Raw genomic sequence first — 144,179 nt, forward strand, 5'->3', positions numbered from 1 at the left:
GGGAAAAAGCATAGAGACATAAGATTTCTTTTTAAAGCAGACTTACTAATTCTTCCTGTTCTGAGCTGTTCAACTTTATATATATTATTGACTTCTTCCTGTGGGAAGGGCTGTGGCAGCTGAGCTCTGCAGCTCAAGCATGTGTCAAGGATAGTGACATCATTGAGTTACTGGCAGCCCAAGTTGTTGTTTTGGCCGGGCCTCGAGGCTTGTGGGAGCTTAGTTCCCGGACCAGGGATAGAACCCAGGCACACCACGGCAGTGAAAGTGCTGAGTCCTAACCACTGGACGGCCAAGGATTTCCCAAGAGCCCAAGTTCTATTTCCCCAAAACAAAACTGGATGATATGAGCTTCTGTCCAGGACCGGAAATGGTCACCAGGCTCTTCTTCGGCATGGCTTTTTATCTCCTGTGGGCAGGTGAGTACAGGTGGGCTCCCGTCCCTGGAATTCTCAAGACCTCAATACTAGCCTTCCTCTTGGGATGACAACATCAGCTCTGTCTATCACAGGACCTGTGGAGGCCGGGATCACCCAGAAACCAAGACACAAGATCACAGTGACAGGAGAGACAGTGACTCTGGAATGTCATCAGACTGATAAACATGAGTATATGTACTGGTACCGACAAGACCTGGGACACGGGCTGAGGCTGATCCATTACTCCTTAGGTGTTGGCAACATTGAGAAAGGAGAAATCCCTGATGGGTACAACGTCTCGAGATCAAAAACAGAGGATTTCCCCCTGACCCTGGAGTCTGTTATCCCCTCCCGGACATCTGTGTACTTCTGTGCCAGCAGTGACTCCACAGTACTGCACAGCTGCTTCCTCTCTGCACATAAAGCGTGGTTAGAAAGACTGAGGGTTGCCTGCACACGTGAGGTCTGGCCCCAACCCTCAGAAGCCCCTGTCTCCATCGAAGGCACAGAGTTCTTGCCAGCGTGGGGGCGGGACAGCAGAGGGCAGTGTGACTCTCAGTGCTGAAGTCTGCCCCATGCCCATCTTAGCCTGACTACGGGTCAGCTCAACACTACAGCTAGCTGGTTCTCTCTTCTGAGGTCCCCTCTGCTTGCAGAAAGGAAAGTGCATCTTTACTTGAGATACATGAAGATCCCCTTGATAATCTCAAAGGCCCACATCCTTCTCTCCCCTGTGAGCTTTGTGACGTCTTCATCTACTGCCTACCCCACCCTCTACTATCCTTCACCTTACAAGTCAGAAACCTTCACTCACGGGGACTTCCCTGGTGGCCCAGAGGTTAAGAATCTGCCTTCTAATGCAAGGGACACAGGTTCAATCTCTGGTCGGGGAACTAAGATCCCACATGCCACAGAGCAGCTAAGCCTGGGCGCCACAGCTAGAGAGCCCATGCGCCGCAACGAAAGATCCCATATGCCGTAACCAAGACACGACGCAGCCAGAAATAAATAAATAAATATTAAAGAAAAAAAGAAATGTTCACTCACATGGTCTCTGCTCCTGGCTGCCTTTCTTCTACTGGGCAATAGCCCTACAAGGTCCTATAACGTTTGCTTCTGCCTGTCCCTCACCATCGTCTTGCACAAGTTTCCCCTGACTTTCCCTGTTCCAGCCACATGCATCCACATTTAGTTTTTTCCTCTTCTGTGCCATGTGCTTTGCCACCCAAAGATCTTTTCTGTAGGCTGTTTCTCTCGCACTAAACATATATCCCTCCCTCTTCTTTCTAACTCTCTACTTCATTCTTTACATGAAAATCTATTTCAGGTATACTTAATCTTAATTGTGAAGAGTAAAATTAAATTTTACTAGGAGAAATTAAGAAAAAAATATTCTGGGGCATTCATCTGAGGAAGGGTTTGTTGGTTTTTTTTTAAATGGAGACACAAAAGAACACAAACTGCAAAGAAAATATTCATAATGTGAGTTGCATTCAATTAAACTCTTGAACGTCAGAACACACTGTAAAAATGAAAAGGTAAGCCACAGACTGAGAAAAGACAGGAAGACTTGCAGACAGATGATAAAGAATCAGTGTGACAGAGACGAAATTCCTGTGGCTCCGATGTGATTCCAACATCACTGTAGTTGGAGGGCTGGGAACCTAAGACTAGGTTCTGAACAATGGGATGTGCGTGAAAATTACGCAAGCCAGTTTCAAGCCGTGTCCTTTATAACATTCCGTGGCACTGTGATGAGGCCTCCATGTGTCCTCCCACTTGGAGATTTGCTAAGAGACTCACGGGATACGGCATAGAGTTGTAGCCATGGCTAAGATATATTAGTGACCAAGGAGATATTCAGTGGCAGATCATAAGGGAAAAAGACATGGAGTCTAGAAGAATCCATCCATACACAGGCTTCGTTATGCTCTCTTCCTCCTGGGAGGGCTCACACAGAGCTCACACTTCCCCCAGCGAGAAAAACGCAGCATCATGGGTATGATATTTCTGCCAAGGGAGCCCACTGAGTACTCAGTGCCCAAGGTTTTACTGGGAGCTGATCCCATAGGCACCCACTGCCTACCACGAATGGAAGATCTAGTCTCCCAGAAGGAAATCCAGTGTTCGGCATAAACTATGTTGTTCACACCAATGGTCCAGGCACGGTGAAACACTCTTCTCAAAAAAACTTTCTATCAATATAGATAGCTGTTCACCAGCCAAGTTCCCAGATGCCAGCCGAAGGCCAGACTTGCAAGCAGGCTTTCTAGACACAGCAGTTTCAGACCTGCTGAATTAGCTTCTTTCTGCATGGGCACGCCTCAACTCTCTTTTGCCATGCTTGGAGGAACTTGGAAGGAACCCTTTATTGTCTGGCTAATTAAACTGTAGAAGCAGCCTGGCTCCCTGGATCCTAATTTGGTGGACAACCACAGAAAGAAGCTGTTCATGCCACACTGGACTTCATGGTCATGGGGAATAGAATGTTTTAGAGTTAAACCACTGGGATTTTAGGGTTTGTTTTATTCTCTGTAGCATAGCTGGCCTTGTCTATTAGAGTTAGTATCGAAAATGAATACATAATTCTTATTACTTAATAAGGAAAAGATGACCCAGTAAAAATGGCAGTACTTAATCTAGGTAATTCTAGGTAACATGAATTCTCACTAAACATGTGAATACATTCTCAACCTTACTTAGAATCAAACTCTTGCAAACTGAAGCAGTAAGTTACGACCTCAAACTTACCAGACTGGAAAATTTTCAAGAGTGACAGTCTGAAATTTGAGTAAAGGTACCGATTACTGGAAATTCTCTTACACTACAAAAGAAAAATTACAGGGCTTCCCTGGTGGCAAAGTGGTTAAGAATCCGCCTGCCAATGCCGGGGACACAGGTTCGAGCCCTGGTCTGGGAAGATCCCACATGCCACGGAACAACTAAGCCCATGCGCTACAACTACTGAGCCTGCACTCTAGAGCCCGCGAGCCATAACTACTGAGCCCGTGTGCATTAACTTCTGAAGCCCGCATGCCTGGAGCCCGTGCTCCACAACAAGAGAAGCCACCGCAATGAGAAGGCCGCGCACCACAACGAAGAGTAGCCCCCGCTCGCCGCAACCAGAGAAAAGCCTGTGCGCAACAACGAAGACCCAACACAGTGAAAAATAAAATAAATAAAAGAAAATTACAGCTATATCAGAGAACATTTTGTGGGATATACTCTGACAACAACACTTCAGGATAAATTACCAAAATACTCAAATTACTTAGGTTCCTTTCACTGTCTTTATATAACAGCTGCACAGGACCATTTTCTCTGTGTCAAGAGAGGCTGAGTGTTCTAAAGGATAGTCAAAAACTCACAAACTTTGGGAAGTTGACTGAATGTAAATGGAGGAAAAGTAATATTTATCCCAAGTTGTAGTTGAACAGTATGTATTAGCGTAGTGAGGAGGGAACAGGAGCTGCAGAGGAGCTGGGAGGATTTGCCTTCACAAACACTACCTGGTGTCAGCCCCAGTTCTAATGCAAATAGTGGAGAAGTCGCACCAGGCTCCCTGGGCCACTGGATGAAGGGCCTCAGGCCAGTGACCCCGAACCACTGGCCATCGGGAGGCATTGGTTTTGGATGGAGAAGCAGATCGGGGGTTTTTGTATTTAATTAATTAAATTATTTATGCATTTATTTATTGAAGCATAGTTGATTTACAATGTTGTATTAGTTTCTGGCGTACAGCAAAGTGATTCAGTTATATATGTATGTTCTTTTTCATGTTGTTTTCCATTATGGTTTATTACAAGATATTGAATATAGTTTCCTGTGCTATACAGTAGGACCATGTTGTTTATCCTTTCTATATACAATAGTTTGAATCTGCTAATCCCAGACTCCCAATCCCTCCTCTACCCACCCTCCCCCTTGGCAACCACAAGTCTGTTTTCTATGTCTGTGAGTCTGTTTCTGTTTTGTCAATACGTTCATTTGTGTCATATTTTAGATTCCACATCTAATTGATATCATATGGTATTTGTCTTTCTCTTTCTGACTTATTCACTTAGTATGATAATCTCTAGGTCCATCCATGTTGCTGCAAATGGCATTATTTCATTCTTTTTTAATGGCTGAGTAGTATTCCATTGTGTATATGTACCACATTGTCTTTATTCATTCATCTGTCAATGGACATTTAGGTTACTTCCATGTCTTGGCTATTGTAAATAGTGCTGCTATGAACATAGGGGCCCATGTATATTTTTGAATTATAGTTTTGTCTGGGTAAATGCCCAGAAGTGGGATTGCAGGATCATATGGCCACTCTATTTTTAGTTTATTGAGGAACCTCCATACTGTTTTCCATAATGGCTGCACCAATTTACATTCTCACCAACAGTGTAGGAGGTTCTCTTTTCTCCACACTCTCTTCAGCATTTGTTATTTGTAGACTTTTTAATGACGGCCGTTCTGACCAGTGTGAGGTAGTACCTCATTTTAGTTTTGTTTTACATTTCTGTAATAATTAGTGATGTTGAGCATCTTTTCATATGCCTATTGGCCATCTCTATGTCTTCTTTGGAGAAATGGCTATTTAGGACTTCTGCCCATGTTTTGATTGGGTTGTTTGGTTTTTTGTTATTGAGTTGTATGAGCTGTTTGTATATTTTGGAAATTAAGCGCTTGTCAATCACATCATTTGCAAATATTTTCTCCCAGTCCGTAGGTTGTCTTTTCATTTTGTTTATGGTTTCCTTTGCTGTGCAAAAGCCTATAAGTTGGTTTTTTTGTTTGTTTGTTTGTTTCTAGGTAAGAAGTGGATTTATTTAGAGAGAAACACACTCCACAGACAGAGTGTGGGCCATCTGAGGAGGTGAGAAAATGCCAAAAGCTTGTAAGTTTGATTAGGTCCCATTTGTTTATTTTTGCTTTTATTTCTATTGCCTTGGGAGACTGACGTAAGAAAACTTTGGTACAATTTATGTCAGAGAATGTTTTGCCTATATTCTCTTTTAGGAGTTTTATGGTCATGTCCTACATTTAAGTCTTTAAGCCATTTTGAGTTTATTTATTTATTTTGGGGGGTTGAATTATTTATTTAATTTATTTATTTAATTTATTTATTTTTGGCTGTGTTGGGTCTTTGTTGCTGCGCACAGGCTTTCCCTAGTTGCAGCAAGCAGGGGCTACTCTTTGTTGAGGTGCACAGGCTTCTCATTGCGGTGGCTTCTCTTGTTGCAGAGCACAGGCTCTAGGCATGCGGGCTTCTGTAGTTGTGGCTCGTGGGCTATAGAGCTCAGGCTCAGTAGTTGTGGTGCACGGGCTCAGTTGCTCCGCAGCATGTGGGATCTTCCCGGACCAGGGCTCAAACCCGTGTTCCCTGCATTGGCAGGCGGATTCTTAACCACTGCGCCACCACGGAAGCCCTTGAGTTTATTTTTGTGTATGGAGTGAGGGTATGTTCTAACTTCATTGGTTTACATGTGGCTGTCCAGATTTCCCAACACCACTTGCTGAAGAGACTGTCTTTTCTCCGTTGGATATTCTTGCCTCCTTTGTCGAAGGCTAATTGACTGTAGGTGTGCGTGTTTATTTCTGGTCTCTCTATTCTGATCCATTGATCCATTTATCTATTTTTGTGCCAATACCATGCTGTTTTTATTACTATAGCTTTGTGGTATTTTCTGAAGTCTGGGAGGGTTATGACTCCTGCTTTGTTCTTTTTTCTCAGGATTGCTTTGGCAATTCTGGGTCTTTTATGTTTCCATATGAATGTTAGGATTATTTGTTCTAGTTCTATGAAAAATGTCATGGGTAATTTGATAGGGATCACATTAAATCTGTAGATGTTTTTGAAACAGGGCTTAGTTCTGCCTTAGAAGTTGAGGCAGGAAACATGCAACTTCATCCTTGCATCCAGCCTCTGGTTTGCAGATGTGAGTAGCCAGTGGAATGTGAGGAATTAAATGGAGACTCTCCTTCCTTTATGGATGCAGGTGGGTTTTGCATAGCAGTGAACCTGAACTGTGAATCACCAAGTGGAGCAAATCACGGAGTGGAGAATCTTCTGACCCTGCTGGGGGTGTAGACAGAGAAGAGCCAGGAGCCGGCCGATTTCTCAGGGACCCATGAGATGGAAAACATCTGCCTTGGGAGACCATTAGAGAAACTCTAGATATACACGTGTACCCCAAACTTAACCCTTACTAGTTGTGTGTCCTAGATGCTGTATAGGATGATGTAAGGGAAATGCAGGGGAGGAGAGTAGATAATTCAAGACCTTGTCTAGGCTAGTCTCAAACTGCTGGCTAAGACACTGCAAATATCCTTAATGAGTATCAGATCTCCCAGAACTCCTGCCTTTCCTCCCTTGAGCAGTAAGATGCCCCATCCCTGCCTGGATTTTGTTTTGGATTTGTTCAGTGCTGCAGGTGAGGCCTGGGAAGACAGCAGGGATTTCTTCCCTGGAATAGGCAAGCCTCAATTGCAAGCATTTTGTATGTAGCCTGATCAGCCCCGTGTCCTGCCACCCTGAACGCTGCCGTCACTCAGAACTTTTAACCCCTGGGCACAAGAATGGGACAAGTAGTGACACCTCAATGTGAAGAAACTTCCCAACATGGGATGATTAACTGGGACCAACATTAAGTTGGACTCAGACCAGCAGCTTTTCTATCTCAATAATAAAGAATTTACGAGGGAAACGGATGGCTCTGATAGTTCTATATCTGTGGGTCTTAACTTGATAGCGTTGGCATGTAAGCCCTAGGTTGTGGGTATTCAGAAGATTATCTCTGAGAACACGACTCTACTGTTTCCACCTCTCTGACACACATTTCCTTGTTTTCTTGTTTCATACCAACTCTTGGGGCCTTCTCCAGTCCTCTAACCCTTTCTACCTAACCACTCAGACAACGAAAAGAAATCTTTCAGAACAAATGTTGCCCTGTTAAAAAAAAAAAGTCAGATACTAACCAGTGCAATTCAATTGTATGTTATGCTATGTTTTTTAAGATTCCAGAAGATTCAATTTTGTATTTACTGTTACTGTATCCATCCTGGTATTTTCAGGGATAAGAGAGTTCTCTGAATGCATCATGGAGATGAGTGAAAGCAAAGAGGAAACTGGTCTTTGACCTTCAGACAGAATAAAGGCTTCCAACTCACATCTACACTCAGGGCATCATTTTATCTCTCTACCTTCAATTGTGTCAGTTAGTTCACTGTGCTTCTAGGATAAAGCGGTGGCAATTACCCTGGCTTTACCTTGTCTAAGCTCATCTGATTGGGAAAATAGAGAACCTGGTAAAAGAGACACCTCCAAAGAAAAGGATAATTACAGATAACACAAAAAGGTTATTAACTGATATTTCAAACGTGAGTCACCTTTGACACATCCAAGTAGAAACATCCAGCAGAGAGTTAGAAGGTGGTGATGGGAGATCCAATCGCTCAGCCCTGGAGCCATGCGTGGGGACAGTTGGATGAATTCACATGCAGTCTATGAACATGTTCAACAAACTTCTAGATATGTTTTAGTTAATAACAGTTGGTTTCTAAGACTATGGGCATTTGCGAGACAGTGATGTCACCATGGGAATTGCCAGTGGGGACAAGGACGCCCCTCCTCCTCTGCTCATGCTTACAAGGACCCTGAGCTGGTCAACCTCCCACTGCTGCCCTGACCCTGCCATGGGCTCCGGGCTCCTCTGCTGAGCAAAACCCTCTGTCTCCTGGGGGCATAATTGTTACATAAAGTACAATTGTAAGTCCTGAGAACACCAAGCTCTCTCTGCGTTTTCTCTTTCCAGTGATTATTTCAATCATCTCCTCTTTCCATTTTCAAATTCTGTCTTTTCCTGATACAGAACTCACAGAAGGTGGAGTCGCCCAGTCCCCCAAACACAAGATCACAGAGAGAAGACAGGCCATGGCTTTGTGATGCGATCCTGTTTCAGGCCACAGTATCCTTTACAAGGGGTCTGGAGCTACTGATTCTCTTTGAGGAAGAGGCTGAAATAAATGTTTTGTAGTTGCCTCAGAATCGATTTTCTGCAGAGAGGCCCCAAGGAGCAGACTCCACTCTCAAGGTCCAGCCTGCAGAGCTGGGGGACTCGGCTGTGCATTCCTGTGCCAGCAGCTTAGCCACAGCCTTGCACAGACCCTTCCTTCCTGTGCACAAACTTCATGGTTCTTCCTCTCTGTGTTGCTCATGGCAGCTCCAGACAGCCCTCCCCTTACTCCTCATTATGCAAGGGGAAGAAGTGGGTTTGCAGAGATAAGCTGTGATGCATATAGATGGAGGACACACATTATTTCTTAAAACACGAGAGCCGAAATTGTTGTTTGAAAATAATTATGACTCAGGGATGAGAAGCGTTCTGTGGTGAAAACTCAAGAATCCCAAACTGAAAGTACTTGTCACAGACTCAGCCCTCAGGGGCTAGTGATGGTTTTTCTCCTATAAAAATATGCCGTCACAAAACATGTCCAATAAACTTGAATAATACAGATGGCGATTCTATGAGTGTAGCAAACAGCAGCTCGCTGAGTTTTTTTGCACCATCTGAATGATTCAAGTTGATATCCTTCTCTCTCTGCTTTTACCCAGGAACTTTTAGGCATCAAAGTCTCAACACAGAGTATGTGGTTGGAAAACACTTTTTTCCCATTTTTATGGAAATGTGTTGATAATAATGACGTTGGTGGTGGGATGATCATTTTAGCTATTTTATTCAGCCCTTTTCCAACTTCAAAGAAATATACACAAATGGGTATCCTGGCAACCAGTCTCAAATCTTAGCTCAAAACAAATTCTTACTCTGGAGTTTGTTACTGTAACCAACACAGCTCAACACTGCATGTTGAGGGTATTTCAGCTGTTTGCCTTAGTACATGAAAATAGTAACTTAGTGCATTAAAATATTCCTTAGTAAGAACTTCTAAAACAATCAATCACCCCCGATCCAATCGCTCCCTCTGATAATGTATCCTCTACTCTAACTTCTGCCTGGATTCTCTAAGATAATTCTAGAAATCTTTCTGAAGCATTGGTTGGAACTCTTTGGAAAGCAGCTTACTGAGATTCTCCTAAAGGCATGGTCACTGCCCCTCAATCTCTGCTGGTTTCACTTCTCTCTTTACCCAACCAAGACTGCAAGTAATAATATACATCCATTCACTCAATGCATATCTCCTCGACTGCTCTGCCCATATCCTGATCCAGCTGACTTGTCTGATAAAACCTCAGTCATTGATGACCATCTCCTCACAGCATTTTTATTTGGTTCTTTTTCCAATCTCCTATGTCACTAATTCTCTAATAACAGTTTCCAAGATTACATCTTATCTCTTTAAACATAGGAGACAGTTGTCTTAGGGTGTGTCTGGTAATTTTCACATCTGAGATCTTTGTGGGACTATTTTTGTCGATTTTCGTTCTCTGCTGCTTCTCAGTTGTGATGTTTGTATTTTTATGGTGTTTGTATTTCTCCTCATGAATCTGGTTATCTTTGACTTTGTGCCAGGCACTAGATTTGTAGGAATAATTTTCATCTTGGATGGACAGATCATCGACCAGAGAAAGTTTTGCTTCTGCCAAGTGTGTGGGGTATAAACAGTCCAGGGCTACCTGATTTGGAATTCAAGGCTTGAGGTGTCCTGGATCACCAAGAGAGAACATTGAGTTTCTCAATGTCCCACGTTTGGTACATTCTGGTCTTTTACTGTTGTCCCCCTGGACTGTAAGTCAGTTTCACGAGCACTGAGTCAGGGAAGGCAATTGTCCTTAAGGGCAAAAGGACTGCTATGCTCCCCTCCTTAGATGCTCACCTCTCCAAGATTCCAGCCAAGAATTTCTCACTATATTTTAGACTTTAACTAATTGAAGTTTTTTTTTTTAATTCTTTTCTTTTTTTTTTTAAACCCCACATTTGTTTATTTATTTATTTTTTTGGCTGTGTTGGGTCTTCGTTTCTGTGCGAGGGCTTTCTCTAGTTGTGGCAAGCGGGGGCCACTCTTCATCGCAGTGCGTGGGCCTCTCACTATCGCGGCCTCTCTTGTTGCGGAGCACAGGCTCCAGACGTGCAGGCTCAGTAGTTGTGGCTCATGGACCCAGTTGCTCTGTGGCATGTGGGATCTTCCCAGACCAGGGCTCGAACCCGTGTCCCCTGCATTGGCAGGCAAACTCTCAACCACTGCGCCACCAGGGAAGCCCAATTGAAGTTTTTGATATTGATTTTTTTTTACCCAACTATTTAGACAGCAAAGAAGGGTTACCTTGAGTGCTCTCATTTATAATTACTGGGATTAAAGTCAAAAGAATTTTATTTGGAATTTTAAATAAAAACCAATTAATGTTAGATTCTTAGTCTGAGATTTCTTTGATATTTAACTTAAACGACATAGAGATGTTACACTTGAACTTTAATTTCAACCAAAGTATTTCTTTTAAAAACTTAAAGGGTATTTATAATCAAATTGAGACATCTATTTGTTTTTGTCATTTTTATTATTGGAGTTTTAAATTTTTCTTTTTTTTTTTCTTTTTTTTTTTTTACTTTCATTGCATAACCTCTGATGATCCATTGGACCGTGTGGCAGGATGGGAAATGAAACAGGGAGTGACTCTGTAGACTTGATCACAGAGTACAGAATGGACTTGGAATCTGTTTCATTGCTATGCTGTCAGGACACATCTGTGCCGTTTTTCTGCGAGTATATTCAAGGAGCAGTTGTTGGAATTGGGAAGAATAACTGACATGTGTCTATTTTTCTCCTCTCCTTAAACCCAGTTTCCTAGGACAACACTTTATTTGACATTTCCCATTTTCGGGGACTTCCGTAAAGTAATCCTCCTGTTCTCATCTTCCTATTCCTTGCTGAATCTTCTCTATGGGAAGGGAAATAGATTATCTTATTTAATCTCTTTATCTTCTTTAGTCTCTCATCTTCTTGCCTTGTTCCTGGCTACTGAGCAAAGAGATAGATTCTTTGGTGTTTTCTCAACATGAACCAAGAATAGCGGAGAACTTTCTTATCCATAGAGGGTCGGCCTGTAGCTTGGAGGGGAGAGAAAGTGAGTTAAATTCTCATTCAGCATAGTGTCAGCCAGCCCATTTGGTTTCACATCTGAGCCCTGTTATTTACCAATATCAAAACTGATGTTATTATCTCTGCCTGATGTCTAACTCACAGGTGTTCCGTCTTAGGCCATAATAAGTCAATATTATTTATTGACCCTCTAACACCAACAAATCGTAATACCCACACCCCCTGTACTCAATGGAACAACACACAACCCCCCTTATGTGCTGGGCAGACAGCATATTTGTGTTGTTTCCGCCCACCGGCCACTAGGAGACACTGTGGCTTCATCGTCATCTAGCATCTATGTGGCCTGGAAGGATGGCATTAAGGGAAACCATAGGATTGGGTTTAGAGTTAGGGAGTTGCAGGTGTCTTGAATAATGGCCGAGAATGAAGGAAATAGAGACCAACCCTTCTTCCTCTGCTGTGTTGGTGGGTTTTGCTCTGAGCCGGCTTTGAATGGTAGGTATGCTTGCAGTGGGCATTCCTCCAAGTTTGCTTAAGACGTGGCTGCACAAGGAGCTGGGTGGTGAAGCTTGCACGTTCTGGGCTGGGAAAAGCAGAGAAGCAGTTTGAGGGTCAGAGTAGCCTAGTGAGCCTGAACCAAACCAGCCCAGGCCAGCCCACCGGCTCTGCTGTACCTAGAGTGTAGGGTCAGGAGAACAAGTGCTGCCCCCAGGGAGCTGACAACCACAGTGACACCACCAGCAAATCCATGTGTCAGGCAGGGGCTGGGGTGGATCAGGACAACAGAATTTCTCCCCAAGAACTTTTGCTCTCAGCAGGAAGATGCACGATGGAGTTCTGCCGGACTCCGATGTGTCTCTTGGAAACAGATGAGGTCTGGCAGAGATGAGAAGTCTTTTGCCCGGGCTTCCCTTGGCCTGATTTCAAGTTCTTACTGTGTGATTAAACCTCGGTCTCCCCCTTGTATCTGGTATCTCGCTACGGCCTCTTTCACTCATGACCCCCAAGGATACTGTCATTTATTAGATTCCTATCGCTGCTCTAACGAATTTCCACACACTTTGTGGCTTAAAACAATACAAGTTTATTATCTTACAGTCTTGAAGGTCAGAAGTCCAAAATGGGTCTAAGTGGGTTAAAACAAGGTGTCAGCCCGGCTGCCTTCCTCTGGAGGCTGGAGCGGAGAATCTGTTTTCTTGCTTTTTTCAGCTTCTAGAGGCCACCAAGACTTCTCCACTAGGGGGACCTTCCATCTTCAAAGCCAACAATGATGGATCCAGTCTTTCCTCATGCTGCATCGCTGTAACCCTAACTCTTCTTTCTCCTTCCACATTTTAGGGCCCTTGTGATTACATTGGGCCCAGCTGGGAAGTCCAGTCTAGTCTCCCTGTATTAAGGGCAGCTGATTAGCAACCTTAATTCCATTTAGAACCTGAATTCCTTCCCCCTTGATGCGCAATGGGACGTATCCACAGGTCCAGAGATCAGGCGTTGAGCTCTTTGGGGAGCCATGATTCTGTCCACCATGTCTCTAGGTACCCGGTAACAGGGAAGGAACAAACAATGACCTTTTATAAAAATACAATAACGGCCTCAGTTTTACATTCAGGGTCCAACAGAAACCAAGGGGACGGAGCCCACAAGGGAAACAGGTACCTCTGGTAACAAAATCCAGCTTGTAAACTATCTTCGCTTTAAAATTGGCATGTGCTCCTCGGGTTCAGAAGACTCAGCAGTGTGTCTCTGTGCTAATCACAAAATATGGATTTGAACTGGTCCTTCTTCCTGGTCAACAAATAACTTGCTCGAACAACCCAGTAAACTGAAAGCTTCCCTCAGCTTTTCATAACCTCAACCATGACAGGGAGTGGGTTTGTGGCAGCAGACCCCTTTCATAGGGAAAGGGCCCAGTGTTCATTTAAAAACATCGAGCTTTTCTAGGAGTAAGAATACAGTTTAAATCAACTCTAGAGAATCTGATTTGCAAAGAGAACGTGAAAATAATCTGCTTATTTCATGGTGGGGACAGAGAAATGAGGGAAATTCTATGCTACGGGCTTTGAGAATTTAATAGCACTCAAGGATAAATGAACGCAGAAAGGTCTTTCACTGCAAAAAAAAAAAAAGAGCTTTCAAATTGAATCAGTTCTCCAGGCATCAGTTCGGTCCCTGAAGCCCTAACAATGCAGTCACTCTTCTTGTTTTTCCTGGAGAGCCCAGAGCCCACCTCCTAACTGATGGATGACTTGGAGTGTGATATGACCAGGAGCATCTAGCCACCAGTGAGAGGAATAGGAGGGTTCACAGAGAAGCTGGCTTGCAATGAGACAATTTAAACTTGGAGTTTGAGGTTCAAGTGGAAATAGTTGGCAGACTCTAGCTAAGAGATTGTATAGAGAAGGCATTATGAATTGATAATATCAAAACATCTGCAGGGAGCCTCTGGATGTGTAAATCTCTATCTTAGATCAATTATAATTGAGTTCAGTCCCGCCTGATTCCTCTCCTGGAGATGCAGCCTTCTTCTCTGAAGGGAGCTTCTGAGTTGCGGCCCGGGGGGAGGGGGCGGGGGGTGGCTCCTTCAGTGGTGTCACTGACAAACACATTTGTGGGGATAAGCTGTCCCAAACACACTTCTCTGCTCATTTCCACAGGGGCCCTGGTCTGGACAATTCCACATCGTTGTTCTCATCCTGCCGTGGGCATGCGAGCCCTCTGCTGTGTAGCCCTTTGTCTCCTGCGAATAGGTGAGTCCTTGGAATATTCAATGTCCTCATGTAGGGTTTCCCTATTGTGACTCTGATATTTTTCGTATTCTGTTTCCAAATTCTTTCACAGAGCCCACAGATGCTGGAGTCATCCAGACACCCAGGCATGAGGTGACAGAAATGGGACATGCAGTAACTCTGAGTTGTGAACCGATTTCAGGCCACACTGTGCTTTATTGGTACAGACAGACCTTGGAGCAGGGATTGGAGTTTCTGATTTATTTCGTCAACCAATCTCCTACAGACGAGTCAGGGATGCCCAAGGACCGATTCTCAGCTGAGATGCCTAAAGCATCATTCTCCACTCTGAAGATCCAGCCCACAGAACCCGGGGACTCGGCCACGTACCTCTGTGCCAGCAGATAAGACACAGTGCTGCAGAGTCACCCCACCCCATGCAGAAAACCTCTGCTTCCGCTTCGGGCTCCAGCCCCCAGCCATCCTGAGTCCTGAGTGAAAGCTCCTCCCCTAGAAGCGCCGGGGGTCTGGCGTTCTCCTGTCCCTAGGGAAGGCAAGAACCGAATGTAACGAGCCAGCACATTAGGAAACGTTTGGTGGGAAGGCAGTAGGGGCCTGGTTCCTGGCATTTCTCACAAATTTCTCACAGAGGGTGACAGTCCACGGCTAAGGGTAAATGTTACCCACTGAGCTTTCAGTTTAAGATTGAGTAAGCATCAGATAAACCCAGTTTGAAAAGTATTCTACAAAATACTTGACCGGTGATCTTCAAAAGTGTGAAAATCATTAAAAACAAGAACAGACTGAGAAACTCTCATGGGTTGGAGGAGTCTAAGGAAACATAACAAATGCTATGTGGTATCCTGGATTAGATCCTGGAACAGAACAGTAGAAAAACCAGGGAAATCTGAGTTTCGCCTGTAGCTGAGTTGTAGCAATGTTAAATTCTTGGTTTTGTGCAAAGTATCATGGTTACGCATGGTGTTAACATTAAGGAAAGTTGGGTGAAGGGTATAGAGGAACCGTAGTATCTTTACAGCTCATGAGGGATAAATTCTCCAGCGTTGCGTCTCCGGAGTCCCTACTAAGCCAGCTTGTCATGTTGCTGTTAATTGTACTTGCTCCCCGAGCTCAGAGCACTCAGACAGACCCAGACGCAGCTGCTTCTCCTTGGCCTCCGTTCCACTGCTTCCTAAACATCAGGCGGGGCAAGGTAGGCTGAGCAGAAGCCTGCAGTGCAGAAGTCCACCCCCAAGGCTGGCCTGATGCTTCTCTGAGGCTCCCCTTCTATCCCCTTTGCACACAGCCCCCAGATATGCTGGGGTCACACTGACTCTGCCATCGCTAGTATCTGCGAGCTAACAAACACTGAAGCTTAACAGTGAAGAGAATGCCGGTTACAGACTTATACACGAAGGATATAAAGTTGACTCATTAGTATTACAGGAAAATGATACCCATAAAAATTTCCAAACTGATCAGCAAGACATTTTGTATTGTGTGGTAGGCTGAATAATTACCCCCAGCTCCCCATCCCCAAAGATACCCATGTCTTCATCCCTGGAACCTGTGCATGTTGCCTTAGATGGCAGAAATGGACTTTACAGGTGTGATTAAGTTAAGTTTTTTTTTTTTTTTTTTTTTTTTTTTTGCGGTACGCGGGCCTCTCACTGTTGTGGCCTCTCCCGTTGCGGAGCACAGGCTCCGGACGCGCAGGTTCAGCAGCCATGGCTCACGGGCCCAGCCGCTCCGCGGCATGTGGGATCTTCCCGGACCGGGAGGCGAACCTGCGTCCCCTGCATCGGCAGGCGGACTCTCAACCACTGCGCCACCAGGGAACCCCTGGCACTCTTTTAAAGCTTTTTGAGGGGCTTTACTGTGAGCCCATAATTCGGGATCAAATCCGACAGAATCTTGCCATTCCCCCTTGGTTGTCTGTGAGTCTTAGGTACTCCTAAGACTGTACTTGCCTGTTTTCTGCCAGGCAATAGATCTCATTGTCCTTGGGATAAAGCAAAACGCAGGCACGTGGCCCGCTGCTTACATACCTGGACCTTTTCTGGAGAGACTTTATATCCATATTCAGCCAAATAGTTCAGAGGTTTAATGATAGTTTGTAGACACTTTTCATACGTGGGGTTCGCTATCAGCAACTCATCCACATATTGGAGCAAGGACCCTTCATCTAGTGTTACATTCTGGAGGTCTTTAGCCAGCACTCCTCCAAAGAAAAGCAGGAGAATTTTTAAGCCCCTGAGGTAAGACTGTCCAGAAATATTGTTGGGTTACCCATGTTTCTGGTCCTGCCATTTGAAGGTGAATAGCTGCTGTGACTCTCTGCAGTAGGGATGCAAAGGAAAAGCATCTTTCAAGTGTGAAACTGACCACCAGCCGTATTCTCCCAGAATAGTTGTGAGCAGAGTATACGAATTTGGGATCACAAGGTGCAGATCTTGGACTGTCTCATTAATAGCCCTGAAGTCTTGAACAAAGTGACACTCTGCTGAGTTGGGCCTTTTAACTGGGAGGATAGGGGTCTTGTATGGGGGCTTGCAAGATCTAATTGGTCCCGTTTTTAAGAATCTCTCAGGAATTGGCTATATTCCCTCTGGGCCTCTTACATCCGAGGATATCATTTTAGATTAGGTGTCCCAGCATCCTTTCTTAATGGGATTTGTATTGGCCTTGTATTTTTGGCCTTTCCTGGGGTGTCACCACCCCATACTTTTGGTCTTTTCATAGACCTCAGCGGGGAGGAAGTTCCGTCTCCTTCTCTGGGTTTTCTATGACAGCCATCTGTAGGTTTAAAAATGTGTTCTGGTGGGACCCATACATCAAGATGTCCTGGCGAAAAAGTCACTTGAGCATTTAGTTTACAAAGGAGATCTCAACCCAAGAGAGACATAGGGCCTTCAGGCACATACATACAAGAAACTGTCAGGTCTCCTAATTGACGTTCCAATGATTGTAAAAATGACCAGGGGTGGACTGAGGTGTTCTGTGTTCCATGTGGGTGTTTTAGCGTGGAATGGGTTGCACCCATGTCTACTAGAAGGTCAATCAATTTGTTCCTCACTGTCAGTTTGAACTGGGGCTCTGGTGGGGATATTTGAATTGGGTGCCACAAATCCAGGGGCTCCCCTGGGCTGTTTATTCATCATCTGAGCATTCCTCTCTCTCTACCATCTGGGAGGCCTCAACTCTTCTTTTCCTCAATCCTGTTTTTCTTTGGTCTGGGGCCTCCCCTCTTCAATGCTCCCCCTCTTTATAATACATGCATATTTCTTTGCCTAGTGATGGTTGACTTTTCTTTTGGAATCCAATGTGGCAGCCAGAAAAGTGGCATTTCGTTTTTTTTAAAATTTTTATTGGAATATAGTTGATTTACAATGTTGTGTTAGTTTCAGGTGTACAGCAAGGTGAATCAGTTATACATATATCCACTCTTTTTTAGATTCTTTCCCCATATAGGCCATTACAGAGTATTGAGTAGAGTTCCCTGTGCTATGCAGTAGGTCCTTTTGAGTTATCTACTTTATATATAGTAGTGTGTATATGTCAATCCCAATCTTCCAATTTATCCCTCCCCACCCCCTTTCCCCCAATAACCATAAGTTTGTTTTCTACATCTGTAACTCTATTTCTGTTTTGTAGATAAGTTCATGTGTACCCTTTGTTTTTAGATTTCACATATAAGTGCTATCATATGATATTTGTCTTTCTCTATCTGACTTACTTCACTCAGTATGAGAATCTCTATGTCCATCCATGTTGCTGCAAATGGCATTATTTCATTCTTTTTCATGGCTGAGTAATATTCTTTGAGCCTTCCTTTTTCTGCTTCTGTTCTCTGCTGTTAAATACCTTTAAAAGCAATGTCTACCAACTGAGAAGGATTTGTTTCAAACGTACCATCTAGTTGCTGTAATTTCCTCCTGCTATCTGGGGCCCTTTGTCTGATAAACTCATGTTTACCATTCAAGTGTTTTCAGGGGCCTCAGGGTCTGCACCAGTGTAATGTTTATAGGCGCAATATATTCTTTCCAAAAACTCAGAGGGGTTTTATTTTGTTTTTGCTGAATCTCTTGAATGTTGTTGACACTCTTTTGTTTTGGTTCCTGCCTTTCTGAAGCCCTGCCAAGATGCACTTACAGTCGCGCTCTGTTAAGAGCATCCCTCTTTCACTGGAGTCCCAGTTTGGTTCAGCAGTGGGTACCGCCAAGTGGGTTTTGGGTGTACCATTTGGGTCCACTAGGTGGAGCTGGTGTGCTACCTCTCTAGCTTTATCCGTGACCACCATCTTCTCATCGCCCGGTAAGCATCATGTTGGGAATACAAATGTCTGCCTGTGAAAGCTGGTGGGTAGTGAAAATGGAAGTGAACAATTCTGTCATTTGAAAAGGATCCTTTCTATATGGAGGGTTTCAGTCCTTCCAGTTAAACAAATCTGAGGTTGAAAATGGACTGTGCGTCCTTAAATACCCAGTTGGCTGGCCATTCTCATTGAAGCTCCCTACAGGATAATGGGAAATTGCCCTGCCCTGGAGGTGGCTCCGGGTCTAAACTGAGTGCCCAGTTGGGTCTTAAATGACGATACCAGACCATGTCGTTGTGCCCTAGGAACCAACACAAGATTTTCCAATTGATCCTATAAGAAGGGACTTCCCGCACCTCAGTGTCAGGAGCTGGGGTATAGAAACAGGAGGCAATGGAAGGGATGGACATCAGTTGCATGAGGATGGTTAGAGCAGATGCAGGGACAGCCAGCATGGCCAGAGGAGGATTTAAGGTTTGCAGCAATATCTCCTCACTCTCATTCCCTTCCTTGTCCTCCGGTAGAACAGATTTTCTCTTGGGTTTCTTTTCAGACCCTTGTACCATAAGGTAGCAACTGTCTGACTTTTTCTCTTCCTGATGTAACTTCGTAAATGCTTGCATGTAAGGAATCTCATCATTTCCCCCGCTCTTTCACAGAATAAATCTAACTGCAAGATTGTATAATCATTCAGAGAACCATTCAGACGCCACTGTTCCTCAGATGCCAATGAATAATGTGGCCAGACATTTCTGCAATAAAATGTCATCTGTTTCTGTCATAGGTTCACAGCTATAATCAGACAATTTTTCCAAATGCGACCAGTGAGTTTTCTTTAGGGATGGATGAAATGTTTCCCATCTTTTAAAAAACAGAAAGGCAAGAAAAACAAAGCACAAGTGGTGCTCCCAAAACCAAATGCTAGCATCTAAAGAAACAAATGAACTGGTTCACAAATCAGGTAGCGTCTAACAACTATTTACCTCTTCAACAGGGTGCCCCACACAAATGCAAAACAAATGGGCTTATTCCAGACAGGAAAAGCCCGGGGTGGAGGGGAGGGGAGTTTTTGGTTGTACACACTGAAGTGACTTGCCATACTGCATTGAGACTGCTGACTCCCAGATGTCAAGCGTTTGCTCCAGCTGCTAAGCGCTAGGGCAGCTGATGCTACTCTGAGGACTTTTGAAGGAGGATCCCCAGGACAAGAGGTCCTGGCTGCTGCTAGGGCCCTGCCAAGCAAAATTCCCTGACCAGGGCCAGCTGGCCACGAGCAGCAAGATTCCTGGCCGGCTTGTCAAGTTTTGTTACCAAGTCCAAGCTCTTACTGCCCCACGCACCACAGGCCAGAAAGTCAAGAGACAAGGTATTGGGGCAAGAATAGCGACTTTATTCGGAAAGCCAGCAAGATGACAAGATGGTAGACTAATGTCCTAAATTTTGCCGTAGAATTCAGGCTGCTTTTATGCTAAGGAAAAAGGGGAAGCCGGAGGGTTTAATGATAAAGGGTAAAGGCAGATAGCAGACTTCCTGGAGCCACCTGGCCTTCAAGGGAAGCATAACATTTCTTTGTTCTTCTGCTTGTTCACAAGGCTGCATCACGAGGCTTCTGCAAAACTCTGGTACGTCTGTCAACTAAATAGACTAGACGTAGCCCTGGGCAGCGGCCATGTAGCCCTTAACTATTTGATGGTCCAGTTCAAAAAAGATGATTAAGCCTTGAGAGCAGCTTAATCCCAGAACTTGTGCGTTCCTTGCTGCTTATGCGGAAACGTTTCAGTGAAACCACCAAATATATTGGTCCTGTCTGACTCTGCTGCATGGCGGTTGACTTGGCGTACATCTAGCCGAAAAGGGGAGCCAGAGAAATATGAATATACCAGAGTTGCTCAGTTTCCAGCTTAAGTTACATTAACCAACTTAAAGAGGTTCGTATTATAGCTTTCCTTTGGTAGGTATGATGTCAAATAGATTGAGGAACTATGTCATTTGCAGTGCTTGTATTGGTTTAGAATATAGGATTCGAAGATCTTCCAACACTGTACTAAAAACATTTCAATAAAATCATGCTCCTTCTTTCAAAAAAAAAAAAAAACCTTCAAGTTGTTAGCAGTTATTTTTACTTTACCACTCTTATCTCTGCTTATTCGCGAGGTTTCTAGGCTGAAAGCAAACTTATCTACAAGTAATAGCCATAATGAACCTGAGACTGTGGGATGGGGACTTTCTTGAGGGAACTTAATGAGCTATTTGGGCACAAGCAACATTTCTCTAATGTTTAACTCTTGATGTGCAGGGCTAAAGTAATAGAATACAGGGGCTAAAGAGTAAGGGAGGCAGTTTCAACCTGGTGTTCATTCTGTTCCTCCTCTGCTACACATCTGGAGCAGTAACTATGGCAGCGATGGGATTAAAAATAAACTGCATTCTTGTGTGACCAGAGCACCTACTATGCTCCCATAGTAAGCAAACATTACCATAACGAGGAAGGTGAAAACCCATGGGCCAATCATTTCCAGGCTCTGGCCTGGAAATGTGGTGGTACCACCCATCCGGACCAGACAAAATGCAGAGTTCTGGGGAGAGAGGCACAAGGGGGGTGCAAGTGATTCAGATCTCTGTTCTTAATCTCCTCATCAGCAATATTAGGGAGACTGTCTTGAATATCTCCAGGATTCTATCCAACTGTCCTTTCTGGCCTTATGACAGATTCCACCCATTAAGACAGGGGGAGCCCCAGAGCTAAGTTTCTTTCCTCATTTGTCTGTGCTCAGAGCTACAAGGAGACCCCCTTTCCACTATGGGCAACCAGGTGATCTGCTGTGTGGCCCTTTGTCTCCTCGGAGCAGGTGAGTCCTGGGTTCAGGAAGCAAGTTTCTGTCCCAAAGGGGCTGAGCTCCAGAGCTAAGCCTTTCCCTCATGGCAGCAGCATTAGACACCCTCTTGGGCCGTGTTCCCAGAGCCACTCCCTTTCTTCCATAGGCACTGTGGATGGGAGGGTCACTCAGACCCGAAAATACCTGTTCCAAGTGGAAGGACGAGATGTGACCCTGTAATGTGAACAGGAGTTTGGTCACGACGCCATGTACTGGTACCGACAGGACCCAGGACAAGGACTACTACTCTCAAATTGTAAAGGATGTTCAGAAAGGAGACATAGCTGAAGGATGCAGTGCCTCCTGGGAGAAGAAGTCACTGTTTCCTCTCACCTTGACATCGACACCAAAGAACCAGACGGCTCTCTGTCTCTGCGCCACTAATACAGACACAGTGAAGCAAAGCCACCTCCTCTCTCACATAAATGCGGCCCAAGCCCCGCTTCCCCACCAGGTGGCGGGGCTTTTCTGTCTTTAGTACCCTGGTCAGCCCCCTTTCTTCCTCCTCAACCGGGCAGCCACAGCAGCTGCTGCAGCAGCGCACACTGTGGAACTGGCACCATCACAATTCAGCGATCCACTAAGTTGATTTTTAAAATTACATGAACCTATTTATCTATATCTACCTACATCAGAGAGAGAGGAGAGGGTAATTTCACAACACAGATTTTTTTTTTTTTTTTTTTTACCAAATACTGGAAAACAAAAAATGAACAGAAAATGGTCCCTTCCTTCAGAAAGATAATAAAAGTCTAGTGGGGAGAGAAATGTGTAGAAAAATACTGTAATCAAGCATCATAGAATGTGTGCTTTCATCAGAGGTATTAGTGGCGTGTAGGAAATAACACAGTCAGTTCTGTCTGTTGACATCAGGAAGGGCTTCAAAGGAAAGGCAAAATGTGAACTGAAACTCGAATGTGAGTAGAATTTCACCACCAGATGGAAAAACACCAGCATAGTGATACAGGCTCAGGGAACTACGGCAGGAGAAAATCGCGAGATAAGATAGGGAAAAGATGCTCACCATCTCCTCCCCGGAATATGGCAATAGGAGAAAATTTGGGAAAATGGGTGGAGCAACGTTATTAAACAAAACTGGACTTCTAGTTCTAGTGGGCCTTCCTTGGATGTGTGCGTAGAAATACCTACCAGGCTCTTGTAAATGTAGGCTTGGCACTTGGAAGGGTCAGGCTTCAGAGAAATGTTTGCATGACTAATAAGCAGACCGGTGATCAGTATTATTTTGCAAATGGTCTTTACATTTTGTGTATCTTTTCTCCTTTTGTGGTCTGCCACCAATCTATCAAATTAGGAGGCAAGTGTGTTAATTCTTGGAACTTCATTTTGTCACAAATATTTATTTAATCACATAGTTCTGTTTCTAGAAAAGATTGACAGCCCATATTATTCAGACTAACCCTCCCACTGCATAAAGCTAAAAAGGCTGTATGAAACATATTTTTAAATCATTCTTGGAAGCATTTAAGAGTCCCAGTCTCCTCGGCGTGACCCTGTGTCTCTTGGGACAAGCAATTTTGGGGAACACGTGGGGAGTCCCTGACCATTACGTACAAGCCTTGGCTCCAGGCATTTTATTCGGGTTCCTTCTTGAATTTTGTGTTAACTTTGGCTTTCTTCTCCCATATATTCTCCCACATATTCACACTAGCACCAAAATACTGAGAAACAGAGATGGAAAAGAGATACTAACCCCTTGAATAGTATTTAAAGCACTAAAATGTGACATGATGAGAGTTCCAAGCCCTCACTGCAGCTAGCGCTCTCTGGATGGATCCTGCATCATTGGCAATGATGGCCACCAGGAGGCAGATTTGAGCATCTTTAGGATTACATAAACAGTCGTCCCTCCTTCTAGGGGTGGAAAAAGGAAGATTGAAGAGCAAGGTCCTACCTCTCTTCGGAGACGTGTGGTGCGAGGCTGGGTCCTGAAGATGTTGGTGTTTCTGCTGCTTCTGGGACCCAGTACGGGCCTTATTATCTGAGTAGTTTGGGCAAGTGTGCGTGTGTGTTGGCATGAGTGAAGTGACAGCCAGAGGTTGTGGGTTTTTACACTGATCAAAATGAGAGGGAACATCCATGCCCTCTGGAGCTGTAAAGGGTGAGGTGAGAAGTCAGCAGTCAGGGGAGACGGGGGATTGGGATAGGAAGATTTCACAAAACAAACAGGATTCTCTGGGAGCTGAGAGAAAGGTGAGCGAGCGTGGCTGTGATTTTTCTGCCTGTGGTCATGTCTGTCTGTCCTGCTGGCCTCTCATCTCCTTGACCTCTGTCTCAGCAGGCTCTGGGCTCAGTGCTCTCGTCTCTCAACATCCCAGCAGGGCTATCTGTAAGAGTGGAGCGTCTGTGACCATCCAGTGCCATCCAGGGACACTTCAAGCCACAACTGTGTATTGGTATCATCAGTTCCCAAAACAGGGCCTCGTGCTGATAGCCACTTCTAATGTGGGCTCTGATGCCACATACGAACAAGGTTATACCAAGGCCAAGTACCCCATCAGCCACTCAAGCACCACATTTTCATCTCTGATGGTGACAAATATGCATCCTGCCGACAGCAGCCTCTACTTCTGTGGTGTCAGAGACACAGCGCTGGGCAGAGATCAGAGACCAAAACAAGAACCTTTGTAACAGCTCCCACCCCCCACCCCACCAAAGCCATGGAGCCCCGTGGAAGGAGGTGTGGAGAGAGAAAAACCACAGCCTCTCTGACTGAGTCAGCTGTGATCGTGTGTATGCAGAAAGAGAGAGAAAATATCTGAGTACGGAGCGTGGAGAAAGCATGTTGTTAGAGAGCTAGCCATATGGGAATGGAGCTGGTCCTATACATGGCCAACCAACCTGGAAAGTTCCCTGGGCTGAAAATTATAAAACCTGGATTTTTCTTCTGACTCTGCCATATGTTAATCATATCTTCTTAGATAAATCAACACATAATCCTATAGGCACATCTCAAAATGCTTCTATAATGCACTGTGTATTTTTATAATAAACTCTGGCATTTGTCTCTCCAAGAAAATTCAGCACTGTCTTGTCACCATCCTAGGCCCTCAAGATAAACAGAATCATTAGGAGGCCAAGTAGAGATGTTCACTCTTGAAAGAATTCAGGGATGTGCTATATATAGTATTGGGGTTGATGAATGAACAGGGTAGGACTGCATGGGGTGCACCCTTTAAACCCAGGTACAGAGCATGCCCCGAACCTTCACAGGGAATGTGTTTCTGTCTCTCAACAAAGGTGTCAGAGGGAAGAGAAGACAGAGTAAATAAGAAAGACTTCAGACAACAAGTCTTGTCTATAAAACCAGAAAGTTCTGTCGGAAGCCACAAGATAGTAAGTGGAGCAGTGATTTTCAAAAAAATCCCTTTCTAGGAAAAATCACACATCGACCACAAATACTGTATGGCCCGAGAAAAAAAGCAAAAGATATTAACATACACTTAATAGAAGAATCATCTACGATCAATAAACACATGAGGAGATATTTGACTCCACTGGTGATCAGGAAACATGAAGCAAGACGCAATGATATGTAAGTTGATACCCATTTGATTAGCAAAGAAATATAAACTGTTAGAGGGGGTCTGGTCCACAGGATTACTGCTGTGAGCATAAGTGATGCAAACAATTTGGAAACACTGGCATTAACTCATATAGTTGGTCATTCCTTTATTCCATGACCCAACAAACCCACTACATCAAGGAAGCTTCTGCATGTGCTTATCATGCAGAAGACATACATAAAAATCTGTTCTCAGCAGCACTGTTCACAATAGCAAAACCTGCAACCAAGGCACCTATGCATTGACAAGAGAGTGAATGAATAAACTGTGGTATATTCATGTGGTGGAAAACTACATACGTCCGTCAAAATGAAGGCACTACAGGGATGAGCCATGTTATAGGTAATCTTAGCAATATAATACCAACTACGAAAACTAACCCTGGTAAGGTTTTGTAAAGCATGACACAGTTTTTATAAAGCTAAAAACAACTGAATCAAGAAAATAATTTTCACAACCTCAAATATATTAGAAAAAGATTACATTAAAAGTAAAGCAAGAAACAGCTGTCGCTGGAGCTGGATTTTACAGCTCACGAGGGCCCATTGTACACATCTTTCCCAACTTTAATGTCAGTGACGTCATGCTAATAGCTTGAAATCAGCCATAGTAGGGATGTTTACACCACAGTAATCAGCAGACACCACAAATCGGGGCTTGTTGTATTTTCCTCCAGAGAGTTGGTTGTCAAACATTTACCAACACACAGTGGCAAGGGAGGGTGATGACCCAAGTTCAGGATGATGTTTAATGTGGGAATTGGATGGGGAGTGGCAGGAGATGGGATGGGGGTAAACCACATAGTTTAAATATTTAAATATTTTCAAGGTCTACCTTGCATATCATTGGATGAGTGGGGCAGATGTTTCATAATTACCCACTATATATATATATATATATATATATATATATATATATATATATAATTTTTTTTTTTTTTGGCGGTACGCGGGCCTCTCACTGCTGTGGCCTCTCCCGTTGCGGAGCACAGGCTCCGGACACGCAGGCTCAACGGCCATGCCTCACGGGCCCAGCCGCTCGGCGGCATGTGGGATCTTCCCGGACCAGGACACGAACACGTGTTCCCTGCATTGGCAGGCGGACTCCCAACCACTGCGCCACCAGGGAAGCCCCTCCCACTATTTTTTTAAATAAATAAATAACATGCATCAATAAACAATGCCTGTGTGTTATGAGCCAAGGGTTAAGACTAATCAAATCCTATGTATATGAGACCAAAAAGGAGAGAAAAATAAAAGAAATAACTGAAGGGATTACAGTTTGTGAAAGAGCAGGATGAAGGACATTATATAGTGAGAACCAGGGAGCTGATGCTTAGACACCAAGTGTGAAAATGAAGACATGAAGATAAGACCTTGTCCCTGACTGGGTGGAACTGAACAGAAAAAATGGGAACCAACTCAGCAATGGACATGCTGCCATTTTATATCTACATGATGACCATGTCCAATTGTTACTGTGATTAGATACCCCACATAAGTTCAGTCACCTGCCCTCAGACTTTGTTCATTTCCACGGAAACCAGGGACCTATTTTAGTAGCAGCCCCCTGCTGTGTCAGCATTTCCAGCCTAGAGAGCTAGTAAAATATTTTTTAAATATCTCACTGCTTCCTTCACCAACAGCAAGGAACAGATAAGAGCATTTTATGCTCTGGCATGAAACATAGTTAAAGTGATAACATCTCTATCTCAAGCTGTCATTTATTTCCTTCCTCTACATTAAGCGTAAGAGGATCATATTCCAGTGTCAGTTAGCATGGATGGATGCTGCGTCCGAACTTACCTTTTCCAATCCAGCTGACTATCAAGGCCAGCCTGCTGCTCACATGTGTTATTTTAGGGGAGTATGGTATATTCTGAATATGATAGTAGTAGTACTACTACTATTATAGTAGTACTGAATATAATCCAGTCCAAATTTGTGTCCTGTCCTCCTTGAAATAGGACCATGAAAATAAAATCCTACATTACCTCCAAATTTTTCGGGATACAAGTGGGAAGTTTTTTAAGTGTAATGCTTTGTCTTCGTGCTCTGAGTCTATATTCTACTCTCTGGGCTATGTTGTATTTGAAACCAAGTTAGCCTCTGAGAGCCCGTGACGGATGGAGTAAGAGATAGACTCTTATCTCCCCCTCCCCCCAACACACACACACGCACACGCGCACACACACACACACAACAGAGGCACAGTGTTCTCCAGTAATAGAGAGGCCATGGAGAGAATTTCAGAGGCTTTGAGGGAGTCAAGAGCCTTTAAGTCTTCCATATCCTTGGAGATCACCATTCTGAATGTCCATTTCTTACTCAATACCCTACGTTACACATAAGAGATTGGCAAGGTTGTGAGTCAACTGGCATTGAAATTCAACATCTCACAAAAATAATTTCTGGAACTGGTTTACAAGACTCTCAACACAAAATTGCTGCAGTATATAATATGCATTAGGTGTCTGAAGGTGATCATTTGATTGGCTGCTTCCCTGGGTTTCCATTCTGCAACACGGAAAGCAAAGTAATTGGACACTTTTGAGTGATTAAGAGTCAATTTCAAATAATGTCTAAATATCTTACTGTTTTTATTATCTGTAATTCTCTCCCTGGTTCCATTTTTAAAAAATCAATTAAGATGCTTTTGTTTTTTTTTTTAACACAAATGGACTATTGACTAATTGACTGCTGGTGACGATCAATTTATCCTCCCTTTGGGAAAGGTATGAGCGAAAACACTAAAAATTATTCTTATATGCTTTACACCAAGATTTGTGTGTCCTTTTACCAGAAACATTACTTTCTCCTCATTACACAGGGGGCAAAAGATGTTTGAAAACATCCTTAGAAAGATTTTTGTCTAAGTTATTACTGAGGAATCTCAACATGTATGATGTGGAATTTAACATAAAATTGAGTAGGAGCCATTGAGGTTTTCTTACAGACAATTTTTTAGAACAGTTTCAGGTTCACAGCAAAACTGAGCAGAAGATACAGAGAGTTCTCATATACTCCTTGCCCTGCCATTGAGGTTTTAAGTATTTGACTTCTGTAGTAATTGTTGTTTGCTGTTCTTGCTGTGTGTGTGTGTGTGTGCACTGTTTTGTTTTGTTTTGAATTATTTTGTTATTTGTCATTTTGTTTTGTTATTTGAATTATTCTGGCATTCCACAACAATGGGCAGTGTGGAAAGGGTGAAGCAGAGAATAGAGTCAGCCAGTGCCATTGCCCAGCCAGGCGATAATGAAGCTATAGGACAATGACGGTGGTGCTAAAATATGGGGAAATGAGAGGTTTAAAACATAGTTAGGAAATAAAATCAAAGGATGGGGTAATTGATTAGACACAAAAGGCAATATATAGGGGGGATGGTTGTGACCACCAGCCAGATGGTTAGGAGGACCCAGTGGAAAGAAGGTCATGATTCACTTCACATTTGGGGTGCCTTTGAGACAGAAATCTGACCAGAAATATGCAGAAAGCAGTTGTATGTATAAGTCAGGGACTCAAAAAAAAGGACCTGGATGAAGGTAAAAATTCAGGACAATTTCCATAATTGGAAGAATGAAAGTGTATATGGTCCCTTGATGATAGAATATACAAAGAAAAGAGCAGAGAACTTAGGACAGAGACTTGAGGAACCCACGCACCTTGAATGTGGCTGCAAGAGGTTAAGGTTAATTATACTGATCGACAACACCAATCAATGGGATTAGTGACTACTTGCGCAACTAAGTACTAGTACATCTCTGCAGTACCCCAGCAGGTCACCACATCGATGGCCGCGTGTTTCCTAGTTCTGCTCTGATACTTGGTGGCCCTGGCTGCGCAGTGTGGAACCAGCAACTCCCCACTCACCCACGAACGGGGTGCAGGCGCTGAGAGACCAGAGGGCATGTGAGAAATGTGCCCCTTTGACCACTAGGGGGTGATGTGGGTCTTTCTGTAAAACACCTCTGCGCATAAAGGGCAGGCGCAGACCTTCCTTCATCTGACAAGACTTGTTAGATACTTGAGGGAACTCAGGTGAGACCCTTTAGGTAGTGGTTTGGAACTGTGGGTAATGATTAGTCAAATCCATTGCACCTGCCTTCATTAATTAAGGTTGTTTTAAGACTTGCCTCCAAGGGGCACGTAGCCTAAATAAGATGTTTGCCTGAGTTATTTTCCAGGAAACTTCAGGTAGTTCAGCTGGGCCCAGAGTCAGCTGTGTCTAGTTTGAGCTGAACTTGTTAAGACTGGTGAGAAGCAGCGACCCTCCTTCTAGGCCTGCACAAGCGTCTGCTTGGTGACGTTTTGACCTCAGAGGACCAAAGACTCCATGCTCAGATCCTGGTAAGCACTTCTGTTATGAACATGAGGCTTCAGCTTAGTTACACCTGTGCAGAAAGATGGTTCGCGCACCTTTTCCCAATAACCTTTCCCCAAGCTTCCCGAGTGCCCCATGCTCCCCATACGTCAGACCATCCGGCTTCTTCATTCATGACCCTATAAATACCCAGTGCCCCTTGCCTTTTGGGAGGTGGATTTGAGGTCTTTTCTCCCATCCTCTTGCTTGGCTGCCTTGAGAATAAACCCTTTCTTTGTTGCAAACATCAGAGTCTCAACATTTTGGCTCCCTGGCTTAGGGCAAAATGAACCTGTTCAGTAACAGTTGCGAGAATGATTTGCAGATATCCTGGGATGCTAATACGTCCTTAAAATGGGATCTAATCTTCCACTTTGTAACGACCATAGCATGTACCACATATCCAGTACCTGTAGTTGTCCTAGTCATACGTAATTGGTAAGTAAATGAATGCCACCTCCATTTCTATTCCACGTTGTGCTGAATTCCCAGCCCGTAGAACAAGAAAAAAGGGTGAGAATGAGAAAAGAAGGGGAAAAAAGTGATTATAGACAGATGGCAAGTTTAGAAGACACAAAGGAATCTAAAGAAGCATTGCATTACTTATAACAACATTTAGTAAGTTAACTAAAATTAAAATAAAGTCAGTTTATTTCCATATACTAGCAACAAACAGTTGAAAAATAGATTTTTAAAGAGAGATCATTTACAAATAGTAACATAAAATATAAAATACAAAAAAACACGCAAATCTATTAGAAGATAAGCAATTAAGAAACTTATTAAATTTCAGAGGAAGGCATTTTAAATGTGAAATAAGTGAAGTTATATGGCATTATCATGAATAAGTGAAACTAATACTAAAAGCTTTCCAATACTGCACTATCACCTACGTATTCAATGCAGCACTAAGAAAATCACAAGATATTTTCATGAAATTTGACAAAAGTAATCAGAAATTTAAGTGGAGAAAGAGGAAAGAATACTCAAGATAATATTAAAGAAGTACAAAGTGGCGTGATTTCCCCGTCTAATCATCAAATTATTTTAACTATTATCAATTATTTTAATTATTATCAATAATATTTTAATTATATTAGGATAATTAAAAAGGCATAAATAAATGAAAAATCATAGGTTTAAAATAGCACCATGCATATATAGGCAATTAATATATGGTAGAGCTATCATTGCAGGTATGTAGGGGAATAATGCACTACACAGCAAGTTCTTCTGGGACAAGTGGTATCCACAGAAGGAAAAATTAAACTCTTTCTCACAGCATACGCAAAAATAAATTCTAAAACGATTAAATGCTTAAATGCAACATTTAAATTATTAACTATTTTGTAAATAATATGACAGTACATTTTTATGAACTTGAGCTATGGGAACATTGCTTATAAAGAATTGAAGAATGCATATCCTCCCAAAAAGGAATGATAGACTCTACTAAATTAGGAATATCAACAAAAACAATTACAAAGAGTAAAAACACAAGCAACAAATTGAAAAGATATTAGCAAGATATATAAATGACAAAGTTTGGTATCCAGAATATACAAAGAACTGTTACAAATAAATGACAGCTAATCAAGCAGTGTACAGAAAAGCACTAGTGGCCTACAAATATACAACGTATCCACCCCCTTAGCAATCCTAAAACCACAAACAAACTACGGTGAGACACCATTTTAACCTAATACACTGGCAAAATTCAAACTGAGTCCTAGTTGTGGAACATTTGGAAACAGTTCGTGAACTGTTGGACTGTTTTTTTAAAAACATCTTTATTGGAGTATAATTGCTTTACAATGGTGTGTTAGTTTCTGCTGTATAACAAAGTGAATCAACTATACATATACATATATCCCCATATCTCCTCCCTCTTGCATCTCCCTCCCACCCTCCCTATCCCACCCCTCTAGGTGGTCACAAAGCACCGAGCTGATCTCCCTGTGCTATGCAGCTGCTTCCCACTAGCTATCTACCTTACGTTTGGTAGTGTATATATGTCCATGCCACTCTCACTTTATCACAGCCTCCCCCTCCCCCTCCCCATATCCTCAAGTCCATTCTCTAGTAGCTCTGTGTCTTTATTCCCATCTTACCCCTAGGTTCTTCATGACCTTTTTTTTTTTCTTAGATTCCATATATATGTGTTAGTGTATGGTATTTGCTTTTCTCTTTCTGACTTACTTCACTCTGTATGACAGACTCTAGGTCCATCCACCTCACTACAAATAACTCAATTTCGTTTCGTTTTATGGCTGAGTAATATTCCATTGTATATATGTGCCACATCTTCTCTATCCATTCATCCGATGATGGACACTTAGGTTCCTTCCATGTCCTGGCTATTGTAAATAGAGTAGCAATGAACATTTTGGTACATGACTTTTTTTGAATTATGGATTTCTCAGGGTATATGCCCGGTAGTGGGATTGCTGGGTCATATGGTAGTTCTACTTGTAATTTTTTAAGGAACCTCCATACTGTTCTCCATAGTGGCTGTATCAATTTACATTCCCACCAGCAGTGCAAGAGTGTTCCCTTTTCTCCACACCCTCTCCAGCACTTATTGTTTCTAGATTTTTTGATGATGGCCATTCTGACTGGTGTCAGATGATATCTCATTGTAGTTTTGATTTGCATTTCTCTAATGATTAATGATGTTGAGCATTCTTTCATGTGTTTGTTGGCAATCTGTATATTTTCTTTGGAGAAATGTCTATTTAGGTCTTCTGCCCATTTTTGGATTGGGTTGTTTGTTTTCTTGATATTGAGCTGCATGAGCTGCTTGTAAATTTTGGAGATTAATCCTTTGTCTGTTGCTTCATTTGCAAATATTTTCTCCCATTCTGAGGGTTGTCTTTTGGTCTTGTTTATGTTTTCCTTTGCTGTGCAAAAGCTTTGAAGTTTCATTAGGTCCCATTGGTTTATTTTTGTTTTTATTTCCATTTCTCTAGGAGGTGGGTCAAAAAGGATCTTGCTGTGATTTATGTCATAGAGTGTTCTGCCTATGTTTTCCTCTAAGAGTTTTATAGTGTCTGGCCTTACATTTAGATCTCGAATCCATTTTGAGGTTATTTTTGTGTATAGTGTTAGGGAGTGTTCTAATTTCATTCTTTTACATGTAGCTGTCCAGGTTTCCCAGCACCACTTATTATCATGAAAGTTTTTAAAGCAATTTTGAGGCATCACATACCCACAATAAAGTGCACCCATTTTAAGTATATATTTCAAAACACTTTGACAAGTTTTTACACCCATGTAACCACATGACAATCAAGACACAGAATATCTCCCCCTCCCCAAACATCCCCACATGCTATTTTACTGAGCTCTTTTTAACTTCTCTCAGCATGGCTTTGTATTTTTTTTTATCGAACATGATGTCCTGCACATATTTTGTTGAATTTTTCCTTAGTGTTTCCTAAAATTATTTTAAGAACTGTATTATGAATGCACGTTTTAATACTCATAAGGAATTTATGTATTAAAATGTTTTTTGCCAAGGCTTCACATTAGCCTACTTCATTTTAGTCTTCACATTTCTCAACTGATGTCTCAACTGAATAACAAAGCTCAACAAAGCTTAAAAGCTTTGAACAGCAAAGGAAACCACTGACCAAACAAAAAGACAACCTGCTGAACAGGAGAAAATATTTGCAAGCTATATAACCAATAAAGCATTACTATCCAATATATCTAAACAGTTCAAGCAACTCAATATGAAAAACACAACAACCCAATTAAAAAACAAGCAGAAGACTGAAGAGACAATTTTCCATAAAAGACATACAGATGTCAATGGGCATGGAAGAGATGCTCATCATTGCTCATCAGAGAAATGGAAATCAAAACCCACAGTGGGATATCACCTCATGATTGTCAGAATGGCTATCATAAAAAAGACCACAAATAACATATGTTGGCAAGGATGTGGAGAAAAGAGAACCCTAGTACCCTTTTGTTGGGAATGTGAATTTGTGCAGTCTCTGTGGAAAACAGTAAGGAGGTTCCTCAAAAAACTAAAAATAGAGCTTCCATATGATCCAGCAAACCCACTTCTGGGTACATATCTGAAGAAAATGAAAACACTACTTTGAAAAGATACATACACCCCCATGTTCATAGCAGCACTATTTACAATACCTAAGATATGGAAGCAACCTACATGGCCATCAATAGATGAACGGATATAAGAAGATGTGGTATATACATATAGTGGAATACTACACAGCCATAAAAAAGAATGAAATGTTGCCATTTGGTGGCTGCCAAGGTCAACTGGAAGGGGTAAATGGAGAGATATTAAATTGATATAAAATTTCAGTTATGCAAGTTTAATTCTAGAGATCTACTCTAGGACATACTACATCTGATATTGTGCCTATATTAACAATGTTAACAATAGTGTATTATGCGCTTAATAGTTTAAGAGAGTAGATCTCACGTGAAGTGTTCTTACCAGAAAAGACAATAAAATGAAACAAAGGGACACAAGGAAACTTTTGGAGGTGATAGATATGCCTATTACTTTGATTTTAATAATGGTTTCATTGGTGTATTCTATCTCCAAGCTCATTAAACTGTATACATTAAATATATACAGTTTTTGGTACATCAATTATACTTCAATAAAGCTGTGAAAAATGGATAAAAGGAGCAAAAATCTAACAAGTTCTGCTTAAAACAATAACTTACGTATTAAAAGGACTTGGTTGGATGGATGCTGGTTGAGCTCAGAGGGACGTGAGAATCAACTGCAGTTTAGTGAGAAGGAACTTCTCTTCCCATGTCCTTAAGGCATAGGAGCTCCTAAGTCTTCTTTCTAAAAGACAGGCATAAAAGGCCTCAGCAACCACTACCTTCTGTCTCTGTGGCTCTGTTAAAGTTTCAAACTCATGGGAAAAATAATACCTGTTGGGATCTGGTGTCTCGGCCCTTATCTCAGCACACGGGCAGGGTATTATATGAACCCAGTTGCTACTTTTTATGACGCAGGGAGACCTAAGGGAGTCACAGAGCAGTTTCCTTAGAGAATGTCATGTCTACGATGACATCCTAAAGATGAGCTAGAGTTCATTAAGTGGGACCGGGGATAAAGAACCGATAAGAACCATTAGCATGGTTGGAAGCAACCTGTCAGCCAGCATTCTTTCTCAGAGTTCTACACCAGGGCTGCACTTTCTAATGATTCTCATTCTCACTCATTACATCATTTCCTCTCTCTCTCTTCCTCTCTCTCTCTCTCTCTCTCTCTCTCTCTCACACACACACACACACACACACACACACACACACCTTTCTTCCAGAAAGTGGAAGCAACAGTGTCTGAGCCACCAAACTCCAACCAAGTTTCATCATAAAAGTGTCTTTTATTACAGATGACCCCAGAAATAAAAATAAAACATTTATCTACCAACATAACAACAGGTGATAAGAAATCATCTATGATTGTATTTTTATTTATCTAAGATTCTTGAGAAGAAATGATGTTATGCAATGAACATCACAGCTCATTGAATAAGTTTCAGTTCAGTGCTGGGGAATGATAGCTTTGTCAGCTTACGCAAGCCTATGTCAGTAAATATCTGAATTCCCTTGACATAGTATTAACTTCCTAAATCCTCTGGATTAAATAACAGATCCAGAAAGTAATAATAGCAAACACAAATATTGTGCTTTTTCTGTGTTAAAAACTGTTCTAAATTCTATATTTATATAATATTCACAATAACTTTTTCTTTTTTTGCGGTACGCGGGCCTCTCACTGCTGTGGCCTCTCCCGTCGCGGAGCACAGGCTCCGGACGCGCAGGCTCAGCGGCCATGGCTCACGGGCCTAGCCGCTCCGCGGCACGTGGGATCTTCCCGGACCGGGGCACGAACCCGTGTCCCCCGCATCGGCAGGCGGACTCTCAATCACTGCGCCATCAGGGAAGCCCTCACAATAACTTTTGAAGTAGATACTCATTATACCCATTTTACAGATGAGAAAACCAAATCAAAGGGAGATTAAGAGACTTGCCCAGGGTTACACAGCTGCTACTCGGCAGGGTCAGAACTCAAGCCGAGGCTGTCTCCCAAATCCCTGCTCTAATCCACCTCCATAAGGGGAGGGTGGGTTTAGGGCCCTTTGTAATTGCTAAATTGCTGGAGTAGCCACTATACCATCTCTACTGTACCAATTATAATAAATACAGAGGACAGAGAGAATTGGCTCTATTTTATAAAACAACATCTGAACCTCTTCTTGTGTTGGGAGTTTGGTGGGAAACAGAGCAGTTGATAGACAGGCAATAGATTCTGAAAATTGTGGGCATTTCCTTTCCTAGTTTTCATCACAATGAGTGCACAGGCACATGGCATTCTGAGCGTGACTTTGACCGGGAAATGGGGGATTCAGTATCCTCACCATGTGGGCACTTGTCCATTTAGAAGGGCTATAAAGAGCTCTGTTAGGCAGAAGAGAAGATGCAGGTGTCTTGATCTCTCTTAGCCTTTGTTCCCCATGTGCGAAATCAGCTGTGACAGTCAGTCACCTTATAGCAATTACCAATTCTGTATATTGAGCCAGGGGGAGCCCTAGCTGCCAGCCCCTCCCCTTGGCCTCTCTCAGAGTCTATGTCTGGAGCTTTACAAATACCTAGTCCTTGCCATGGGTAGCTGGGCCTTCTGCTACGTGGCCCTTTGTCTTCTGGGAGCAGGTGAGCCCAACACCCAGACAGTAAATTCCGACCCTGTAGGTGCAGATCCCCACTCCAGCACCCTCTTCTCACGATAGCGTCAGGCTCTCTTCTGGACGTTTGTGTCTCTACCCCACAGGACCCATGGATGCTGAAATCTACCAAGTGAGATTCCTGCTCGCTGAGGCTGGACGGGATGTGACCCTGGAGTGTAAACAGAATCTGACCTACAACTCCATGTACTGGTACCGGCAGGACCCAGGGCAGGGTCTAAGGCTGATTTACTACTCCGCGGTTGTAAAGGATGTTCAGAGAGGAGACATATCTGAAGGCTACAGTGTCTCTCGAGAGGAGAAGGGGCTGTTTCCTCTCACTGTGAAGGCGGCTCACACCAACCAAACAGCCTTGTACCTCTGTTCCGGTAGCGTCACAGTGGAGCACGGCCACAACCCACCTGTGCACAAACCCGCTCCAGCCCTGCAGCTCCCAATATAGCCTTTATCTAAAACTATGAAAAACATCCCTTCCTTGCACTCCCAGAATTCTTAATCAAGAACTCACGAGAGGGGCTTCCCTGGTGGCGCAGTGGTTAAGAATCCACCTGCCAGTGCAGGGGACATGGGTTCGAGCCCTGGTCCAGGAAGATCCCACATGCTGCAGAGCAACTAAGCTCGTGCACCACAACTCCTGAGCCTGCGCTCTAGAGCCTGCGAGTCACAACTACTGAGCCCACGTGCCACAACTACTGAAGCCCGTGCGCCTAGAGCCCATGCTCCACAACAAAACAAGCCATCGCGATGAGAAGCCCGTGCACTGCAACGAAGGGTAGCCCCCGCTGGACACAGCTAGAGAAAGCCCGCACGCAGCAACGAAGACCCAATGCAGCCAAAAAATAAATAAATAAATTTATTTAAAAAAAGAAACTATAAATAGAAAAAGCTTCACGTAAATCTGGAAAAATGTTTGCGAAAAAGTGTTTAAGAACACTTTAAAAATGACTTACGTTATCCAGTTTGATCAGGAGCCCAGCCAGAGGGTTACATTTATAAACTCCTTGTAATGGTGTCAGTTTGACAACAGAGATCAAGAACTTTAAAAACGCAGTAAGCATTATAGTAATTCCATAAGTATAATAAAGATAAGTTGGGAATTTGGCTTTGGGTCAAAATGGATACTTGTTACTTACTTATACATCCTTAAGCCACTACAAAACCTGACAAAAGTTTTAAAGCAACAGTTTTCAGACATTAGACAGCAGGCAGTAGAGGGCTGTCATTCCTGAGAAGAGGAAACATACAAGTCTCTGTCTTAGTACAGTTTCTAGGCTGACGCACAAGGACGTGGAGACCAGGCAGAGCCTAGTGGTCTGACTGAGTCGGGGAGACAGAGACCAGAGCTCGGGGCTGTGGAAGCTGCTGATACTGCAGGGTCAGCTGCTGTAGAGAAGGGAGCTGGGCAGAAACAGAGCTCCCAGCATTGCATGGAGTCCCCTTTATTCTTCGGTCAAATGGTAACAGCAGGTGCATAACAGAGAACGCCCCCCTTCCCCATGTCCTGGCAGAGAGGAGTTGCTGGGGAGCTGTGAGAAAAACGGAGATGCTGGCATCACACAGTCGTGGGAGACACGAATTCTGAGCAGCCAGAGTGGAGACACCTCGCTGACACCCTGGGAAAACACCTGGCACCCCTGGTGGGGGTCACACCTCGGGAGAAGGGCTACCCAAGTCCTAGAGTGAGAGCCACTCTAGAACTGCCCCAACAAGGCTCAACAAACCCCAAAGGGGTCTACCTGATCTGCCAATAAACTGCCTTTTAGAGAAAAATATCGCAACACTTGTTAAATAAAGGCCAAAGAAAATCTAGACTCTCAAAAGGTAGCATCTGCAATTTGAATCATGCAGTAAAAAAAGTATTAGACATAGGAATAAATGGGAAAATATAAGTTGTACCTAGAAAACAACTGGCGATAGAAACCAACCCTAAATAACACAGATGTTGGAAACTTCAGACAAGGATTTTTAGGAGCCATTATAAAAATATGTTCATGAATTTAGAGGAAAATACGATAATAATTTGATCAACTGATAAAAGTGTTTAGCCCATAACAATCAAGACAAAAAGGAAGAAAACACAAATTACCGTATCAATGATGAAAAAGGAAAATATGGACACAACAGACATTAAAGTGGTAGAATATCATAAATAAGTATACGCCAAAAAATTCTACAACTTAGATTATTTGAAAAACACAATTTACCAAACTGACTCAACATGGAATTAGAAATATGAAGAATCTGATATGTAGGAAATTGAATTCTTTATCAGAAACATTCCCTCAAAGGGACTACAAATCCAGATTCCTTTACTGGTGAATTCTATCAAACATTTAAGGAAAAAAACAATGTCAACTTTACCTACTTTTTTTTAGAAGACAAAAGAGGAAGAAGCACTTCATAACTCATTATATAAAGCCAGCAAAACCCTAATGCCAAAATCTGACAAAGAGCTTATAGACTATCCTTTATGACCACAGATGAGAAAAATGCTTCCCAATATATTAACAAACCCAACCCAAAAGAATCTGTGTATATGTATGTAGGCAGGTGTGTATGTGTTTATATATAGATAGTGGTAATGCATCGTGACCAAGCGGATTTATGGCAAGAGAAACAATGGGTTGGCATTCAAACATCAATGTAGGTCATCATATGAGCAAAATAATGAAGGATAATCATTTGACCATCTCAATAGATGCTGAGAAAACATTTGACAAAATCCAGTACTCTTTCAAAACGAACACTCACAGCAAACTGGTAATAGAAGAGAGCTTTTTCAATCTGGTAGAGATTATCAGCGAAAAATTTACGACTCACATGCTATTTAATGGTGAATATTGGACACTTTCCTCCTATAACAGGGAACAAGGCATGATGTTTCTCTCACTACTTTTCCTCAACATTATACCGGAGGTCTTAACCAGTATCATAGGGCCAAAAAAAATGAAATAAAAGTCCTAAATATTGTTAAGGAAGAGGTGAAATTATCAGCTTACATGATTATTTATATAGGAATCAATGAACCACAACTAGAAATAATTAGTGAATTTAGAAAGAGACAAGGTCAATATTCAAAAATCAAGTGTCTTTATACTGGTTGCAAACAACTGAAAAATAACGTTCAGGAAACAATTCCATATACGATAGTGTCAATAACAAATAAATTTAGCAAATGATGTTCAATGAAAAACTACAAAATGTCACAAAGGGAAACTAAAGAAAATATTAAAGATGGAAAGATATCTGTTTATGGATTGAAAATGTCAATGCATTAAGGTAGCAATTTTCTCAACAAATAAAGTCGAAACAAATGGATGAGCACATGGAAGGAAATGAACTTTACTGATACCTCATATCATAAAAATCAATTTGAGGTGGGTGATAGGCCTAAGTGTAAAGGCTAAACTACAAATCTTCCTAGAGGAAAACACCTTTGTGAGTTGAAGGGAGGCAAAAATTTCTTATGACACAGAAAGCAGTAACCAGTAGTAAAAAGTCATTTCTCCTTTGGCATCCTTTGTGCCAGAGGATGTTCGTTATACAGATCAGTAGTTCACAAATAAGAGCGTTTTCGGCGTCCTGAGGATCACATCCATGAATACACAGCACACAGCTGGCAAAGAGCTCGGCGTGTGGGTGAGAATGAGAGGTCTGTGCTCTGAGAGGTCTGAAGATAAGTCAGAGGAAAAGTGGGTTATAAATAAGACTGGAGAGCCATACGAGCTACCCAGAGTAGGGGGAATATTGGTCCATGCCATCAAGGACCCTCTTGGTTGCCCAGAAATAAGTGTCTTTTTCAATTCCATTCCCATCCAACAGGTGTCTCTTCCATTCATTCCTCTGATAATAGTCTCTCATTCCTCCTCAGGCATAGATTCTGCTCCCAGATGATTTCTGCTTCTTCTCTCCTTGCCATGCATCTCCAAACTGCTCCTGTAGGACTCCACAGGACCTGAGTCCTCTGTTCTCTCAACTGTTGTGACCCCCCCAATAATAGGTTATATTCAGCTCTCAAATCTCTCTTCTGCTCAAATCGCTGCCTACAGCAGGGGGCAGCAAAACGGTACATTCAAGAATTGCAAATGAGTGCCGTTATATTTTACCATTAAGGACAAACCCAAAATGATGATCTTTATTTTAATTACCCTGTTTGTGTTCACTGAACCCCAGGATAAGCAATTTACTGGAATAAATTCACCCTTCTATTGGTATGATTAATGGAGACCTCTACCAGAAAGAGAGAGAAGGGAGAGAACACTGGGCTAGATCATATGGAAGGATGCACTGGCTGAAAATGCGCTTGGGTGCTCCTAAATAAATCAGGAACTCTGCAAAATAACACAGGAGAGAGAGAAGCCAAGTGGGGATAAACGAGAGAGGCCATGAGTTGGTAATTACTGAAGCCAGGTAATGTGGGAACATGGAAGCTCATTATACAATTATATCTACTTGGAGTATGTTAGAAATTTTCATAATCAAAAGGAAAAATATTTTTAAAAAGGCTTTCCCAATGTGAGGTGTAGCAGGATTGATTGGGGTGGAGCCAGGACAAGCACAAGTGGCAAACAATGTTTGCTTATTACATCACAAAGGGTTTCATGCCGTTGTTGTTTAACTGTGTTATTATTTGTAATTTGTTGCCTTGAAATACCGAACACTTTCCTCCTAAAATCAGGAACAATTTATGTTATGCTAAAATTACCTGTCTTTAAGGAACCACTTACAGTTAATTCAAGATATGAGTGAAGGTGTTAATATTTCTTTGAAATCCATACACACAATTAAATGACTATCTTCCTGCAGTGAGCCAATGCTTTCAGTAAAGATCTGCATCTTGAAAACATTGACCAAAAAGGCAGCAGCCATTAAAGAACAGTGTCAATTTGGAACAAAGTTATAGTGTTGCCCTTCTTTTAAAAAAAATCTCAAATTTTGCAAATTAAAAAAAAATTTTTTTTTTAAAAAAATCTCAAATTGCATAGCTTATCTAGACCTGAGTTAGAAAAATAAATAAATAAGTGCAGAAAAAATAGACATGTGACAGTGTCACAACCTTCCAATGAGACTGGACTCCTTTTATTTGAGAGGGTTCTGAATTTTCCCTGTGGCCTAGCCAATTGGGAGGATGACACTTCCTTGAATAGGAATATCCACTTCCTTGAAGTAGATAAGGTCTGAGAAGAGGGAGAGAGACTTCTCTCTGATAGATGGCAGAGAAGCAGCAGGAAAAGAGGAGGGAGTAAGGGTTTCAGCATCTGCTGGTGGATATACACTAAGCTAAAGCACCACCCGCCTAAGGAGTAAGGGAGTGAAGCAGGTTAGACCCTTGGGGGATGTGGTGGGAAGGGGTGTGGCTGCATCTTTCTCCAAAACCCACTAAGTTGGGAGGGACAATGACATCACTGACTGAATCCTTGCAATTTCCTATTTCCGTGTCCTGTTCCCCCAACACTCAAAGCTAAGACCATCTTCTTCCTGCCTCTCGTCACCATGGGCTCCATGCTCCTCTGCTGTGTGGTCTTTTGTCTCCTGGGAACAGGTGAGTTTAGGAAACAGGGGGAATCCCTGCTTTAAATTTTCCAGGTCGTGGCCAAAGCTTCTCCCTGAAGACTGTGGCAAGGACCCTTCCTAGGTTCTGTCTCCAGTTTTTGTCTTGTTTCTTCACAGGCTCCATGGATGTTGGTATTACCCAGACTCCAAGGAATAGGATAGCAAACACAGGAAAGAGCACTGTACTGGAATGTTCTCAGACTAAGGGTCATGAGTCTATGTACTGGTACCGACAAGACCCAGGACTGGGGCTCCGGCAGATCTACTACTCCCACGGTGTCAATGATATTAACAAAGGAGATGTCTCCGATGGGTACAGAGTCTCTCGTAAGGAGCAGGCGAAGTTCTCCCTCTTCCTAGAGCCCGCCACCCCCAACCAGACAGCCCTTTACTTCTGTGCCAGCAGTATTTGCACAGTGCTTCCTGGCCACCTGCTCTCTACACAGAAAGACAGGCACCTTTGCTCATAAGGGCACAGAGTCTTCCTAGATGTGGGATGTGGGATCCTTCGAGGTCGTTCTATGCTGTGTGAGCCTCAGTCTGAACTTAGGGCCACCTTGGGTCAGTGTCCCCAGGCCATGGGATGACTCCGAAACCACAAGCTAGACTGAACCTACCTCCCCTGCCTACTGACCCTCTTTATCTATTCTAGTGGGGCTAGCCCAATATTGTCCTCCCAGGAGAAGGAACCTGAGCATCTGGGAACACCATCATGATTTGCAGTAAAAGCATTTCTTATTAGCGCATCCACAGTGTGGCTTTTAATGGTCCTTTGGCCTCTGTCTCCACCCGCCTTGCAACATCCCCATCCATTCTGTTCCTGCTGATGTCACCTTTATCCTGCCAGCCCCCTCCCGTCCCAGTCCTTCCAAGTTCTACTGTTTAGCTCTGTAGTTGGTTGCCTTTATACCAAAAACAAACTACCTTGTTTTCTAAAACTTCATTCTAAGTAAATTTAATCACCATGAAATCTGACTCAGAAGGTGAAATTCAAGTACGAGAGGCTGTGATCTATAAAAGTTATCTTACATCTACAGCCCGACACTTGGATCTCTACCGAGATCAATCTTAACCTGCAGGAACAGATAGACTTGCTTCATGTTCTGGATATACTGAACTCCAAAACATTTGCCTGCTGTCCAGCATAGAACCAAAGCTAGGAGCTTGGAGATTCCCTTTTCTCTCAAGGCATTGGGAAATAACCCTGACTGCCCTGCAGGGAGGGTCCTCCTAGGAGCCAGTGAACTCTAGACACAAAAATACTTAATCAAGGGCTGCAAGCATGGTGCAAAAGTCTGCCTGAGAATCAGGTTGAAGCCTTCCTCATGTGCTTTGTCTTCTTAACTCATAAACCTCGATAATTTCCACAGAAGAATCCACAGGACCTGGTGACAGTTCAGATACAAAGAACCCAATGTCTTTCATTTTCTACCTGTTCTAATTGGAAAAAAGTCACTTCTTTTTTTCCTGTCTCCTTCATGAGTTCTATCTCATCTGCTATCCCTTTAAAAAATCCATTTTCTGTGGAGTTTTGTTGCCGGGGTTTCTATGCACACCTTATCAGCAGTCTCATCTGTAACAATAATTCTTCCCTCATGAGCTGATAACTGTTCCATTTACTTGTCTACTAGACATTTTTAGTAGATTTCCCTAGACTTTTCTTCTGCCTTCTTTTTTTCCTCAGTATAAATATTCTTCCTTAACCTTCCCATCCAGGATCATGACAATTTCTTTCATTAGTTCTAACTGGTAAATTCAGGCTTCTGCTGGACACTTCCAGCTCGATGCTCCACAATTCAAACTCAAGGGATTTATTGCTGAACTTATTGCCTCGCCACCCCCACCTGCATCCATTCTGGCCCATATACTGTGTTTCCATCTCAATGACCTGAAAGATGGTTGTAAGTTCCTCTTTTCCATTAGTCCTCACATGAAATCCATTTATAAATCTATTACTTCTATATTGCACATTGTCATAGATCTGCTTTCCTGGTAAATGGTCTGTGCAGGGGACATTAGTGTACAGAAGGGTTATTAGAAAGTGCCCTTATGATCCACATGGATACAAGGGAAAAGAAGGAAGTCGGAAGAGAAAGAGGGGACGTGGGTCTGTCTTGCAGCCTCAACAAAGGCCTAAGCTGAGTCCACAGGGAGCTGGGAAGCTGGGGTGGCCCTTACCATCATCCGAAGTTGAGGTGAGGGGGCCAGGTCTTATGCCCACTTTACCGCAGCCGTGTCATTGGACATGGTGGCCCTGAGAAAGGGCATATGCCCTTGGGGGAAGAGGTGCCTCTTTAGCCGAGATAATTCACAAGGAGGGCCGTCAGCCAGCGGCACTCCTAGCAATGGGGGGAAACGTCCTTCATGCCTAAAGGGAGAGACACAGTCTCTGATATACAAGTTTATCTGGTTGAGCTGCTCCTTTCCTTCCTCGTTGCTTCTATGTCACGCAGGCCCTCATTACCTGTTACCTAGAAGAGAGGCAACGCCCTTCTCACTGCTCCACCAGCCTCTTACTGCATCCACTTTCTTCTGACCAGGACATTCCTACCAGCCTGATTGAGCCTGGCACACAAAGCCCTTCACAGACACGTCTCTGTCTAGAAATATATCCAGGTCTTCCAAAGCCACTCGAGCACTTGAGGATCCAGCTCTACTGAGCGTTTTGTATTTCCCTGAACGGACCAAGCCACACTGCACAGCTGTACCTTCGCCAGCGCTCTCTCCTCTTCCTGAAATGGGTGACCACTGCTTGCCCGCCTGGCTCACTCTTGAGCGTCCCTTCATTCTGAGCTCAGAGGTCAGCTTAAAGGCTCTTCTGACTCCTACAGACAGAGAAGACTTAGCTCCTATTCATCCCCAAACTACTATAGTTAGTGTATTCTTTCATAATTCCTTCTCATTCTTCCCAAGATTCCATATTCTTTCATTTGAGAGTGATGTCCCTCCAATTATATATGCCTAGACTGGGTACAATGTTTCACTTAGTGAAGAAAAGATATAAGAAAGGGAGGACGGGGGTTTCCCTGTGGCGCAGTGGTGGAGAGTCCGCCTGCCGATAGCGACACGGGTTCATGCCCCGGTCTGGGAAGATCCCACATGCCGCGGAGCGGCATTCTCAGAAATTCTGCTGAGAATTTCTACATGTCAACATTTGAGGATACAGGAATCATCAGAGATAACTGTTACATACATCTCTATACATTTTTCATCCAGTAAAAGCAGCCTCTCTCATTTTCCAGTCTTCTTATATAATTCTGCTTAAAAGGACTTATAGGTCAAGGGGTATGGAGGACTTAAATACACACGCACTGGAACTCAGAAAACATGTTACTTGGAAGAAAATCCTGAAGAGCTACTTGAGACATATTTGAGTCTATTTTCCTTTCCTCTCTTCTTCCCTCCCTCCCGTCCTCCCCCCCACTTTTTTTTTTTTTTTTTTTTTTTTTGCGGTACGCGGGCCTCTCACTGTTGTGGCCTCTCCCGTTGCGGAGCACAGGCTCCGGACGCGCAGGCTCAGCGGCCATGGCTCACGGGCCCAGCCGCTCTGCGGCATGTGGGATCTTCCCGGACCGGGACACGAACCCGTGTCCCCTGCATCGGCAGGCAGACTCTCAACCACTGTGCCACCAGGGAAGCCCCCTCAATGAATATTTATTCACTAAATAAATGAAAGATTCAAATATGCTTTATGGAATTGACCCTGAATTTGTGCCCCACTATCGTCTATTCACCCACCCAAATTATTTATTTGCTCAAAATCTCTCATGTCTCAGGTCTCATCCTCCTTCCCAGATAAACAAAGGCCCTGTTGCAAAGCAGCTTAAAATGGGAGGCTGATGAAGAGACCGCTGTGGAAAAGGCTGAAAAAGAAGCATGGAAATAAAAACAATATTGTTATTCTGGTGACTCCAGTTTGAAGTACAGATAACTCCAGAATTGGCCCATTTCTGTAAATGTCACACCTCCACAGGTTCAGGGATAGAATCTTCCATCAGGGGACTCCACAGTGATCCCTGGGCTCCACTGGGAGCTACTCTCCAGGGAGAGTCCCCTCCCTGACACTGAGTGGGCCATCATAGTGGCAGGAATCAACTTCATGGTACTATTGAGAGGAAAGAAAGAAGGTGTGACAAAGGGGCACAGGAAGTAACCCCCTGAGGGACTTTCAATTTGGAATTGGTTCTCTTTATAACCAGCAGAGAGTAGCCCGCTCACTTTTCCCATCCCATACCCCAACCTCAAGTGACTTCACTGTATACTAGGCATTGTTGTAACCACTTAACATATAAACTTATTTAATCCCCACAGCAACACTATAAGGTACATACTTTTATTAGCGCAAATTACAGATAGTAAAATTGAGGCTCAAACAGTTCATTTACTTGCTCAGGATGACAGTAGGTGACAGAACCAGTATTCAAATCCAGGCAGTCTCTCTCTAGAACCTTCCATGCTATCGACTAACCTCGTGGCAACGGTAGTTATTAAGAAATGTCATGGATGAAGAAAGAAGTCTGAGTCAGAAAGAACGCAAAGGAATAGCATGTATTAACCCCAAAGAGCAATTGTTTTTCCTAATCTGAATTGATCAGGAAAGTCCAATGTCTGGTGGTGCTCTGTGAAGGGAAGAAAAGATTCCATCTCTGTAGATGTGGAGCTCTGCGTGTGGCCAGAGACAGTGACATCACAGGCAAACAGCCAATAGGCTGTCTACAGTTGGAAAAAGACCTATTCCTTCTCCCATCCCATGGTGAGTGTCGGGCTTCTGTGGGGAATGGCCTTTTTGTCTTTTGGAAATGGATGAGACCTTGGAGCACAAGGAAAAGTCAGATTCTGGGATTTCTAGGCTCCAGCACAGGGTTTTTTGTTTTTGTTTTTGTTCATGGCTCAAATGTTGGGCCTCCTGGTGGACACTGCTTGTAACTTCTGCATCCTTCTCCCACAGGTCGCCTGGATGTTAGCATAATGCAGAACCTAGATATCTAGAGAAGAACAGAGGGGGAAACCTTTTTGGAATGTCTTTCAGAATGTTCTGGTATGACCAAGACCCAACATTGGGGCTACAGCTGATCCAGTTTTCACTTGCTGCTGACAGCACCGGAAAAGTTTCCCCGATGAGCGCAGTGTCTCCCACAGGAAGGAGGGTTTCTTCCTGGCCTTGGAGACATCGTCACACTTCTGTGCTCGCAGTTTATCCACAGCAATTCACTGCCACATCCTCAGGAGACCTAGAATTAAAAAAAAAAAACTTCCTAGAAATAATGTTAAACAGCACAGAGCCACATCAATGACATTTGAGCTTCAGTTCATCTGTGGCGACTAACATCCCACAATTTCCCTAAAATGCTTTTGTTCCCAAAGTGCTCCTTTATTCAGAGCAGTTACTAGATCACTCAGGAGGGAGAAGGCTGCTGGAAGTCCTTACATCAGCATTTGTCCACACCCAGTTCTAACTGGTGGAACCTCTGGTAAGATGAGTTACTACACCACATGAAAATCCTCTCTAAACACCTACAAGATTTTCCTAAATTTGTATACATTGTGTTGCTCCATTCCCTTCACCACACTTTTTCACTCCCTTAAGAATTAGCCTAAAGGAAAAGAGAGGACATAGGACTATATGGGAAGCATGTAGAGATTGTTCAGCATTCATGTAAGTGAATAACATTAGGCTGGCTAAAGAGATTAGAGCGTTTCTAGAGTGGAATTCGAGGTTGGGCATAAGGGCAAAATGGAAGAGTTCTAAAAGTGTTCAGAGAAAACACTCAGGGGTCCATGGAAGACTGTTCAATTTACCATAATAGCCTAGTAAAAATTCAAAAGATGCAAACCCACCATGTCAAAAAGGATATATTGTATAAGAAAAATTAGAAAATTCATAAAGGGAAACAACGGTCATGCTAATTCTTCAAGAGAACAGCATAAACAATTATGTGGCCCGGATAAATGAAACTATCACATCCCGTCAAGTCTAAGAGGCTTTTCGTTCCTTTCTGAAGCAGTGGGGTAGGAGGGTGTGGTCTCTGGCCAGGAAGTAGATGAAACCTGTTGGTTTCAGAGATTAAATTCATCCCAGGAGCAGACAGCATTCTTCATCTGACGCTGCCATGAGCAACAGGCTTCTCTGCTGTTTTGTCCTTTTTCTCCTCAGAGTAGGTGAGTCCTGGGCACAGGTAAGGAACCCCTGCCACTGGCTTCCCAGGCTCCAACTACAAAATGTTTCCTCCTGTCTTTATGTGATCCCTGCTTTATCTCTCACAGACCTCAAGGATGCTGTAGTCACACAGTTCCCAAGACACAAGATCTCGAAGACAGGAAAGGAATTAACTCTACAGTGTTCACAAAAACAGAATCATTATTCAATGTACTGGTACCGCCAAGACCCAGGATTTGGACTGCGGCTGATCTATTACTCAACTAATACCAACACCACTGAGAAAGGAGATGTCCCTGAGGGGTATCGTGTCTCTCGAAATGAGTTGGCATATTTCCCCCTGACCCTGAAGTCTGCCAGCACCAGCCAGACATCTGTGTACCTCTGTGCCAGCAGCGAATCCACAGTGCTGCAAGGCTGCTTCCTCTCTGCACAAAAAGAGGGGCAAACCAAAGAGTGAGGGGATGCTGTCCTCAAGATTCCTGACCCCAACTACAAGTTTTTTTCAAAAGCCTGCACTGAAGCCCTGCCCTAACTTTACTATTCTTTACTTCCCTGTTCCCATTCTTGTCCCTCTAACACCCTTCCTATTGTAATCAAAATCTTTGCTTCTGGGGCTTCCCTGGTGGCACAGTGGTTGAGAGTCCGCCTGCCGATGCAGGGGTCACGGGTTCGTGCCCCGGTCCGGGAGGATCCCACATGCCGCGGAGCGGCTGGGCCCGTGAGCCATGGCCGCTGAGCCTGCGCGTCCAGAGCCTGTGCTCCACAACGGGAGAGGCCACAACAGTGAGAGGCCTGCGTACCACACACACACACACAAAAAATTCTTTGGGATGAGGAACAAAATTGTTTTAGTCCCTGAGTTGAGAAAACGGATAAAAAAAAAAAAATGAGACAGAACAGCAGTCAAAGGATGCAGTGAGGCTTGAGAGAACTTTTCCAAAGAGAATAAAATTAGTTGCAGAGGGAAAGCAGTATATAATTAGCCTTGTCCTTATGAATTTTGAGTAACCTAACATGGAAATAGTTTATTACCAGTTGATTAATTATTGGGGGAGAAAGCACAATCTTTTGAAATTCAAATGAGTCAGAAAACCAACAACTTCAAGGCCTCAGAAAAACAACACATATTAAGGTCCAGTTTATATGATGATATTATAATATATAATGTGATATTGTTGTTATCAGCAAATTTGTGAAAATTTCCTGGAGAAGAAATTTGGGATAATCTGGGCACTGTTCTAATCTTGGGAAGCAAATTGTTTTTCTTGTGAATTGACCTACCCTTCCACAATGAGACAACAGGGATCGTGTCAGGGTAACAAATATTAATGAGTGAAGCAGAACTGGCTTGCCACCTGCTGCCGTACATGGAGAAAGTGATAAAAAAAAATAAGAGGAGGAGAAAAAAGGTACTTTCTTAAAGAGAGAGAAGAATTCTTAAAATAATATTAGTCTCTTCTGTTTCCTGCTCTGTTACCAAACCAGACTTGGGTCCACTTGCCCTCATGCAGTTAAAGTCAATATACTGACATCAGGTTGTGTTGAAGGAAAGGGCAGCATTTATTGCAGGTGCCAAGCAAGGAGGCCAGGTAGCTAGTGCTTAAAGGCCTGAACTCCCGATGGCTTTCAGGGAAAGATTTTTAAAGACGGTGTGAGGGAGGGGGGTTGTGGACATCACATCAGCTCATGGACATCCTTCTGATTGGTTGGTGGTGAGGTAATTGGGAGTCAACGGCATCAACCTTCTGGTTCCAACCAGTCTGGGGTCTACGTGCTTGTGGGCAGCAAACAGATAATATCTTCCCCCTGAAGGGAGTTTCAGTCTCTGTAAAGCAGCTCAAAGCAGCTCGGAATATTATCTATAGCCCTTTGGGAGGAACTAAAATCCTTGACGTTGTTTAATGGCTAAACTATCAATATTATTATTTTGTCTTGTTTCACTCTTTTCCTTTGCTTCTGCATATTCTTACTTCTCTGACCAAATTTATTCTTTGGAACTCGGAGAAGGCCTAGGAGGCTAAGTTTTTCTATAAACAAGAGGCAGGCAGAGGCCATGGGCAGGGGTTAGGGGGGTCTCTCCTGGGAAGGCCCCATAGGGTCCTGCTTGTTTTCATCTCTGTAAGGTAGTTGCTATCCATTATTCCAAGATGGGGACTGGGGCGCAAGAATCCCACCTGGTAATTAATGAATCCTAGACCTGTACTCTCCACCCTGATGCCTAATTTGAACTTAAATCCATTCAGGACACGAACTGAACACTTCACCCTGCACGTTAAACACAACATGTCATCTTTGCCTCTGAAGCTACCCTTCTGGTTTCCTGATTTGGTGAAGAAGAAAGTGTGAGTTATTTACATGCATAAGATTGAAAACAGAATTGTACTAAATTTCTCTTGCTCCTTTACCCGGGACATGATATATATGTATATATATGTGTATATGCATATATCCCCATATCTCCTCCCTCTTGCGTCTCCCTCCCACCCTCCCTACCCCACCCCTCTAGGTGGACACAAAGCACGGAGCTGATCTCCCTGTGCTATGCGGCTGCTTCCCACTAGCTGTCTATTTTACATTTGGTAGTGTATATATGTCCATGCCACTCTCTCACTTCATCCCAGCCTACTCTTCCCCCTCCCCGTGTCCTCAAGTCCATTCTCTACATCTACGTCTTTATTCCTGTCCTGCCCCTAGGTTCATCAGAACCATTTTTCTTTTTTTTTTTTAGATTCCATATATATGTGTTAGCAATATGGTATTTGTTTTTCTCTTTCTGACTTACTTCACTCTGTATGACAGACTCTAGGTCCATTCACCTCACTACAAATAACTCAATTTCATTTCTTTTTATGGCTGAGTAATATTCCATTGTGTATTGAGCTATAAAATCTTTATGGTAAAAAGACTTGTCTTTCTTTCATTCCTTCCCCAGTAGCTTCCTCGGGGCATGACATACAAGTTCAATGAATGATCAAACATAATCAATATGTCTTTTATGTTCATGTCTGTATTCCCGCAGTCTAAAACAGCAACGGACGCATAACCACTATTCATCATATGTCCTTTAAAGAATGGATAAATGATTCAGCAATGTCTACAATGATTTGTTCCTGCACTTTCTTCCTCTACTCTCCTGAAAAAATTATATTTCTTAAGTTTAACCAGTTTCTGGCCTTACCTTCCTTTATCTGGCTAAGGGTCCCTGATAGGCAGAATAATGACACCCCCCCAACCAACGTCCATGTCCTAGTCCTTGGAACCTGTGAATACGTTGCATGAAAAAAGAGACTGAGGTTTGTAGATGCAACTAAATCTGCTAATCAGTTGACCTCAAGATAGGAAGAGCCACCTGGATTATCCAGGTGGGCCCAATTAAATTCATGCGTCCTTAAAAGCGGCTGACGTCAGCGTGATCTGAGGATTTCATCCACTGTTGCTGGCTCTGAAGATGGAGGAACGGGGCCAAAGGACGTGAGTGGGCTCTAGGAGTTAATAAAAAACGGAGAAGTTCTCCCCTAGAGCTCCCAGAAAGGCAACAGCCCTGCACGCTTTGATTTCAACCTAATGAGACCCGTGTCGAACTTCTAACCTATGGTAAGATAGTTCATCTGTGTTGTTTGAAGCCCCTAAGTTTGGATAAGTTGTTACAGCAGGAATAGAAAACTAATACAGAGCCCTACTTCCAAGCAGCTGCAAGGAGGCGGCTGATGAAGAAAGCCGCTGTGCAAGTAGCCTAAGAGGCAAAGGGCTAAGGATGGGAGTTTGAACCAGACGATGCATTTTTAAAGGCAGATGCTACCAGTTTCTGCTCTTGACATACCCCATTTCTGCAAATACCTCATCTCCACAGGGTTAGGGTCGGAATGTTCCAGCTGGGAGCCCCACAGTCATTGCTAGCCCCAGTGGGGGGACTGTTCTCCCGGGAAGAATTCCTTCCTTTGGTCTGACAGTCGGTGGCCGGCACAGTGCGCATGGCCTCTGCTAAGGAGCGCAGAGCCACCGGGGTGCTCTGCAGAGGAAGGCAAGGGGGTTGTAACACAGGGAGTCACCCTGCAAATAGCAGGAGGTTGGAATTTTTCCTTGTTACTGAGAATATCAGAGAAGTTCATCCACTTTCCAGCTTCATTCCCCTGTAAGGCCACCACACAAACACACTCAGGAACCCAGAGGGAAAGAAGGACAGGGAGACGGAGACTGGGAGAGAGTGAGAAAGGAAGGAAGAAAAGAATGATCTCCCCTTGGTCCTTGAATCTTCCACGGACATCCGAGTCCCTGTGCACCAGCAGTTTATCAACGCAGCCACATCTCCTGCGCAAAAACAGCAGACCCAAGGTGTGCAGGGACCTTGCCCTCGTGAGCTCCCCTCACCCACACAAGACCGCCCAGAGCCCTGCCCCCTGGTTATCATCCTTTCCTCTGCTTTTCCCATCTTTGACTTTTAATTGAAGTATAGTTGATTTACAATGTTGTGTTAATTTCAGGTGTACAAAAAAGTGATTCAGTTATATATATTTTCAGATTCCCTTCCATTCTAGTTTATTACAAGATATTGACTATAGTTCCCTGTGCTACACAGTAGGACCTGGTAGTTTATTTTATATATAGTAGTATGTATCTGTTAATCCCAAACTCTTAATTTATCCCTCCCCCTCCCCTTCCCCTTTGGTAACCAGAAGTTTGTTCTCTATGTCTATGAGTCTGTTTCTGTTTTGTAAATAAGTTCATTTGTATCATTTTTTTGGATTCCACATGTAAGTGATATCATATGGTATTTGTCTTTCTCTGTCTACTTATTTCACTTAGTATGATAATCTCTAGGTCCACTCATGTTGCTGCAAACGGCATTATTTCATTCTTTTTATGGCTGAGTAATATTCCACTGTATATATGTACCACATCTTTATCCATTCCTCTGTTGATGGACATTTAGGTTGCTTCCATGTCTTGGCTATTGTAAATAGTGCTACAATGAACATTGAGGTGCGTGTAGTTTTTCGAATTATGGTTTTCTCTGGATATATGCCCAGGAGTGGGATTGCTGGATCATATGGTAGCTCTATTTGTAGTTTTTTAAGGAACCATCATACTTTTCTCCATAGTGTCTGTACCAATTTACATTCCCACCAACAGTGCAAGAGGGTTCCCTTTTCTCCACACCCTCTCCAGCATTTATTATTTGTAGAGTTTTGATGATGGTCATTCTGACTGGTGTGAGGTGATACCTCATGGTAGTTTTGATTTGCATTTCTCTAATGATTAGTGATGCTGAGCATCCTTTCATGTGTTTGTTGGCCATCTGTATGTCTTCTTTGGAGAAATGTCTATGTAGGTCTTCTGCCCATTTTTTGATTGAGTTGGGTTTTTTGATAGTGAATTGTATGTGCTGTTTGTATATTTTTGGAAACTAATCCCTTGTCAGTTGCATCATTTGCAAATATTTTCTCCCAGTCCATAAGTTGTCTTTTTGTTTTGTTTATGGTTTCCTTGCTTTTACCATCTTAAATGCTTTTTTTTATCACATTGTGCCACAAATTTGTAGTGTTGGTGATTGTTTTCTGTTGCTTCTATAACAAGTTACCACACACTTAATGGCTTAAAGCAACACAAATTTATTACCTTATAATTCTGGAGGTCAGAAGTCCAATGCAGGTCTCACCTGGCTAAAATCAGTACATTGGCGAGTCTCTGTTCCTTTCTGAAGGCTCTCCTTACATTATGACTCCCTTCCTCTAGTTTCAAAGTCAGTAGCATTCGGCCTCTCTGACTCTTCCATGCTCAAGTCTCCCTATAAACATAGCTGGGTAGTGTTCTCTGCTATTAAGGACCCATGTGATTCGATTAAGCCCACCTGGATAATCTAAGTTACTGCTCAAGGCCACCTGATTAGCAACCTTAATTGCATGCACAACCTTAACTCCCTTTTGCTATCTAAACATTCACAGAATGCAGGGATTAAGACTTGAACATCTTTAAAGAGCCATTACTCTGCCTATTGCAGTGTTATTCCACTAGAGGGCACTAACATATTCCTTAATATAAACGCATTTCAGACACTGATAAGAGGTTTGATAAAATTGAATACTGTATCACCAATTAAAAGAAAACTCAATATACAGCTATTTCTCTCAAGGTTTTTGAAAAGTTAATCATATAGTATAGAAAAATATACAGGGTAAAGTGACTTCCTCAGAACCAAAAATGGCCTGAGCAGAAATAAAATAGGATTTGAAGGGTGGTGAAAATTCTGTAGTCTGTTATCTGTGCTCAGGGTCACCCATAGAGAAAATATTGTTACATATTTAAAGGGACCAGTGTATTCTACTTGCAGGGATTTTTAAAGGAATGTTTCCTTAATTGGGTAGAGGCAGGCATAATTATTATTGTCAAGAGACTCTCACCAGGAAGGATGATAAGAGATGCAGCAAATTCACTGAGTAATGCCTCAGAGGAGAGGCTGAGAGCAATTAGGCACAGGGAAAGACATAAAGGGATGGACAGTGCAGAGTGAAAGGCATTACACTGAAGTGCGAAAGATGGAGGGGACATTTCAGAGCTCCTGGACATCTAGAGGATTCTGTTTTCTTCCCAGTGCTTTTGTTAGGGACACAGGAGCCTGGTCCACATTGGGGAAGTGAAGTTCCCCAGACTCTTGCATGTGGTGGCCTTGGGAAGGAGAGATCAGAGGGAAGGTCCCAGGAAGGAAGGGTGGGGAAGATACAGGAAGTGGCTCCTAGTACAAGGATATCAGGGACTCAGGTCAACAGTATCACTTTGGTGTCTTGGTTGATGTTGAGAAAGAAAGAAGAGACCAGAGCAGCCTCACAGCCAACAGGACGGGGATGCGGGGAGAAGCTTGGGTCTGAGGAGAGTGAATTAGCTCGTGGGGGGTTAGGAATATAGAAGCAGCTGCCTCCTAAATCTTTGGTTAATCTAATATGGAAAGTACTTGGGATAAACTATAAATCTTTGAGTTGTAATTGTCCACCTCGATGACATTGGAAGTACCGTGGAACCTTGGAAAATCCAATGGGCAGGAGTATAAACAGTGAGTTTAGCTTTGTGGATGTGGGTAAACTGTGAAAGGTTTCGAAAGATGCAATTTGGGATGACAGGTTAACTGAATAATACAAAGTTATTCACTTGAGGCAGGTTCTTGAGAATTAAACCTGCTTAATTTTTTTCTTGAACACTTGTACCCATAGCTAGGATATGGAGGGCTTGCCTAGGACTGAAATAGAGCCAAGTTCGCTCCCACAGTCTTTTCCGAAAGGGAATGGCACAGAAATATAAAAAGAAAGAACACTCCTCCTTAGAGCAGAGTTAATGTCATGATAGCAAACTGCATCTCCCTTATTTGTATGGAATAGGGAGTGCTGGACCTGAACCTCCATCATGAAAGGGGTTGGGGGCAGAAAACCATCTCTGAGGTTTGAGGGCAGCCCAAGAACTGGGATGAGGACCCACTTCTTGCCTGGAGATGATAATGATTCAGCAAAATTCGGCAAAATACAGCTTTGCGAAGCTCTAGCTGTGGCTGAAGCAATTAGGAGGATGGGACAGTGTCCTTCCCTCTCTTCCTCCCCACACCCCCAAGAATACTTTGGTTCCAACAAAGCTCAAGAAAAGTTCAAGGGGGGAAATACTTTCAGCAACACCTGGAACGTCACCTCAATGCAGGAAAGACATCATGACCCAGAAAAGAAGCAATATGTGAGTGGCTGGAGGAGCTAAGAAGATGCGGTGACACCCCAGCTACAGGCAGAGCTCCCTGTGACTTAGATCCGGAGCAGAAAAGACAGCCCGGCTACAGTGGAATCTCCAGCGACAGAACCCTTCCGTGGGGAGCCCCATCTGCAGAGCACAAGACAGCAAAGCACACCCCACAATCAGCAAAGAAACTGAGTTGGCTGGTAAAAGTAAGAGGTTATTGAAGAAGGCAGATCTCTCCTCTGCCTTTCACGGCCCCTTTAAGAGGAGAGAGAAGAGAAGGAAGAAGGATACATCCAACACCAGCCTTGAGGAAAGCAGCTACTCATACCTGCTACTAAATTTAATCTGCTAAGGAGAACAGCCCTGAGTCTAGGTTCATGAACTGGATACAAACTAATAAAATAACCCATGATGCGGATCTGGCTAAGTTTTTACACATGAGACTCTTTTAAAAGGTAGTGGCTAAAAAAATATATCCGTGGAGAGACAAAGATATGAATATATCTTGGATTTTTTTTTCTACAGAGTAGAAATGAGGACTTCTAAAGTAAAAGAAGTGTTGTTTTGATGATAGCATGAGTTTCATGTTCTCGCATTTCTAAGTGATAATCAAATATACCAATTTTCATCATAAAGATCCAAAATACAGAACTATTTTTCAACTTCGACAAGAGTGTGCTAATAAGAAGACATTGTCAAATGCATAGAAACCAGCAGCCTCAAAGGAGGACAAGGAAAATGACAGTGATCACAAGCTTGCCAGCCCCCATTGGCCACGACTGATCCCCTGTGTTACCCTTCAGCCCTCTAAGGAAGGGGGAGTGGCTTCTCCCCTGAAAATGAGGATCGAGTAGCGGCAGAGAGGGAGAGAGACATCACAGAAACCAGCTAGGGCCCCCAGGGCTGGCAGAGCGATGCTGCCATGGGCCCCCCGGCTCCTGGGCTGTGTCCTGCTTTGTCTCCTGGGAGCAGGTGAGTCGTAGAACTCATGGGCATGCCTTGGCCATAGCTTTCAGGTCTTAGCTCAAGCCCTTTCCTAGAAGCTGCAGCGCAAGGCGACTCCTCAGCTGTCTCTAGTTCTGTCTCCTTCTCCTACAGACCCCCTGGAAGCCGATGTGACCCAGAGCCCGAGACACCAGATCACAGAGACGAGAAAGCGGGTGACATTGACTTGTTCTCAGAATATGCAACACGATGCTATGTACTGGTATCGACAAGACCCAGGGCTGGGTCTAAGGCTGATCTATTTTTCAAGGAATATTGACTTGGTTGAAAAGGGAGATGTCCCCAATGGATACATTGTCTCTCGAGAAAAGAAGCCAGATTTCCCCCTGACCCTGGCATCGGCCAGCACCAACCAGACCTCTTTATACCTCTGTGCCAGCAGTTTATCCACAGCACGGCACAGTCAGCTGCTCTCTGCACAAAAAGGGCAGCCACAAGAGCAGGGAGGCTCCTCCCTCCGGAGGCCCCACCCAACCAAGAAGACAAACTTCCCCCGCCATCAGTGCCCACAGGAGTCCTTCCCTGACTCTCCAACTCTGTGGACTCCGGGCAAGGCAGCCCCTCTGCAATGTGTCCTCCTCTCACTTCTGGTAACAGTGAGCTTTTCAAAGCGCAGGCAGGACAAGCTACCTGTGTTAAGTCTAGCACCATGAGTAAAGGTAAATTCCTAGAAAAGGAATTTTACACACACTGCAATCCTTCCTCCTTACTGAGCGCCATCGTTGCCCAAACTGAAGATTTCATTTTCAATCCAATCCCTCAACAAAATTTCATCCCACCTTCCGGGTCCTCTTCCTGGAGGTTTTGTCACCTGGAGGAGTAGCACATCGGACTTGTTTACTAAATCTGATATCTCCCATTTTTCTCATCTCTGCAAATGGTCTGCCATCCACCCAAATGCCCGAGCCAAAGATGTAGGAGTCGTCCTCACTGTTTCTCAGATTCTCTCCTTCCACACCCAATCCATCCATCCCCTGCAGACTTCTCAGTATTAAATTCCTTGCAAATTTTACTAATTTAACCTCACTGACAACACTGTGATCCAGAAAATGTTGTCTCTCACCTGGATTCCTTAACCAGCTTCCAGTTTGCTACCTGCCCCCACCCACAAACCACTCCGGAGCTTAAAGCCCATCAGTGTTTCTCATTAACTTAGCTAAAGTCTCGAGTTTGTGGTACTTCACATGCCTCCCAACACCCTCCAAGATGCAGTCTTTGCACCTGTCTACCTTCCTAACGGGAGTGTCCTCTTTCCTTCAGTTACCACAACTGCTTTCCATTCTAGCAGACAGAGTCCACCTCCCTCAGATCCACAAATATAATCTACAATGACGCACTCCTGGGTCTTCACCAATGATGTTTACTCTCCCTAGAGCACTCTTCCTCTCCCTCTCTAGCCGGATCCCTAACTGATGATTTCTCCGCATACCAATTCAGAAGTCACTTCCTCCACGAAGATTTCCTCGAACCCCTGACTGGGATAGTTCTTCTGCTATGTGCTCTTAAGACAGCCTGAGCTTCTGTCCTCAGGGACACTTGATTGTTTGCTATTTAAAATTTATGTGAATAAATGTTGAAGTTAATGAGAGCAGGGACCGTGCCTATACTGGTTACTTTTTTTAATCTCCATATTTACCAGAGTGCTTGAAGAGAGTCGTGTTAAGTGAATGAAGGAATCAGTCTTCTCTTAGATCAGCTTCCCAATACCCCTCCTACTAGTGCAGGGTCTAAGCTCCCTGCAAAGTCCTCTCCCACACATACTCTGGGGGGATGCCAGGGGTTTTCACATGGGTATGTAAACAAGATAAATCATGTACTCTAGCAGAGTTTTATTCTTCCTCTACTCCAGCCCCTGTTTACTCTGTGCTATATGTCCTCCTGACAAGGATGTCGCCTCTCTCAGGTACCACTGTATCCATGGGATTCTTTTCTTTTTCTGCTGGGCCCTAAAATACCTGCCAGCCATGGCAGAAGCTTCTACTCTGTACCATTCCAGCTGCCAAGCTATGCAATGCAGCAGACCCTATTATTGCTCCCAGTGAGTTCCGTCATCACTCCCAGGTATAGTTCCCTGCAGAGTGGCGCCTCTATCGATGAAGTACAAGAGGAAGGCTCAACCTTTTCCTTGCTGGTGTTAGAGGGGCAAGACTGCAGGTCTGTGTCTTGACCCCCAATGACTTACTGAGATTTTAGCGTAAAGGTTCATTCAATTACATACATTCCTTACCAACCGCTAATATAGTAATTATAACCTGGAACAAGGGAATGCAGAGGACCTCATCCAAGACACAAATTCTGGCAATAAAAACCCAGCTGAGCTTAGAATCTGCTCATCTTTCCAAGAACTACGGTTGTATGACTGGGTCAGTCTACCCTGCCACGCCCCCATCCCCACCCTTACTTCAAGGTGAGGTCTCTCCTGGGAGCATCGCATGCTGTCATACACAGAGACTTCCAGGGGACCATCCTCTCCTTTTTGAAATACTTACCCAGACATTTCTGAACTACAAAAGTTGCTGCTCCTTAGGTCCAAGCTGGGTTTCCATTATAACTTTTATCATATTCTCAATATAAATAGAATTATACTAATTCAATCAAATATGTCATTGGAGGTTATAAGACCAAGACTGTTCCCTGTGAAACAGAGTCTACATCCAATAACTTATTCTTAGTTCCTGGAAGTCATCACAGGTGACTCCCATCCCATGAGAGCCTCTGAGACAATGATGCCGACAGACTCCTTCATACTTATGAAGAATCCACAAACCTAGTTCCCTCCGTTATTTCAGAGCTTAGAGCTGGGATACCCTTATTCTTGACTTAGACCTGCCCTAGGCACCAGGTTACTCTGCTCTTTGTTTCCTAGGACCAGGAGAGTTCTGGTTTTAAATTGCTCTCTATAAGAGGAATCCAGTCTCAGTCTTCTTTATGGAATCTTTTTCCAGCGCCTAACTTCTACCTCAGTCAATTTCACACATGCTAAAGAAATATCTACAAAATTTGGTGAATTTTTAGAGTTAAAACATGCTATGGCCTGGATATTTATGCCCCCCACCACCAACAAATTTATGTTGAAATTCTAATTGCAGATGTGATGATATTAGGAGGTTGGGCCTTTGGGTGATGATTAGGTTATAAGGGCGGAGCTCTCATGAATGGAATTAGTGCCCTTATAAAAGAGACCCCAGTGAGCTCCATAGCCCCTTCCACCAAGTGAGGTTACAACAAGAAGTCTACAACCAGAAAAGAGCCCCCACCAATAATGCAGGCACCCTGATCTCAGACTTCCAACATCCAGAACTGTGGGAAATAGTTTCTGTTGTTTATAAGCTACCCAGTCTGTAGTATTTTGTTATAGCAGCCAAACAGACTAAAAACACTATTCATGATTTGTTTCCATCTTAATTTTTGGTTCACTCATTGTCAATGTCCTTGGTAGACAACCACTTCTATATTCTTCCATTAAAAATGGTTTTCTCCAGTATTCCATCCTTTTCTCTCTTCTTATTACTTTATACACTTTCCCTGAGCAACATCATTCAAGTTCATCACTTTAATGAAACTCTCTGTTCTAATAACATCAAATTCAGTATTCTAGTCAGATATCTAATCTGAGCTTCAGCCCAATTTATGCAACTTTCTACATGGTAATGTCACTTGAAATCTCCACTGGTACTTCACACTCAATTCACCACATTCTACAAATGTAATCCCTGTGCCAGTCTTGATGAAAACTAATTCATCCAGTTTTTCATGTGACTAACCAAGGAGTTTTGAAGAACAGTCAGGGAGCACAGTTTCACAGCAATCCTTAAAAACTGGTTCCTGTATATAACTGAGTTTTAATGTACTTCATATTTGAGAAAAAAAAGCAAAATGATTAAAACTAAATATACCCAAATTGCATGCAAAACTAAAAAAATAAATTAAAAAGAGGAATATACACACACATAGAATGACACACAGTTACATGGACACACACACACATATGAAATGTTAGGTTTTCCCTAGACATCCAGAATCCAGGTCTCTCTACTCTCAGATGGAAAAGCCACAGTTTTCTCCCAGTTTCTTTGTCTGGGATTACCAAAAAATTCCTCAAGTGCAGGAAATAGACATGAGATATGTTCTTAGAAACATGTAGGAAAAGTGAAAGGAAATTTATAAGAATAAAAGATGAAAGTATTAAACAGAAAGCATATTATAGACCTGGGTTAAGCTGGGGGAACAAAGGCATCTCAGTGTTTGGACTAAATAAAAAGATGGTAAAAAGAGAGCACAAATGGTGCACAGCAAAATGCATGAGCAGAATGGTGGTGTGGATCTGAAGAAAGAAAGAGAAAAGGGGTGTGGACTTTACAGTCATTTCCCTTCTTCTACATCATAGTCCTAGTAATTGACCTAATTATCGAACTGCAGAGGGACAGGTACCCCCAGTGTGCGCTCAGGGTGAGGGGAACTTTGGCAAGCCCCTCACTAAGGGGAAATCATTGAAGATGGAAATCTTTGTAACAGGAGAGTCAGTGGGATGAAAGTAAACTTGCACATTTGGGTAAATTGGTAAAAGCAATTTTGAGGAGGAGTTTAGGGAGACAGTAGGGATGATGAAGAACCATCCTAAGGATCCAGACTATGGAAATAATTAGAAAATTCAGCCACCATACATTAATGAAAATTTGTGATGCTGAAATAATAATGTGTGTAGAGATTTAAGAAAAGACGAAAGATAAGAATACACCACTATGAACCTGCGCAGACAGAGGCCACCAGCTTCTTTTCAATCCAAGTTGACCAGTTGTACGTGAAAATCTCATTCAGTGTGATGGAGAAAATGGGCATGCCTTCTGGTCTTCAGAAGGGGCAACTGGCAGACAAGATATCACCGACTGACTCCCTAGTACCCAGGTCTTTTTTCACTAATGCCAGAGCTAACACGGACACCCCACCATGAACTCCCCTTCCATGAGCACTGGGCCTTCTCTGCAGTGTAGCTCTTTGTCTCCTTGGAATAGGTGGTCCATGGGCACAGGTAGAATGTCCTTGAGCTTGGTTTGCCAGACCCTTACATTAAGCCTGTCTCTGGTGGTTGTACATCAGCTCTCTCCTGAGCTCTCTCTCCAGGTACCATCTTTCTTTATCCACAATGTCCATGAATGCTGATGCCAGGAAAATCCCAGCTTATCAGGTTTCAGGGTCAGGAAAGAAGGTGATGGTGGTGTGACAAAAATATGTACTGTGACTTATATGTAATGATCCAGATGAGAGCCGGGAATGGGGCTACAGCTAATCTATTGCTCACTTGGTGCAAGGAGTACCAACAATGGGAATCTCTGAGACATATGTGTCTTTTAAAATAAGGCTGAGCATTTCTCCCAACCTGAAGATGTCCAGCCCTTCTCAGACACTTCTGCCAGCAGTTAACCCACAACCCTGCACAGCCACTTCCTCTCTGCACAGAAAGGTTGTCACAGCAGGAAGGTGGCTCGGCTTTCCTGGGCCTTGCCCCTACCAGGGGAAGCTACCGCCTGCAGAAGCTTGCGGAAGCCTTTCTCCACCCCCACCGGGGAGACATTTCCAGCTCCAGGGCCCCAGTCAGTAGGAGTCCATCCGCAAGTTACACAAAGGACAGCACCTGTGGGTGAGCTGTCACCATCCTCTTTTCCTTTCTTCTCTTCTGCTGTTTCAATAGGCTCCCTCCACCCAGGCCCTTTACAGAAGTAGCCTGACATCAATCCAGCTCCCCTCACACCACCTGCTGCAGAGCGCATCTTTCTAGCTGACACACTTGGTCTTCAAGAACTCTCCCCAGGGCCGCCCAGGCTGTCCAGCCCATTGCATTTCCCTGTTCCCCTCTCCCACCCTCTTCCAAAACAGCATTTGAGTGTCCTGTTCTACTCCATTTCCAAACAAACTGCCTTTCCAACTTCAGGTCTTGGCCCTTGGATTTCACTTCTTCAGGACTCAACACCTTATACGGGGTTATTTGATAAGTGCATTTCATCACCTGTCTACCAAGGTAACCTCCGATTGCCCATCACGTTTCCTCCACTAGGTCAACCTGCAAACTCATGCTCTTCTCTGGATCTCATGACCGCTTCCCAGGTTCCCCAGGAGGTCTCTGGTCATTTCCTGAACACAACACGCCTTTTACGCATCATAGTTTTGCAATAGTCTTAGTGAAGTAAGTTCTTGTTTGATGTAAATCTCCCCATTGTGTGTGATATAAGGGTTGATGAATTGAATGGAAGCTCTGGGAGGTGTGGACCTCTGTGCCTCTGTGGTCCATAGCTGTACTGCCAGTGCCTGGCATATAGCCAGAGTTCAATAAGTATCAATGCAAGGACTCTATGACGCCTTCCAGAATTCTAATCAGAAGATGTCCTCCTTATCTCTCTTTCCAGCCAAGAGCCCTTTATAGAAGCAGCTTAGATAACAAGGCCGATGAGTAAAGTCTCTAAGAGATAAGCTTTTCATGCTGCCCATTTCTTCTCTAGACTTACCGATTTCAGTAAAGCCTCACCATCCCAGGCTCAGGCATAGAATTTTCTAGTCTTCGAATCCAGTCATCTCCAGCCCCAGAGAGGAGGCGTGGTGACCAGGGGTAGGAGGGGAGTTCTCCTGGAGAGAGGCCCTTCACATGAGCTGCTGGGGTCACTGGGCTTAGCGCAGGCACGTTGACCCTCTGCCACCAAACTGCTGCCGTGAAGATAAGAAAGAGCTTGTGACAAAGGGACGCTGTGAAGGTAATCTCTTCCTGAGTATCTTTCAGTTTGGAATTTCTCTCCTTCACAACAAGTAAGAGAAAGGCCCAGAATCCTTTCCCTCCTGCCATGGCGTTATCTAGTCTATTTGTCTGCCAGAGCAAATAATATTTTAGCATCACCCTCCCCCCTCCCCTATACGACAATGTTATTTTCATTAACAGTCACGTAATAATCACTAAAAATCAGCATATTCTTGATTTGTTCTTTAGATTTAAAAAAAATCAACAATTACAAAATAAGAATGTATTAATGCATTTCAATGTTAAAAATCTTACTCAGATTCAATGAAATAGCCCATGTATGAACCCAAACTTGTATTTATCAAACAAAAATCTTACACTTCACAATAAATATTGTCTCACTGTTTAAAATTTTAAACATAATCTTAAATTGCGCATAGAGTATGACAGAAGTGACAAGTTTGTTTCTTCATCTTGACAAAAATTAGGCATATTTTAATTTAATGTTTAAATAAAAAAATTTAAACATTAAATTTTTTGTTTAAAAAAATTTGTTTAAAAAAATTTTTTTGTTTGTTTAAAAAACAAAACAAAATTTTGTTTTGTTTGTTTAAAAAAATTTTTGTTTTAAAAGATTTTTTGTTTAAAAAAATTTTGTTTGTTTCTTCATCTTGACAAAAATTAGGCATATTTTAATTTAATGTTTAAATAGAGAAATATATAGTACTGAGGGGCTGGGGCAGAACCTGTGCCTGAAAGGAGCATGAATGATCCCAAACTTCAAGGACCTTAACTCTTGAAACAGCCAGGGTGTGACTGGGGAAGCTGCGTAACTGGGAATTCTCCAAATCAACTTCTGTGGAGAAACAGTGCTTGTTAAGAGAGAAATTATATGCGTGTGCACACACACATATACATATGTGTGTGTTTATACAAAACATACATATATAAACATGGAAATCGTTTCTCGCTTAGACCAATGAAAGATTTTTATGGAAGGAGTTTTTTTTCTTTTTTAATGAAGAAAAATTCTTATTTTACCTCTATGCGCCAGGGAAGAATTTTAATCTTAGCCTAATGCCTTTCATTTAAACATGTTGATTACATTGCATATTTACAGATTTCACTGTCGTGTAAAAAAATAAAAAGGAAAACGCATTCTAATAGAAATAAGAATGATGTATTGAGTTGAAACCCTTTGTATAAGTAAATAATGCAGTAAAACATGTTCAAAGGGTTTCTGTGTTGAGTAACTGGGTCAATATTCTTGTTTATAGCAAGGTTTTGGCTGTTGGATTAGATATTAGATCTTTACAGTAGTGTCAAATGTAAGGAATTTAATCTGAATCTTTATGATTGTATGATTTTATATAATTGCAAAAAACCGTAGAAGTCGGGCTTCCCTGGTGGCACAGTGGTTGAGAGTCCGCCTGCTGTGCCAATGCAGGGGACACGGGTTCGTGCCCCGGTCCGGGAAGATCCCACGTGCCGCGGAGCGGCTGAGCCCGTGAGCCTTGGCCGCTGAGCCTGCGCGTCCGGAGCCTGTGCTCCGCGATGGGTGAGAGGCCTGCGTACCAGAAAAAAAAAAAAAAAGTGTAGAAGCCATTGTATGATTATAATTGATTTGTGTTGTACACAGGCAATTTTTCAACAATTTATATGCCATTAGAAAATTTTAATAGATGAGGGAAGAGGAGTAACTACAAATAAACCTTTGGGACATACAATCCTCATAGTGGCGTCCGCATCTGACCCTTTTGTCATGATGAGTGTTCTGAACATGCACCAACATCACCTGGTGAGTTGTTTTTTGTTGTTACTATTATTTGGGTTGGGTTTTTTTTGGTTTTTTGGTTTTTTTTGGTGATGACACTTAACATGAGATCTCTTTTAACAAATTTTTATGTGTACAATTTGGTATTGTTGACCACAGTCACAATGTTGTACAGCAGATTTCTAGAACTTAATTCTCTTGCACAACTGAAAATGTACACCTGTAGAACAGCAACTCCCCATTCCCTGCTCCCCGCAGCCCCTGTAAAGATTCTTCTTTCTGCTGCTCAGGGTCTGACATACTAAGTGAAAAAAAACAGTCACGGAAGGACAAAGCACGTAAGGGGTCATTTATCACCAAAGTTGTTTAGAATTTCTGGCACATGGTGATAATAAAAGCAGAACAACTTGTAATTGATTATTTTTTATGTCAGTATGTTTTACTTTATTTATATTTGGCAATTGTCCAAATAATGTCCTTTATAGCAAAAAGGGGGAAAGATTCTGGTCCATGGTCCAATCCAAAATTACGTCTTGTGCTTAGTTTTTATGTCCCTTTACTCTTTAATCTGGAATGCTCCCCAGTCTGTCCTGTCTTTTGTAATCTTGACATTTTGACATTAATATAAGTTAATGTTGTGGTAAAGCATTGCATAAAAATAATTTGTACTTTCCATGTTTCTCTTGGTATAATATTTTCAAGGTTTTTATTAGGAAAATTTCTATCGCAAAAGCAGAGAGAATAATAAAATGAGTCCTAGTACCCAGATTCAATAATGAACATTTTGCCACCCTTCCTTCTTCCATTCCCGGCATTTTTAGTTGATGTATTTTGGTGCAATTTCCAGACATCGTAATATTTTACTGCAGATTTTAGTAAGCTCTAAAAAAATGACCTTTTCTTATCTTACCATAATATTACCTTACCTAACAAAATTATTTCTAATTCCTTAATACTACCAAAATTATATACACATTCCTCCTATCATTACTGAGTCCAAGCTCGCACTGCTCACCACACGACAGGCCAATAAATCAGGAGAAAAAGTGTTGGGGCAAAGAATAGTGACTTTATTTGGAAAGCCAGCAGACCAAGAAGATGGGAGGAACCGTCTTACCCAAGTTAAAACTCAGGCTTCTTTTACTAAACGGGGAGGGGGAGGGGATATTGCTCGTTGTTGCAGACTTCTTGATGCTGGCCAGGCCCCAGCAGGGATGCCATAATCCTTTGCTCTTGCTGTTGTCCAACTCAGTGGGGTCACAGTGTTCCTGTAAACCTCCAACAAGATAAATGTTATTCTCTGTTCTGCAACTTTGTATCTCTATGTGAATGAAAACTGTTATACCTTTAAAGGTCAAGCCTGGGTGGCAGAGCCTTGAGAATGGGCTATCATGTATATTTCAGGTTATAGGCAACATTCTCTACAAAGGTGCACAGTCAGCGTGACTAAGCACAGGCAACAGAGCACAAAGGTTAGCGCTAAAGGAATAGATCCAATATGGAGTCAGGTTTGTTCTTCTCTGTTACAATACTCTGCAATGCAAGATGCCAACCTGGATGCACAGATGTCCTGGGGATAGCTGGGAGCTATTAGCAGCCTGATAAAAATCTCCTAAATGCTAAAACCAATCATTTCAAAAGCAAAGAGCAGCCTAACAGGAAGATAGAACTTGAATCAGAACACAAAGTCAGACATACTTCTTCTGACCACTTCTGGTTAAGGGATTTCATCAGGAATTCAGGGGAAAGAAATTGATGGTTAGTGTTAGAATTTCCCTGAAGTTTGTAGCTTTTCCTTCCTAGCAGGTAAGCAGAGCCTGATGCATTTGTGTAAGGTGACTGTTACAAAAGTATCATGCAGCTTAGAGAAAAAAATCAATAGAGATGATGTAGGATATTTGGTAATGAATGAAAGTTTGACATCCATGGAGGCTAAAGAAGGCATATTAAGTGTAGTTTTAGTTTTATAGATTAGATTTCATTGAAAACAATTCCTGCAGAAATATTTTGGAAGGTCAATCTAAACAGACAAAGACTTACATAAGGCTGCTGAGTAAAAGAAATCCTTTATCAGTGAAGAATTTTAATGTAGTGTCTGAGACGAAATTAGTTTTCAGCAGATAATGGTAGTAGGGATAACAGTCAATGCTTTTAATGGCTACATTTATTGAGACATGCATGGTTATAACCAATTTCTATGTATCAACTTGTTGCTTTCTTACCATAACCCTGGGAGGTTGGTATTTTTATTAGTCCCATTTTACATATAAGGATGCTGAGGCCCAGCATTTGCCTGCAGCTACAAATAAGTCAAAGAACCAGGTTTGAAACCCAGGCAGTCTAGGTCCAAAATCTGAAACCAATACACTCCTTATAATAATTACTGTTATTAAATAATATTGTATGAAAAACTAAACGTGCTGTGAAGGAAATATATGTTGAGAGAGAGAAACAGTAAAGTATTCCTAATCAGGAAAAAAAAAAATCCCCACTTTGGAGATTCACCTTCAGAGACTCACAAGAGGACACATGGGACTCGGCATATGGTTGTGCTCATGGCTAAGATTATTACACAGACCTTGTAAGGATACTCAGCTAGAGCATAAGAGGAAGAAGACACAGGCGGGACTTCCCTGGTGGCGCAGTGGTTAAGAATCCGCCTGGCAATGCAGGGGACATGGGTTCGAGCCCTGGTCTAGGAAGATCCCACATGCCACGGAGCGACTAAGCCTGTGCACCACAACTACTGAGCCCACGCGCCTAGAGCCCATGCTCTGCAACAAGAGAAGCCGCCACAATGAGAAGCCTGCGCACCGCAAAGAAGAGTAGCCCCCGCTCGCCGCAACTAGAGAAAGCCCGCGCACAGCAATGAAGACCCAAGGCAGCCAAAAATTAACTAATTAATTTAAAGAAAAAAAGAAAAAGAAGACACAGGCAGAGTTCGGAGGAATCCATGTGAGACATCCATATGCCCTCTGCATCCCAGGAAGCTGCACACTTTCATCCCAGCAATGAAAATACAGCAACCCGTGTGCAATGTTTCTGCCCAGAGAAGCCTGTTAGAGACTCAGCATCCCAGATATTTTGGGGGGCTGGTATTATAGACTGAATTGTGTCTCCTGAAAATTCCTATGATGAAGTCCTAGCCCTCAGTACCTCAGAATGTGACTATATTTGGAGATAAGGTCTTTAAAGTGGTAATTCACGTTAAATGAGCTCATTGGGATGGGCCCTTTCCCAATACGACTGGTGTCCTTATAAGAAGAGAAAATTAGGACACAGACACATGCACAGAGGGAAGACAATGTGAAGACAGGGGGGAGAAGACAGTCACCTCTCTCATCCAAAGAGAGAGGCCTCATTAGAAACTAACCCTGCCAACACCTTGAACTTCTAGCTTCTAGAATAATGAGAAAATAAATTTCTGTTGTTTAAGTCACCCATTCTATGGGACATGATTACGGCAGCCCTAGCAAACTAATAACAGCTCATCACATAGGCACTGCCTGCCTGGCGCACACCAAATGCCAGACTCAAAGCAGTGTTCAGCATCAACTACATCGTTTGTGCAAGCACTCTAGGTGAAATGAACCACACCCACCACTTACCAAGTGGTGCAACACTCCCGAAATCCAAGTTCCCAGATTAAGGCAAGGGCCTACCTTGTAAGCAGGTCCTTCTACAGATCAGACAGACAACGTTAACTTTTTTCTACACACACACACACACACACACACACACAAACACTCCCATGAAGAAAAGGGCTGGCTTTCACTTTAGCGCCTCCAAACTCTCTAGAATCTAGAGGGTGGCTGAGGGGTCATGAGTGTGGGCGGGACAGTGACGTCACAGCTAATCTGCCTATAGCCTGGGCCTGAGAGAGGACCCATTCTTGCCTCGAACCTGCCATGGGAATCAGGCTCCTCCGTGCGTTTTGCTTCCTGGGAGTAGCTGAGTCCAGAGAGTTGGTGGCAAACCCCTGTCCTATTATTTCTAGACCCTGGATATAAGGTTTCCCCCTCATCAGGCTTCCTGGTGGCCTCTTTTTTCACCTCCTCCATCCCTCTTTCACAGGCCTCATGCATGCAAAAGTAACCCAGACGCCAAGCTAGCTGGTCAAAAGAATGGGAGGGAAAGTGGTGATAGAATGGATACAGAATATGGATCACGAGAGAATGTTCTGGTATCGACAAGACCCAGTTCTGGGGCTGCAGCTGCTCCATTTCTCAGTTAGTGTTGACAGTGTTGAGAAAGGAGATGTGCCCGATGGGTCGAGTGTCTCCAGGAAAAAGAAGGAGGGTATCCCTCTGACCCTGGGGTCGGCCAGCGCCAGCCAGATGTCTGTGCACCTCTGCGCTAGCAGTGAATCCACAGGCACGGCCACACCCTCTGTGCACAAAAAGGGCAGATGCAAGAGGGGGTGACCCTAAGTCAGGGCTGAGCTGTGCTGCTCTTACAGCACGTGTGCCCATTAGAAGAAAGGTGGACAGTTAGGAAGAACTGAGCCCATAGCCGCGTGTCTTGGCCAGGACAGCACAGGGTATATTTTAAGCCCCACTCACCACTCCTTTCCAAGTCAGGGGCCATTCTGAAGTGAACCTGACCAATCTTACATGTTGTTTCCAACCTAAATTCATGAGACTCCAGCCAGGAGGAGGAGTCCTCTCTCAGAATCACGCTGAGGAAGCCCCGCCCTTTTTTTTTTTTTTTTTTTTTTGGTGTGTGGGCTTCTCACTGTTGCGGCCTCTCCCGTTGCGGCCTCTCCCGTTGCGGCCTCTCCCGTTGCGGAGCACAGGCTCCGGACGCGCAGGCTCAGCGGCCATGGCTCACGGGCCCAGCCACTCCGCGGCATGTGGGATCTTCCGGGACCGGGGCACGAACCCGCGTCCCCTGCATCGGCAGGCGGACTCTCAACCACTGCGCCACCAGGGAAGCCCTCCCCTAACATGTTAAAATCAACCTTTCTTTTCCTCCCCTCCCCTCCCCTCCCCTCCCCTCCCCTCCCCTCTCCTTTCCTTTCCATCTTTTTCCCTCTTACTATACATTTGCTACTCTGCTCAGTATCTTTGCTCTTTTTTAAAAATTAATTTTTATTGGAGTATAGTTGCTTTGCAATGTTGTGTTAGTTTCTACTGTACAGCAAAGTGAATCAGCTATACGTATACCTATATCCCCTCTTTTTTGTATTTCCTTCCCATTTAGGTCACCACAGAGCACTGAGTAGAGTTCCCTGTGCTGTACAGTAGGTTCTCATTAGTTATCTATGTTATACATAGTATCAATAGTGTATGTATATGTCAATCCCAATCTCCCAATTCATCCCACCAGGCCCCTGCCCCCTTGGTATCTATACGTTTGATCTCTACGTCTTTGCTCTTGATTGAGGGTACTCACACATTCTAAACCTTTGTTGAGGTAAATGTTATTGTCCATGTGCTGATTCCAGAGAAAGTTTGTGGGATTTGAATTCTGTTCATTCAATCTATAAAGAGGAAAACTCTGATAAAAATACATCTTTCTCCAGGTTCTCTGCATGGTCAGTAATGTTTTATTGAAAAATTCTGATCAGAGAAGGAATAAACTATGATGCAGGAGATGGTAAGAATTAGGCTATATCTGAAGTTGCAGTGGGGCTTCCTTGCTTTCGTCCTCACCTGCAGGGAGAAAAAGGGAGTTACTCCCAGAAGCTGTCTGTCCTGGAAGAATGAGAAAAACTTTCCCCAAAGACCCTGCAACCTCTCATAGCATCTCATTGACCTGAATTATGTCTCATGTTCCTTCCTGAACCAATTACAACCAGGTTAAGATGATTTTGATTGACTTAAGTGCATCCAGGTCTATTCCTAGAACAGGAAATAGAGTCAGATTTGCCTAACTTAATGGGCAGCATGGGAGAGAGATAGATAACTAATCAAAGATATCAGCATCGTCCTAGGAAGAAGACTGAGGAGATGTATATTGTATGAGTGACTTTAATAATCATTAATGCTGTTCACCAAGTATTTCTGGGGCCCACCTTCCTGGCACACGATGGAATTGTACCCCTGGTTCCTGGAGGTTGGGCAGGGGGTGGGGCATGAGACGTTGCAGTGAGTGATTAGTAAGCAGAAGTGACATGTGTCACTGCCAGGCCAGAAACTTTAACAGCCTATGTGAGGCCTCCAGACCTATCTTCAGTTCTGCTTGGGAGGCGAGTGAGTGCTTGAGATGGTGACTTCTGCTTCAGCCTACGTTCCTGAATGAGGAGACCTAGGGCAGAGCCCCCAGACAACCCGTGGTGGAGAGGAACAAGAAATAAACCTTTGTTTTTAACTCCCCCCACCAAAAAAAATTAGGTTATATCCCTACTCACAATCAACTGGAGAAAATATCTGTTTATTTTGAAGAATGAAGCATCTACTATCCTTCTAGCAGCAAACATTGTCCAGACTCAGAAAATCAACTGCAAGAGAACAGAACAGGTATGAGCCTGTGAGTCTGTTTCCAGAGCTACCTGGGTCCTTCCCCATTACAGCTGCCATCACCTCAACTGAGCCTCTGGTAGAGAGAGCGCTATTCCCAGACCCAGTTCCTCTCCACATCTGTGCTGATCTGCAGTGCGCCTGCTTCTTCCAACATCTCTCCCTTCGCTTGGTTTTGGTTACGAAGCTAAACATACACCTACCTGCAGGTCCACAGCCAGCGCACTGCTGTCTTTGAAGGGAGCTGTATTCAAGGACTCAGACCCCCGGGCTGGTCATTTTTTCATAACATTTGCGTTCCTAGCCCTGAAACTGCATTCCTAGGTCTCTTTATCTGAGGCCTTGGGCTTTGGGTAGAGGGCTTTCTCAGGCCCCTTTGCCACGGCCTCCTCGTGGGAGGAGGTGGGGGAACCCTGGGACACTTCCCCATTCTGACTCAGCGCCCAGTACTTCTCCACTCCTCGCGCCCCCTTCACACCCTTCTCCCACACCCCAGGGTCCGAAAACCTGCTGGAGGCTTTTGTTCAGGCTTCTCAACAGTGAGAAGACCGCCCACGTCTGTGCTGATCCCCGGACCCTGAGCAGAATGCCATTACCTCAGGGAAATGGCACAGGGAGTCTGTGCTTTCTTCGGTCTTAGACTCTTGCTTATGCCATCACAGTAAGTAATTAGGCAATTTTCAGAAGAATTTAGGATTGCTAAAATAGAAAAAGATTTGGGTTTATTTTGGAAGAAAGTTTGGTGTATTTGACCAAGAGATTTTAATGTACTTAATGTTTCATGTCAAGAAAAATTGGATTATTCTATACTTTTTACCAGGATACTACTTTGTAAGGTTTATTTTGTTTTTTGGGTTTTTTTTTTTAACAACTTTATTGGAGTATAATTGCTTTACAAGGGTGTGTTAGTTTCTGCTGTATAACAAAGTGAATCAGCTATACGTATGCGTATATCCCCATATCCCCTCCCTCTTGCGTCTCCCTCCCACCCTCCCTATCCCACCCCTCTAGGTGGACACAAAGCACCGAGCTGATCTCCCTGTGCTAGGCAGCAGCTTCCCACTAGTTATCTATTTTACATTTGGTAGCGTATATATGTCCATGCCACTCTCTCACTTGGTCCCAGCTTACCCTTTCCCCTCCCCGTGTCCTCAAGTCCATTCTCTACATCTGCATCTTTATTCCTATGTAGGGTTTATTTTGAACCACTGTCTCTAGCATCTCCCATAGATGTAGGGGCTATACACACACACCATAGAAAAGGGTTACTGGAATATTGTTATCCCTAATATACCACATTTCCTCTATTATAAGGTAAATTGTTTTTCACAATTTTATTTTTCTAAAATATTGGCAAATCCTATATTCAATGTTCATTGCTAATGCAATAGAATTAACAACCACTTAAAAATAACAATTATGTTTTTAACAGTACATCTTTTAATAGATGGCATCTCAGAATCAAAGAGATAAGTTAGTTTTGCAAACATTTCTTTCTAGAGGTTCCTCGCTTCCTTTAGGGTATTTAGGCCTATGGTTCTCAGTCATCCACTGGCTTCTGCTCTACTAAGGCACAAGCAACGGCAAACGTGAGGCAATCCCTAATAGCACCCTTGTTAGCTTCTGAGCTTTGGTGTCACATAGACATGGATTTGAGTCGGGCCTCTGTCACTTAATCTCAGATTGTGTGAACTTGTTTAGGTTATATAAAGTCTTCGTGTCTAATCTGTAAAATTTCTTAATCTGTAAAAATGCCTAAGTCGCCTAATTCACAGACTGAAATAACTCCTATAAAGCACAGAGTAAGTGCTCAAAAACATTAGCTCAGTTTTTATGCAAGTGTTAAACTGCTTCAGGAAGCTACGTGACGGAGGAAATCAACTGGATGATGAAAAAGGACCATAGCACTGTTGTCAGATTTTACAGAGGGGTGGTCTGTCCCACAGTCCATAATGAGCTGAATTAGAATAGAAGAAACTGTATTACAAATAACCATTGATGACCAAAATGAGGCGGAGATATGACAGACAAATAGAGATACCACGCATATGAGTTGTGAATTAATTGTGAGAGACCTGAGAACAAAAGAGGCAATAAAGATGAATTTCTGGGGACTTCCCTGGTGGCACAGTGGTGAAGAATCCACCTGCCAGTGCAGGGGGCACGGGTTTGAGCCCTGGTCCGGGAAGATCCCACATGCCGTGGAGCAACGAAACCCATGCTCCACAACTACTGAGCCTGCGCTCTAGAGCCCGCGAACCACAACTACTGAGCCCGCATGCCACAACTACTGAAGCCCGTGTGTCTAGAGCCCGTGCTCCGCAACAAGAGAAGCCACTGCAATGAGAAGGCCGCGCACCGCAATGAAGAGTAGCCCCCGCTCGCCACAACTAGAGAAAGTCTGCGTGCTCTGCAACGAAGACCAAATGCAGCCAAAAATTAATTTAAAATTAAAAAAAAAAAGATGAATTTCTGAGCCTAGACAACAAGATGAGTGGGGATACCATTTATATTTTAACTAATTTTTATTGGAGTATAGTTGCTTTACAATGTTATGTTAGTTTCTGCTGTGCAGCAAAGCAAATCAGTTATGTGTATAAATATATCCCCTCTTTTTTGGACTTCCTTCCCATTTAGGTCACCACAGAACATTGAGTAGAGTTCTCTGTGCTATACAGTAGGTTCTCAGTAGTCATCTATTTTATACATAGTAGTGTGTGTATGTCAGTCCCAGTCTCCCAGTTCATCCCACCCCACCTCCCCCCCTTGGTGTTTGTTCTCTACATCTGTGTCTCTATTTCTGCTTTGCAAATAAGTTCATCTGTATCATTTTTCTAGATTCCACATATAAGCGATATTATACAATATTTATTTTTCTCTTTCTGACTTACTTTACTCTGTATGACAGTCTCTAGGTCCATCCATGTCTCTGCAAATGGCACTATTTCGTTCCTTTTTATGACTAATAGTCCATGTATATACATGCACCACTTATTAAGAGGAATGTATTCAGCAGTACAAGCCAGTTTACTGGAGTATGTATCAGGGAAGGAAGAATGCGTTCAATTTGGGACAACCAAAATAAAGACTCAGCAGACAGTCGATATTCTGAATTATGTTTCCCTAATATTCTAAAATTTTACCTTTAGTTATCTAAGGTCCATATTGCATACCTAGTCTTGCTTTACACCCAAGGAGTAGCACATACGTGGTGCTCAGTAGTGATGGATGGGGAGGTGGTGGACGCGTGGTGGATAGACTGCAATTGCAGGCTGAGAGACTTGTGAATGAAGATCCAAACTAAGTGAAGAGCCACGCATCTCCACTAGGGGGCAGACAAGTCTCCATATTCTGCAGAAACTCGACTGCCTATGACAAGAAGGGAAGAGAGAGCCAGTAGGGATGAGCTACACAGTGGTGACAGAAGATGAACTTGAATTTGATGTCTTAGTGCCTTTTCTCTGGGAAGAGGCGAGGCCATCACCTAAAGATATTGACTCTTCTGCCACTTCTCCTGGGATTAGGTATGGCCTTATACTGGGGGGAAGTTTGGGGTAAATGTGGATGTTGGGGAGAGGAGTAGGGTGTCCGAGGCCACCAGTCAGAGGATGGGGGAGATGTTGGATTAGAGGATCCTGACATAATAACAGTTGGCAGAACAAAACCAAAGTGCAGGCAGTGCTACAGGTTTCTTTGGGGGCCAAGGTGGTATTGGAGCAAATAGTAAAAGACCTTCCTGCCTGGGGACAGGCTTGTCAGCCCTCATGGGTTTTTCTGTCTCTCTGGAACTAGGCTCTGTGTTTGGTGCTCTCCTATCTCAAAAGCCAAGCAGGGACACCTGTGAATGCGAGACCTCCGTGATGATCCAGTGTTATAGGTCGATGGCCAGCTCACCTTCATGTACTGGTACCGTCAGTTTCCAGGACAGAGCTTGGTGCTGATGGCAACTGTGAATCAGGGCTCTGAGGCCACTTATGAGAGTGGGCTCACCAAGCACAAGTTTCCCATTCGCCGCCCAAACCTGCCGTTCTCAACTCTGACTGTGAACAATGTGAGCCCCGAGGATAGCAGCTCTTTACTTCTGCAGCGCTGGAGACACGTGCTGGGCACAGATCAAAGGTCCCAGCAAGAACCCCTGCAACCTCCTACCCGGCTCCATCCAGGTGAGCCTGAGAACCCTGGGAAGCAGGCTGGAGGGGGGAAACCGCAGCTCTTGGGCAGATGCAGCTGCCTGTGTACTGGTGGGTGGGGATGAGTGTGAATGGGTAGGCTGGGATGGGGAGAGAATTGGCAGGATCCGCCGGAGGGCCCCATCCACAGACAGGAAGAGTAGCTACTGGAGGGTGAGGATAAAATTTCTTCCAGAGGAATGTTTAGAAATAGTCAGTAAAGACAATCAGATACAATTTGCCTTCAAGTGGCACACTCAGAAGTACCCTTTAAGTATTTTATCTCAAGTCTATATTTAGCCTGTTCTCTATCGATATAGTTTAGAAGGCCCTTAGCCATCTTGATATCATACTGGTCCAGTACACTGATGGCATTATGCCGATTGTTCTTGGTGAATGGAAATTGTAAAGCATTCTAGATACCTTGGTACGACATACGCATGCCAGACCAATGCAGATCTGCAAAAATTCAGGGACCTGCCGATTTGGTGAGCGTCTGAGGAGTCCAGAGGTGTGAGATATGTTGGAATGTCCTCCAAAGTGAGGGGCGAGCTGCTGCATCTTACATCATCTGCCGTGGAGAAAGAGGTGCAATGCTTCATGGGACTTTCTGGATTTCGGAGTTAACATATACTACAGTTGGGTGTGCTACTCTGGTCCATTTACTGTGTCATCTGTAAGGCTGGGCCAGTGCAAGACAGAGTTCTGTAGCAGAATGAGGCGATGATGTAAGCTTCCCAGCCACCCGGGCCATAGACCGAGTAGCTCAGTTATTCTTGAAGTGCCCATGGCAGATGGGCTGCTCTGTAGAGCTCGTGGCATTCCCCAGTAAGAGAATCACAGGCAGATGCAAAGAGTTTTGGTGTAAAGCCATCCTGTCTGTCTTCTACCTGGCAACAACTATTCTTCCTTTGAAAAGCTGCTCCTGGCTGTTTGCTAAATGCCTTATCACGGCATTCAGAACTGGGTGTTAGCTGATTTGCAAAACTGTGAAGTTGAACACGCACAGAGTATTCTGTTACTCAGTGGAAAATGTGTAATTAAGACAAGATTCAAGCACGGCTGGAAGGAGGTACAATTTGATTTCAAGAGCAAGTCCCAGTTTCCTGGTCCACACTCCTATTCCACACCCACCTTACCCTCAATCCATACGCAAGGTTTTGTGGGAATTCCCTATTTGCAGCTGAAAAACTATGGGGCTGTTTTCTGGGTAGGGTTGCATTTTATTCTGGAATGATCATTACAGTTTAACATAAGTATGGTTCTGAAAGGTAGTGGTAAAGGAAAATCTTCGCAAGGGCCAGAACCTCAGTCCTGAAGAATAGATCTAGCCTGTGTTCAACTTTCCCAGTATCAACTAAATTCTAGCCATTCATTCACATTTTCCCTCTTTTTGCTTCCCTGTGCTGTGTTAGGGGTAATTCCTTTAGACTCTCTGTCCTATTTACTAATTCACACCTCAACTCCATTAAGCCATTTCACCTTTCAACTGACTTTTTTTTTTTTCAATTGACTTTTTAATTTAAAATATATTTTCATTTCCAGGAAATCTACTTGGGTCTTTCTACAAATATAAGCAGTCATTTCTGAAAAATCTTACTCGTCCTGTATTTTTCAGTTATTTTATTTCTTTAAGGCTATCAAACTTATACTTGGAATTACCTGTTCGTGCCAACATCTGATGACTTTACGCACCTGGTTTTCTTGTGGTTTCTGCTGCCTCTCACTCAGGGTGGCTTATTTCCCTGTGCATTGTGTAATTTGATATTATAAAATTTATCTTTGGGAATTCCCTAAATCCTGGAGTAAAGGTGGGCTTTCCAGGAAATATTTATTTTTGCCTCTGTCAAGCAATTGGGGTGCAGCAGACCTGATGTTTTCTTTTATAATTCTCAGCGTCCATCTTCTTGGCCGTACACTGTCTGTGCCAAACCCCAAAGGGCTGACTACTCAGTGGCCATGAATATTCAGAGGAAGCTGTTTTTTTTTTTTTTTTTTTTTTTTTGCATACGCGGGCCTCTCACTGCTGTGGCCTCTCCCGTTGCAGAGCACAGGCTCCGGACGCGCAGGCTCAGCGGCCATGGCTCACAGGCCCAGCCGCTCCGCGGCATGTGGGATCTTCCCGGACCGGGGCACGAACCCACGTCCCCTGCATCGGCAGGCGGACTCTCAACCACTGTGCCACCAGGGAAGCCTGAGGAAGCTGTTTTTAATCCTCCACCCAAAGCCAAGACCAAGAAAAATAATAGTCCTTGTCAGTTGCCTGGGGGGTTATTTTCTTTAGTTCGCCCTTTCACTATGTGTAGCTTTTCCCGCAGCCTGGCTTTATGAAGAAGCGATTCCCTTCACGGTCCTAGTCCTGTACAAGTTCCCGTGGGTCTTACCCGGTTTCTACACATGCTGATTCTCCTGGTCACAGGGATCCACATGTGCACCCATTTGATCAGATGGATCAGAAGTGCTGGTTTACCTTCCTGTCCCCTGCTCCCTAGGAAATGGGCAAATTCACCTACAAATAAGCCTTGGGCTGTGAGCATCTTCCTGTACAATGGCAGACTTTTCTCCTAAGGAGCAGTAAAACGCTGTGGTTAGGGGCTTGATTTCTGTTCCCAGGCAGACCTGAGCTTAGAACTTGACTCCACTGCTTTATCACCAGGTGTAACCTTGACAGGTTACACAATTTCATATGCATATATATAATATTGTTATATATAAAATAAGGATAATAATGATGCCAAAAAAGAAAGGCGTGAGGATTTTTATAAGCATGAGATGAAGTCTTCCATGTAAACCACATCACACTGTGCCTGGTAGAGACAAAACACACAATTTAGTTACTAGTTAAATGTATTTCTCACTGTAATACATGAAATTTTACCATTAACAATTCCATCCTCAAGGTCAGGTATTGCCCTCTCTGGGAAAATTTTATTTATTATTATAATGGTTTCTCTTTATTTTAGCTATTTTAATAACAAAATTAATGCATTTTTTTGTGAAATACACAGTTTATTAAACTGAGGAAAATTAAAATCACCCATTTAAATAAAATTAGATCGTATGTATTTTATCATTTATTCTCTTAAGCCAACAATATTTCATGTCAAAAAATATACTTGACATTAACTTATGAGAATATTTCGGTGTATTGATCCTTTAAATTGATCCTTTAAACCATGCTTTAAATGTCAGCTTTTACAATTAAAATTAATAGCAAGGTAAATATCTACATGCTAGATGATAGGGTAATTTAATATAAAAAGCAGTGGTTGTGTCAATTTATTTCTGTTATAGTCTCAGCAGGGAATGATGAAAGCCCTGCTTACCCCACCTTCACAGGGCTGGCATCTTCTTATTCAGGTTCTCAACTCAAATACTATCTCCCCAAAGTACAGCTTTCCCGAACTTCTTACCTAATATAGCACTTGTGGACCCAGCCACCAGTTACTCACATTTATTATCACTTTATCCTATTTTAATAACATCTAATCACCATAGTCTGATTAAATATACAGTTGATCCTTGAACAAGGTGCGGATTAAGGGCACTAACTCTCTGCACAGTTGAAAATCCATGTATAACTTTACAGGTGGCCCTCTGTATCCGAAGTTCCACACCTGTGCATTGAACCAACCTCAGATCATGTAATATTATAGTATTTATTGTAAAAAAAATTCCATGTATAAGCAGACCAGTGCATTTCAAACCCCATGTTGTTCAAAGGTCAACTGTAGGCATTATATACACATTTTATATGTATATATACATATATATGTATATATACATTTTTAATTTACTGTCTGCCTCTCATAGCTATACCTCCTTACATATGTGTGGACACGAACACACATAAATACACATAGATGCCGTGAAAGCAAGGACCTTTTGTGTCTTCTTCATTGCTGTTTCCATAACGCTTAGAGAAATTACAGGAACATCACAGGAATTCAGTAAATATTTACTTAGTGTTATGGACTGAACTGTGTGCCTCCAAAATTCATATGCTGCAGTCCTATCCCCCAGTCCCTCAGAATGTAACTGTATTTGGAGATAGGATCTTTAAAGAAATAATTTAAATGAGGCCATTAGAGTGGACCTTAATCCAATCTGGCTGGTGTCCTTATCAGAAAAGATTAGGTCATAAAAGGAGAGACACCAGGGACGTGCCCACAGAGGAAAGGCTACATGAGAACACAGTTAGAGGAAGGTCATGTGCAAGTCAAGGAGAGAGAAGTCTCAGTAGAAAACAACCCTGTTGACACTGTCGACGAAAATAATCCATAAACAATCTGTAATAGGAATAGAAACAAGTTTTATTTGAGCCAAACTGAGAACTATAGCCCAGAAGACAGCCTCTCAGATAACTGTGAGGAACTGCTCCAGAGAAGCATGGTTTTCAACCCAGTTTTATATCTTGTCAGAACAAAGAACATTAAACAAGTCAGGGATACATTCCTTCAAGGTTTAAAACAAAACAGATCAACACGTACAGTGAGTCAGTATGTCCTTGGTCCCTGAGAAGGAGTCTTATCATCGAAGGAGTATCAGCACTGGTGTCCCAGGAAAAGAGGCATTTTATGTTTTAACATAGACGTTTTTACTTCCAGTCAATGTGCCCTTTTCTTTAATAATTAAAGCAGATGTACAGTATATGTCTGATGGGCAACAAACAGGCTGTTTTAGTTAGCATAAAATTCAAATTAACTCATGTATAAGCCAGAATGACTTCTCCATACCTCAGTATGTGAAAGTTTCTTTTATGAACACCTTGATCGTGGACTTCTAGCTCCCAGAACTGTGAGAAAATAGATTTCTGTGGTATTTTGTTATGGCAGCCCTAGCAAACTAATACATTGAGTAAATAAATATGATTCAGCAGAAAAGAGAAAAATTTGCCAAGCCATGTGGACTTCCCTGGAGAAACACTGTACAAAAATCATTTGAGTTCAGGCAATGTAAGGCCATTAAAAATGAACTAGATTGTTCTAACAGGGAGGGGACAGAGGCTTTTCACCTTTCTGCTTGAGGAGAATGGTGGCCCCAAAACGTGTGCCAGCTCCCTCTACTCCACCACCCCACCCCGCCCAGGCTGGGAAAGGGAACAGATATGGTGGGTTCTAGAGAGGCGAGCCCAGAACCTGCTCAAACACAGTGGCCCTGAACTTGGACGGTCCTCAGTTTGGAGCTGTGTTGGTTCCTGTGTGGACTAAGCACTCAGTTCTGAGACTTGGGAGCCTTTTGAAGATCCTCCTGGACAGGTCGGCCTATAGGAAGTGGGCTGACCAGTTGGCTGCCTTCCAAATGGACAACAGCATCTAGAGTTTTTAAAAGCTAAATGAGTGGAGGGAGCTCAGTGGACTGGGCTTACCACTGAACTTGACTTGCGGGGCTCAGTCTGGATCTAATATGATTTAGAAAAGTAAATACACCTGGCATTTATTAAACTCTGCGTATCGTGGTACAAGTCACGGCTGCTACAATAACAGCCACGTGGGTATTCCTCCCAGACTCCTTACTGGCTCTCCTCTGAGTACTCGTCAGTAGACTCTGGAGTCACTTAAGCAGCGTTAATAAGCCCAGGGATGAGACAAGGAATGACTGCAATGTGGACAAAAAGACCATTATAGTATAGGAACCAATCTGTCTTCAGATAAAAAGCTTCAATTGCTAGAGACTCCCCCATTCACCCCTCTGTATCAGCCTGAAGACTAGACAAAATGTGCAAGTAGATGTACCCATCTTCCTTGCTTCAAGGTGGGAAGCAGGAGAGGGCTGGGGAGGAGAAGCAGACTACTCCATGCAGCCAACCAGCCTATGCCCAGTGTGTGCCTCTAGCCTCTGTCTCACCCTTCAGTGTGTTTGGATCACACAGACCACCCCTTCACTACCCAGATTCAGTGATTCCCAGGCTGCGCCATTCAAGAAAATAGTTCTTAGCGGATAAAGAGAAATTGCACAATGGGCAAAATACGTAGTTTAGAAAAAATAATGGAGGCGGGAAGGAGTTGGGAGTTTGGAGGAAAGACAGCAGAGAATTTGACAATCTGATTGGAGCTGGTAAAGGACCCTGGGGGGCCAAGGAGGAGTTGACTAAGAGTTGAGGAGAAATACCTGAGCTGGGGGGCTGGGGGAGGGACGTATTTTTTAAAGAGAGACTAACGATTTGGAATCTGACAAAAATCTACTTTTCAGACCAGTAGGAGATCTGAAAGACTCCACTATGTAGCAACATGGTGGGAATGAACTTAGCTTCCACAGGGAAAGGTTCTGGTGTCATTCATGGATTCCTTAGCTGGGTGACCCTGGAGAAGTCACTTAACCGCTTAGCTTTAGAGTTTTCATTGGTAAAAAGGAGAAAATGGTATCTGTTGCCCAACTCATGAGGCTGTGTGAGGATCAAATAAAGGGAAGGGGAGCCAAACGTTCCGTGGTAGAGTTTACAGGCTCTGGGGTTGGCCTGCCATGCTAAATCCCACCTCTACAGCTTACTGGCTGTGTGACCTTGAGAAAGTTACGTCACCTCTATAAAGCTCATCTTGTCATCTATAAAATGGCAACCCCATAGGTGGTTGTGACAATAAAGTGAAAAGGGTCCGTGGAAGACTCACACCCATTTGGTATAGTAAAGCGCACAGAAACCATCCAGCATTATCATAATGAAAAGCCAGTGGCTTGATGGGCCAAGAGCTAAAAATCAACCAAGAGAATGTCTTTTTTTTTTTAATTAATTAATTAATTTATTTTTGTCTGCGTTGGGTCTTCGTTGCTGCGCCCGGGCTTTCTCTGGTTGCGGCGAGCAAGGGCTACTCTTCATTGCGGTGGGCGGGCTTCTCATTGCGGTGGCTTCTCTTGCTGTGGAGCATGGGCTCTAGGTGCGTGGGCTTCAGTAGTTGTGGCACGCGGGCTCCAGAGTGCAGGCTCAGTAGTTGTGGCGCACGGGCTTAGTTGCCCTGAGGCATGTAGGATCTTCCCGGACCAGGGCTCGGACCCGTGTCCCCTGCATTGGCAGGCAGATTCTTAACCACTGCGCCACCAGGTAAGTCCTAGGAGAACGTCTTAGAGAAATAGACAAAGGAATCCAAAATTCAGAATGAAGAGTGCCAGGTGCTGCAGAGTCTTATTCAAATTGAATTTGGGCAAATGTGGACTGGAATCCAACCTACACATCTGAGCCTAGAGTAGGAGGTAATGGTTTCCACCTATATCTATTTTCTCTGCCTGTAAGGTGACTCCTGATACTTTGACCAAAACTCCCCTCATACTGTATTGCGGGTGTGATAGTTGATTCTAAGGGGGAGCGCAAAGCATCAGGAGAAGGCTAGTCTTAAGGCTTTAGACACAGAAAAGCCCAAGCAGTTGGGGGTTCCCTTTCAGACAGAGTCAGAACCACAGAGCACCAAGCGAGACTCCAGGAAAAGGAAAGCTGCAGCTGCGTTTGTACGGGGCTGGGGGGTGGTGACCCTCCACCCTCACCTACACACGCGCTCTCCTCGGGAGGTATAAAGGCTCTCCGTCAGCCACTCAACTACACTTCTCCACCATGAATCCACTGCTGATCGTTGCCTTTGTGGGAGCTGCTGGTGAGTCCCATGCGTTGCTTTGCGCCCCATTCGCCCCTGTCCTTGCAGAGATACATGCTCCACCATTCCTGCTACCTTTCCTGTTCTACCTGCGCGCTGAGATCCCACCTTCCCTGTCCAGCACCCCTCCTTCCCACTCTGGGGGTCTCTTTAAGCCTCATTCTCTCACCTTCTGCCGGACTCCACTCCCATCTCCCTCATCCATCAGTTTCGGGGCTTTGTTGGGAGAGGCGCGAAAGGGAGACCAGGTGGGGACGGTTTGTGAAATGAGCCAGGACTTGAGGCTCTAGGATAGCTCCACGGCAGCTGTTCCTAACCTCGGATGCACCTGGGGATGTGGAACGATGACTCATTCCAGTCCTATTAATTGGCCTGGGGTGTGGCCCATGCATTGACCTTTTAAGCCTCCCAGGTAGTTTTTAGATGCCCGGATGTAAAGCCACAGCTGCAAATCACTGTTCTATTGGCCAATAACCGTAACTACCTTTGTCCTGCGCAGTGGGTCCCCAGCCTCACTGCGCAGATGTGAGCTACGGGAGGAGCTGGCTACAGCCAGGGCTTCGCCATCAGATCTTCCTACTTAGGCCGTCCCATCATGACAAGCCGGGGCTGAAATTGCAGTGGGGAGTAGACTGGTGATGAGTAAGAGAAAGAAAGAAGCATTCGGTGGGTGAGAGGACCCCATTCCGACCCTATCGCACTGAATGCACTGTGAGGGGGTTTCTTGTCCTTGGCCCCAGGGGAGGTCTGGGCCCGAGCCCCTGCAGGGTCCCTAGCTCTGTGCCCTGCAGGCACACAGAGCAACTCGGGAGAACTACCTCTGTGAGACAAGCGGGGGATGCTCCCCCGTGGCCTCCCTCTCACCACTGTGCTCCTTCAGGAATCCTAATTAGCAAGGTCCAGCCGCAGGGCTCTGGGCTCCAACCCCAACCCTCCTGTTGAATTGGCTTCTCCCTTCCTGTCTCAAGTTGCTTTTCCCACGGACGATGATGACAAGATCATAGGGGGCTACACCTGTGCAGCGCATTCCATCCCCTACCAGGTGTCCCTGAACTCCGGTTACCACTTCTGCGGGGGCTCCCTCATCAGTGACCAGTGGGTGGTGTCCGCGGCTCACTGCTACAAGTCGTAAGTGCTGGGCCCCTGGCTACAAAGCCCACCGCCCAGGGCCCTCTGGAGGAGCTGGGGTCTGTGTAGGGGTTGCTGAAGTTGGGAACGATGATGGGGAAGAGAAGCAGTTGACGATGGCAGCTGACTCGCAGGAGCTGCGGGTAAAATGGGGCACCTGATAGGAAGCCGCTGACACCCCAAATCAATAGATCAAACAGCCAGGGCTGCGGGTCATAAAAGCAGGGACGGACCATTTTGCGGTAGGAATGGCCAGCTTGAAAAGCAGGCAAGGACCTCACACCGAGTAACCTTTGCCAGTTGGCTACAGGTTAAAACCACCTGAGATATGTTAAAAAAAAAACAAAAACAATAAAAACAGTTCCTATTTGACTCAGAATTTTTAGGAAGAGAGTCTGAGTATTGGTGAGTTTATAACTGCCTCTGGCAGATCTACTCTCTGGGCAGAGCTGAGAATCACTGTCAAGACCAAGGGCTTTCAAACCTGAGTGCGCGTAAGAATCACCCGGAGGGCCTGTTAAAACACAGATTGCTGGGTCCCACCCCCAGGGTTTCTGATGCAGTAGGTCTGGGGTGGGAACTGAGAATGCGTTCCCAGCTGAGGCTGAGGCTGCAGTCCCGGGGCTGCACTTTGAGAAGCGCTGGATTCGCTCCTACGGGACGATGGTACTTAGCAGAGCGAGAACGGAGGGGGTAGAAGTCACCGCGTGTAGTTCGCAAGGTGGCAGAGGATGAAGGATGCCCGGGGAACTCGAAGTGGCTCGGTTGCACCCACGGCCCTGAATGCATGAGAGGCGTGGGGAAGGCGGCTGGAAAAGCAAATAGAGGAGCATCCCCTCCCCCCCAGGACCCCTTCACGGCCTCCCTGCCCCACTGCCCCTCTACTGCCCTGTGACATTCCCACACCACCACCTGCGAGCAGGGAAAACGCTGGGGGACGCAGGGATGTGGGCAAAAGGCCTTTACTGTGCTTCGCCCGCAATGGCCGCCTCCAGGTGAGGCTGGGAGAGCGCAACATCGACGTCCTGGAGGGCTGTGAGCAGTTCGTCGACGCGGCCAAGATCGTCCGCCACCCCAGCTCCAGCAGCTGGACTCTGAACAGGGACATCTTGCTGATCAAACTCTCCTCGCCTGCGTTCATTGAAGCCCGGTGCCCACCTTAGCTCTGCCCAGCGCCTGTGCGCCCGCTGGCACCCAGTGCCTCATCTCCGGCTGGGGCAACACCCTGAGCTCTGGAGGTGAGTGGGACCCTCACGACTTCACCCTCCAACCTACCCACATTGCCCAGAACTGAGCATCCCCTGAGCTGGGACCCCTTTGCTTCCAGTCTGCAAATTCACGTCAAGTGCCTACTACACAAAGGGCTCTCTGCTGGGTACCAGAGAGATGCAAAGTGTCAAGGAGTTGAACCCGAGAATCAAAAGACAGGACACGTGTAGCCCTTGCTATTAGCACCTCTAGGGAGGGGTCTGCAGTGAGCTTTCTGGGAGTTGAAACCCATCACTCCTTGGAGGCCTCTCCTGGCCGCCCTCAGGGTTCAGCACTGGATTGCCATCCCGTCCTGGCCTGACCCACATTTCCCTTTCCTTGATCTCTTCCTGCCCCTCAAGGTCAACTACCCCGAGCTGCTGCAGTGCCTGGACACCCCACTGCTGAGTCAGGCCGAGTGTGAAGCGTCGTACCCTGGACAGATCACTGACAGCATGGTCTGCGCCGGCTTCCTCGAGGGAGGCAGTGATTCGTGCCAGGTGACTTGACCCTACCACTCTGAGACCCCTGCCCAGACACACAGGCCCCCTGGGAACGAGATTTGATTGCCCGGGGCTGTGGGGCTGGTAGAGGAGGTCCCTGGGCAGTGGTCCCGTGGAGAAACAAGGGAGGCTAGTGTGCGTGGCATCTCTTCACACTGTGGAGAGATGTGGAACCACAGAGCCGACAGGAACGGGGTCTCGTAAGGTTCAGACTGTGTGTGGCTCTGGGTCCCTTCTTCTCTCTTTATAAACCTTGTCCCACCGCTTCCTCCCCAGGGTGACTCTGGTGGCCCTGTGGCCTGCAACGGAGAGCTCCAGGGCATTATTTCCTGGGGCTCTGGCTGTGCCCAGAAGGGCAAGCCTGGGGTCTACACCAAGGTCTGCGACTATGTGGACTGGATTCAGCAGACCATCGCTGCCAACAGCTAAAGCCCCCGCCCCTCTGCCATCATTATGCTAATAAAGTGACTCTTCTCTAACTGCCCAGGTCTGTACCTGCTCCCTCCGGCCCCTTCACTCCCGGAAACATCTCCTCCCATCTGAGGTCAGACAGGGCTGTACCCCTTACAGATGAGCAGAGCGCCCCACTTCCCAAACTGTCTTCCACGGCACACTGGTATAGCAGCATGTAAAGAGAAGGAATCCAGAAAATCACAATCGGGGGGAGGTTTTCTAGAGGAAAATCCATTTCGGAAAGGCTGCATCGGCCTTCGTGCTTCTCTGGGTCTTGAGTGCAGTGCTGATATGTGCACACGTCGGCATGGTCTGTAAGATCCCATACTTCGTCTCACCGCTACCCACACCTAGGGAAGCACCTGTGCCAATCATCTTGGCCTCTTCTGAGTCCCCTCCAAGCCCCAGCTTATGTTCTCTCCTGGCAGCAGGTGATCCCATTGGCCCCTATTTCCCAACGACCATCTCATGTGTCTGAGGAAGACAAGAGCTCCCTGGTCTCCATCCCTCAGGCTCCTGAGAAATCTGCCTTTTGTTCTCCCCACGTGATGGTACTGACACGAATATACCATACTGAGTACTTTATAGGCACTTTCAGATTTAGTTCCCTCTCCCCTCTGGGGTGGTTATTATTCCAGCAGTACAGACAAGGAAACAGAGGTTCAGAGAAGGTTATTAATTTACCCACATCCCTCATCCAGCAAGTGGCAGATCTGGAGGGTTTTTTTTTCTAATTTTAATTATGCTTAATTATTTGACCTACATGCTATTTATGATTGTATTGATTAATTTTTAATTCTTTTCTTTCTTTTTTTTTTTAAACCCCACATTTGTTTATTTATTTACTTTTTTGGTTGTGTTAGGTCTTCGTTTCTGTGCGAGGGCTTTCTCTAGTTGTGGCAAGCGGGGGCCACTCTTCATTGCGGTGCACGGGCCTCTCACTGTCGCGGCCTCTCCCGTTGCAGAGCACAGGCTCTGGACGCGCAGGCTCAGTACTTGTGGCTCACGGGCCCAGTCACTCCGCGGCATATGGGATCTTCCCAGACCAGGGCTCGAACCCGTGTGCCCTGCATTAGCAGGCAGATTCTCAACCACTGCACTACCAGGGAAGCCCAGATCTGGAATTTTGAGTCCCTATTTGCCTGGTCCCAAAGCCCAGCCCCTGCTTCCCCTACCCCATCTCATGGGCTCTCCAGCTGCAACTATGGTCCATCAGCTCTGCTGTTCACCGTCTCTCCAGCTCATCCCCTGCCTCACAGCACTTCCTGAGGGATGCTGGTCTCCTGCCCGCCTTCTAACCGTGCACTTAGAGAGGTCCGGCCCGTTATCTGATTCCTGGTTAATACCTTTCCTGATCTCTCACATTTTCAAAGTAGAAGGCAAGTTCCTCATCGTGGAGTTGTAGGGTTCTTCCTGCTCTGCCCCTGCCTATGTTTCCAGCCTTGGTCTCCTCACCCCTCCCCTCCCCTACTGTGCTCCAATGCTCAGAAGTCCTGGGGGTTTCCTCCAACAAGCATGGACCTCTGACCTCTAGTTCTAGACACTACTGGTCCATCTGGTTTGATGCCCTTCCCACCCACCCCTTCACCCTCTTCAGAAAAGTCTTTGACCCTCTGTGGACCCTCTGGTCTGAGTAAGGATTTTTCCTTCTCTTCCGTGCTTTCTTCTATCACAGTTCTTCTCATGCTGCTGAATGTATATGGATGTATCTACCTTGGCCTTCAACCATGAGCTTCTTCCGGAAGAAATCTCGCCTTACTCGTCCTGGGAATCCTACTGATTAAACAACAGCTGGACTAAGGTAGGCACCCCACGATCGGATGAATGAATGAACGATGAGCTAGGAGTGGAGGCAAATGTACTGAAGAAAGGAAGAGCCTTACAGAAGACTGGTTCTCAGAGTGTGGTCCCTCGACCAGCAGCACCAGAATCACGTGGGAATTTAGGAGAAATGCACATTGCTAGGCCCGACCCCTGACCTACTGAGTCAGAAATTCTAAGGTGGAGCCCAGCAGCTTGCTTTTAACAAGACTTCCAAGTCATCCTGAGGGATGCCAGAGCTTGGGAACCAGTGTGGTAGAGAGACCCCTAGACCAGTACTCTCTGTGAAAACACCAGTCACGGACGTCTCCACTAACTATAGGCAGGCATCGTGATAAAACTTTACGTGTATTATTTATGTCTCACAAGAGCTCCATAAGGGAGATGTTATTTTATTTATCATCATCATCATTCCCACTTTACAGATAAGGAGACTGGAGTTTAAAAAGCTTCAGTAACTTGCCCAAGGTCCACAGATGTAAGGAGAGGGCGTGGGTGGGAGCCCCGCAGTCTGGCTACAGGAGATGAGCTTGCCGGAGGAGCGGGGCCTCAGCGGCTCAGGTACAGTGCCCAGCGGAGCCCCCGGAACTTAAGTGAGGAAGCCTGGGTGCTGGTCCCAGCCCTGTCTCCTCACATCCCGCACCCTTTAGCCTCTTCAGATTTCAGTTTCATCTGGGGAAATTAGGAGACAAAGTTTGGGTTCAAATGGGTCAATTAACGTACTTGAAAGTTTTCAAAAATTACACGTAGGTGTTCTTTGCGTATCTCCTCCCTACATCCCAACACACAGCTTGAGAAAGGCACACAGGTAACTAACCAGCTTCCCCTCGGATCCCCTGATCACTACCCACATTCTTCTCGCCCCCTCAGGTGGCCACGCTGACAGTGCAGCCGCTTAAGTCTAACAAAAAATAAGGAAAGGCTTCCCCCTGCTGCCCAAGATGATGAATGACCTCGCTCGGCACCTGCCTGACCGGTCTAAACTCCTTTCACCCCACCCCACCCCCCAAATAAAAGCTTCGCGGGCACTGGGGCTACTAACAGTGTGTGACACGGTGGCAAAGATCTGGGACAAACCCCATCAGGATAAAAAGTAGTTGTGAAACCAAGACAGGGTGGTATTCGCTGTAAGTCCAAATCGGGTTGAGAGTCCCCAGCTAGATGGTCAAAAGGAAACGCTTACTTAGGGGGTAAATTAGTGACAGGCAAAAAGGGTTAATAAGGAAAATACTATATGGAACTAGATCAAAGTAAATCAGTACATTGATGAAAGTTCCTCAATGTGGAAAGGGAACAAGGAAGAGGCCTTGCCACCTTCCAACTGATAAAAGCAATTGATGACCTTGTATTGGGCTACTGTGAGACCTGTCACTATTCCTGAGTTAAATACAGACTATCTCCCCTTTTTCCCTAAATTCTAAGAGCCCTGCCAGTTGCGGCCAGCTCTCGCACCACCAGACAGCGCTCTGCTGTGCTTCCAGCTGACAGCTGCCCTTCTCAAGGACCAGCAGTGGATCCCAGGACTGGTGCAGAAGTGGAAACACCCAGGGTCATTTTGTGCTTAATTGTTTATTTAAATGCAAATTAATAAACCTAGAGATTTTGAGCTCAGAGTATCGTGGGGACTACTCAGAAATATGTATTTTTCATGAGCCTCCTCGGTGATTGGAGACTCACTGAGCAAATTCAAGACAGTACAACAGCTTCTTGTATAAACTGGTCTTCTTTGGAAGAAACGAGTTTGTAAATAAAACAAGTATCTTTTTTCTCTAGTGGCAGATTTTAAAATATCGCTTAAAGCAGTATTTTGCTGTTTTTTTCTTTTTAAATTTTATTAAGTTTTACTTTAAAAGAAAATAGATAATAGCTATGTTATCTATTTAAAATAAAATAGCTATGTATGGCTCAACACAATAAAGTTGACACTGAGAAATGTTAATTTTCCTTATACTCTGTGTCCTCCACTCATTCTTTTTTTTTTCTTAACGTCTTCATTGGAGTATAATTGCTTTACAATGGTGTGTTAGTTTCTGCTTTATAACAAAGTGAATCAGCGATCCACTCATTCTTAACAGGTAATCATTTTATCCATCGCTTTTGTATCCTTCCATTGTTTCTTCACGCAGCATCAAACAAACAGAAGTATAATTCGTATTTTAATAATAAGTATTATTCTTACTTTGTTAGACAAAGGTAGCATACAGGAGCCTTATTCTACAGCTTGTTTTTATCCAGTTAACATTATATCTTAGAAAGCTTTCCACGGCAGTATGAAACATTTTCATTCTTCTTTAGCATTGAATAATATTCTGTGTGAATGTTTCATAATTTACCCAATCCCTTACTAATGGGCACTTGAATTTTTTCCCAATCTCTTTGCTATTCCAAATAATGCAAATACTTTACACACTTTTTTTTATTTGTATGCAAGAGTAATTACAGGATAAACTGTCAAAGGTGGGATTTCTAGGTGAAAAGGTAAGCACATTTGTAATTTTTATAGATATTTCCAAATTGCTCCCATGAAGAGTTGTATTATTTCGCACCCACCGGCAATCAATGTGTAAAAGGGTATATTTCGCCAGAAACTAGCCAATAGAATGGTCTTCCATAATTCAATTTGTCAATCATATTGGAGAAAAGTGACATTTCAATGCAGTTTTACTTTGTATTTATCATTGCAAGTTTTCTTTTTCCTATGGTTAAGCACCATTTGGATCTTTTTTTTCCGGAACCTCTGTTCTTTGCCATTTTTATTGGGCTCTGGGTTATTTTCTAATTGATTTCTAGGAGTTCATCGTCATGGGGAGATCAGCCCTCATGACGAGAATCACTAATGCTTTCCCCATACTGTCATTTATCTTTTGATTCTGCGTCTGTTTCGCCCTGTAAGCGTGTTATCATTATGTGATCGAGTGTCCTTTTTTCTTCTAGATGTTGTCATAGTTTAAAAGGCAACGAAAGGAAGCACCATGTAGTGAGAGGAGATGCAGACCACTCAGCTGGAGGCTCAATTTCAAGGTCATCTCGTGCAGGGAGAATAAAATATCTACCAAAAACTTAAAATGTTCCTGCCCTTCAGGGAAAAGAGGGAGAAGACCTTGACCGTGATCACTTGGCCGTGTGATTGTATTTGAACGTCCCTGAGGCTGTATTCATTCAGTTCTCCACACCTGGTTCCCCCAGTGCCCTCCACTGAACTCGAATGTCTAAAGTCCACAGTGAGAAGTGCAGCAGCTGATGACACACGTGGTCCCCCCTCACCTCACACTGGTTAGAAATACAGCTCTCAGCTATCACTTTATCTACCCCTGGGAAAGCCCTACCTCTATGTAGCTTGTGGCCAATTCTCCTTCAGACCACCCTGGAGGTTCAGAATTGGGCCAACGGGGCAGAGTCTGGGTACTGAGTGCTGAAAGGTGTGACCTCCGGTGTGGCCAGCATCGGAGCAGTCCCGAGATAGAAAGGGGCTGCTACTATGACGCCAGCTTGCAGAGGGGCAGATACCAGGGTAAGCAGCCCCTGATGCAAAGACACACAGCTCTGAGGGGCTAAGAAGGTCCTGAAGAAAGGGCATGAGCACAAGGAGGGAGCCCCCTGGCCTGGTCCGTCCTCCCCACCACTTGCACCTGGGGCGGTGATGTCACCGCCTCGCCCTCCAGTGCCCTCACAGGGGCAGCTGCTCTGGTGGTTTCTCCCAGACTCCGACTTGGAGGGGCAGACGCATGGGAGGAGCCGTTTTTGTATAAAGCTGTAACGTTGTGAGGACAGGGGGGCCACAGTGATTCAACCCTACGGGAATCCTTTACAAAAACCTTTCTGCCTGTCCCAATTCCCACCGTCCTTCCATTCTTCTCCCGGGTCACAGGCCCAAGGGTGGTTTGGGTCAGAATGTCGCCACCTTCCCCCCGTCCACCTGTCAAGCCCAGGCCATGGAGAAGGACAGGCCTGGATCAGAGCTGAAGCTTGCAGGCAGAAAGGCCAGACATAAGAAGATGCCTCTGTGGCCTCATGGGTGAAGGCCTCAGAGAGACCCCTTTATCCCACCCTCCCCCTCCCCCCACCCAAGGACAAGGTCAATGGGAGGTGACTGTTCTGTGAAGGAAGAAGCCAGCACTACCCAGCCCTCCGGGGACAGTCACGGGTCTCTGGGACCCTGCCCTCCTCGCCAGGCCCACATCCTTCTGATGGACCCTCAGGAAGAATCAAAAACCAGGGCACAGGGCTCTCTGGATGGACTCTGCCCATGCTCCGTGGCCCCAAGAGTCAAAAGTCGAAAACATTCTTCTGTACGATATCTGTAGAGCACAGGAGGGGATTCCTAGTCCCAGAGTCCACCAGGCACCGACCAAAATCCCCTCCTCTCTGCACTCCTCGCGTTTGTTTTCCTCCTTACTCCGCGTCACTGTGCAAACACTGAAGTCTTCTTCGGAGAAGGCACCAGGCTCACGGTCGTAGGTAAGACATAATCCAGGCCTTTCCTGGCCCCTTGTAGGGGAAGGCGGGTCCCAAGTGTGCATTGTAAGGCGGCTGTATTCTGATGTGCTATGACTATACCTTCGGCCCAGGGACCAAGCTGACTGTTGTAGGTAAGGCCAGGGTGTCCAGGTGGGTACCACGAGGGAGCACTCTCTCGGGGAATGTGGGAAGGAAGGGATGACCCAGCTCCTGGGTCTTGGGGCCCTGGAAAGTTCTGGAATGGTATACAGAGTGTTTGAAGGGGGCTGGTGGCTCTGGGAGGGAAGGGAGCCCTGAACACCCTAACCTCTCCCAGAATCCCAGCAGACAAGGAGAGGTTTTGAAGTGAATCTGGGAGGCTGTGCTTTGCAGACACCTACTATTTTGGGGAAGGAAGCCGGCTCACTGTCATAGGTAAGCTAGTCAGGGCTGGAGGGCTGGGAACCTACAGGGAGGGGCAGGGTCCAGGTGGAGCCTCCGATAGGGGTGCCTAGGTTAAAGTGTGTTTTTATCAGAAAAATCTGAATTCTCGTCTTGATGAATTCTTATCTTGATGAGATGGACAGCCTCCATCTCCAATAGTTTCATAGGCTCGCTGTGCCAAGCCTGGGTCTCCCTACCGAGAGGCAAGGAGTCTCAGCTGGAAAGGGGTCTCCGAGTCCATCTTCCGTCTCCTTGGAGGGTGCCCATCATGGCCACGGTAGATGGGAGGGCGTCTGGCCTTGGATCCGTCAGTCCTGCCGTTTCTCTCCCTCGCGTAGAAAGGAGACGGACACAGGAGAGGGGGGTGAGAAGTCTCACAGGGGGCCAAACTGGTCCTCTGACCGCAGCTTTTCGGGTTGTACAGTTGTCACCAGTTCCACCTCCGGGGGTTGAAATTCCGCCAAGGAAGGGGACAGGAGAGCTGCAGGTGGACCGGCAGAGGGGTGGGGAAAGAGTGGGAGGCGCAGGCACCGTTTCCCTACCGGGCTTTCGTGTTCTGTGACTAATGAAAGCCTGTATTTCGGCAGCGGAACGAAGCTTTCTGGGCTGGGTAGGTAAAGGTCTTCCCTGGGAATGATGTATTGTAAGGCTGGAGTTCTAGAAGTTCCCTTTAGAGAAGGCAGGGACTGAGAACACAGCAGAGAAAAGGCGGAGAGTGTGGGTGAGTGGAGAAGGTGCTAGGACCCCCAGAAGTTCTGGGGAGAAGCTCGTTTCTGGAAAGAAGGGCCCCATACCGGCCGCTCTGGGGTTTGCCACGCCCGTGTTATACTGTGGGGCAACCGGGGGACTTTGGAGGTGGGACTCGACTCCCTGTCCTGGGGAAGACATAAGAGCTGGGAGACGGGGGCCACTGTCCCTTGGACCCGGAGTGTCTACCTCTCCGTCCAGCCCCGGTGGGAGAGGGTTGAGTAAACCCTGGTCCCTGTGGGGCTTCCGGGGAGCTGCGTCTGCCGCCGCTTTAGATGACGCTTGGTCGATTCCTGTTTGTCCTCTAAGTCTTCGGCCCATAAACTGCTTCCTTACTCTTCTGTCGGTGGTCCATTCCTCCTTCTTCTGTGCGTGGATCAGCCCCTCCTAAGTCTCTTCCTCTTTTCCCTCTTTCCCCAGAGTGTGCTTAGGCCTTTCTCCTAGTGGGATCCCTTTGGTCCTGAGCCGTGAATCCAGGCAGGGAAAGGTGGCCATCTCTGCCCTCAAGGAGCTAAGACTAGCGCTCTGGCTGGAGACCTCTGGGGGGTTTTCCTACAGCCTCCTGCAGCTGTGTTCCTATAATTCGCCCCTCCACTTTGGGACCGGCACCAGGCTCACCGTGACAGGTATCAGACAGGGAGGGAGGTGGAAGGCGGGGGCCAGAGCTGCCCTTTCCTTCCGGAGCATCTCCAGCTCGCTCCGCTGTGTTGGCCGAGGGCTCAGAGGAGCTGTGCTTCTGTGCTTCGTTCCTGGCTTTGTGTTTTCTCGTTCTCCTTCTCGTTGTTCTCCAAGACTCCCCTCCTCTCTCCCGATTTAGCGGGTGTGCTGCTTTACTTTCCCCTTCTCATCTGATCTTTTCCATTTCCCCCCCTCCTTCTAACTCTGATCCTGCACTGGTGACCCCGTTTTGGGGAACAGCTCCGTCTTCTATGTTAAAATCCACCCCCAACACCTCCCTCCAGCTCAGAGCGCTGTCCTCGCCTTCCTTGAGTCCTTCTCTGTCTCCAAGATCCATGTGTGTCTTCCTGAGGTGGTTTAAGGACCCAGGAGGCCATAGGGGAGCAGCTTGGTGAGACTGAGAGGGCTTGAGGGGGACTCCTGAGCCCTGAAGGCCGAGGTCCGTGTCACGGCATCATGTGAGCTTGCAGGGGTGGCCCTGGGGAACATTGTGCTTGCTGGGGGTCAGAGGAGGTAGGTCAGAATAAGCTGTTACAACTGGAAACTTACACCATCTTAGTAACAGCCAAGGCAGAAAGAAGAGAAGCAGGTTGAGGCCCCGTGCTCTCAAACCTCAGGATCTGTGCTGAGATCAGCGAGTCAGAGGCCCATCGTGAAACGCTAACACACCATCACCACCCTCTGGAGGAAGCAGGCAGGTGGGAGAAGCAGGGCAAGGGTGAGATGGGCCTAGGCTGGAGTTATAGACACGGCCAGAGCAGCGGGCCACAGAGGTTCTACCAGACTGGTTGGCTGCGGCAGGCTTTGTCCTGCAGAGGGAAGCACGTGCCAGGGAGTGTCATGGAAATTGGAAAGTACAAATCACGGAGATTCAAAATGCCTGGGTTCTGGGGAAGGAGGGGCTCACGCAATTTGCAAAGTGACCTAAACTGTCTCAGGCCCTCTGAGATGTATAAAACAGAGATGACAATGGTCGTCTCTTGGGGTCCTGAAACTCTAAGGGACTAAATCACGTGAAAATCCTTTGTAAAGGATTTACCCTCTTGTAGCCATCCTTTTCATTCTTGTTGTTTATCCTCACTGTGTCACAGAGTATGCCTTTTTCCAAACCTGTGTCTCAATTTTGCCATTAGAAACATTTCCCAAACTTGGATAAAGTGGAGACATCTGGGTTTGCCATACTTCTGCTCATTCCTAGAACAGAGCCAAACAGAGGGCACAGTACCTTCTGGCAACAAGGAGGGTGCTTGAAAGGTAGACGTGTTTTTTTCCCATTCCTCCATGTCTTCACGTGAGGGCCTGCCTTCCGACAATTCCAGAGATTCTCTCCCTTCTGTCAGGCATGTCAAAGGGCCTGGGACTTTATCATATGAACCCTCTGACGAACTGGTCCTCGGACTTTGGGATTTGTTCGTTTCCAAGCTTTTGCTGCTTTTATGAATATAAAACGTGGCTGGAGCTAGGATTCAAAAGCGGGGAGAGAGGTTTGCTGGGCATTGGAAATAAGAAAGGGTTCAACCCATGAACATTTCCTTTCATGGGATTCCAGCCATCCTCGACACCCGGAGCGCCCTGGTGTAGCAGTTGGTGTGGAACATCAGATAGGACAATAGCCAGAGGCACGGGGGCTCCACAAAGCAGGTTGCATGAAAATCAAAACAAAAGGTGAGTTGGGTAGAGTATAGGGAAAAGAATGTCAGATGCAACGGGAAAAGTATCTCTTCTGGGGAAGAATGTCTAATTCTAATTCATAGGTGCTGTCACTCAAACAGATAAGCACGTACACCCTGCAAAAAGCAGGAAAATGATCATTGGAAAAAGTCAGTTTAGTTCTCAGGATCATGCTGCTAGTAGGAATCCTCTGCCTCAAAATCCAGGCTTATTTCAACTCTACTGTAATTGCTTCTAAGTCTGAAAAGTTAGCCATGCACCAAAGAGGGATTTAAACTAGGAAGAAAATAGATATACTCATTCGATGGCTAATCCTACAGGGCTTTTCAAACACGGCCAAGAAAATCAGGGTATAATGCCACCTTAGGGACTCGTGGGAGGCAGTCAGTAGCGAGTGCCCGTTGAGGGGAGAGAGAAGGGGCAAGGATGAGGGAGACTAACAGCAGGGAATGCGGATGGGGACGCCCAAACGAATCACCCCTGCCTCTCCCTGCTCCACACTAAGCTTCCCAGGAACGTGGAGCATCAAAACGTTAAAGAGGGATAATCATAAAACTTCTCACAAAACTTGCCCTTTGACAAAGCACTTGCAGGTGTGTAATTTGTTAAGCACTCGCAACAGCGCTGTGGGGAAGATATGACCCCATTTTTCAGTTGCAGAAACGAAGGCCAGGGAGGTTGCAGGTCACGGAAGTAGTAAGAGGCGGGGTCTAGCCTGGAACACTTCCCCATTCAGCAAAATCTCCATCACAAATACCCCTTCCAATTTCACAACCACTGTAAATCCCCAAGCCAAGCTCATTGTCTGCAAATAGGGGATGACCTCAGGCAGGGCCCAGATTTCTGTGTCCAGCTAGTTCTGAAGAGAGGTGGGAAGAGAGAAGCCAGGGAGAAGGAGGGTGGCCCCAGTCTGTGCCAGGGGAGGAGGGGAAGAGGGAGGAATTCTTGGTAGCCCCTTCCCACTGTGCTCCTACAGTGAGCAGTACTTCGGGCCAGGGACCAGGCTCACGGTGCTAAGTAAGGAGGTTGCTCCAGGGGGGAGGGAGGATGGGCTGCCCAGGCTGGATGACCCCTTGAACCCTAGCTTTGGGGGCGTGCGCGCTGGACCCTCCTAGGCTGCTGTCTGAGAAGGCAAAGTTTGCTCCTGGGTCCCAAGGCTGCGTGGATACCACACAGCTGTATTCTGGGGATGGTTCCAAGCTGACTGTGCTGGGTCAGGAGGGCAGCTGGGGTCCCTGAGCGCTCGCTCGGGCGGGCTGGAGAGAGGTGGGCTGCTGCCCATCTTCATTTGGGGCTGTGCTCAGGGTCGGTGGGGACTTGGGCTGAGTCCCGGACATCAGGAGAGGGCAGCGGCAGTTTTTGTCCTGGGCCTCAGGGCCGTGAGCCAAAACACTCAGTACTTCGGCGGGGGCACCCGGCTGACTGTGCTAGGTGAGCGGGGTGCCCTGGGGCGTTAGGAGCGGAGCGGGGCGTTCAGGACGCCAGCAGGGCCGCGGGACCCCTTTTTGTGCTGAGCCCTGAAGCTGTGAGCACTGACACTCAGTACTTCGGGCCGGGCACGCGGCTCCTGGTGCTAGGTGAGCGGGGACGCTGCCGCCGGGGACGCGGCGGGACGCGCGGCGGGTTTTTGCGCGGCGCTGGGGGGCCGTGACTCAGCCCCTGTACTTCGGGCCGGGCACGCGGCTCCTGGTGCTAGGTGAGCGCGGGCGGCGCGCCTCGGTTTGGGTGGGGAGCCCCGGGGCTGTGCTTTACAGGCGCCGCCCTGCCCTTCGGGGCCGGCAGCCGGCTGACCGTGGTGGGTGAGTGTCCGCGGGCCCGGCAGCGGCGGCGGGGCGGGTTGGAAGGTCGGACCCGGGCACCTGGTCCCCTCCCTGCGCTGGAGCCGGGCGCTGGGACCCGGAGGGCGAGTGGCTGGGCGCTGAGGGGTTTGCGTGCTGGACTGGGACTCTGTGCTCCAATGAGCGGTATTTCGGCCCAGGCACCAGGCTCACGGTCACAGGTGAGATTTGGCTGTCTGCCTGCCTTCCATTCGCAGCCCACCGTGTCCCCGGAGATGGGTGGGGAGGGCTGCAGCTGGGCTGTGTTGCCAGTTGTCCGTCTGTGGGGTCAGTTCTGCAAGGGATGAGGGGCCTGGGATGGGGTACTCCTGGTTCTGGAACAGAAACAGAGGGCAAGGGTTGGGTGGGGGGGGTGCTTTGGTCTCTGTTTCTGAGATATTTAGGGACAGGGTGAGCATTGGAGAAAGAGAAGATTTATTGGGACTCTGAGAGCTGCTTGATTGGAGAAAAAGACCGAGGAGGGCAGTCTGGGCTGGGGGAAGGGCAGGAGGGGGTGTAGCTGATGCAAAGGGGAGAATGAGCCCGAGGGGCAGAAACAAGCAGGGATGAGCGCAGGATGCGGCCCCCTGCACAGCCGGCTCCTGGGAGGTGCAGGTGGAGGCTTCCACTGAACACAGGAGAAAAAGGATGACAAACAAGAGTGTGGAACAGAGAGTGAGAGAGAGAAACACGAGGCATGAGGGAGAGAATCAAAGTCAGCGGGGTTTGTTGATTTGCCGTTTAGAAGTTTAGATTTGAAATTAGCTTTAAAACCTCTTCCTCTCTTCCTAAGCCCCAGACCCCTGAGGGCCAGGCTGTGTGTACAGCACACGGGGGCTAGATGGGAACCTGGGCCACTGGGTGGATTTACTCACCAAACGTACCCCCCTCATCCCCTAGTCGGAAATCTCCCTCCTCACACCACGTCTTCTAGGTTAAACAGCCAGGTGGGGCAGGACATACATGAAAATGCAGATACTTTGCTTGTGAGCTGAGGAACATTCCCTGGAGGATCTTAGGCGCTTTGTGCTGGAAAAGGACCTTAAAGGTCACCTGGTGATGGGAGCACTGAGGCTTCAGGGGGAAGAACCCTCAAAACTGGTATATTTACCGGCTTATTTGACAACAGCAAACGTGTTTGTAGTTAGGTTCATTAAGATGGAGCCAATGAGGCTCAGCTGAAGTGTTTGTTCCCGGAGGGGAAGCTGGGTTCCTGTGATCAGCCAGGGTGGAGAAAAGCAGGAGACCTTACAACCAGGTAAATCTAGGTCCCAAGCCCTGGCCCTTTAATGATCTGGTGACCTTGGTCAAGTGAATCTGTGGGAACATCCTCTCTTCTATACAAGGTCATCAACAATACCTACTGCTAAATCTGATGTGAGACTTACAGGAGTAGCTACATGGAGAGTATCCAGGAAACCTCTTGTAATCCAGTGGTCCCCTCCCTACCCTTCCGCTAGGTGGCCACTGGCAAGGGAGGGGAGCCCAGTGCCAAGGGAGGGGCAGGTTCGGCATGTGGCTAATGGGCAGGAAGGCTGGGAACAGGACCCATAAACTTCAGAATTCTGCCTGAGGCTAGTTCAGCCCACCTCCAAGCACACACAACAGAAGCTCACCAGGACACACACGTGCACCTACGTGGGCAAGCCGACCCGCACCCCACAGGGACTCGCAAACACGGAGGGAGAACTGGCTTTGCCCTCATCATGGAGGAGGCATGTAGTCAGCGCTTCAGGGTGTAAGGACGGTCTGGCTTCCGATCATTCTGTCCATCACGTCACCATCATGGGGACCATCGCATGTGGCTCAGAAGGCATCTTTACTTTTTCCAATAGGGGCTGAGAGTTTGCTGGGTGAGGAGGTCAGAGGAGTAGATTCCATAGTGCCCTTGGAGGGCTGGTTGAACCCCAGGGTCAGGGGCTTTGAGGCGAGAGTGAATAACCAGGCTGGGGGCAGAAAGCCTGATAGAGCTGCACAGCAGAGAGAAGTTAGGAGATTACCTGGGCGGCCAGTAAAGACCTAGGGACAGAGGAGTGAGTAATCAGCAAGGTGGGAAATGCAGGGTGGGGCAGCAGACCTCTTGGGCAGCAGAACCACTGCAAAGGAAACACCCAGGGCTTTTGCTAAAAATTACTTAGAATTTCAAAATGGTGACAGCAGCACATTAAGTCAACAAGGGGCCCTTCTAAGTGTGGGGTCCTCTGTGACTGCACAGGTCATACACCCAGGAAGCCAGCCCGCTAGTCAGGTCACATCCAGGGAAATGTGAAGAGTCGGTTAGAAGAACATTTTCTCCATCTTCCAGCCTAAACTAGATCTCTTTTAGAGTGAGATGTCTTCCTTTTAACAGAATTGCTCAGAAACAAACAAAACAATCGATAAAAAGCAAAGAGCAGAATAACAGGGATGTAGGAGGGCCGAGAAGCAGTGAGCCAGCCAGATGGAAAGGCCGCAGGGGCATTAACTGGACCGCCTTCACCTGGAGCCCTCGAGGACGCCACGCACCAGGGGCTTAGTTGCAGCAAGACAGCTGAGAGCAGAAGTTGCTCTGATGATCTCATGCCTATTGAGGAAGCTTGCTGGTAGGGTGAAGTAGAACACGTGGAATCAAAGGGACAAAGAAGGTTGAAGATGCCTGCATTTGAAACACAGGGGGATGGCTATCTGCCTGAGCTGAGGAAACTCGGGGGTACCTGGAGGCAGAGGAATGGCTAGGATGACCTGCTGAAGCAGCAGAAAGAAAGAAAACCTCCCATTCTCATGAGCGCACCCCAATACAAAAGGCTGTCCTCACGTGGTGCCCCCCAATATGCCATCTGTATCCTGTCATCTGAAGAAAACCCCCCACCCCCAAATGACCCCCTTAGCCCCAAATCCCCTTTACTCCTCCCCGAGACTCACATACAAGTCACCCAGCTGAGGGCAGGGGCTTTCTGAACCCTTGTATCATTTCATCTCCACCCTGGCGCTGCACAGTCGGTGTTGGGATTCTCCCTTCACAGGCAGGAAAAATGATGCAGAGACAATGAGAGACTGTCTAAAGTCATGTTGGTGGGCAGAGTCAGTTCCAAGCTTTGGATTCCGTTCTTCTGCCTCCAATCCACTGCTCTATTTAAATAACTACTACATATTATGGGGAGAAAAAGACAGGTGAGCTTTTCTTGATGGATAAGAAATCAAATAAGGGGAAAGAAGAGACATTACGCAGACTGTTGGGCAGTGCCATTTGTAAGGCCACCTTAGGGGCTGGGGACACAGGAGACAGGGCTGTCGTAGGGTCAATACAAAGGCCAGGCAGGCCGAGGGAGCACAGTCACAGAGGAGCGGGTGGTGACCCCCAAACAAACAACCAGGACCTACTACCACGTGATTTCCTTTTACGATGACCCCGTGGCCCCCTTCCCTGAGCCCCCAACTCACACGCACAGCCGGCCCTCCGGGCACCCGTGCTCCCAACCCCCTCTCCCTTCCAGACGACCTGAGCAAGGTGACCCCACCCAAGGTGGCTGTGTTCGAGCCGTCAGCAGCAGAGATCTCCCGGACCCAGAAGGCCACGCTCGTGTGCCTGGCCACGGGCTTCTACCCCGACCACGTGGAGCTGAGCTGGTGGGTGAACGGGAAGCAGGTCGAGACGGGGGTCAGCACGGACCCTCAGCCACACAAGGAGGACCCCAGCCGCAACGACTCCAGCTACTGTCTGAGCAGCCGGCTGAGGGTCTCCGCCAGCTTCTGGTACAACCCTCGCAACCTCTTCCGCTGCCAAGCCTGGTTCCACGGGCTCTCGGACGAGGACGAGTGGAAGCAGGACAGGCCCAAACCCGTCACCCAGACCATCAGTGCCGAGGTCCGGGGCCGAGCAGGTGAGCGGCTTCGGGAGGGTTCGGCAGGGAGGGAGGCAGAGCAGACAGAGGGGGAGGTCCAGGGAGGAGAGCAGAGAGACTAGGTGCAGAATAAACGGGAGGGTGTGGGAAGCCCCCCGTGAGGGAGGACAGGGCACCTCGGGCTACTTCCTCCCCCACATCCCAGATCGTCAGCCCAACTCAGCTGTGCTGAAAGGTCCCCCTCCCTACGCGCCTGCACAGCTCAGGGTCTGAGCAGTGGGTCCTCATCCCCTTCACTGCTGCCATGTTCCATGACCTTCGAGGATGCTGTGGCCACATCGCCAAAACAGAAGGAAGGCGCTGCTGCGACTCTGACCAGAGGCTGCCCTGAGCCTGGGAGTCTGTGCTGACACAAGTCTGGCTTAGTTTTTTGTTTTTCTTGGTTCTTTTGGAAGCAGCTCAAAATCCCACACATTTGTTATTGTAGAGTTTTGATGGGTCAGGAATGTGGGCATAACTGAGCTGGCTCGTCTTCCTCAGGAGGCTGCAGTCGGGTGTCAGCCACAGCTGGAGTCTTCTCTGAAGGCTCGACTGGAGAGGATCCACTTCCAAGCTCACGTGGTTGTTGGCAAGAGTTAGCACCTTGCCAGCTGTTGGGCTGAGGAAGGCTGGCTTAGTTTTGAATCTGCTTTTGAAGCTGGACTCTCTCATCCATTTCCCTCCCCCTTTTTTCTTTCAGACTGTGGCCTCACCTCGGGTAAGTGGCCCCCTGCTCCTTTGTCTCCATCTCCCATGGTCTTTGCTCTGGAACCAGAGAATGCAAAACCCATGAACCCTGGTGGGGCATGGAAGGGTGGGTGGTGCGTGGGCAAGGAGACCGGAGATCCCTGCTCACAGGTACCTACCTGCTCTCCCTTCCTGCCAACAGCGTCCTACCAGCAAGGGGTCCTGTCTGCCACCATCCTCTATGAGATCCTGCTGGGGAAGGCCACCCTGTATGCTGTGCTGGTCAGCGCCCTGGTGCTGATGGCCATGGTAAGGACGAGGGCAGGATGGGGCCGGCTGGTTGGAGGTGACACTTGAAACACAGCAACTGACACCCAAGAACACAGAGACCCTGCCGGGACCAGAATGGGCAGAGAGGAAAGGGGGGAGTCACCCACATGCCTCAGAAGACACTTATATCTGGGATCACAATGCAAGTACCATGCTGTGAAGGAGAAACTGGGGTCACCTGAAAACATGATGGATGTTAGGGGAACCCTGCTATTTGTCCTGTCAGTGGGAAACCCTACGTCCTCTCAGTCCCCAGCACTGCTGGCTCCTGGTAAGCCCCAAACTTTCTCTTCTTCAGGTCAAGAGAAAGGATTCCTGAAGCCAGCTTAGAGGTGGAGCCAGGAGCTTCCAGCCTGTTATGGCCCTGATGTGAATTCTGCTTTTTCCATTCCTACCCAGTGCTTCAGAAGAGCTGCTCTCGTCTCTCTACGCACCCCAGTATCTACCCCTGTGTGCATGCCCCCCAAACACTCATGACCAAAATCTCCCTAGCCCAAGGGGGACCCTGGCGGGCCTGAACGCATTCAACCAATAAAAATGGCCTGATCTGGCTTGAGTCTGCCTTGTGAGTGCCTAGGTATCTCCTCCGTCCATCTCTGAAGTCCCATGTGACTCCAGCCAGGGTGGAAACAAGAGGCATTCAAGAAAGTGCGGGCCCCTCAGGTAGGAGGGTCAAGGGACCCAGCCTGTGGGTGGTACTACTCCACACTGCCGGCAAAACTCAAGTACACGTGAAAGGGTGTGATTGGGGAAGAGAGAGGCTTACTCTGGAACAACCTAGAAAAAGGTGTGATGCTGTCTATAGGAAATTTCTGTCCTACCTGGACAAAGGTGCTCTGAGGAAGAGCTGTGTCTACTTGCTGAGTGGTCATGTCCCCACGGCCACCAAAGCTGGGTGTCATGTGCGTCACCCATGCTCTCTCCACTGTCTCCCTGAGGGCGCTACTCAGCTTTCTCCATCACCAAGGAGTGATTCCAGGTGAGAAGAAGAGAAATTACTATCTATTCTCATTATCAGATGTACCTTCCAGTTTAAGTTACGAAGCTGGATACAAATTTCACTCTAGTGAATTAAATGTGTGTGAATATGGCCCTGATCAGTCCTGAGAGGATACAAAATCAGTTTCCCTAAAACCAAGGATCAGCCCTGTTGGTATTTCTAGAAATCCTTCCAAAGCTCTTTACTGTCTCATTGTCACCATGGTGATGTAACCCAAAGTCCGCAGGATGGCATAAAAGACCCACCTTTGTCCTCCACCACTTTATCCACACTCACCCTCACTCCCGTCACCCTGAACCCCCGAGTCACTGGCGCTCAGGCCATCTTGCACTCCTCTACCTGGAATGACTCATGTGCGCTCCCACCCATCCTTGCGGATTCAACGGTGACGTCTTCCCCAGCAAGCAGCCGCCTCTGGAGGATCTTTGCCCCTTACTCCATGCAAATGGATGAAATTCTCCCTGCATTTTGCTATCACAGTACCCTGTGTGCATCTCCTTCCTGCCACTGACCACAGTTGATGGAAACTACCTCTTTCCTTGTCTGGCACCCCCACTAGAAGGTCCGCTCCTTGAGGACCAGGTTGTATGGTATTACAGTACCCTTGCGATGTGGCACAGTACCTTGGTTCAGTGTACTAACCCGATAAATTCTCTTTAAAGAAATGAATGAATCAATGAGTTTGCCCAAAGTGACCCAATGCAGGAGCAGATACCACCCTAAGGGCTGCCTGGAACAGCCATCTGTCCCCGCCCCCCACAGGCCTGCAGCACACAGCCTCCTCCCACTACTGGAACTCTGCGTGCATTCTAACATGGGTGTCTGCACATATACCAACACACATGCACAAACACGTATGTCTACATGCATGCATGAGCAGAGGCACCTACTCGTTAAGCACATATCATTGCAACATTTGCTAGTAACCTTCAAGAAAACAAAGATATCCAGGTCACAGTCCCCAAGAAGCTTCCCTGCTCATAGGGGGATAATTCATGAATAGAAAGTTAACACACACGGTGATGCTTGCAATAGCAAGGTGATCTGTCTCCGACAATGCAGGCAGAGGCTAGCAAGAGGTTTCTGACGGGGACCATCAGGGGAGAGTCTGAGACGGTGGCAGTTCTTCAAAGGAAGAACCGGTCTCAGTTAGCCATGTGGGAGAGAGGTCATGATAGTCGGATGTATGAAGAGGATATGAAACTACAGGGTCAGGTACTTCTGCTCAGCGGGTCTGCGAGGTCCAAGATGGAAGTCGTAAGGCTGAAAAGGCAGGTTGGGGCTTCCCGCTTTGAGAGTGGACTCTGTCCTTGCAACCAGCGTGAGGCCTGGCATATAGTAGATGTGCATTGCGTGTCTGTGGACTAATGAAGGGGAAGGAGCTCGGACCCTATTCAGGAAGCAATGAGGAATCGCAGAGCTTTCCAGGCTGTGTGTCCTCCTGCCCTGAGTTGCCATCCCCTGCTCTAGGGATGCTCCTCCCACGTGCCTCACTATAAATGCCAGTCTGTGCAGGTGGGCACAGTGAGTCCCAGAGGGGAGCCCTGATGACATAGGAGATCTCCTCAGGGTGGCGTAGGTTCCAGGAGGGGCCTCTCTGTCCCCTTCCCCCTCCACTAGCACCCTAACATCCCCCAAGGCCCTCCCCACTTTCGATTACTTAGGTTTTTTCCCACCCCACTCAATCAGACCAAGCTCTGCCACCTGCACTTCCTGCCTCCACACAGTCGTTAGGGGAGGGGGACAATAGGAGAGGACATTTTTGTTTCATAGTGTAACATTGTGGGGACTTCGGGGGGGCACGATGATTCAGTTAGAGGAAGGGCTTTTACAAAAAGCCCAGCCTCAGAAAATAGCTCCAACTGCCCGGGTGGGGCTCCTGCATGGGGAGAGTAGCTGGGAGAGATCTCCTGAGCGGGTCCCTGATGTGATCTCGCAGGGATCCGGACTCCGTGATCACCTCTGCCCCTCCCTGCTCCACACTCAGCTTCCAGGAAAGCGAAGAATCAAGCCACAAAGTGGAGTCATGATTCTGTGCTTTTCACAAACCTTGCCTTTTGACAAAGTACTTGCAGGTGTGTAATTTGTTAAGCACTCGCAACAACGCTGTGGGGAAGATATTACCCCATTTTTCAGTTGCAGAAACGAAGGCCAGGGAGGTTGCAGGTCACGGAAGTAGTAAGAGGCGGGGTCTAGCCTGGAACACTTCCCAGCCCAGCAAAATCTCCATCACAAATACCCCTTCCAATTTCACAACCACGGTAAATCCCCAAGCCAAGCTCATTGTCTGCAAATTGGGGATGACCTCAGGCAGGGCCCAGATTTCTGTGTCCAGCTAGTTCTGAAGAGAGGTGGGAAGAGAGAAGCCAGGGAGAAGGAGGGTGGTCCCAGTCTGTGCCAGGGGAGGAGCGGAAGAAGGAGGAATTCTTGGTAGCCCCTTCCCACTGTGCTCCTACAATGAGCTGCACTTCGGGCCAGGGACCAGGCTCACTGTGCTAAGTAAGGAGGTTGCTCCAGGGGGGAGGGAGGATGGGCTGCCCAGCCTGGATGACCTCCTGAATCCTGGCTTTTGGGGAGTGGACGCTGGACCCTCCTGGGCTGCTCTCAGGGAGGGCTAAGTTTGTGCCTGAGTTCCCAGGGCTGTGTGAACACCGAGCTGTATTTTGGCAATGGTTCCAAGCTGACTGTGCTGGGTAAGGAGGGCAGCTGGGGTCCCTGAGCGCTCGTTCGGGCGGGCTGGAGAGAGGTGGGCTGCTGCCCATCTCCATTTGGGGCTGTGCTCGGGGTCGATGGGGACCTGGGCTGAGTTTGGGACATCAGGAGAGCGCAGCGGCGGTTTTTGTCCTGGGCCTCAGGGCTGTGAGCAACGACCCTCTGTTCTTCGGCGGGGGCACCCGGCTGACTGTGCTAGGTGAGCGGGGTGCCCTGGGGCGTTAGCGGAGCGGGGCGTTCAGGACGCCAGCAGGGCCGCGGGACCCCTTTTTGTGCTGAGCCCAGAAGCTGTGAGCACTGAAACTCAGTACTTCGGCGCGGGCACCCGGCTGTCGGTGCTAGGTGAGCGGGGACGCTGCCGCCGGGGACGGGGCGGGACGCGCGGCGGGTTTTTGCGCGGCGCTGGGGGGCCGTGACTCTCCCCCGGTTTTCGGGCCGGGCACGCGGCTCCTGGTGCTAGGTGAGCTCGGGCGGCGCGCCTCGGTTTGGGTGGGGAGCCCCGGGGCTGTGCTTTACAGGCGCCGCCCTGCCCTTCGGGGCCGGCAGCCCCTGACCGTGGTGGGTGAGTGTCCGCGGGCCCGGCAGCGGCGGCGGAGCGAGATGGAAGGCGGCGAGCGCGGGGCGGGGCGGACGCGGGCACCTGGTCCCCTCGCAGCACTGAAGCGGGGCGCTGGCACCCGGGAGCGGCCTGGAGCTGCGGGGGTTTGAGTGCGGGGCTTCTCACTGTGCTCCTATGAGCAGTATTTTGGCCCAGGCACCAGGCTCACGGTCATAGGTAAGATTTGGATGCCTCCCCTCCTTCCAGCCCGGCTCCTGGGGGGTCCCCAGAGATGGGTGGTGTGGGGTGGAGCTGGGGCGCGTGTCCAGTTGTCCATCTGGGGGTCAACTCTGCAAGGGAGGTGGGGAATATTGGGTGGGGAGGGTTTGGGGTAGGGATACTCCCGGGACGGGAATTTGGACAGAGGGAAAGGGGGGCTTTGGTCTCTTTGTTTCTGAGATATTTAGGGACAGGGTGAGCATTGGAGAAAGAGGATTTACTGGGACTCTGAGAGCTGCTTGATTGGAGAAAAAGACCGAGGAGGGCAGTCTGGGCTGGGGGAAGGGCAGGAGGGGGTGTAGCTGATGCAAAGGGGAGAATGAGCCCGAGGGGCAGAAACAAGCAGGGATGAGCGCAGGATGCGGCCCCCTGCACAGCCGGCTCCTGGGAGGTGCAGGTGGAGGCTTCCACTGAACACAGGAGAAAAAGGATGACAAACAAGAGTGTGGAACAGAGAGTGAGAGAGAGAAACACGAGGCATGAGGGAGAGAAAATCAGCGGGGTTTGTTGATTTGCCGTTTAGAAGTTTAGATTTGAAATTAGCTTTAAAACCTCTTCCTCTCTTCCTAAGCCCCAGACCCCTGAGGGCCAGACTGTGTGTACAGCACACGGGGGCTAGATGGGAACCTGGGCCACTGGGTGGATTTACTCACCAAACGTACCCCCCTCATCCCCTAGCTGGAAATCTCCCTCCTCACACCACATCTTCTAGGTTAAACAGCCAGGTGGGGCAGGACATACATGAAAATGCAGATACTTTGCTTGTGAGCTGAGGAACATTCCCTGGAGGATCTTAGGCTCTTCGTGCTGGAAAAGGACCTTAAAGGTCACCTGCTGTGGGAGTATTGAGCTTCCAGAGGGGAAGAAACCCTCAATACCAGTATATTTACCTGGATAATTTGACAACAGCAAGGGTGCTTGCAGTTAGGCGAATTAAGATGGAGCCAATGAGGATCAGCTGAAGTGTTTGTTCCCAGAGGAAAGCTGGGTTTCTGTAATCAGCCAGGGTGGAGAAAAGCAGGAGACCTCAGAACCAGGTAAATCTGGGTCCCAAGCCCTGGCCCCTTAATGATCCAGGACCTCGGAAAAATGAATCTGTGTGCACAGGTCACACACCCAAGAAGCCAGCCCGCTAGTCAGGTCACATCCAGGGAAATGTGAAGAGTCGGTTAGAAGAACATTTTCTCCATCTTCCAGCCTAAACTAGATCTCTTTAGAGTGAGTTGTCTTCCTTTTAACAGAATTGCTCAGAAACAAACAAAACAATCGATAAAAAGCAAAGAGCAGAATAACATGATTGTAGGAGGGCCGAGAAGCAGTGAGCCAGCCAGATGGAAAGGCCGCAGGGGCATTAACTGGACCGCCTTCACCTGGAGCCCTCGAGGACGCCCGCACGAGGGGCTTAGTTGTAGCAAGACAGCTGAGAGCAGAAGTTGCTCTGATGATCTCATGCCTATTGAGGAAGCTTGCTGGTAGGGTGAAGTAGAACACGTGGAATCAAAGGGACAAAGAAGGTTGAAGATGCCTGCATTTGAAACACAGGGGGATGGCTATCTGCCTGAGCTGAGGAAACTCGGGGGTACCTGGAGGCAGAGGAATGGCTAGGATGACCCGCTGAAGCAGCAGAAAGAAAGAAAACCTCCCATTCTCATGAGCGCACCCTAATACAAAAGGCTGTCCTCACGTGGTGCCCCCCAATATGCCACCTGTATACTGTCATCTGAAGAAAACCCCACCCCCAAATGACCCCCTTAGCCCCAAATCCCCTTTACTCCTCGACCCCTGAGACTCACATACAAGGAACCCAGCTGAGGGCAGGGGCTTTCTGAACCCTTGTATCATTTCATCTCCACCCCGGCGCTGGACAGTCGGTGTTGGGATTCTCCCTTCACAGTCAGTAAAAATGATGCAGAGACAATGAGAGACTGTCTAAAGTCATGTTGGTGGGCAGAGTCAGTTCCAAGCTTTGAATTCCGTTCTTCTGCCTCCAATCCACTGCTCTATTTAAATAACTACTACATATTATGGGGAGAAAAAGACAGGTGAGCTTTTCTTGATGGATAAGAAATCAAATAAGGGGAAAGAAGAGACATTACGCAGAATGTTGGGCAGTGCCATTTGTAAGGCCACCTTAGGGGCTGGGGACACAGGAGACAGGGCTGTCGTAGGGTCAATACAAAGGCCAGGCAGGCCGAGGGAGCACAGTCACAGAGGAGCGGGTGGTGACCCCCAAACAACCAACCAGGACCTACTACCACGTAATTTCCTTTTACGATGACCCCGTGGCCCCCTTCCCTGTGCCCCCAACTCACACGCACAGCCGGCCCTCCGGGCACCCATGCTCCCAACCCCCTCTCCCTTCCAGACGACCTGAGCAAGGTGACCCCACCCAAGGTGGCTGTGTTCGAGCCGTCAGCAGCAGAGATCTCCCGGACCCAGAAGGCCACGCTCGTGTGCCTGGCCACGGGCTTCTACCCCGACCACGTGGAGCTGAGCTGGTGGGTGAACGGGAAGCAGGTCGAGACGGGGGTTAGCACGGACCCTCAGCCCCACAAGGAGGACCCCAGCCGCAACGACTCCAGCTACTGTCTGAGCAGCCGGCTGAGGGTCTCCGCCAGCTTCTGGTACAACCCTCGCAACCTCTTCCGCTGCCAAGCCTGGTTTCACGGGCTCTCGGACGAGGACGAGTGGAAGCAGGACAGGCCCAAACCCGTCACCCAGAACATCAGTGCCGAGGTCCGGGGCCGAGCAGGTGAGCCGCTCCGGGAGGGTTCGGCAGGGAGGGAGGCAGAGCAGACAGAGGGGGAGGTCCAGGGAGGAGAGCAGAGAGACTAGGTGCAGAATAAACGGGAGGGTGTGGGAAGCCCCCCGTGAGGGAGGACAGGGCACCTCGGGCTACTTCCTCCCCCACATCCCAGATGGTCAGCCCAACTCAGCTGTGCTGAAAGGTCCCCCTCCCTACGCGCCTGCACAGCTCAGGGTCTGAGCAGTGGGTCCTCATCCCCTTCACTGCTGCCATGTTCCATGACCTTCGAGGATGCTGTGACCACATCGCCAAAACAGAAGGAAGGCGCTGCTGGGACTCTGACCAGAGGCTGCCCTGAGCCTGGGAGTCTGTGCTGACACAAGTCTGGCTTAGTTTTTTGTTTTTCTTGGTTCTTTTGGAAGCAGCTCAAAATCCCACACATTTGTTATTGTAGAGTTTTGATGGGTCAGGAATGTGCGCATAACTGAGCTGGCTCGTCTTCCTCAGGAGGCTGCAGTTGGGTGTCAGCCACAGCTGGAGTCTTCTCTGAAGGCTCGACTGGAGAGGATCCACTTCCAAGCTCACGTGGTTGTTGGCAAGAGTTAGCACCTTGCCAGCTGTTGGGCTGAGGAAGGCTGGCTTAGTTTTGAATCTGCTTTTGAAGCTGGACTCTCTCATCCATTTCCCTCCCCCTTTTTTCTTTCAGACTGTGGCCTCACCTCGGGTAAGTGGCCCCCTGCTCCTTTGTCTCCATCTCCCATGGTCTTTGCTCTGGAACCAGAGAATGCAAACCCCATGAACCCTGGTGGGGCATGGAAGGGTGGGTGGTGCGTGGGCAAGGAGACCGGAGATCCCTGCTCACAGGTACCTACCTGCTCTCCCTTCCTGCCAACAGCGTCCTACCAGCAAGGGGTCCTGTCTGCCACCATCCTCTATGAGATCCTGCTGGGGAAGGCCACCCTGTATGCTGTGCTGGTCAGCGCCCTGGTGCTGATGGCCATGGTAAGGACGAGGGCAGGATGGGACAGGTGATTGAAGGGAGAGGGTGAAATGTCATGAAGGGTAACTGAGGGGGTCTCAGAGTCATGTCCTGGCACCTCAATGGAGTTATAGTGGGGCTGCCAGACGGGGGACAACATCCGAGGTCATCTAGAATGTAGCTTTAGAGGATGGGGAGAATCAACTAGCTCTACCCGAAATCAAGCCCTAGAGTCAGCTTCCTCTGACCCACTCGTACTGTTCGGTGACCCCTGGCACCCTGACAATGTCCTCTTTTCCTCAGGTTAAGAAAAAAGATTCCTGAGACCAGCTCCAAAAGTGCATCCTGAGTCATTCTTCATCCTCTCCTTGGATGTTCCTTAACATGTTTCCAGTCTGTGTTCCTCAAGGGTTTCTCTCTCTCCACCTTCTTTTATCTCCTTCCTACTTGGATGTCTGTCCCTTCTCTCAGCTTCCCTGCAGACTGAGCTCCTCCCCACTGAATCTGAAATTGATTAAAGTAATAAAAGTGTCATGGTGGGCTTGACTGTGTCCCAGGAGTGTCTATGGAGTTCTGCCCTTCCCTGTTCTACCTCTGATTTAGGGAAATCACCACCCCTCAGGCATACAGAGTGATGCACCCTCCTCTCTGACCAATGTCGATTCCTCCTGTTTGTCCTGATGGAGGATGGACCCCATGGTCCACACCTGGGTATTCTGGGCCCCATTTGGTAGGGTTAGTTTGAAGGGCAAGGAGCTGGACTCTGGAAAACCTGCATGTTGATGGCATAAGGATGAATGGAGGTGAACCGTAACCCCCAGCTCAGCGCTGGACGGAGGACAGGGCGACCTGTAGGTTAGAATGTCTGATCATTTCTGAATTCCAGATTCGAGTTTCACTCCTTACGCATTTAGAGTTTATCTGTGTTGGTTCTTAACACTTCCATCTTGTCTGCTTTCAGAATTTGGGCATAAGATTTAGTTCTACTTTGCCTGAGTTAGAATCCTAAAGAAGGCATAGAGTTGAAAACACTGAAGTGTGAAACCTGGAGATTTCATGGAGGTGGGACACATAGGGTCAGGCCTTGAGGAGGAATGGCGAAGGGGAGCAGGGTCCATTGGGGGCTGGGGTGCTGCACCTGAGTGTCTCTTCCAACAGGCTCCTTCACTTGATGGAGTGGAGACCAGGTCACCCCAAATGTAGTGTGTGGAGTGCACCCACTTGGGTGGAGACCGTTCCCTTACTGGGGTAAATGCTACTGCAGGTTACAATCACTGTGGTAGAACACTGCACCCAGGGAGGAGAGGAATGCCATCGGGACAGAAGACAGACCATTGAGAGAGGCTCTGGGTCAGTTAGTTGAGGCAGAACACTGGGGGTGAGAAAGCAGTTCTGAAAGCTGGGAGAGGGTGGGGAAAGTGGAGTCCTTATAGCCTGCTTTGTTCCAGGATTCGGGCTGGCACATGTGTTGTCCCAGCCAATCCCCACAATGATCCCAGAAGCAGGTGTTTTTCTCCCAACTTCATAGGTGAAGAAACCACAGTTCATAGATCAAATGACTGGTAAGCTGTGAAACTGTGGCACCTTGTTCTGAAGACGGCAGTTCAGGAAGTTTTTCCCAAGTCGTGACCAAGAAGTGATTGCTCACAAGATTGCTGGGTGACCTTAGAGCAGCTGCTCCCAAAGTGTGGGCCAGGACCTGTAGCAACAGACACCTGGATTCCTGAGTATATTTGTTCCCCAGGGTGCTGTAACAAAGACTTGATGGTTTAAAGCAATAGAAATGTATTCTCTCACGGTTCTGGGGGGCAAAAGTCAGAATCAAGGTGTTGGCAGGGCCACGATCACTTCCAAAGTTCTCAGGAAGAAGCCTTCCTTGCTTCTTCCCATTTCTGGTGGCTCCTGGCCTCCTTGGCTCATGGTGGCATCACCCCAAGCTTCTATTTCTGTCTTCATGTCTCCTTCTTCCCCGTATCTCTGTGTGTAAGCTTCCTTCTCCTTTCTCTTACCAAGACCCAAGTCATTGGGTTTAGGGCACACCCTAAATTCAGAAGGATCTCATCCCAAGATTCTTAAATAATATCTGCAAAGATCTTATTTCCAAATTAGGTCACGGTCTGAGGTTCTGGGTGGGCGTGAATTTGGGGTGACATTATTCATCCCACTACACTGCGTATCAGGAGTGGGAGACGAGGGGTTCTCTGGACCCAGCTCACACAGGCCAGGAAAGGACATGGCCCAGGGGAGGGATGGCCTGGGAAACTCATCACATGCCCATAATTTCCCATCAGTCATGAGTATCTCAATATTTCTCAAACTGCAGACAGTGTTTTTCCTTGTTGCTGCTGTTGTGTATTTGTTTTGGTAATGACTAAAGAATCCCCAAACAGAGGAGACTGAGTTTAGACTCTAGACCAGCACCCACAAAAGCAACCCCTCCCATTCTTTAGACACGTGTGGCGGTTCCTCGCAAGGGCGGGACAGGGAGATAAGCAGCTCAAGAGACAAGCAAATGCCTCAGAGGGAATGAGGCCTGGAACAGAAGGAGCGGGCCAAGCAGGGAGTGTTGGAGCCAAGGGTTTGTGCAAGCAGAGCTGTGAGGAGGGTCGGGGTGGAGGCGGGAGAGGAGGGTCTGCGGGCTTGGTGGCTGCCATCTTTGGGGCGCTAAAAGCAGAGGCATTAGCAGGTGGGAGGATGTGGGGGGGAGTTGCTGGTGGGCACCTGGGGTTTGTCAAAGTGAGGAACGAAGGAACGAATGTCCCCTGGAGGATGGATGACTCTGTGTATGTCACCTTCTCACTCCTGGAAACATAATAGAGATGAAGAAACTCCATTTGGTCCCCACCCTACGTTGACCCAGGGAGGCCCCTCTTCCCAAATCTTTACAGCCCTTTCCTTGTCTCTCTCAGACAGCACTGCCCCCAGCATTCAATTCACAGGCACTGGGCAGTTAATTTCTTCTGCCTCTACCTTTTTCTCTATAATCGAAATAGATCTTTCTGGACCAATTCTAGCCAACCCGTCCATTCTTCCTCAGGTGAAACTGAGCCAAGATGGATTAGATATAGGGCAACCGTATCGTTTATTATGAGAATGAGGATGCTATTGAGGGTGAAAGATAAGATGCTGGGACAGGAAGGGTAAGCCAGGATTGTCCTGGCAGACCAGGACACACAGTCGCTCCAATTAAAGGGGCTCAGAGGGCGTTTCTGAGACCAGAGTCACTCCTGGAATGGGAAGCACTAAAGCAATGCCTCATTGACCTGCGCCTGTCGACCTATTCCAGTCTCCAGGCTAATCCAAACTTCATCCCATTAAGGAAATCTGTGGGCAGAATGTAGTACAGGGGCAAAGCGTGCTTACTGATTGAAGAGACTCAGAAGCCAGGCATCTCTAGAAGAATGCCTGTGGTCCCCCAAGTTCTCACCATTCCAAGGGGCACAGCTCGACCCCCACATGGGTAGCTCTCCAGGAGAGGAACCTCAACCCTGTGACCTTTAGAGATTTACTCAGAAATTAGGAGGGGAAAGGAAGCATCCAGCTGGTCACGTTGGGTGACATCCTGGTGGGGGGAATGGGACTCCTGTGGGGAAGGGCTGTTTGAGTCACTGTCACTTGGCCGGAAGAAGAATGTTCCTATCAGCACCAGGATCTAGTAAAGACCTGCAGCCTTTCCTACTGCCCTGGGGTTGCGGGGGCAGGGCAGGCTACGTAAGGTTGGGTAGTAAGGATGCCAGGGATGGGGCAGGTAGAGGACATTGAGACCATGCAAGAGACAAAGACTTTTTCTCTCTTAAGTAAATGACTAGGGACGAGTAAGGAAGAGAAAAAAAGGATTTTAGAACAAGAGAGGTCGGGATAAGAACAACGGATCTTGACAGATACTAACACTCGCGTTTCCTGCCCTGAGCCATTTCCCTGTTTTGCTTCCTCCCTAGTGACCCAGAGAAGGGGAGCCTGCCCAACTTCAGCCCCTCACAGTGTGTGTGACACACAGCCCCAATGGTCCTATACAGGAAGAGCCTCCTGAGGCTGACCTGCTTAGGGATGGGTGTGGGAATGGAAGATTGGTACCTGAGACCTCTCTGGAAGCTATATGTGTACAAGGAAAACACACTCACACCTCGGTGTATTACGTTTAGGGATTAGGAGATGCTGATGTAAGTCAAGAAATGGCTAAAGACCCCAGGTCAGTTCTTAGCATTGCACTAACCTATGGATGAAGCTGTCATCTGCAACCCCACTGACCTCTTCTTAAACTTCCATCACCAAGTTCCCTTTTTCCATGTCCATGGAAATTGCCCTGTAGCAATTGAAGGGCAACACAGCCTGGGCAACAACTGTAACTACAGTTCATTCTCATTACTTGTGGCGGACTCCCATAGTTTCCAGAAAGGTGATCTCTGGGCCTTGAGACCCCATAATGTGAGATGTCATACACCCGCTCCTGGCCCCCAAAATAAAGCATTTCCTGCCTCAGTCTAAGGTTGGATATCCTCCCCTCGCATCCTGAGTACTTTCTCCTTTGCTGCTTGTGGGTCTGAAATCCCTGGGTTCTTAGCACACCACAGTCTCTGGCTCTCCTGGGGATTTATTGTCTGCAGCAAATGACATAGTCTCTGCTCACCACCCCACCCCGCCCCCAAGGTCCCAGCTGCATGTCTTTTCTCCTCCATCTCCATCTATTGTTGCACCTGGACTCCTCGGAGGGCTTCTTGGGGAAATAGATGAGTGGATGGATCTGCACATCAGCAAATAGAGCTGAAAGGGAGCCAACAACTGTGCCTATTTTCACAGAAGTTTTGTCTAACTTAGCTCTAACTTATCTCAGCTGTCCTCTGTGAGTGTAAGGGTGGTCTTGACAGAAAGATTGCATGCCAGAGTTTCCCGTGGTTGCATCCCCTGCCACATCCTGACCAGATTCGCTGACATAAGGAAGTGGGTTTTATAATAGTGACTTGATGGCGGTCCTGGGCGTGACCCCAGCTGCCCACATTCTAGGCCACTCCAGTGATTACAGCTCAGCCCTTTTACCCTCACTCCCACCATGGGTCTTGACTTTGACTGGATATTGGACCCACAGACACTGTGGGTGGTAAAGAAGCAGACATTTCAGAGTCTTGAATCCCCCCAGTTATCCTTGATCTGTCCTGGGACAGAGAACTCTCCACCTGTCTAGGTAGGCCACTTCGTCACTGGACAGTGCTATGAAGAAATTTGTCCTCTTTAGGTTTCCATAAATCTCACTGCAGTGCTGAGCATTGGTCATGATTATATGCCTGTGAGAGTCCTTCTTAAGACAGCTAGCATGCCCACCTCTAGTGGAGTCCACAAATCTATGAGAGACAGAACAAGCAGAACCTTTAAAAGCTTGAGTTTGCAAAATGGAAAAAGTACGCAGTAGATAGATGAGACCATTATGCCAACAAAGAACATGGACTTTAAAGCCAAAGGGACATAGTTTCAAGCCTTAGATCTGCCCTTATCAGCTCTGTGATCTTCGGTAAGTGACCACCTCTGAGACTCGGCTTTCCTGCCTACAAAATGGGCTCAATCACAACCCCGACTTCGTAAGGTGGTTTTGTCTTATTTAGTCCACACAACATATAAAGCTGTGATCACAGTGTCAGTAACTATTAGCTGCTGTTATGATAATTATTGCTAAAGATTTATTTTTCAAGCTAAACATTTACAGGTCTCTCAAATTTTTGTCTCATACGGGACAGTTTTGAGCACTCCTACTCTCCAAAGCCCAGCCACTCTCTTCTGAAACGTTTACATTTGTTTTTTGTTTTTAATAAATTTATTTATTTATTTTTGGCCACGTTGGGTCTTCGTTGCTCCGCGAGGCCTTTTCTAGTTGCGGCGAGCGGGGTCTGCTCTTCGTTGCGGTGCGTGGGCTTCTCATTGCGGTGGCTTCTCTTGTTGCGGAGCACAGGCTCTAGGCGCGCGGGCTCAGTAGTTGTGGCTTGCAGGCTCTAGAGCGCAGGCTCAGTAGCTGTGGCGCACAGGCTTAGCTGCTCCGCAGCATGTGGGATCTTCCCGGACCAGGGCTCGAACCCGTGTCCCCTGCATTGGCAGGCGGATTCTTAACCACTGCACCACCAGGGAAGCCTCTACATTTGTTTTTAATCCTCCTACTTTTCTAAAAGTGTGCTCTTCTGACCTACAGAGGGGAAGAGGGAGCTTCGCATCCTGTTCTCGATACTTTCTGCTTTGATCCCATCAGGGCAACTCTTCAGTGTCTGGACCCACATCATCCTATTGACTCACAGAGCTCACTTTCGACTCAAACCCTGGGTCTTCTCCACATGCACTGCTTGTGAGCCCATAGTCCCCTTCCTGTGTTCAGACAGTTGGTTTCCTCTCTTTGCGGGGGTGGAGGGGGTGGGGGGGGGTGGCAGGGAGTACTTGTTTAATATTATCATGTTTGTTCAGCTCATCTCTCCAACTCTCTAGTTTCTCCAGAATTCTAACTCTGTGGTTCATCATAGTTATCTCCCATCCTCAGGCCATCTCGGATCTGATCATTGTGTCTTAGTTATTTCTCTATAAGTGGTTCATAAAGTTCACAGCAAGATCACCACTCAACATACAGCCCACGTTCCCCTAAGCTTTGCCTGAGATCCAGGAGCTGCTAAAACACAGGACATTGGCTTCTGGTCCTCCTCTGTCCACAGCTGCATAGCTCGGAACAATTTTCTTCTCTGGGCTGCTATCTCCTCCTCTGCGAAGTGAAGAGACTGGGTCAAGTGATCTCTAAGGAATCGTCAGGCTCTGCTCTTCAGATCCAGTGACCCAAAGTCTGCAGGCCCCAGATCACCATGCAGAAGGTAGCTCGGGGAATCTAAGCTCTTCCCAGACACAAACCAGTCCCACCTGTGACATAGTCTCAGAGGCTGTCTGTAGTGTAAGGGGGTCAGTGCTGACCCCGGAATCCCACAGTTCACAAGAGGCACCTGGAGCCCTGGCACCTGGAAAGAGGGCCAGGGCCTTGAATGACGAGGGGAAAATAGTGTTGAAAGGAGAATGGCCTTGAATCCAGGAAGTAAAGAGCAGCGGGTTGGGGTCTTTTAGAAGACAGCTGGGGAAGAGATGGGGTGCCTGAACCCAGTGCTGGCTGTCAGGCTCTTTATCTCTAAGTAACATCAGCGCAAGTAGCAACAGCAACGCACCTGCCGCTGCACCATCTCGGGGACTCACAACAGGATGTGGTTTGACATTTACCAGGTCCTGCCTCTGGGGCGCCTGTGAAAGTCCCTCCTGCCCCCCCCATCTTCTGAGTTCCGTGAACACCAAGCTCACCACATCCTGTCCCAACTTCTTCCCATGCTGTCCTTTCTACCTGGGCCTCCAGTGAGCACCCTGGCAGTGGAAAGAGAACTACAGAGGGAGAGGCAAAGGTCTCTGGAGGGGGATCCAGGCACCTCAGCTAAACGTACAGACCACCCAGCCCCCAACACAACTCCCACACCTGCTGGAGGTTATGCCCAAGCTCAGAGGCTGCAGGGAGTACCTTGGGGACGGTGAAGAATGCAGAACAGCTGCGATAACTGCTGTGACCCCACTGGGGTCCCTTCTGGCCCCACGTCATTCAGGAAAATCCCTCCCCCATCTGCCTCTAAGCACCCTCCCCCCAACCTCGACACATACATAGCCTCCCACTTCCTTCCACTCATCTAACGAGTGGGTACTAATGAGTCACAGGAAAGGGAGCCCTAGATCGTCAGCAGACTGAGAAACGGACAGTCGCTGGATCTCCAAGCTGGTGTCTGCGTGCTGTAGTGACTGGGTTTCTCTAAGCATCATCCCCACCACTAAGGCCCGTGAAGTCTGTGTGATGGGCAAGGTCTATCTCACCTGGGCAAGGAGTGGAGGGAGCACACAGTGCAGAGAGAATAGAAAAGCACACAGCTAGAATAAACCCCTCCAAGGAGGGAACAGGAAACAACAGGACAGGTAACGGGGCAAATCTGCTTTGCAGCAGCTCAAAGGGCCATAGTATATCCTCAGCTCAAAGTGTATAACCCTGGACACAACTGTGAAGTCACCCAACTTTAATATTGCCAGCTTCCCCACCTGGGCATTCCCCACCTTCCTCAAGCTGCCTAGAGGCCCCAGAGTCTCTCCCTATAAATCCCGTGAGTAGCTCAATCCAGACGTGAAGCCCCAGATCTTCCAGTGGCCAGGGAATGACATGTATGGGAAGAATTGTCTGGGCACATCTACGAAGTCAGAGCCAAGAACAGGGTCTTGGAAGGTCTCCTGGAAAAGAGACAGCCTCGCCTCTCCAAAGGGGCGAGTGAGACTGATGGCTTCCTGGCAAGAGGTAACATTTCTGAGCATATCTACCCTCCTGAGCTGGTTTCCTTTGTCTCCTGAGATGACGATGATTGTAGATTTCTGATCCCCAGACGCTATGGAAGCAGTTAGGGGAATAGGATTCTTATTCATGAATAGGGTAGATATCATGGCGGATAGCAACTTGTTTTGATGAATTTAGATGGCTTTCAAGCCTTGCCTTAGCTAGCCTCCCCTTACCTATTAACGCCCTCCTGTCTCTATTGCCTTGTGCAATGATCAGGACTGTTTTCTCACTGCTTTTCTGGAACTTTCAATATTGATGGAGATCTCCACATTTCTATTCAAACTGACTCTCCTACTGGGAATGTCATTTTTCTTATCTAAATACTAGCCTCCCCCAAACTCAACATCGTTAAAATTCTATCTCCTTCTGAAGTTTTCTAGAACTTTTCTGAATTTCTTACAGGAATGAAAACTCTGTTTTAACTCTCCTACCAACTTCTCTTGAATAGTCATGAGTCCCTGGAAAACACCTCTGTTAAGAAGGATTCTGGGACTGCATAAATCCCCAACAGAAAAGATTAATATCTGAACAAGCAGAATGTAGGGTACAAGTTTCATGGGTTTGCCATCGAAGTACACTTGGCATTTTTAAATAATTACTACTGAATTTAAATTTAATTATTTTTAAAAAACAAGTCTTTCTTTTGGATAAGTTGTAATCCAAATATCTTGTAAACTTGGAGAGGAAAATAATATCTGTTGAAAATTAGACCCTGTAATAGGGCTTTATAACATAAATACCATCTAATTTAACACATTTAATGATCCAATAAGAAAGGTTTCACAGGTGAGGAAAATGAGTTCTAGAGAGATTGGATAATTAGCCCAAGGTCATTAGAGCTAGTAAATTTAAACTCAAAAACCAAGTGCCTTAAAAATATAGAGACAATAAAAGATCAGTGGTTACCAGGGTTTGCAGGGAAAGAGGAGAGAAATTAGTAGGTGAAGCCCAGGGCATTTGTAAGGCAGTGAAACTATTCTGCATGACACTGTAATGGTTAATACAAGACATGATACATTTGTCAAATGCCACAGAAATGTACAACGCAATGAGTAAATTTTAATGTAAACCATGGACTTTAGTTAATAATAATATATTAATATTGGTTCAATAATAAACATCACACCCATGTAAGATGTTAATAATAGGGTAGGCTGGGGAGGAAAGGGACATATATGAGAACTTTATTATCTGCTCAATTTTTATACTGATCTAAAACTGTTCTAAATATTAAAATCTATTAACTAAAAAATAACCTGACTGTTTCAGGGAGAGATCTGTTTCCACTTATATTCAATAACCAGCTAACATCCAAACATTAGCTTAAGATGCTGTTTACTACTAAATGTGAACAAAAGTTGAGTTGCAAATGCATCTTTATTTCCATGGTTTTAGCATTGCTGATCGACTTAGTAAATTTAAATCTTCGCACACGGAAAAATAAGAAAACAAACCAAGTGCCTTGATTTTTTCCTGCAATTTCTATTTTTTATTCTTTTTATTGAAGTATAGTTGGTTTACAGTGTTGTGTTAGTTTCTGGTATACAGCAAAGTGATTCAGGTATACGTATATATACGTATCCTTTTTCATATTTACAGAATATTGAATATAGTTCCCTGAGCTCTATAGTAGGACCTTGTTGTTTATCCTCTTTATATGTAGTAGTGTGTATCTGTGAATCTCAAACCCCAAGCGCCTTGATTAAGCCATGTTGTGACCATGCCCAGCACCGTCTTGCGTGTATTTCACTTTTCTTTTTAATCCTTGTGATGGCTCAGAGTGTCCAGCACGTATAGCTGCTTAATACAAGGTAGACCTTAAAGTGCAACAAGGACCCTTGGGCATTATTCAATACTGTCTTGATCGCTTTGTGTCTCTGTCTCAGATTTTGTGCTGCAGATTAAATGATTCTGAAAGTAAACAAATGTCCGAATTGTCCTAAATGAAATGATGCCAGGAACAGAGTATTTTAAGACTTCTTGTGCCCCCTCGTGGAACAGAAGGGACATTAGACAAGAAAATCTTTTTAGGAATGAGGAGGAAGAGGGAGGGATGAGGGGCTGAGGGACGAGGAAGATGCTCAGTTGCCAAGGTAACCGTGGTATCTCTTTCCAGCCATCCTCATAAGCTTTGCCTCTCCTTCATTTCCATCCAAGTAATTTCTCTTTTTTAGGGTTTTGCCATTACATATCCTGTCTCTTGTATCTCTTTCATCACCATCTGCTTCTCTGCTCCCTTCTTTGCCATAAGGCGAGGGATGAGACACAGTAGAACAGGACTAAAAAAAATCTAAAACCCGAAACAATACTCAACATCCCTAAGTGCGCGTTTCTGATACTAACAGAGCCACACTTGTAGCCCCTTTGAATTAACACCTTGCCCCTTCCCCGGCTCAAAGCCTCATCCAAGCCTCCAAAAGACGTCTAGTCTCTTCAGAAAAAGCAAGGATAGGAGACTTTCCAGGTGATGAAAATTAACTAATTAAATAACCCTAGTTGGCAGCCTCACATTTGCTCACCAGTCCTCCGTCATGTCACATATCACTGCGGGTGTATCCTGCCCCCTCATCAGCATATGCACAACCTCAGTCCCCAGTGCAGACCCACGGGAACGTGAGAGAATAGGGTGTTGGGCAAGGTATAGCACCCTTTGAGGACTGGAGTATGAGAGCCTAGGACTAGACATCCACACATCGGGAACTGGACCCTGCATACGCGATTCACAGGTTCTACACGCATACATTTTTGTTCTCCCTAAGAATGTAGGGAAGGTCTTTTGGAATATCTGGCTTGACTCAGTTGCCCTCACATCGGCTGACAGTCAGAAACCCAGTGACAAACATGCTCTGCCCAGTCCCTGAATGAGGGCTCCTGGAGCAGGTGGTGAGGACTGGGGGGGGGGGGAGGTTTTTGCACAGATGTCTGCCCTACCCAGCTCAGTGTGAGATTCCAGGCGCAGAGGTAGAAGCCAGAGTTACTAGGCAGAAGTTTCTTAGAACTCAGGATGAACAGGTCTTCCCGGGGCCTGGAGGCTTCGAAGTTCTGGGGTTTCTCAGCATCTATCTGGTCACTACTGATGGAGTAGTAGAGCAGCTGGAGGGCCCCTCCTGCCTCCTGCCGGTACCAGTACAGGGTGGGGTTTGATGTCCCCTTCACAGTACACTCCAGGGAGAGCGGGCTGCCTGCAGGCTGCACCCTGATAAGTGGCCATTGATGGATGGTCTGAGCTCTGACATCTGCGGGAAGTATAAAAGGTCATTTAGAGGGAAGAACCCCAGCCCAGCTCACCTTCCATCCTGAGAGAGGGATGGCTCAGGCCCTTCCATGACTCAGGCACATGGGAGCCATTGAGGGGAGTAGACTGGGAAGGCCAAGGGTGCAGAGGGTCAATGGGCAACGGGAGACCAAACTCCTTCCTGGGGATTGAGGAAACCAAGACGCAGCGCACCAGCCACTAAGATTAAACTCCCGTATTCATTGCAGACCATTGAAGGAATGTACCAAAGAGAGTCAAACCAGTAGCTGAGACTCCAGATTCAGAGAGTTGTGGTGAGGGTGAGGTTTTGAGAGGAGGACCCACCTAAGAAAGTGCCCAGGAGAAGAGCAAGGAGACAGCAGGGCATAGCTCCAGCCCGCCTTCAGTTCAGCTAGTGTGGCAGACACCTCCTCTGGGCCCAGAGATGGCCAGGCCCCTCCCACTCAGAGATCACAAAATAGAGCGTGTATCTTCTCAAACTGGGGAGGAAATGAGGCTTGTCTTTTCTTAAGTGTGTGATGAATCATCCTGTCCTCCCTGGGAACCAGCTTTACCCTGCACTCGTTATCTGTATTGAAATCCCTCTGAAGTCCTGGTACGTAAATCTATTTCATGTCTCATTAACCGGTAAACAAGAGGTGACTCTCTGGCTCCCCCAGGAGACAGTCAGAGAAACTGATACTGGCAGGATGATGGTAAGGGATTTTAGTCTGTCTGAAGCTGGAAACCAGCTATAGGACATGTCACCTGTCCTATAAGGAGATAAAAGCAGATCAAGGTCCAGAGATTTAGGTCTTCAGTGTATTCAAAGCAAAAAAAGCTCAGCTCTGAGGGAAAGAAGCTGCTCTGACAGCCAGCCAAGGGCTCTGACGCATCCTCTTCATCGCCGGCAGACAGGATTTGAGACCTAGACAGGCAGAACCAACTACTAAACTAATCAAAGTCGGCCTCTGTGCTCCATGAGCCTCTAACGGCCTCACTGGATCTAATTTATCCTTTAAGTGCAACATGGGGTAGAGAAAAATTGAGGCCTTGGAATCAAATAGATATGGGTTCTAATCACAGCTCTGCTTCTTAGGAACCCTCAGTGAACTGTCATCCTCAACGTTCTCATCTGTAAAATGAAAAGAAGGATTGTCATACAGTAAGTCCCCTACATACAACCCTTCAAATTGTGCACTTTCAAAGATTCGAACATGCGTTCCATCAACGTCAGGCGTGAGTGGAATTGCAGCTTGCCCTCCGTCTCCTTTGCTGACGATCCTTCAGCTCTACCATCTCCCACCTCCTCTCCCTCCTCCAGTCAGTAACTCTTCTCTCCTGTTCGCTCGATGCCAGCCCCTGGATGCCAGCTGTTGTACTGTACTACTGTACTTTTCAAGGGACTGTACTGTAAGATTTAAAATATTTTCTTTACTTTTTGTGTTTTTTTAATGTATTATTTGGGTGAAAGGTATTATAAACCTATTACAGTACAGTACTATATAGCCGATTGTGTTAGTTGGGCACCTGGGCTAACTTTATTGGACTTATGAACGTGCTCTTGGAACGAAACTCATTCATATGTAAGGGACTTACTGTACCTACAAATGGCTGAAGATGCATTTTGCCTGGTGCACTGCATGCACTCTTACAAGTGTTGGCTGTTTTGGGTACCCCCAGTGCTTGCGGTCAAGAGTGGGAGATGTACCATGGGATGGGATGGAGGGTGGAGCTGGAGGATGACGGAGACACAAAAAGCATTGCCAAGCCACCAATTCGTAGGCGCTAAGGGTGAGAATCTGCTAGGCAGCTGGTATAACCTCATTCTATTGAAATGAGACATAGGACCCCGAGATGCCTGGAGGACAGCCATTGGGTCCCTTGGAACCTCCACTTCTCTTTGCCTTTGCCAGGCCTGTCCTCTGATGGATTCATTTTCCAAACAATTACTCAGTTTGGGCTGGACGTGGTGAGGTAGTTTAAGGTGAGTCCCTGGGAAAAGGAGCCGTAGAAGTGGCCTAACAGGGAGAACAAGCCTGACGCAAATCAGGCATCTGTGATGCTTTCCCATCTCATCAGCGGCTGGTGATGTAAGAGATGTTATTGTTGCTGTTGCTGCAGTAACACAGTTCAAAGTTCACGTTGGGGTTCTTGCTTCTAATAGAGTTTCGGCTGCAGCACGTGTGTTTGGTTTGCATTTGAAGGCACTGTATTTGTGGGAGAGGGTTTTGGTTTTTGTGGGTATTTTGTGGGAGAGTGGTTTTGGTTTTTGATCCTGTCCAAATTTAATGAGTCCTTTTATGTTATTGACTTAAGTGATGATAAATCAAGTGGTAAGCACAGTGTGGGTTCCATGAACACTTAGAACATATGATGAAAAACAGCTAGAGCCAACTACAGTTGTTCAATCTCAGTTTTTATAAACCTCTTAATAGGACCCAATATGCCTCTATGCTCGTCAGATTGGAGGGGTTGAACCCAAGATGGGTATGTGCCCACATGCACACACACGGCCTCTTGTCTCCTTTTCTTTCCCTTTCTGTCCTTCATCTTTGCTCCTGGAATTTTTATTGAGTTAGTCCTGAGTGGGGATGCGGGTGGAAGGAGGGTAGACAGAGAGCGGCAGCAGATACCGGGAGGAGGGACTTGTCCTTACTTTTGATGAGAACACGTCATGCCCTCATTCGGCTGGCAGGCTCTCACTCCAGCAAAAGCTGTGTGGGTCCTGCAGAGCCCACGAGAGCTGATGTAACTCATGGGCTGCCTTGGCTGCCAAGCATAGAAAGCAATGTGACCTTCTTCCCTTGAGATAGCACAGCAGATTGGAGAGCGAAGAGACATTCAGAGGAGCGTAGCCAGCTGGCTCCTGCCTCCCTAATCATTGTCACAACTCACTAGCTTGGAGCTCCTTCCATATGGCTGATGCCATGGAAAAACATCTCCTCGTTCTCCACTCCCACCTGCAATATTGCTTATTCATTCAAGTTATTCAAGTCATTCATATATTGAAATGTGGATATGGTCCCTCTACTCTGTGGCAGCAGATCTCCAAGAGGGAGGAGCCATATCTCTGGCCCCTGTGAGGAGGTGTCAGCCACAGAAGCTGAGCTGACGCCCAAGTTGAACTATGGCAGCTCTCTCCTTGCCCTTCCTGGACACTTTCTTAGGTGGGTGTTCTCTCTGGCAACCCTCCCTCAAATCCTTTGGTTACCATGTTGCGTTTCTCTCCCCACACTGAATTCTTAATGATTCACTACTGACAGGATAAAGCTCTGTACGTGAAGAGAATGGCAATACATTTAACTCTTCTCTCTTTAATTTAAAAACTGAAATCCGTCCCTAAACGACAGATTTGGAAGATACTTTGGAAGAAACTCCTCTGCAGAAGAGTTAAAAATTACGTGGGCTGAGGGGAAGAGAGGAGAGTCACCCAAGGAGGTGTTCCTACATCTCCCCAATCTCTGTCGTCTCCACATCCTGCCCCTGCCTGGCTACATCTTGATCAAGGAAAGAGATGGGGGAGAGGCGGGGAGGGCAGAATCGGAAGCTCAGAAGTTCGGAGGGCAGAGAATTGTGCTAATTTCCAGGGTGGGGAGAACAAGACCCTGGGACCTATTTGCCACACCAGAGATCCATAAGTAGAAACGGCTTGTGGTAAGAGGATAACGCCTCCAAAAGATGTCGGCATCCTATTCCCCAGAACCTGTGAATACGTTGGGTTACATAGTGAAGTGGAATTCACGTTGAAGTTGGAATTAAGGTTTCTAATCAACTGAGCTTAAAATAGGGGAATTATCTTGGATTATCCAGGTGTGCCCAATGTAATCACAGGCATCCTTAAACGTGGAAGAGGAAAGTAGAAAAGAGTGAGAGAAAGAGATGTAGCGATGCAAGCAGAGTCAGAGAGGCTAGGGACTTCCCTGGTGCTCCAGTGGGTAAGACTCTGCACTCCCAATGCAGGGGGCCCAGGTTTGATCCCTGGTTGGGGAACTAGATCCCGCATGCATGCCACAACTAAGACCTAGCACAGCCTAAATAAATAAATATCAAAAAAAAAAAGAGAGAGAGAGAGAGAGAGGCTATGTTTCTGGCTTTGAAGATAAAAGGGGCCATAAGCCAAGGAATGCAGATGGTCTCTAGAAGCTGCATAAGGCAAAGCAAGGGATCCTCTCCAAGAACCTCCAGAAAGGTACACAGCCCAGCTGACACCTTGATTTTAGCTCAGTGAAACCTGTGTCAAGCTTCCGAACTATATAGAACTGTAAGATAATACGTGTGTGCGCTGTCTCAAGCCACTATGTTTGGAGCGATTCATTACAGCAGCAACGGAAACCAGTACATGGCTCTCAAATGTTTCTTGACAGAGGGACCCAAGGTAGTCTCCAAGAATCCCCAGGGAACGCAGGATAACCAGAAGCCGCTTTCTCATTCATGTGAAAACAGATGAACTGAGAGAAGAAATCAAGCCCGAAGAGGCCTCCCTGTTGAGACATGGAATCTATAGAGCATCCTGCATGATCAACAGGGACTGAAGAACAGACACACACTAAAAAGGCAGCAGTTATCAGTGGGGCCAGATGCTGAACACCTGTATGAATGAGAATTCTGAAGAAAAGATATACAAGGACTGAAGTACCCTCCGATGATGCCTTGATACTTGGTAAGCTCCCCAGAACTTAGATACCATCAGGAGGAAAGGGGTAAGAGGAAAACCACGAACTGCCTGAGAAAATCCTGAGTCAACCACATGTACCCAAAGGAAAGGGGACTTAGATATAAAGTTATTTTCATTATAGAAAATAAAATTATTTTACCCACCCATGTTTGAAGCCATAAATTTCATACCCAATGCATATTAAATTCAAGGTTAAATAGGTGCTGTGAAAATGCAGAAATAAATAAGCTGTGATACTTGTCTTCCAAAAACTATTATCTGTTGAGGAAAGTAAGGGGTGGAACGTCATCCAGATAGGAAAGGTTAAAAGAGTTTGGAAACTTCTGCTTCCAGTTGTGATGGAGAAACAGGTATCCACCTAGTCCTCTGTATTAGTTTCCTTGAGCTGCTGTAACAAAGTACCACAAACCATGTGGCTTGAAAAAACAGAAATTTACTGTCTCACAGCTTTTGGAGTCCGGAAGTCCAAAACTAAGGTGACAGTAGGGCCGTGCTCCCTCTGAAATCTGGAGGGGAATCCTTTCTTGCCTGTTCCTAGCTGCTGGTGGTTTGCCGGCAATCTTTGGCCTTCCTTGGTTTGTAGCTACATGACTCCAGTCTCTGCTTTCATCATCACACGGTGTTCTCCCCGTGTGTGTCTGTCTTCACATGGCTGTCTTCTTGTAAGGACACTACAGTACTTAGTACTCAGGCAGCCCACACTCTGCCAGTATGACTTCATCTTAACTAATCCCATCTGCAATGAATCTACTCCCAAATAAGTTCACATTCTGAAGTACTGGGGGTTAGGACTTCAATATATCTTTTCTGAGGAGGACACAATTCAACCCATTATACCCTCCAACTATAAAGAACTAGAAAACCGGGTAATATACATGAGACAATTGTTTTCTGATATTAGACGATAGCAAGTACAAGACTGTGATGTATAAGACAGGGAAACAAATGAAGTGAGCTCTGTAGTCATTCCAGTTTTCTGCCTGGTACTTTTTGGGCTGCTTTGCCAGGAGAAGGAACCCAGACAGAGCACAGCAAATCCTGAAATCCTACTGAGCTGAGGAGACAGCTCAGAGAGGAGGAAAAGAGCCCCAGAAATCTACAGAAGGGGCTCCTTGAGTCTTTGGCTGAATACTAAGCTGTGTGTGACTAGGGTGAAACTCCATGAGGCCAGGCAAAGAATAACTCCTGGGGAATTAACTACTGGTGAAATACAGGGTGAGGAATTACTAGAGCTTGCACAAGGCTGAGAGATGTTCAAACTGTGTCCAAGCAGAATAGATGTTGTTTTTTTCCTTTTTTTAAATTTATTTATTTATTTTTGGCTGCGTTGGGTCTTCATTGCTGTGCTTGGTCTTCCTCTAGTTGTGGTGAGCGGGGGCTACTCTGCTGCGGTGCGCAGGCTTCTCATTGTGGTGGCTTCTCTTGTTGCGGAGCACGGGTTCTAGGCGCACAGGCTTCAGTAGTTGTGGCTCGTGGACTCAGTAGTTGTGGCTTGCAGGCTCTAGAGCGCAGGCTCAGTAGATGTTGCGCACGGACTTTGTTGCTCTGCGGCATGTGGGATCTTCCCGGGCCACGGCTCGAACCTGTGTCCCTTGCATTGGTAGGCAGATTCTTAACCACTGTGCCACCAGGGAAGCCCCAGAATAGATGTTTTTGAATTCCCAGTGCATTCAGTTGAGACCCCAGAGAGCCCGTAGAGTAGGATTCAACTAGTCCTACTCTACCTTAAACCTAACAAAGCTTAGAAAAACCCTTGAAATGAACAAGCAGACAAGCTGATCTGCAAGTAAATTCACGGCCTGCTAGAATGAGGCTCCACACTGTTTGAACGAAGAAAACAAGATCCAGACAATAAAAACTAAAACATTCAAAATTGTAAGGAACGGCACGAAGAAACGGGCGAGAGCTTAAACAGGCTTTATTTGGGAACGCTCCCGGGCCCCTGGCCCAACAGAAAGGGGCCAGAGAAGTCACGCCCGGGCGAGGGTTTGGGCAGAATTTATAGGGGAAGAAGGGAAAGGGGTGTGGTGAATCCGGGAGGGCGCAGGTTATTCCTTATTTGGTGGTCTCTTTGGGTATCGTGGCAATATCCGGTGCCGGTTGCATCAGTCTTGGGACCATTAGTCCCGCCCCTCGAAAGGTGGGAAGGCTGGGCCGGGTGGAAAGTCCCCACGTCAGTTCCTGTAACTGGGTGGTCCGGAAAGTCTCCAGGTCAGTTTCTGGAACTGGGTGGTCCGGAAAGTCTCCAGGTCAGTTTCAACCTGTGAGTCTGATTGCGTTCCCCTGCCTCGGGCCAGTTGGCCTTACATCCCGACATCTTTGGTGTAATGGGGCGGCGTTCTGATCTCTGGCTACTTCTTGCTGAATGGGGGCGTTGAATGGGGAGTCGGGTGACCAGAGGTCCGAGGCTTAAGGGAGACCAGTGGGGGGTTCTGTAGGAAGCAAGGTGTAAGGACCGAGGAGCATTTGGTTTGTGGCCACCCGAGAGACTTCCTCCATGCGTCTGAGTGGGAAGGGGAGGTCCCGGTGTCGGAGATAGGCAAGAGGGAGGCCGGGTTTAGGCGGGGGGGGGGGGGGGTCGAGGGAGATAGCAGGGTTTTCAATTAACAGCAGGTGGAACTCCTGGATGCGGGAGGGGCCCAGGAGGGAGATCGGCCAGCCGGTGGGAGGAAAACACAGTTAGTGGGTGGGCCAGAGTCAGTTTTGAGTGTTTGTTTGGTCAGTTCGGCGGCTGCTAGGGCCCGAAGGCATGGTTGCCATCCCCGAAAGGTTGGGTCTAGCTGTTTGGAGAGGTAAGCCACGGGGCGGTAGGAAGGCCCTACAGGCTGGGCAAGGAGTCCAGTGGCTATTCCGGCCCGTTCATCCACAAAAAGGTGAAAAGGTCTGTTTGGGTTGGGCAGAGAAAAGGGAGGAGATGATATCAGAGCGTTACGGAGGGTGAGAAAGGCCTGTCGAACGGCGGAAGGAGAGGTGAGGGGTCCTTGAGGGGTTTCTTTAGCAGCTAGATATAAGGGTTTAGTGAGGAGAGCAAAGTTAGGGATCCAGTGCCGGAAAAATCCTACGAGGCCCAGAAAGGAGAGAATTTGTTCCGCTGTTTCCGGAGGCTGGAGTTCACGGATAATCCGGGTGCGGTCGGCTGTCAGACCTTTTGTGGTAGAGGTAAGGTGGAGCCCCAGGGAGGTTACAGAAGATACAGATAACTGAGCCTTGCCTGGGGAGACCCGATAACCGCGAGGGCCAAGGTAATTGAGGAGATCTGCAGTATGTTGTCTTGAGAGGCTGAGAGACGGGCTACAAACAAAGGAGGAGGTCATCTACATATTGAAGGAGTGTGCTGGGGGTAAGGGAGCAGGACGTGAGGTCCCGTGCCAGCGCCTGACCGAAGAGGTGAGGACTGTCGCGGAAGCCCTAGGGAAGAACTGTCCCAGTGAGCTGACTGGACGTATGAGTATCCGGCTCCGTCCAGGTAAAGGCAAAGAGGAAATAGGAGTCGGGATGTAAGGGGATAGTGAAAAAGGCATCTTTGAGATCCAGAACCGTAAAGTGGGCTGTGGATGGGGGGATATGGGAGAGCAAGGTGTATGGGTTTGGTACTACTGGGTGGAGAAGAATTATGGGCTCATTGATTAGACGGAGGTCCTGGACCAGGCGATAATCCCCAGAGGCCTTACAGACAGGCAGGATGGGGGTGTTGCAGGGAGAGTCAGTGGGGATAAGGAGTCCGTGGTTTAGGAGTCTGGTGATAATAGGTTGTAGGCCCCTAAGGTGAGTCTCAGAGATGGGAAATTGGGGCCTTGATGGAAATTTGGAGGGGTCCTTAAGGATGAGGACAGGGGAATGGTGTGTTGCTATTATGGGCTTAGAAGTATCCCAAACTTGGGGATTGACTGGGTTCGATGTGATTGGAAGAGGGGAATAAGGGAGGAAGGGTTCTAGAGACAGGCCGAGAAGAGGAAGCAGGAGTTGGGAGGAGGGGACCTTAGGGTCAAGTCTAACCAGCTTGAGGGAGGCCCCTAAGTGGGAAAGGACATCTCGGCCTAGCAAGGGAACTGGGCAGGATGGTATGACTAAGAAGGAGTCCTTCGATATGACATGGGAGTGGACCGGTCTGGAGTGGGAAGGATGGTTTGCCATCAATACCCATGACCGAGATCTGGGAAGGAGAAACTGGCCCGGAATAGGTAGGCAGGACCGAATAGGTAGCCCCCGTGTCCACCAGAAATGAGATGGACTTACCCGCTCCCTGTAGCGTTACCCTGGGCTCGGCGAGGGTGATGGGGGTCTTCGAGTCCGGGCGCCGTCAGTCGTCAGCCAATCCCAGCAGTTCGAGTGGTAATGCCGTTGGGTCGGCCTGCCTCCCGCGTGGAGACGCTGAGGGAGGGCCAGTCGTAGGGCACTCACTCTTCCAGTGGCCCATTAGCCCGCAGCTGGGATAGGGCTTAGAAGGAGGTCGGGGATTGGGACACTGGCGAGCCCAGTGGCCTTCTTTTCCGCATTTGAAGCAGGCCCCTGGCGGGGTTGCCTTTTGCGGACCCCGTGGATGGTCCATGGGAGATGGCCGGCCTCAGGGCGGCTACAAGAGCTTGGGTTTGGAGGGCCACCTTCTGGTGCATCCGAGCCTGTCGGCTGGATTCTGCCACATCCTCACGGCCATTGTAGACTTTAAAGGCCATTTTTACCAGATCTCGAATAGGGGTCTGAGGGCTGTCTTCTGCCTGTTTTAATTTCTTTCGGATGTCCGGGGCTGATTGGGTGATAAAATGGGTGGCTAGGACCGCTGCCCCTGCCGGGGTGTCGGGATCCAGCCGGGTGTAGAGAATTAAGGCCTCTGTAAGGCGATTGAGAAAGATAGCTGGATTTTCGTTAGGTTCTTGGGTTATCTCTTTTAGTTTTTCAAAATTGACTACCTTATGAGCGGCAGCCTGCATGCCAGCCAGGAGGCATTGGATCATGAGGTCGCGTTTACGACGGCCATCTTGATAAGTCCAGCCTGGATCGGTGCCGGGTACGGCAGTCGCTCCGACAGGCATGGAGTTGTCGGTAAGGTGAACCTGATCTGCATGGTTTCGGGCAGCAGTTTGAATTCTTTCCCTCTCGTAAGGGGTTAGAGTAGAAGATAGGATCACAAAGATATCGTGCCAGGTTAGATCGTAAGCTTGAGAGAGGTAGCGAAATTCTTTGATGTAGCGGGAAGAGTCGGCAGAAAAGGAGCCTAATCGCTTTTCTATTTGAGAGAGATCTTGGAGGGAAAAGGGAACATGAACTCTAACTAATCCTTCCGCTCCTGCTACCTCCCTCAGAGGGTAGAGGAGATTTGGATCTTGGGAGTCGTGAGAGCGTGTATGTGCACTAATTGGTGAAGCAAGGGGCGTGGGAGGAGAAACCGTTGAGGGAGGCGGGGGAGCGGTTGGAGGGGCCGGGGCGGGTTCCGGAGGAAGAGGGACCGCTTCAGGGTAGGGTGGAGGTTGGAGAGGAGTTCTGGAGCGGGGAGAGGCGAGAGATTCGGGTGGGTCGGCTAGTGGAGAGGGGTCATCGTCAAAGGAAGTTAGGGGCTTGGATGTAGGAGATGTCTGTTTGGCAAGAAGGATCTGGGAAGTGGAACAATCGACGCAGAGGGAAGGACGGGAGCGTAAATACCAGAAGGCCTGGACATAGGCGACCTCGGACCATTTGCCCGTCCTGCGGCAGTAATTATCTAGATCACGGAGGATGTTAAAATCGAAAGTCCCTTCAGGAGGCCATTTGGATTGATTGTCTAGAGGATACTGTGGCCAGGCCACAGTGGAATAGAATATGAGCCGTCGGCGACGGAGATCTTGGGAGAAACCGAGGGCTGTAAAATTGGCTAGGAGACACCCCAGGGGCGTCTTAGGATCTGGTTTCGATTGTGAGGTTCCCATGACCCCCAGTCTGTCCCCGAGTGAATGGAGAGAGAGAGGCGTCCCTGGTCTCCGTCTCCAATTCACGGCAGGTCGGAGGGCGGTCAGGCGATTGGGACGTCTCAACAGTTGCCCGAGGCCCGGAGAGAGGACGGAGGAGTCCCTGACGCGGCCGCGATTAAGGACAGGGAGTCCGGTGGGCAGGGACTCTGGGGGTCGGAGGGAACAAGGGAGGGGGACTTTCCCCCTTTTCTGCCGGATAGGGTGGATGAGTAGAGGTTCCCTGGTTGTCTCCTGGGCGAGGGGAGGAGCGGCCCGCGCGGTAACCCACGGGGCTTGGTACCCCTCCCGGGTTTCGGCACCAAATGTAAGGAACGGCACCAAGAAAGGGGGAGAGCTTAAACAAGCTTTATTTGGGAACGCTCCCGGGCGAGGTTCACTGGTCCGAGAGAAAGGGGCCACAGAAGTCGCGCCCGGGCGAGGGTTTGAGCAGAATTTATAGGGGAAGAAGGGAAAGGGGTGTGGTTAATCCGGGAGGGCGCAGGTTATTCCTTATTTGGTGGTCTCTTCGGGTATCCTGGCAATATCCGGTGCCGGTTGCATCAGTCTTCGGACCGTTAGTCCCGCCCCTCGAAAGGCGGAAAGGCTGGACCGGGTGGAAAGTCCCCAGGTCAGTTTCTGGAACTGGGTGGTCCGGAAAGTCTCCAGGTCAGTTTCAACCTGTGAGTCTGATTGCCTGCCTCGGGCCAGTTGGCCTTACAATAATGTCGAGTATTCAGTTAAAAAGTACTGGGTATACTAAGAAGCTGGAAAGTGTGACCACACTCAGTGGCAGCATCAGTCAACAGAAACTGACCCAGAAATGTCACGCAATGATAAGTTAGGTAAGACTTTAAAATAGCTATCATAAATATGTTCAAAGATTTAAAGGAAAACACAACATGAGGAGAGAAACAGAGACTTTAAAAAGAATTAAATAGAACTTTTAGCACAAATAAAATATATGAAATGAAACAGTTCCTGCATAAGCTTAACATTAGATCAGATACTGTAGGAGAAAAGTACACATAAAACCAGGACAATAGAAAAAAAGAAAAAAGGGAGTAGCAGAAGGCTGAACAAAAGCAAAAAGTCTTAGCAATCTCTTGAACAGTATCAAGCAGCCTAACATAACTGGAATCTTTAACACAGAGAAGAGGTGAGGCGGCAGGAAAAAAAAGTTTTCAACATAATAGCCAAAGTGTTCAGATTTGAAAACTAATATCAACCTACAGACCAAGAAGCTTGGCAAAACCCAAGCAGGATGAGCCCAAACACTTTGGTCAATGGACTTCCCTGGTGGCGCAGTGGTTAAGAATCCGCCTGCCAATGCAGGGGACACGGGTTCAAGCCCTGGTCCAGGAAGATCCCACATGCCGCAGAGCAACTAGGCCCGTGCACCACAACTACTGAGCCTTTGCTCTAGAGCCCGTGCACCACAATGAAGAGCAGACCCCGCTCGCCGCAGCTAGAGAAAGCCCGCACGCAGCAGCAAAGACGCAATGCAGCCAAAAATAAATAAATTAATTAATTAATTAAAAAAAAAAACTTTGGTCAAGAAAGAGATTACTTCTAGTTACGATGATCAGTGTAACTTTCATGTAAGAGACAGACTCTGAGTTTGGCATAGAGTTTTAGGCTGAGAAAGATGAGAGAGCAAAAATCAGGAAGGGAGGAATGGATTAAGCGAAGGTACAGAGGCTAAAAGTACAGGACATAAGTGAAGAACAGAGAAAGATTAGTTTAGGGGGAGTGGAAAATAATGCAAGAAGATCGGTTACAATAAAATTCCCTAAAGCTTAAATATCAATATATGGAAGGAATTTATGATAAAGTAACAGGGATTGGACTTATCCTCCAACTCAAAACAACTAAATATCCAAAATATATGAAATAATAGTTTTTAGAAATTGGACAACAGGTGGCACAAGACAAGGATCCCTGAGAGAAGTGAAACAAATGAGGCGACCCTGTGATGGCCCCAGCTTACTATCTTGAGAAATATTTCAGGTAGCAGTGGTGAAAAATAGAACCTTTCTGTCTCTCTGAGTTGAGAAGACTCAAGTTCGGAGTTTAAAGAGGCCAAAGTGGCTAAAATTCCAGGGCAGTGAGAGGAAAGCTGCAAAGAAAAAGAGCCCTAGAATCTGCAGAGGCTCTTAGTGATTCCTTAGCTGTTCTGATAAGTACACGCATATAAGGAAACTACTTTCAGGTAGGGAAATGCTACTGGAAACGATCAGCAGAACCATCCCAGAGCTCACATAGGGCTTGAAATAGATGACGTTTCCGCCAGCAAGAGTTGAGAGCATTGAGTAGAATTCTCAGAAGAGTATTGCCTCAGTAGTGGAGGCAAGTTAACTTTAGACTAAAGGCTATTCTAGACACAACATACAAAGCTTCAAAGCAAGACTTGGAAATATCAAATTGTTTCCATAGAAGTTAACTGTGTCGCAAAACGAAGTTCAGAATTTTTCAAAGAGGTACAAATATCCCAGAATGTAGCAACATAAAATTCAAATATCTGACATCCAATTAAAAAAAATTAGACCCTCTCCAGAGGGTCCACCTCTAGTATTTAGCAGAGCACTGATCAGCGCATAGATGTGAGGAAACTATCTGAAGCTGGGAAAATAACTACCCAAAAGGATTAAAAAAATCAGGACCTGAATTTCACTTTGGGCCAGGAATATTGTATATACTCACCAGCCAAACTAAAAACACTTAAAATTCACGCGGCATCGGGTAGAGAACTTATAAGTGTTTTGACTTAGGAGTGGAAAATAATTAACCCTAGACTCCATGCTGCTCTCGACCCACCAAACAAATGTTTAAAGCCAGACAATAAAAAAAATCAGATTGCGTCCAAGTAACTTCTAAAACAGAGTTCTAAAACAGAGCTCGAGAATATGTATAGGAATATAAAAATTCCAACACAAAAGTAAAATTCAATGTGCAACATGCAATAAAAAATTACCAGGCATGCAAGGAAGCAGAAAAATATAATTCATAATGAGAAAAATAATGAATTAATCAAAACTAACCCAGAACTGACACAGATACTAGAATTAGAAGATAAAGATATAAAAATGGTTGTTATAACTGTGTCCCATATGTCCAAGACGCTAGAGGAAAGATTGAACATGTTAAGTAGAGACATAGAAGATATTTTTTAAAGCCTCAAATCAAACTTCTAGAGAGGAAAACTATAATGTCTGAGATGAAAAAAATACATTGTCTGAGATTGATGGCAGATTAGACAATGCAGAAGAAAATATTAATGAACTTGAAGGTAAAGCATTAAAAACAAGCTGAGATGAAATAGAGTTTTTGAAAAGTAAATAGACCATCCAGAGTTATAGGACAACTTCAAGTGTCCTAATGTAATTGGGGTCCCAGAAGAAGAGGAAAGAGATGAGAAGAAAGAAAAAAAATTGAAGAAGTCGTGACTGAAAAATTTCCAAATTTGATAAAATTTTAAATCCACAAATCCAAGAAGTCTGACAAGGACAAGAAACACACACAAACACACACACACACACACCAAAGAATACCACAATCAAATTGCTCAAAACTATTGTTAGAAGATCTTAAAAGCAGCCAGACAATAACGACATATTTTATACAGTGGAACAAAGCAAGGAAGACAAAAGATTTCTTGATGAAAATAGTACAAGTGAGAAGACAGCAGAGCGACATCTTTAGGGTGCTGAAGGGAAAATATTGTCAATCTGTCATTCTACACCAAGTGGAAAGCTTCATGAAATCCTTCCTAAGCACGTCTGTTCTTTGGCCAAATTTCCATTCTGGACGCTAGCTGCCTTTTCCCTTCCCTTTCTTTCCACAGCCACTCCCATCTTGAGTTGTTCCATCCTGAATCGTCCCAAACAATTCAGCTCTTGAAGAGAATATCCAGCAAACAAAAGTGTAATAGCAGATCAGCCCCATTTGGAAATTAATTTCATGACCACCACTTTTTATGTAAGCTTGATCCTTTCAGATGTTACCCTCTCACCTCGCCCCCTTCACCGGAAGGAACTCATCAAAGTATCTAGTAGACAAAACAAATCTCTACTGAGGGAGAATTCTGCTACTTAGAAAATAATCTTTTCTTTCTCTTGTTACCTATAAAAATTGGTAAAATCGCAACGATTGGTTTGGGAGAGAGGGGAATAATAAGTGTAATTCAGTGCTCTGATCTGCGGGCCTCTCGCTCTTGTGGCCTCTCCCGTTGTGGAGCACAGGCTCCGGATGCGCAGGCCCAGCAGCCATGGCTCACGGGCCCAGCTGCTCCGCGGCATGTGGGACCTTCGCGGACCGGGGCACGAACCCGTGTCCCCTGCCTCGGCAGGCGGACTCTCAACCACTGCACCACCAGGGAAGCCCTAGCGCTCTGATCTTGAAGTTACAGTGGTCCAATTCAAGGGGAAAAGCACAAGTGAAAGACTGGGTTTTTAATGAGACATCAGGATTAGTGATAGTGATTTGAGAGTTAGTTACATGGAGATAACAGTTAAAATTTTGGGAATGGGTAAGATTTCTAAAGTAACAGGTGAAGGCAAAGCACAAAGGTCCAAAAACAGGAAAGGCTAAAAATTGATGCTTTTTGGCAAAGAAGGAAAAAATGCTTGAGAAAGAAAGAAGGTAATCCTAGAGGTAAGAAGAAAACTGGGAAGGTGTCTTGGCAGCTAAGAGAAGATGCTGACCAAAAAGAGATGGTGGGGACTTCCCTGGTGGCGCAGCGGATAAGACTCCGCGCTTCCAATGCAGGGGGCCCGCGTTCGATCCCTGGTCAGGGAACTAGATCCCATATGCATGCTGCAACTAAGAGTTTGCATGCTGCAACTAAGGAGCCCATGAGCCACAACTAAAGCAGCCCGCCTGCCACAACAAAGGAGCCAGCTAGCTGCAGCTAAGAAGCCCACGAGCTGCAACTAAAGGAGCCCACCTGCCACAATTAAGGAGCCAGCTAGCCTCAACTAAGGAACCTGCCTGCCACAACTAAGGAGGCTGCCTGCCACAACTCAGGAGCCCGCCTGCTGCAACTAAGGAGCCTGCGAGCTGCAACTAAAGTAACCCGCCTGTCATAACTAAGACCCGGCACAACCAAGTAAGATAAATTAAAAAAAAAGAGAGAGAGAGATGGCAATGGGATTTAAAAGGACATAACAAGGTCAACCAAATTAGGACTGAGTGAACTCACTGGTATCATTGATTAGAGGAGCAGATGTGAAGCATTCATCTGTCGAGCACAGGGGTGCAGAGAACAAGGCAAGAGTTCAAGAGAACGATACAGCTGAATAAAGTCTTATCCCAAGATAATGTATCTGATTATGTTTGAAAGCCAAGAGGAGTAAATCTGTGAAGACGGGAAAATTGAAGATGCTAAAGAGAGAAGTTAATTGAGAAACAAGGGAAGCCTGAGGAAATTAATCCTGGGGCACGAAGAGAGGGGGATCTCTTCCTCTAAACCAGGAGAAAAAGAATTAGAAATGTCTAAAGGATAGATTTGCAGTGAAGAAGGCCAATAAACATAATGAAAAATGCTTAATCTAACTAAAGTTCAGTGAAACGTGAATTTTTTTAAGTAAAACACCATTTCACCCATCAGATTGGCAAACTTAAAAGAATCGATAATATCCGACGCTGGGGAGCATGTGGGGAAATACAGACTCTCCCGCACAGCTGGAAGGTAAGCTCAGTCTTTGTGGAAGGCCATTTGGCAACGTTTATTAAAAATGCACATAACATGTTACTCAACAATTCAAAGAAACAATTCCATAAAAATATATGTACAAGTAGGCAGAAAATCCTGTCAGGATTTATGTGATAGCATTGTTTATAAATGGCAAACTATAGGAAAAACGTAAATACCCATCAGGATAGTAATGGACAAATAAATATCTGTAACATACTATGCTATGCAGCAGTATTGCTGAACAAAATAGAGCAATATGTGGTGGAAATAGTCCCAAGATACGCTGTTAAGTAAAAAAAGAAGGCTGCCAAATAATATGTATGAAGCAATACGACTTCTATCAAAACACATTGACAGTCCCATGTGCAAAGCAGTTGATTCGTGCACACACACACACACACATCTACATGGGCATTCATCCAACCAGTTGTAACCGGGTACCTACTAGACATGCGTGTAGCGTATTTTGATAAGAGATTCAAATGTATAGAGAGAAAAAGGGCTGGAAAAACGCACACCGGATTGATAATAATGGTTATTTGTGGGAATAAAGCAGGAGAGGGAAGTGTCGAGAAAGCCTTCGTTTGATCGTCAGTGTTGTATTTTTGAGGTAGATGTATTTGTGTGATGTGTACTGAGTACAACTGAAGGAGCCCAACTCTCACTAAACTTTTGAGCAGGTAACTAAGTGGATTACAGTCATTAGGCTCAAACTCCATCTTTTTTTTCTTCAGGTCATAATAAATAACCTATTGAGAACAACATCAAAAAAGGTGCCTGAGTACTTCAGGTTGACAGGAAGTCTGGATGCCCAGTGAGGGATAAATACGTGAAAGTCAGAGAAGGAATGGCGTGAGTGAACGATCCAGGAGAGGGAGAGGAATACGTGGAACATGGAAATGCTGACAGAAAACATGTTGAGAAAGAACTGTCTGGTAAGTTGAAGACACTCAGTGTTTGGCCCAAGTGGTGTGAGGTCTAAGCTCTTGGGGGGTCACTCAACAGATAGACTGTGCTCATTAATGAATGCCAGGACATGAATCAGTTACTGAATCATCTTTGGATGTTCAAATGGGTCAGCAGAGGTTGCTAAGCTATAGATTTCAGGAGGGCTGTGGACATAAAAGGGAAAGACTTAAAATAACGAGGAGCAGAGGAAGGGTGGTAGAAATGGCCCAAAGTAAGGTCAGTCCCACCCACCCCCTACCTCTTATAATGCTGGTTTGGGGGAGCTCTCAGTGGGAGAGAAAAGTAGGAGGAACAGTATTGAAAGAGGAGGACTCGATAGGCAAAGCTGTGAATCTAGAAAAACGTTAAGGGAAAAAAACAGTATGTGCAACAGAGCAGACACCAACTGCATAATATGAACACATCGCGGACGAGACTGGGTGCTACCAGCGGGATGGCTAATAAGAACGAAGTCAAAGCAGCCAAGGAGAAAGGGTGCTGCCCTGAGCTCTGGGTGTGGTTCATTGGGATACGGAGACAGTTGGGGAAGGGAGCGAAAAGCAGAGCCATTCAGGGAAAGTCATAATGAGAACCAGGGTGTCTCCTTGCCGTCATTCCTGGAGCAAGGTGTCTCAAAGCGGGAAAATCAAGTTCAGGAGGGGAGAGACCACGCACACACACGCTTTCTTTCATACACACACCCAAAGATTCCAAATGCAAGACTTGTAATGAGTCATATTAGTAGCAACAATTATTTGACCGGTCAGGTATGTTTTTTTATTTTTTTTAACATCTTTATTGGGGTATAATTGCTTTACAATGGTGTGTTAGTTTCTGCTTTATAACAAAGTGAATCAGTTATACGTATACATATGTTCCCATATCTCTATTTTTGATGACATTACAAAGAGCAGTGGATGTGAGAGGATGTGAGAAAACTTCATTGAGATCTCCCTTTAGAATCTTGCTGTGTTCAAAGGTATGTACTAGATTATAACCGTGTTATCTTTTACTGAGGGAAGTTGAGACAAGCCGTTTGGAAAAGTTTCAGGAAAGTAAAGAGTCACTTTAAAAAGTGTCTTATAAAAATAACAGTAAAATTCATGTGCCAGTTGAAAATAAATGATAAAGAAATTCCCCAAACAAGTTTTAAAAATTAGTGGACTAAAGAGATATAAGGAATGGGCAATTTCTTTTTTCTAACGGATAACGTATTTTGAGATTTGCTGTGTCCAGGTGTAATCAAGTTGTTTTCACATCTTATCACCCTTAAGGTAAAGCTCCACCATCCTGACAGGTGGTTGGGATTTGTCCCAGTTAACAAATGAGGGCACTGAGGCTTGGAGGGACTAAGTCACGTGCCCCAGCTCACACCACACCGGCGACACCTGGGCTCCACCTACTGCAAAGCTGACCGACTGCAAAGCTCCTGTGTTTCACTGTCTGTACTACGTTAATCCCCAGCATAGAGTGAGGGCAGCAGATTCACGTCGCTGCTGTGCAGAGAGGTATGCATTTCTCCCTCCCTAATATCCATCAGTGCTTACTCTTCCTTGCGTGCTGTTCATAGTGTTGAAACAGCTTGATCCTGACAAACACCCTATGCTGCAGCTATCAGCCCCCTCTCTGCAGATAAGCCCAGGCACAGCTGAGTTTGATGATTCTGCCCACGGTCACAAGATTAGCAAGTAGTTGAGACAAGAGACCCAGCCAGGCAGTCTGTCTCCCGAAGCTCGTCGTGGTGGTGAAGAACCATGGCAATGCGAGTGGTTGATGTTGCTTCCCCCACGGAGAGAGAAACAAGAAAACGCTAGGATCGGAGGCAAGAGATGAAATTTCTTTTAAATTTTCCTCTTCACAAGAGTGTTGAGGAGACAAAAGAACCACAAAATTGGGTTTTCTGTTAACATATACATTTCAGATATTTGAAAGACAATGGGGATTTCACAGAAACTGAGAATTTCAGGATTCCCAGGTGATTCTGCGAAACAAGGGCCTCTAAGCAAAGCCAGGTATGCTCACAGGAAAAGTTGTGACGGGATCAAGGCATATGAGAAAGAAAAGATTTCCAAGGTAAGTTGAATCAAGTACAAAGATAATGATAATTGTAACAAACGTTATTGAGTGCGTACTCTGTGCCGGACGTTGTTGTAGATAACATGCTCCCCGCTAGGCTGGATGGTCAGGAGATACCCTCAGAACCTCCTACAGCCAGTGGATGAAAGATTGGATTCGATGACCTTATATCTCTGCAAATGCAGTTCATTCAAAAAATGTTATTAAGTGCATACACGCCTACTCTTTGAATGATTGTAGAGTCTATGATTCTAGAAATAAAACAAGATTCTAAGAACATAGCAAGAGAAACAAATTGCTTGAAGAGCTGGTTATAATAAAACAAGACAAGCAAACACACATATACACATATATATACACACACACAAATCTAGATAGAAGATATCCACTATGTGCGTATGTGGAATTTAGGAAAAAACATACAGTGAAGGTTACACCAAGGAAAAAAACAAAATTTCTAGGAACATTGTCTGAGGACTACCAGCTGATTTAATGAGGCATAAGACGCAGTCAGTAGCAGATCTACTCAGGGCTCAGAAAGGGCCTAGGGATATGCACTTTGATAAAGAACCTTCCTCCACTTTTTTTTTTCCTTAAGCTAGAAGTCTCCTAAAGATGTCATTACTTCATTTGATCACAGTGGTAAAAAAAACAATGGGCATTGTATCTGAGTATGTCTGTGAAGCCTTACTCATTAAAATATCTGTCTGTATTGGAAGTATATTTACTTGTAATACCTCTCTACCCATAAAGACATAAATAGGACATTTGATATGACCCAATGCCTGATGGAAGCAAAGTGAACGTTTAGAGTAACCTAGGCATTCCTGCATTGCTAGGGTGTGGTCTTTGGAGAAGTAAAGCTCCGTCCTTCCCTAAGGATTTTGAAAAGTAAGAAGTTAAGGTGAGGTGTGGTCCTGCTAATGGATGAATAAAGCAATCAGTAAGATATTAGTGATAGGGTCTCCCTCCTCCAGTTCTCCTCCAAACCATCCCTCAGGTCCTTGGTGAAGTAGCTGAGGCAAGCCCTACAGGAGAAGGCTGTGTCACCATATGGAAAACACACACACGCACACCCAAGAGAGAAGCCATGTTATGTAAGGTCCAGTGCTGTGTGTGGCTTTCACTAAAAGTCCTGAAAGGAAATCAGTGTGTCCATTCTTTCTCCCTTCCTCTGTTCTGCTTCCTGGTACCTCAGCGGGATGTCTTTCACTCAATCCTGGGTTATCAGTACCCTAGGAAGTACAAAGCCAAAAGTCCTTCTGGGTCCTAGATCACCATGCAGCGTCTACAACCGCCCTGCACTACTTACATTCATGCTTTTATGTGAAAGAGAAAATTCTGTCTTGCCCAAAATCACCTCAAAGCCTTTTTACCAGCTCTAGACTGCCTCACTCTGGGCTCCTTTTATGCAAATTTTTAAAGACTGGGTGTTTTTAAAGCCATGATTATTTAACATCTCTTACCAGCAGAAGAATGCATAACCTGATTGATATAGACTCAGACAGGACATCCTTGTTTTAGACACTTGCCTCGCTCACTGACTTCGTAAGACAACACATGGACCGTGCTCAGAGTTGATTTCAGGGCACAGATGTAGGACACAAGGACTGCTTGAGTGGGTCTAGTGACAATTATTCATAATCAAATGTATTATAGAGCTGAATGTTGATGTGAAACAATGGCTGCTTTTAACAGATGAGGGTGTACTCCAGCACAGGAAGAACAGAGGGAAAAGAACAGAGGGAGAAGAAAACAAGGCTCCTAATATAAAATATTCTGTGTAGCCAGCATTTCATCCCAAAGATCCTAAATCTATAGAAAGAGTCAAGGCAGAGGCACCTCTGGACAATCGTTTCACTTGTTCAACCCAAGTTCTCTTTGTCCTATAATTTCTGGACCTAACTTTCTTTCTTTTTTTTTCTGGGGGTGATTTTATTTTATTTATTTATTTATTTTTACATCTTTAT

General features: G+C 46.2%; 1 protein-coding gene, 1 pseudogene and 3 gene segments (V, D, J or C); all 5 read left to right on the plus strand.

The window, feature by feature from the left end:
* The first annotated feature begins 35,996 nt into the window (after positions 1-35,996).
* Positions 35,997-36,519, plus strand: LOC132430554 (T cell receptor beta variable 19-like). The segment is given in 2 exon segments: positions 35,997-36,045; positions 36,164-36,519. Coding segments are annotated over 2 exon segments (405 nt in total).
* A 5,051-nt stretch (positions 36,520-41,570) lies between these two features.
* On the plus strand, positions 41,571-103,588 carry LOC132431256 (T cell receptor beta constant 1-like). The segment is given in 8 exon segments: positions 41,571-41,619; positions 56,599-56,886; positions 68,654-68,668; positions 93,197-93,238; positions 101,634-102,020; positions 102,721-102,738; positions 102,910-103,016; positions 103,336-103,588. Coding segments are annotated over 8 exon segments (927 nt in total).
* On the plus strand, positions 74,907-79,159 carry LOC138414175 (uncharacterized; annotated as a pseudogene).
* LOC132431257 (anionic trypsin-like) lies at positions 83,174-86,521 on the plus strand. Its single transcript, XM_060021026.1, is given in 6 exon segments — positions 83,174-83,213; positions 84,182-84,341; positions 85,300-85,490; positions 85,493-85,582; positions 85,956-86,089; positions 86,369-86,521. Coding segments are annotated over 6 exon segments (768 nt in total).
* Positions 103,589-106,970: 3,382 nt separating the features above from the next.
* LOC132430555 (T cell receptor beta constant 1-like) lies at positions 106,971-111,842 on the plus strand (the record flags this gene model as incomplete). The annotated part of the segment is given in 5 exon segments: positions 106,971-107,091; positions 109,932-110,318; positions 111,019-111,036; positions 111,208-111,314; positions 111,595-111,842. Coding segments are annotated over 5 exon segments (654 nt in total), but the record flags the coding sequence as incomplete, so codon positions are not given.
* Between the last annotated feature and the right edge of the window lie 32,337 nt (positions 111,843-144,179).

The sequence above is a fragment of the Delphinus delphis genome, chromosome 9 (assembly GCF_949987515.2).
Source record: "Delphinus delphis chromosome 9, mDelDel1.2, whole genome shotgun sequence".
NCBI classification, from domain to species: Eukaryota; Metazoa; Chordata; class Mammalia; order Artiodactyla; family Delphinidae; genus Delphinus; species Delphinus delphis.